Source organism: Leguminivora glycinivorella, chromosome 2, assembly GCF_023078275.1.
Source record: "Leguminivora glycinivorella isolate SPB_JAAS2020 chromosome 2, LegGlyc_1.1, whole genome shotgun sequence".
In the NCBI taxonomy this organism is placed as follows: Eukaryota; Metazoa; Arthropoda; class Insecta; order Lepidoptera; family Tortricidae; genus Leguminivora; species Leguminivora glycinivorella.
Genome location: NC_062972.1, coordinates 6,239,147 through 6,383,325, shown reverse-complemented (window position 1 = coordinate 6,383,325; position 144,179 = coordinate 6,239,147). Strand labels below are relative to the sequence as shown.

Here is a 144,179-nt window from a genome sequence, read left to right as displayed (position 1 = left end):
GTAAGGTACAGTCAGCCAAAACCGGACCGTACAGCAAATAGATCAGTTACAATGGCCCTCCAGTCGAGAATTGCCCCGCTTTACCTTAATCGAAATAATCGCGGACATCTGTACCTACAAAGAAACCTACGGATCCAAATGAAAATCTTATTTTTTTTTAAAGGTTCAATAAGAATACTTTTATTACGCGGGCGAAGCCGCGGGTAAAAGCTAGTACTAGTTATAAGTATCTATAATGCTACTACTTTAATAATGTTTTTTCGCTCTGTCTCATGATATCTTTTCTTCTTTTTTTGTTTTTCGTTGTTGTTTTTGTGTATCCCAGTGCTGGGCAAACGCCTCCCCTCTTTTCCTTCACTCATGATACCGTTATTATTTTCTCTAAATACAAAAAATTCGTAAAAATTTGAAGAGCAATAACTGTCTATGCATTTCATATATAGATACCTAATTCCTTACACGAAACCAGAAAAGAAAGATAGAGATAAAGCTTTATAAAAAGATAAAAGATAAAACTTCAATACTTTGAAACACACTCTTCAAAGTATCGATAAATAAATAAATAAATAAATATTATAGGACCTTCTTATACAGATTATCGATGGTATTATATACAGGGTGATTCATGAATCGTGAGCAGGAGTGAACAGGGTACTGGGGAGGGTCACGCTGAGCAACTTTCATAATGGGGCAACACTGAATTGTGATTATTTTTCTTAGCTATGACTTAATTGATAAGTACTTAATTGATAGCTATTTATCAATTACGTTCTAATTATGACTTAATTGATGATTAACTATCAATTAAGTCATAGTTAAGAAAAAAAAAATCACAATTTAGTGTTGCCCCATTATGAAAGTTGCTCAGTGTGACCCTCCCCAGTTGTTCACTCCTGCTCACGACTCATGAATCACCCTGTATGTTTTCAGGTAGTAATAGTTAATCAATATTATTCAATTCGTTTATTCATTTTAAGACATTGTTCTAATTTTTGTTAGTACATTTTTGAAACTACATTAAAACTAAAAAGTTATATTAAACTTAATGAAATTAATGAAACTATGCATTATAGGGCACAATGGTCAGAAATCACCCTGAGAATGCTGTAATAGTGCTAGCGTTAACACTTTCGAAACCGGGCTCTACGTGGCGCTACGACATTTTCGCTACATACGGGGAAACCCATGTAATCGGCTACGCTTCTACGAGCGGTGTGCCCGACAGTCGGGTTCTTGGTAGCGAAAGTGTTAAGCATCATCTAGCATTTGCAATGTTTACGAGCACAAATTCACCATTTTGTTAGCGAGAATGTTCATTAAGTGAATATTTGGAGAATATTCAAGTCCACAACACTATGAGCAGGGCTAGCAGGAAACGACATGGATCATAATTATGTCTTTCCATCAGCTGGGCTAAATCATACGTCTTTTTTTTTAAATATATTTCTTAATTATATCAAGGACGATAATATAATACTAGACAGACAAATAATTGTATTGGGTTTGTTTTTATGAACGCCTGTATCGCCTGTATGAACGCCTGTATCCCATAAAGGGGTAGGCAGAACACATTAAACTATTAAAGCTTCAGTGCCACTCTTGGCAAATAAGGGGTTGAAAGAAAACGAAACTGTGACATTGCAGTGACAGGTTGCCAGTCTCTCGCCTACGCCACAATTTAACCCATAGTCGCCTTCTACGACACCCACGGGAAGAAAGGGGGTGGTGAAATTCTTAACCCCTCACCACACGGGCACAGACAAAGCCTATACAAAAAAGCGTACCCCTGAAATGTATGGGCATTTTAGGCTTAAAACTAGATGGCGCTGTTTCGCAGCCTGGAAGTGACCAAAATCGTATTTTCCCCAAATATTTTTGCATGTTTTTATTTTTATAAGAACAAATGACATGCTTCTTTATTTTTAACCCCCGACCCCCCGACGCAAAAACTACGCGCGACGGGGTGTTATAAGTTTGACGTGTCTATCTGTCTGTTTGTCAGTCAGTCTGTCTGTCTGTCTGTCTGTCTGTTTGTCTGTCTGTGTGTGTGACTGTCTGTGGCATCGTAGCTGCTGAACGGATGAACCGATTTAGATTTATTTTATTTTTTTGTCTAAAAGCTGAGTTAGTCGGGAGTGTTCTTAGCCATGTTTCATGAAAATCGGTCTACTATGTCGCGGTCGGGGGTTATTTCAAAATTTTAATTTTGTGGTCAGGTTATAATATCATAATTTCACGTCAATACACATTTATTCGAGGTACGATTCTTAGTGTGAAGATTGTAAATCCTATATAAAGCTAGCCCTGCAGCCTTCATAGGTCACAGAGAATAATTATTATCATAATCGTTATTGTAATTATTGTAACAATTTTCTCGGGTATTAAATACAATACATTAATCTTTGATTGACAACATCGTCGTTTGTAACCAAAGCCACTATCAGCCACATTTGGGCCCATTGTGCGATCAATACGTCTCCGGACACGCCATTTGGCAATAATGACCAGCTCCACGTCAATCGAGGATTTGGAATGCTCGTGGTAAGCTGCCGTTTCGTATTAAGATTAGACGAATGACGTGCTTATTTATAATAATCCCTTGTTTAGCCCAGACTTGGTTATTGGTAAAATAAATATATTACGTACCTATTTGAAAGAGGGTTCTTAAGATTACGAATTTACTGGTTTTATTTTACTTTTTAGGGTTCCGTAGTCAACTATCACGCCAACACGCCATATCAATCACGCCAACAAAGTGCAAAAATAAAAAATGGAAAAAAAAGTTTTATTAGGGTACCCCCCCTACATGTAAAGTGGGGGCTGATATTTTTTTTCATTCCAAGCCCAACGTGTGATATATTGTTGGATAGGTATTAAAAAAATAATAAGGGTTTACTAAGACCGTTTTTAGGGTTCCGTAGTCAACTAGGAACCCTTATAGTTTCGCCATGTCTGTCTGTCCGTCCGTCCGTCCGTCCGTCCGTCCGCGGATAATCTCAGTAACCGTTAGCACTAGAAAGCTGAAATTTGGTACCAATATGTATTTCAATCACGCCAACAAAGTGCAAAAATAAAAACTGGAAAAAAATGTTTTATTAGGGTACCCCCCTTACATGTAAAGTGGGGGCTGATATTTTTTTCATTCCAACCCCAACGTGTGATATATTGTTGGATAGGTATTTAAAAATGAATAAGGGTTTACTAAGATGGTTTTTTGATAATATTAGTATTTTCGGAAATAATCGCTCCTAAAGGAAAAAAAAGTGCGTCCCCCCCCTCTAACTTTTGAACCGTATGTTTAAAAAATATGAAAAAAATCACAAAAGTAGAACTTTATAAAGACTTTCTAGGAAAATTGTTTTGAACTTGATAAGTTCAGTAGTTTTTGAGAAAAATACGGAAAACTACGGAACCCTACACTGAGCGTGGCCCGACACGCTCTTGGCCGGTTTTTTGATAATAATAATATTAACGTAAATAATCTCTCCTAAAGGAAAAAAAAGTGCGTCCCCCCCCCTCTAACTTTTGAATCATATGTTTAAAAAATATGAAAAAAATCACAAAAGTAGAAGTTTATAAATACTTTCTAGGAAAATTGTTTTAAACTTGATAGGTTTAGTAGTTTTTGAGAAAAATACGGAAAACTACGGAACCCTACACTGAGCGTGGCGCGACACGCTCTTGGCCGGTTTATTTACATGTATGAATAGCTTGCCTTAAATTTATGTAAAGAAAATATATTCCTTTAATCTATTGCTCAGTGCTAAAGGACGGTGAGCAGTGACAGGTTGTATACAGAATGGCATAGATAAAAACTTTGATTTTAGAGCAATGTCGTTGTTTATTTGATCTTTACAATTTCTAGAAGAATAAACACATAACGGTCTTATAAATATTAAAAAAAAATATCCCTTCCATGTTCAACACAGGCGTATAAAATACTCGTATACTTAATCCAAATATGATCAAAACATACCTTATAGTTTTCGAGTAAAATGATTGTCACATATGTATGTACGGCGGACGCAGACGGACAAATAGACAGACGAACGTACCTACACTACGTAACTATAATGGTGCTCCGACACTGGCTGTTATTTAACATTTATAACAGTCCAGTGTGGCAGGATCAGCGTTTTAGTAAAAAAAATGCAATTTCTGAGAAATATTCTCCAGCTCTCCCAGAACTTGCACAAACTCCAACTGAACAGCAGCAGGTAACAAGAATTTGATAACGAGAGCGTAACATATTTATATTTCAGAAACAATATTGTGTACGCCGAGTTCATACAAGGCTAGCAAGAACGCTTTTTGCATATTTCATATCAGATTTCATGAGACGCTCTTGAGCTTGATGGAGGGCGGGAAACAATAGGTAAACATTTTCATAGCGTACTACCATCTTGGAGTTATTTACTTACTTAAGACGATACGATACAGGTCAATTCTCCATACAAACGCTCTCGACTATTTCCTCCCTGGTTTTTGAAGATAGAGCAATGATTTTTTTCAACACAAATTATTATTATTTTTATCTGTGTCGGACCGTTTTGATTTTTTTGCTATTTTTATTTTAAAAGGCGCTAGAGCCAATCAAAAATTTCTAAAAACGGCCTTTTTCAATATGGCTCAAAAAAAGGTGTGATACTCAAGATCGGTAACAATTAGTCAAAAAAGCTAAACGGTCCAACACAAATTATTTCATTGTTATTCAGATTCTCAAATTTCGTTCCGTTTAAACAAGTTTTGAAGGAGGAAACAGTCGAGAGCGGAACCTCGATTTTAAAGATTTTTTCGCAATATCTTTTAACTGAGTTGTTCTTAATGGACATTTTTTTTTTCGATAAATCTAGTTAATAACAATAGTATATTTAACTGAAATTCCCAAATTTAAAGGGGGACTCCTATCCATTTTATCATTTTCGCTCCCGTAGCGTCTTAAGTTTACTTTGCAACGGAATTTAATATTAACACCTGAAAAGGGCTCTAACATTATTTATTTTTATATAAATAGGTGGTTTCAATGTTTTTTTTTCTGTAACAACCATCCAGAAGCAAAGTTTTTTTCTTATTAGATATAATAGGTACTATTTATTAGTTTATTACTGATATTAATTAGATGTATGACCAAATTATACACCGTGTTTTTTTTTGTTTTCCGTTAAATTCGACACGTCGAGTTAGGTTCATTATCAGGAACCATTCTGTATATCACTTTTAGTTAAATTCGCAAAAAAGATTACATCGTTGTCATACATAATAAATGAATTTATTAGTGTGAGAGACCCTTAAGAATTACATTCAAGTTGGTGTCAAGTGATTGACGGCACATGTCAAAACAAATAACATTAGGAATTGGTAAAGGCTGTCACACACGAGTTTAGCAATTATCTTAATTTTTTTAATAACTCGTTAACCGTAAAAGTTAAGACGCTTGTTTCTTAGAGAAATTAATTGTATCTGATCTAAAGAACCTTCCCTTAAAGTTAACGGAATTCAATAAAAACAGGGTGTATATTCGTAAAAATTTAATGCTTTAATTTACAAGTTCGGAATCGGATTCTATTCTCGGACCCACTCTCGCACGCTGTAGTCCCTAGTCGATCTACATTTATTATGAAGACCGCGTTAGGTATTTACTAACATTTAAGCTAACTCTGAGGACGTGAACGGCGTCTGGTTGTGTTTCAACACCCAACTTACTCGTACATGTTTAGACTTGCTAATCTGGTGCCGTAGCCGAATGGCGTTTCTCCGACGCGAAAGGAAAACGAAACGCCGCGAAAGGTAGTCTGGCTCTGTCGCGCCAATACGCAAGAGCGATAGAGATAGATATCTACTAGGGTTTCGTTTCGTGAGCGTTTCGTGAGCGTTTGTGCCATTCGGCTACGCACTCAGGCTTGTGAACTATCCACCAAGTTGTTAAGACCCGATGCACCGAAATCACCGTATATTCGTATATATACCAAATTTATATGACATGTATAACTTCTTTCAGAGAAGCCTTGTAGCAAGTAAAGAACTAAATGGTGTCGAGCCGAACTAATGAAGATGGAGATACATCTAGCCCATATAACCATAATCGGTCGCCGTTCCTACGCAAATCCTCCTATTTTGTGTACACACAGGTCTTCGGGTCTCAATGCTTAGTCGCAGTACGGTCGACGTTTAGTCGCGGCGACCCAAATGGGGACGATTGGTAACAGGCACAAATGGTCACAGAAGTGTGCACTACGCGTGCACACATTGTTACCGTTTGGCGACTACTTTCCCAAAATCATTCGTTCATTTCATTCTTTTCAAATGGCGACTGTCAGAGACGTCAAAGTAAAAAAGAAATAAAATCATTTGACATTAAAATGTAATGGCGTAAGAATTTGTTAAAGATAAAATATTGTTTGCATTTGTAATAAAATGTGGGCTAATTACCATGGCCAATTAAATTGCTCGAGTGATTTCATAAAATAAGTCTAAATTTATCAACGCGCCATCAATTTACCTCAGTTTAACCAGTAATAATATTATTGCCTACTCGGTGTTTGCGTGTTATGTATATTGATTGGTGAAGTTTTAGTGCTCCGGTGCATATACTATACTGAAATAATAAAAATAATGCCTAGAAAACCAATAAAGTTGTTAAAATATGGATTAAGACGGTAATATTCCATGTAAAAAACAGTCGCCAAACGGTCACCAAACGGTCGACAAACGGTCGCAAAATGGTCGCTGCGTACACGCGTGACCGAAAGCAGTGAATATTTATTATATTTTCAAAATGGCTTCATGTATTATTTTTTTCCAGGTATCCTCAAACTTTATAAACAATTAAATATGCCGTCGTACTCAGTTGCCCTCACTAAAGAAGATTAAAAAAATTGTAACGTGCGTACCGAGCTGCTGGGTTGTAAAGGATCGGGGATCATATTATTATGGTCTTCTATAGAGCAACTAGTATTTTGCGGCATTTCACAATTGACACTTGTTGAAGTAGTCGTCATTAATATTACTATCAACATTAATTTCAGCGATCTGTACTTCTTAAGTCAAGATTTTTGTATAGATAAGTGTCTACAAATTTGTAATGTTAAAGAGACATAAATAAAACGTAGTAGAGTAAATAATGTGTTTTTTTTGTAACCCAAACAAAATACTTGTAGATACGAGTGCGGAAAAGAGGAAAATCGATACGAGTAGCGATAAATTAATACACGAACGAAGGGAGTGTTTTACTTCGACACGAGTTGTGAATGTCCTTTTCGCACGTGTATCGTACGACGATTTTCAGTACCTAAATCTAAGCTAAGAGTTTCGACCAGACAAGAAATGAATCATTGCTTGATTTGCTCGCACTACTGCGTTAGAAAAAGCAGCATCTGTACTGAAAAAAAAACTATCATTGTGCAACAGAAATTCTATTAATATCACAGTAAATACTCTATTTCATTTGATTCCTACTTTTATTGTGTAAAGCAACACTACACTTCATTTTTATCAATAAGAATTAAAAATTATATATTTAATACATTAAGTAACTATAAAGTGCTTATCTATTTGTATTATCATTCTTCACTTTTCTTAACTTTCCCACATTTCTATAAAATGTCGAAGAGTGCTTAAATGGTCGTCGTCGTTTATTATTATTTAATTCGCTCATATTTAATGATTCAAAGCAACCAGTCCACAACTTCACAAGACAGTTTGAGAAACCTTCGTATTTCAGATTGTCATTTGCGGATACAGTGGTTTAGGAGCAGTTCGGTAATCAGACCTACACATGTGTGTACAAATTCTGTCAATGTCACTGTCAGAAACCGTTCTGACAGTGAAAATGACAGCCACAAATTCGTCCACATGTTGTTACAGTTATGTGTGCAAACGTCGACTAATAAAGTGTCGTTAAAAGTCATTCTGACAGTGACATTGACAGCCACAAATTCGTACACATTTTGTTACCGTAACGAGTGCACACGACGACTACATTTTGTTATTGTATCAATACGGTCGCATTGTTTGCACGACGTTACCACGCGTTATGTCACATTTGACAGTTAGTTACTGATTTGAAGATTTTGCGACTGAAATGGTTGTATGGGAGGGAAGTGTAAATGTAAATGTACATATTGGGGGACACCTTATGCAAGTGCATCAACCTAGTCCCAAACTAAGCAAAGCTTGTACTTTGGGTACTAAGCGACGATATACATACCTACTTATATAAATAAATACAATACATACATATACGAGTATACATAGAAAGAAATCCATGACTCAGGAATACTGATGTGCCTACGGAAAGTTTCCAAAATTCTGAAATTTTCACATAGGAAAACTTCGGAAACTTTCCATACTTTGTATGGACAATCGTATGGATGGAAATTTTCCATTTCATAAATTTAAATTCCCTTTATTTTTCGTGAAAGTTTCGTGAATTTTTCAAGAAATTTAAGATTTTTTCGGAAAGTCTCCGCAACTTGCACATCATTACTCAGGAACAAATATCTGTGTTCATCACACAACTATATGCCCTTACCGGGATTCGAACCCAGGACCGCGGCTTGGCAGGCAGGGTCACTAGGTAACTACCTACGCCAAGTACCTACTTCATTTGTATCATTCATTCGCGAACTACTCATGTCTATCGAAAATGGCACATGAATAGATATGGATAATTTTAGGGTTTCTATTAAAAACTACACCTGACACATAACTACAATATCCATTCAATCAATGACCACAGGATCCTAATTACATGGGAGCACATAGTTGCAGCAATTAGTCTTGTATTAGCATACAAGCATTAGGTACTAATTGTCTCGTAAGCGTTGTAATCTATCAAAATTTGAATACATATAGTATAAATATGTATACCTAATACCACAGTATAATAAAGAGTACTATCGTACCTACTAGTCGTCGTATAACACGACAAAGCATCATGTTTGGTATGCTGGACAACTGTGTATTTTTAGATTCTCCCCATAATAATGTATCGGACACGAGTAAATGCGGTAAGAGAAGGTTTAAGGTTTCAAGACATCTCTTTCCGAACACACGATCTCAAGCTCGACTTCGCCTAATTTGTCTCTTATGCAAGGGCGTGACGCCCTCTTCAAGATCTACAAGACTAAGGGTCGGTTGCACCAAACCGTCTGTCACCGTTAAAGATTTTGTTAAATTTTATTGTTTGGAAAGTTCCATAGACGTCTGCTGCGTGACGATGATGTGTCTGTCAAATGTGGTTGATGCAACTGGCCCTCACGGGCGCTATAAGGGGCTAGCCTTCTTCTACAGCAGGACAACACCACACACCACCCCTCTCACTAGTCATAGTGGATATGCTGATTTTGTTTATGACCGATGACAGTAGCTGATAGTGATTGTTTGATTTATGTGTAGCAGCAGCGGCTGATCCATACAAGCCCACCGGCTTGCCTAAAATTGATTACTAGTAAAGTACCTAATGTAAAGAAAAGTTTCTTCTTGCTCAGTGTTGTCTAGCAGAAATTTTCACCAGCCGCCACTGATGTGTAGAGTATATTATTAAAAAAAAAACAAGGATAAATGGCGCGCGAAGTCATACGATGTACTGATACATTTTTCTTATACCATGTCGGTGGCAAACTAGCATACGGTACGCCTGATGGAAAGCGGTCACCGTAATCTATGGACACCTGCAACTCAAGGGGTGTCACATGCGCGTTGCCGACCCATTACAAACTTGAACAGCTTTTTGAATAATATGTCTTGCAACATTACCACTGTGCCTCAGAAGGCGTCGTACGATGAGACATCACGACATATCACGAAGAAGAAAAGAAGTGTAAAATCAAAACTCAAAAAGATTAGCGGCATAGTCACGCCAAGCACACTTAGCCATGATTCTGGCCTCAAAGGCGCTTTGTGACACTTGTGAAGCGCCCACGCCTGGATCTAGCCACTCTTGACCCCTTTACGACGGCTCTCGTAGGCGACATGAAAGGGCTAGTCAGATTATCTAACTAATAAGCTGACACAGTTTTAAATAACGTCTAGCACCATATGAAAAAACTTTCAAGACGATTGCAACATCTACTCGTATTTATTTGTCGAAATACATACATGTAAGTATATTTAAATTGGAATGGGGGATGATTATGGCCCTGGGATCTTTAAATCAGGCAGGCAAGCAATGTAAGAGTAAATATAATATAAGGCCGTCCCTATCGCACTTTTTCTAAGTCCGATAGGGCGGCCTGGGTGGCTAGCCGAATGGCACAAACGCTCACGAAACGCTCACGAAACGAAGCGCTAGTAGATATCTATCTCTATCGCGCTTGCGTATTGGCGCGACAGAGCCAGCGGCGTATCGCTTTCGTTTGGCGTCGGAGAAATGCCATTCGGCTACGGGGCCAGGGTGGCTAGCCGAATGGCACAATCGCTCACGAAACGCTCACGAAACGAAGCGCTAGTAGATATCTATCTCTATCGCGCTTGCGTATTGGCGCGACAGAGCCAGCGGCGTATCGCTTTCGTTTGGCGTCGGAGAAATGCCATTCGGCTACGGGGCCAGGGTGGCTAGCCGAATGGCACAATCGCTCACGAAACGCTCACGAAACGAAGCGCTAGTAGATATCTATCTCTATCGCGCTTGCGTATTGGCGCGACAGAGCCAGCGGCGTATCGCTTTCGTTTGGCGTCGGAGAAATGCCATTCGGCTACGGGGCCAGGGTGGCTAGCCGAATGGCACAATCGCTCACGAAACGCTCACGAAACGAAGCGCTAGTAGATATCTATCTCTATCGCGCTTGCGTATTGGCGCGACAGAGCCAGCGGCGTATCGCTTTCGTTTGGCGTCGGAGAAATGCCATTCGGCTACGGGGCCAGGGTGGCTAGCCGAATGGCACAATCGCTCACGAAACGCTCACGAAACGAAGCGCTAGTAGATATCTATCTCTATCGCGCTTGCGTATTGGCGCGACAGAGCCAACGGCGTATCGCTTTCGTTTGGCGTCGGAGAAATGCCATTCGGCTACGGGGCCAGGGTGGCTAGCCGAATGGCACAATCGCTCACGAAACGCTCACGAAACGAAGCGCTAGTAGATATCTATCTCTATCGCGCTTGCGTATTGGCGCGACAGAGCCAGCGGCGTATCGCTTTCGTTTGGCGTCGGAGAAATGCCATTCGGCTACGGGGCCTGGTGTTTCATCGCTTATCGCGCGACCATGCTATCGGTACAGGTTATAATTTTTTAACCCCCGACGCAAAAACGACGGGGTGTTATAAGTTTGACGTGTCTGTCTGTCTGTCTGTCTGTCTGTTTGTCTGTCTGTGTGTGTGTCTGTCTGTGGCATCGTAGCTCCCGAACGGATGAACCGATTTCGATTTAGTTTTTTTCATTTGAAAGCTGTGTCAGTCGGGAGTGTTCTTAGCCATGTTTCATGAAAATCGGTCCACTAGGTCGCGGTCGGGGGTTTTTTCAAAATTTTTGTAATAGGTGCCTAATATAAGTTGTATCGAGGATCTATATTTTTAATTCGGCGAGGTATAGTTTTTACATCGATTGTAGGCAAACGAATGGATTTCGTTTATTTGGATATTCATGATCATGTAAAATCTTGTTAGGCGCTAATCGAACTCGCATAACAATACAATAAAAAATGTCATTGTATCACAGATTGTGGTTGTAACATAGACTTATGGTTGTACAGTGTTTTACTTCCAGTTAAATGAAAACTTAACTATCCGTTTCAACTGTAATAAATTCACGTACTGTTGCACTGAACAAGGAATCTCCTCGTACGCTTCGCCCATCAATATTAAAACAACAATAAGAACTAGAACAAACTGTTTAAATTCAAGTTGAATACAAGCTACAAACGCGCGCTGTCTTCGAGCGGCGATGAAATATGCAAAGGGTAGAGGCCGAATCTGAGCAGCGTGCGAGGTAACGTGAACTGAGTTTACGAATATAAATAATTCTGGACTATTATTGAAGACTGTTATTTCGTCAACACGATGAAAGGTACGTGGAGTTACGATTCTAGCTTCTTCTTTGAGGCTAACCATTAGTTTGAATTACCTAGGGGCCTTATTCGAACCGTTGTCTAACTGTCGTTTAGACAACGAATTTGAGGTGACTGCGGAGGCCGATTTGCAAGCAGCTCCAGTCTCGGTTTGATTTCTGCAACACCATGGTATCTAAATCATTAAAATAGGCCAGGCCTATATTAAGTTATAGGTATTGTTACATTTTATTATTATGCTTAGAATTAATTTAAAAGTGGAAAATGTCTGCCTTGGGTGAGACTTGAACTCACGGCTTCTGGATCGATACTCCAGCGCTCTGCCAACTGAGCCACCAAGACTTCAACCAAGCCAGCGAAATTTTCCACTACTAAGGTCAAGTCTCGCCCAAGGCAGACATTTTCCACTTTTAAATTTATTCTAAGCCTAGTGGCATCGATTGCAGACGTTTCTGCTAATCAGAAGTTAAAAATTTTATTATTACCTATGTTAAAAAGTTCTACATTAAGATCTCCAGTGGTGTAAATATAATTCAGAAACGTTACGTTTTGGCTTGGATTGATAAAAACTTGGTTGAAAGTTGAAACTTTAACGTTAGGTTACGTTTTTGAATAAAATGTATCCTATTTTTAGATAAGATTTCTGGTAACATAAAATATCGGCTGTGGATGAAGTCAGGTTTTTATTTGAAATATTGAGGGTCCTCCATATTGCGAGCGCTAGCCAACGAATAGATTGAGTGGCAAGCAAGTACCAAACGCTACGTTTTTCTGTAGATACTTATTTATCCAACACAGTATTAACTAGCGATCTAGTTTATCAAAATCGAATTAACGGCTTTTAATTTTATTTTCGAGTTTTTTACGCATTAAATACCAGCCTTTTATTAGATGTTAGCGGGTTTAGAATTTGACCACCCCCTTTTCTCACGACGGTGTCTTAGAAGTCGACTCGAATTATTTATTATCATAACTACACTGATGATGCCTACAAATATCTTCTTTTCTTTTCAAAATTTGTATTGGCGTTACATATTAAAATACAGAAGCATGTCATTTGTTTTTATAATAAAAACGAGCAAAAAAATATTTATTATTATAATACAATACAATACACATTTATACTATAACTAGTATGCTATAAAGTCCCAATGAGAAACTAAATAACATCAACATACTCACAAAAAAACTGATGCCATACCATATGGTTCAGGTTTAACGAAGAAATTATAATAAAGATACAGATAATAGTTATGGTCCATTTTCCTTCCCACATGACCTACCATTAGCTGTTATTTATGTGGCCTCAAACATAAAGGGCGTATAAATGATTGCGAGACACACTTTGCGCATTCATAACCATGTTTCAAGCAGTAAGCAAGTATCATAATAAACGGATATTTATCATACTTGTGCGAGCGAAAAAATAGAAGTGTTCTCGTGTTACGTTTTTGCGAATGTTTCCCCTGAATGTTTGCCGCGAAAAAATCTTTCTCCGCCGCTCGGAGTGACATTTATTAACGTCCGCTGATGTTTTCTATTCACGACTAACGCTGCTCACTATTACAAATTGGTATCGCTTTAGTCGTTTTAGTGATCGTTTATGTTATAAAGGTAATATTCGCAATATACTTTCGTGATCAAAGAAATTAGGTGTTAATTAATGTAACAAGGTTTTGTGCAAGATACAGTCTAACAGGTAATTAAAATATGCATACATACTTGAGTAGTATTAAGAACAGCTTTAGAGCAATTACTAAATGTCACCAACTTTTCTTTTTCATCATAAAAGAGGAAAACAAGCATAGGAAATTGTCTGATGGTCACATATGTATTATCTAAGTGATGCCATTTTAGTTAACGTACGTCTCTGTCGCGTATGTAGTACGGACAGCGAAACGAACTACTACTGAATTAAATCATGAGGATGTAATTTTATTGTCCTTATAAGTAGGTACATTCATAAAACGAATACATTAGTATCAAAAAGGCAGTTTAATTTTCATAGACTTATTTCACCTAATTAAAAATTACCTCTATTAGTGATTGAAATGGAGGTAATATTAAAACAATTTATTACCTACTTAAATCATCTGACTTATATGTAAGTCATTTTAAAGGAAAACTTTTGTTAAATCCAATATCGGACGCAAAAAATCCAATTAACGTACCTATGCTAATAATTTTCTTTTGATATCAAAGTTCAATTAAAACCTTGAAGTTATACAATTTATCTTTTCAAATTTCATGAATAAAGATGTCGATCGGTCACAGCCGATTTTAGTAAAAATATACGGAGGGAAAAGAAGATAGGTATAAAAATAATTGCTCCCTACATAAGAAATATTTTTTTCTAAGTTCTTAGCTCCCACATTCTTAGTTCTGAAAACAAATATATAGCTACCTACTTACTTTATTGATTCAGCGACCTAAAACGACACTTGTCTTCTGACACAAGAAAGTGCAACTTCTCAGTTACTCGCTAACTAAGCTTACTCGCCAAATTCATGCAGATCCGCCTTTACCATAGCGTTTCACAACAAAAATAAAAATGAGATATACAGATAGCTACTTAAATCTTATGGTAATAAAAACAGGCAGTTTACCTCTTTAAAGCCAACATCAGCTCCCCTACAAAGTTTCCAAAGCACATTGTAGCCTGTTTTTGCACTAAAGATGTTAGTGGAAGATGTTTAGTGCTACTAAAACGTACAGCGCCCTGGAGAGCCGTTAAATTCTTTTACTTCACTATTGCAACGAGCGGTGTTGGACAGGCCCCTGCGGCATTGTCTTTACTAACTACAGAATACTAAGTCAAATTAAACGAGGTTTTAGAAGTCCGACGGTGTACCAGCTGTTTACTAAAGAAAAGAAAGTTTTGAAATTTTTGCTATTGTTATAAAACTTTTTATAATAATTGACAGTTTAATTCTGTTACATGCTATTGGCGCTTAAATGCTTTATAGTAATTTTCGCATTTTTCTAAATTTCTAAAACTATTAACTGGCTCGACAGTCAAATTTTACTTCTATTGACCGGTAAAACCGGTGAAGTCAGAATTGAACAAACGTACTGACACTGTGAGTGTAGTGTGTTTGGACAGACCATCGAGTGTGAATGCGACCAGTGGTAACGCTGAAAGTGAACGCAACCGACGCGCGCGAAGGAGGGTAGATCGCGCGCTGTCTATGCAACTTTAACATCCACCCGTCTTCGTCAGTTTTCCGTGATCATGATGCATGCAACTGCGTCGAAATATCGGGAGCTCAACAAAAATCAAAAAGGTAATCACGATCTATATCCCGGTCAATATAAGTCTAACAAATTTTACTTATTCCTAGAATCCGATCACAAAGAGGGATAGAGATAGATAGCGACGAAAACGATATTATCGTGAGCGTTTATGCATTTGGATACGTACCCTGGCATCCTCTTTGATTTTTACTAATTATCAAATTTCATTGGGGTATATTTAATCATATTCCCTCCTATCTCCTATACTATCTCCTTGGAACTTGTACACTCTCTTTTGCTGTGTACTTAACACAGCAAAGGGAGTGTACAAGCTTCTAATGGCTTGGCAACGCGCATGTCACACTCCTTGAGTTGCAGCCGTTCATAGGTTACGATGACCGCTTTCCATCAGGCTGACCGTATGCTTGTTTTTTTTTTTTTTTTTTTTCTATTGCCCCGGACATAATTTTATTACTATAGTTGCTATTTTGACACAAAACTCTAAGAATTTTCCTCTAATGTATTTGTTTTTCATTATCTTATGTATTGTGTCTATCCTTATTTCCTCCTCCATCTCATTTTCCAAGTTAAATCTTTGCGTGATAAACTGAGGGCACTCCGCTATTAGATGCGGGATGCTCTCAGCTTTTCCGGGTTCACAGACACATGATGGGCTCTCCTTGCACTTGAATCTATGCAAGTACTCAGAGAACCCACCATGTCCTGTCATTATTTGAACTAGTATTGGGTTTAACTTTAGTTTTTTAATTTCAGGGTATGCTTCTACGGCGTCGGGATAAAACATTTTTGTTCCTGAGGCAGTACTTTCGGTGCTGTAGCGCCGCCCCCACTCTTCCAGTGTTTCCAAGCGGATTGATTTCTTTATGAAAGAGATTGGGCATCTATCGTAGTACGGTTTTGTCTTAATTTTTAGAGCGGCTTCTTTTGCAAGTGTGTCGGCTCGCTCATTGCCTACTGTTCCTACGTGCGCTCTTACCCAGTATAGCTTGATCTCTTTTGCTTGTCCCTGGATATCTGCTAGGTTCTTGCGGATTTCGACCGCGATCGGGTTGAAGGAGCCTTGGTTACCTATTATCTCTAGGGTTGACCTCGAGTCACTGTAAATTCCAAAGCTTCCTCGGTCCGACCGCAGTACGAACTCCGTGGCCTTTAGAACTGCATACATCTCTGCTTGGAATACAGTGCAGTACGACTCTAGCTTGTACTTATGGGCTTTAATTTCGACACCGTTATTCCAACAGGATAACGATGCTCCAACCTTATTTTGGATTTTGCTTCCATCTGTAAAAAGTCGTACGTCGTGGCTGTCTTCTTCCGTTTCTTGATCCTCGCACTCGTAGCTGAAGCTTTTGCTTTCTGCGGGGTGTGGCGCAGCTGTGTGACTGGCTTTTAACTCCAGTTCGCGGTCCCCAATTAAAGGCTGCGGTATTCCTCTCTTTGCTTCGAAGATTTTTGCTGCCTCTTGGATTCTCAGATCCAGTGGGAGTAATCCTGAGAGCAGCAGCGCTGAATTGAGGGACACGGTCCTGTACGCTTTGCAAATTTTCTGTGCGAAGGATCTTTGGACGGCGTTCAGATGATTTCGGATGCACAGTTTTTTGGCGGCAGGGGCCCACGCACTTGCCGCGTACATGATGATGGGTTCTATGACTGCCGTGTATATCGTCCTGATGATCTCCGGTTGCAAACCCCAGCTGACCTTTGCCGCTCTCGTCAATTGCTTATGGATTGCAGTTGCTTTCCTGCAAGTGGCGAGAACATGTTGGTTGAACGTCAATTTCTCGTCGATTATCAGTCCTAGGATTTTTATTTCCTTTGATAGCTCAAGATCGACACCTCCCATGTTCAGGACCGTATGCTTGTTTGCCACCGACGTAGTATAATTTTTTTTTTAAATATTATTTAATCTACAATATATCATTATAATTCTCTAAATAATACCTAGGTAGGTAAGTATCCCATATTAGGTACTCACAATTACAAACAATTTTCCAGCATCACGTGTATGTTAACCCGTTTAATCTTTAGGGCACCAGAATAGTCGTCGCAAACTTTAAATAGGTCAGTAAGGATAGTCCACAAGGGCACTTACCGGATTACTTATGGCCACGCGAAAGCGATATTAGGAGTCCTTACTAACTTTTGAACTCAAAGGATTTAGTTAACTGATGTAATCAGCACATGTAGTTAAACGAGAAACTAACGTTGTATTAAAGTGACTAAAATTATAACCTAAACCAAAGAGAATCAAGTATTATATAGAGTTAGGCCGTTTTCACATTATCCGATCCGATATCGGATGTAGGAAGGATGTAAAATGTAAGATTTATGCGCTTCCAGGTCTTCATTTATGTATTTAATAGATCACTATTACTAAATTTTTTGTATAATTAATAAATTTAATACTTAGTTTTAAGAAACATTTGCATGTCGTCATGACGATGACTGAATACTTTTACTTGTCTTCTTACACGAACATCTGTACCTTAGTTATAAGTATTCTAGCAAATAAATTTCTTATTCTTATTCTTATTCTTATAAAAAACGATATAAAACGCAAAAATTGCGGATTTAATGCCGATGGCACTTTCCTACAACAGTTTTTGTCCGAGGCACCATCGAACTGCCGATATCGGCAGGACGCTTCCGACATTTTTTGGCATGCCGGACCCCCCGCCAGTTGTCGGCCGATAATATTTGTTTGTGTGCGTATATAATGTATGTATACGTTTGTAGTAGTATGCGTGAAAAAATGGCGTCTATTAAACAGCTGCTAATGATCGAAATTCAAAATAGTTGACAATTTCCGTGGAAAAAAGAAGGTTGTAATGCATCGGTCCGAATTGCGGATACTAGTTTTTTCATCTTTTAGTAGATATAGTTGAATGTAAAATTATTTATTTTGCCTGACACTCTGAGTATTTTTTATGCTCGTTATTTTAATTTTACAATATAATAATTATAATATAGTGCTTATAATTATTAAATATAAAACATTTTTAAAATATTTTTTGATACAAAATCATACTTCATTGATTTGGAACAATGCGTTTTATCGGACCGACATCCGACACTATCGGAAGCGTTTATCGGATGTAGGATGTCGGTCCGACATCCGATATCGGATCGGATAATGTGAAAACGGCCTTACTGTCAAACTAAAATGTCGTCACTAACTTTAAAAAAATCTCGTATCTCACACTGCTCATCAAAGTTTAAGTCTATATACATTCCATACATGCTTACTGTACTACATTTTTCAGAAGCAGATACAAGTTTTTTAGGGTTCCGTAGTCAACTAGGAAGCCTTATAGTTTCGCCATGTCTGTCTGTCCGTCCGTCCGTCCGCGGATAATCACAGTGACCGTTAGCACTAGAAAGCTGAAATTTGGTACCAATATGTATATCAATCACGCCGACAAAGTGCAAAAATAAAAAATTAAAAAAAAAATGTTTTATGAGGGTACCCCCCTACATGTAAAGTGGGGGCTGATATTTTTTTTCATTCCAACCCCAACGTGTGATATATTGTTGGATAGGTATTTAAAAATGAATAAGGGTTTACTAAAATCGTTTTTTGATAATATTGATATTTTTGGAAATAATCGCTCCTAAAGGAAAAAAAGTGTGTCCCCCCCATCTTACTTTTGAACCATATGTTTAAAAAATATGAAAAAAATAACAAAAGTAGAACTTTATAAAGACTTTCTAGGAAAATTATTTTGAACTTGATAGGTTCAGTAGTTTTTGAGAAAAATACGGAAAACTACGGAACCCTACACTGAGCGTGGCCCGACACGCTCTTGGCCGGTTTTTTATTAAAAGTAGTTACGATGTGTAATCACAGAGCATCTTAGACAGCCATCTCTCGACACAAGCTTAAAACTTTTGAGCCTCAGTTTTGACAATTTCGACCATATTCTTAGCTTGATATGTGCAAAGAGGATCGAGTATTATAGAGAATTACTGTCAAAGTAAAATGTGTAATAACAGTGCATAGACTGTCATCTCTCGACACAAGCAAAACTTTTGAACCTCAGTTTTGACAATTTGACCCATATTGTTAGCTTGATATGTGTTAAAATGTCAAATATTATTATTAGTGCCATCTAGTCGAGCGTTCCCCAAAGGTGTAACGCCATCTAGGGCACCGTACCTTTTTCTCTATGGCTTTGAGGTACGTTTTTTTCTTAAACTTTATCTCTCTTTACGGAGTTATGTACATATGTCTTTGCCTAAACGTACAGTCAACAACACATCTGTGAATACAAAGTGCCAAAAATATGTATACACACCTTTATGTACAGTCGACCAAAAATGTGGTTTACCACCCTACGGGTGAGGTTCGTTTAAACGTCATGAGACAACAAGGTCGATTTCCGCTTGCAATAATATTATGTCAGTGACAATCGCTCTGTCTATATATGATGTAATACGTCATGCCGTGTGTCAAGTCAACCTTAGCGATCGTTAGAGCTCACATAAACTTTTGTAAAAACTGGTAGACCACTTTCTTGGCCGACTGTACAGGCAAGAAAGTTCTCTATACATATTTTTGGCACTTTGTCCGTATTCACAGCTGTGTTGTTGACTGTACTACCTATTTGTAAAGCTTATAGGCCTTGAATATTTTAGACTTAACCTTGTTTCAGTTAATATCCTATATTTCAATTAAATATTAAATCAAGTCTTACCATCGTGAGGAAACCGGACTAATTCCAATAAGGTCTAGTTTACCCTTCGGGTTGGAAGGTCAGATGGCAGTCGCTTTCGTTAAACCTAGTGCCTATGCCAAATCTTGGGATTAGTTGTCAAAGCGGACCCCAGGCTCCCATGAGCCGTGGAAAATACCGGGATAAGGCAGAAGGATGATGATTAAATCAAGTCTTATACCATTTTGGCACAGATATTGGTGTAATAATAGTACCCAAATTTTCTATTCGGTTATATGGGCAAAAACCAACTTAAGGACCTGCCTCGGTATCTAAATTAAGAAAGCCCATTGGGGTTAAGTAGAGTCCGCTGAAACTCTCATTTCACCGTTTTATATTAAATTTGCAATTTGAATGCGATCTCTCAGTTAAGTCACTTAAAAGATTTAGGTACTAGTAAATGACAGCAAAATATATCAATAGTTTCAAGACCCTCTGTGAAGTATTTAAAATTACTTTTGATTTTCAATGCTTACATTTCTACGAGAATTACAAAAATAAACTTAGTAAGTAGACTGTGTGGAAAGAGAAGAATCACATATTGTGAAGACCCTATAGATTCCATCACTCTACCTCTACCGACCAGCGTTTAGATGTGACTTTTTGATTGAAAATCAAACGTTCTTACCGTTATGCCACCAGCATTTCATATTCAAATAAACATTTTACATAACGCTAAATAAATAAATTGTCGTAAACACAGTCAAAACAAGTAGTCGATTTACCAACTTTAATATTAAACTTGTTGTGCACGGATATTTCATTTTGTAACAGCTGTTATAATGGACCTTCCACGGAAAACCTCGTTCATCATCCTTGGCTTATAGTTGTTTGACGCTACATACCTTAAAACATACACAATAAATAAAACTAATTGTTTTTTCACTAATTTTGAAGCGAACTAATTTTAATGCGAAGCGCTGGTGGCCTAGCGGTAAGAGCGTGCCAATGAGTTTTTCGGAACTTATGAAAAAATGAAAATGAAAAATGAAAATGAAAATGAAATATTTATTTTTCAAGTAGGCATATTACAATGCGCATATGAACGTCAAATAAAGCTACGCCGGCTCTAACCCTACGCCTCAGCCTCGAGAAGATTTCAGTCCCCCCTCAGTTGGGAGGGGGGTATCCACTATGGGACCGGCAAGAAACTCGGCGGGCAACTTCTTTTCAAAACATTATATCTTATGTGCGAAATGTCATTTGATATTTGCCAGTCGCTTTTCGAGGAAGAAAAACATCGTGAGGAAACCGGACTAATCCCAATAAGGCCTAGTTACCCTTCGGGTTGGAAGGTCAGCTGGCAGTCGCTTTCGTAAAAACTAGTGCCTACGCCAAATCTTAGGATTAGTTGTCAAATGCGGACCCCAGGCTCCCATGGGCCATGGCAAATGTCGGGATAACGCAAGGTGGATGATGACTTTTGGTAGAAGAAAAATATACTATTTTTAAATTATATCTCTGTAGGTGTATTGCGAACTAACTAATAACCATTACATATCGTTGAAAAACGTCACCGTGAACGTGTCGCCAGGGTGCTAAAGTACTTACTTACCGTTGTTTTTATTTATCCTTGTGATACCATTAAAAGTGCTTACGCTTGGCGTATAATGAATTGTTCAGCCTTTAGTTGCACCCCATTCCACACATCTAAATTAAGACAACGACCTTAACGAAACGAAATGAAAGCACTCTAAGGAAGAGTCCAATTCATTTTATTTTACCGTGGAACGTTTGCCACGAGCGCCTTGGGAACTTTCCATAAGGACGAGCTAAAGTTGTACTAACTCTGAAATGTAGTTTGCTAGTTATTGGGGCGATGAGGTGAATGGGTTGAAAGGCTAGATTGAGTTAGTGTTGGCCTGAAGTACGGTGATAGAGCAATGCGGAGTTTTAAGTTTAAAATGGAAAAAGAAGAAAAGTAATTTATTCCTAATAAAACAAATATTCCGCTAGGGCCATTTTTACTGAAGTTTGTCAAAATATATTCAAATTACATTTAGATGTTGAAGTAAGTGGCTACCTGATGGCCAGTTTTAATAATTTCATATATCTACATGTGCACACATAGGTGTTCAGAACATGGAGATAAAATACATACTTATAACGTTTTTATGTAACTTACGTACGTATGTATATGTCGCAGTAAGATAGATAAAGCCGTTATATAGTTATAACCCTAGGGATATAATTATACATATGTCGTAACATAGTTAAACGAAAGCGATTAATTGCTATCTTACTAGGAATATAACTATAATACGTTACTAGTTTAGTGATATAATTATATGACTGGATTCAGTTTAGTGAAATTATTGTAGCCAGGATTATGGCGGTGCGGCGGAGGTATAGTTATAACCCTAGTTATATAATTATATCACTGGATTAAACTTAGTCTAGGGATATAATTATAATACGTCTCTAGTTAAGTAATAAAGTTATATTACTGGATTAAGTTCAGTAGTATAATTGTATCAGTGTAGTGCGGGGGTGCAGTGGAGACGGGTGCGGGAGCTTACCCGCTACCACAAGGCAGTCGTTCGGCATCAGTTGTCGTTCACGTCACGGTTGAGTTTTCGTGCATAATTATTTATTTAATTTTCGCCACTTTTTCTGTGATATCGTTATGTTACGGCATATAATTATATCCCTAGGGTTATAACTATACCTCCGCCGCACGGCCGCACTCCTGCCTACAATCATTTCACTAAACTGAATCCAGTCATATAATAATATCACTAAACTAGTAACGTATTATAGTTATATTCCTAGTAAGATAGCAATTAATCGCTTTCGTTTAACTATGTTACGACATATAATTATATCCCTAGGGTTATAACTATATAACGGCTTTATCTATCTTACTGCGACATATACATATCACCATATCACTAAAAATATTTCAAATCTTCGAATAAGCATCTATGCCACAAAGTTTGTTTATCTAAACTACAAGGTACCCTAATTGTTTAACCTATCAGAAGATTACATTTCAATACGATTCTATTTACAAAGCCAGTAGCCCACTCTGTAGTTAATTACTTTAATCAAGGCATAATGGCCTAGATTACAATTGCTGGGTTAAACGGCGGTCTATTGCCTGTTCGCTAATAAAGGGTTTTTAATATCTGAACCCTTAACGATATAATTCTTAAAACCTTGAACTTCCTTTCACTGGCCAATTCTAAGTAACAATGTCATTAGGTCACACATGGCGGTAAGCAAGATATGAGCACTATAATCAGCGCGCGACGATAGTATAATTATTCATCTACTCACGCGGTGATCCTATAATATGCAGATAATTTTTGTATAGTCCGATCATTCTTCTGTATACAGGGTGGGGCCTGTAACAAAAGCAAAAAATTAAACTGTAGGCTGTACTCCTTAAACTGACCAACATTTCTTCAGCGACTTTTAAAAATTATGAAGTCTTTAATTTTCTTATTTTTCATACAAAATAAATATTAGCTTCAATGGACGCCATTATTGTTGTCATTGACGTTGTCAGTCACACTTTAGACTTAACAGAATTCGCAATACATTACCTCTTAGGAAAAACTTTCAACGGTGATAAATAACAAAATACAAGTTATTTTTAAAAGTCGCTGAGCAAATGTTGGTCTGTGTAAGGAGTACAGCTTACAGTTTAATTTTTTGCCTTTGTTACAGGCCCCACCCGGTATTAAGCACTTATTTAGTTAACACGGACTAAAAGTTTACTTACCAAAGGTTACTTTTACTCGTCCAACTTTCTCCTTCAAAGGACATCTTAAAATGTTTATCAGATATCGTGCATTTTGTGCTGGCCTATAGCAGAGCTGTATTGATGCACAATGCATGACTGAATTTTTGATATCGTTCTAGGTGTACGTTTGGATTGGCCTGTTAAACGTTTTCGATTTTGGTTTCTTTGGTAGCTTGTGACCAACAGTATCAGCACGGTAGCGTAATATAGCCTATCGGTGCGTTGCACCTCCCGTAACACGCAATATTACACTAGTGTACGAGGCCCACAGAATAGTACATTACGATACTAGTGCGAAAAAAAGGAAGTTCGAAACGAGTGGCGATAAATTAAAACACCACCGAAGGGAGTGTTTTAAATCGACACGAGCTACGAATTTCCTTTTTGCACGTGTATCGTACGACGTTTTTCAGTACAGATGAGCCTCCGAAGTTTCGACTTGATGGCATATAATGAACCACTTCTCGCACTAGTGCTTAAAAAAAACACCATCTGTACTTACTGACAAATAATAGTTATTTGTTATACAAGGGGGCAAAGTTGTATTTTAACGCCGAGTGTGGAATTGAAAAACGAGCAAGTGAAAGGATTCTATAGTTGAACCACGAGCGAAGCGAGTGGTTCGAGAATAGAATCCTGAACTTGCGAGTTTTTTAACACACGAGAAGTAAAATACATTTGCACCCGAGTGTAACACAAAACTTTTCCCCTCACTATAGCGAGGAAACTACAACGCAAAAAAATGCGTTTATCACTGCTTCCAGTAGTTCCACAGGTGGTAAATCATCTTTATTACTAGATTCACATACTTTTATCAATTTTAAAGCAGTTAATTTGATTATATTCAAGGTCAAATTACTTTACCCACTAGTGGATAAAATGCGTTTTTACCCGCTGGTATTAAAGGACAAAACACGTGTTTCCGAGCTAGTGAGGGGAAAATTATCTAATCTATTTATTTGTCAATATAAAAAGCATGGTTTCTAGATAGGAAGCCTCAAGGTACTTATATTTTACAATCTTACCTGGCCCCGTAGCCGAATGGCATTTCTCCGACGCGAAACGAAAACGAAACGCCGCGAAAGATAGGCTGGCTCTGTCGCGCCAATACGCAAGAACGATAGAGATAGATATCTACTAGCGTTTCGTTTCGTGAGCGTTTTGTGAGCGTTTGTGCCATTCGGCTACGCACCCAGGTAGTGTAAGTACGAAGGTAGGTGGCGACACACTTATTCGCATAAAACCTGAACAAAAAATGTGGTCGGCGTAGATAAAAGGAATACTTTATATAAATTGTATATCAGTGGGCATCTCGCACAGATCGGCCTAGCCCAAACTAAGCTTCCCCGAAGCTAAGCTTTAGTGGCTCACCTCAGTAATAACACCCAAAGAACAGGCGGTTTATCGCAAACATTTTATATTAAGTAGGTAGTATGTATTTTTATATGTGTGTAGGTTTTATGGTCTCCTTCGTAACGAGAGTACAAACGTTGCTTAGTTTGAGATTAGATCAATCAGTTAATTATTTAGGTAGGTATTTTTTCTAAATAAGATGTTTGCTGTAAGATGTGCAACAATCGCATTTGAGATCATATCAGAATCAGAACCACTTCAGCACTATAATATTTTTTTTAAATTATATGTATTTATGTATATGCTAGGTACATTAATATACTAGGAATTAGAGCTAAGATTAGTAGCCAAGTAGCTAGAAATTGGCGCAAGGACACGCTTGAAAGTTGCTTCCTTAGTTTACGCTCTAACCTGATATTAAACATTTTTCCTTGTCGCAAGTTTTAAAAAGTATTAAAATATGGAAAGAAAAGTTCACCATACCATACACCACATGCTTACATTTTACTTAATACGTTTATAAATGATTTATCCCCACTTTTCCCTGTCCAATTCATATGAATGCACCTAAGTATTTTTCTACCTGCACTTGGCGGGGATAGGTGGCATACCCTATATGTCATAGACGTCATAGTCTGACTATAGGTTGTTTGTTGGTTGCCTAAACTGAAATAAACGCAAGACGGTGTCCTAGGCCACCGGCCTCAGAATGGTTGATTTGGTTACTGTTTCTTGCGTATTTCCATCAAATAAACAAGGATTTACATTAAAAACATTGGCATTTAATGAAGTGGAATATAATAACAAAGCTAACGAAGGCTTCTATTAGAAGCTCTTCTAATTTTCTGTAGGAATGCCATATTTGATTTTTATTTTATTTTAACCCAACTTATGAACACGAAATAAATTAAATCACGTAGTAACCGCCTTGATGTGCGAGGTCGTGTAGAAAATGAACGTGTTCATGCCCGTGCGTACGAAAATAAAGACGATCGAAATAATCCCGCAAACGTGCGCGGTCCGGGAATACATAATGAACGCGACCGTTCCACGAGTAACTAAATTGTATGGCGACATTTCTTGTTTTTTTATGAAAAATAAATGTCTAATTTCTTTTAAGTTAAACTTATTTTTTATCATGCGACGTCTACGAGCGATAATACATATTTTTAAATTAAAGGCAAAATGAGAAAAACTTGCGGCTTGACTCGAACCTGGTACCTTCTGCATTGCCGGCCAGTTGGCCATTAGCGGCTGCACCGGCAATGTATCTCAGGTTCGAGTCCTGCTGGAGGTGTGAATTTTTCCGTTTTACCTTTAATAATCTTTAGTTAGTTTAAAATAGCTACCTAATAAATTCCATCTTCATTTGTTGCAACATATTTTAGTCAATAGTTGACCGTCATTTACCTATTCATTTTTGTTATTAAGCTACCTTAGATAGTTATTATACATTTGTTTCGAGTTGATTACATGAACACATATATTAAAACAGACTGAAATTGATGTCGAAATGGTTTTTAAGACTATTGTTTCAATATGAACTTAAATTACACTATGTTATTTACTTTCGTATTCATCGTTTAATCCCATAGAACCCATAGATAAATTCATTTTCATCGGCATAGGTATTTAGATTGGCTAAATTCTATCGTTTCCATGCCACTAAAACGATCCGACATTTCCGCGGTTAGCCAATTTTAAAAACCATTTGCTCGGGCTACTGTATTCAATTTAGGTTAAATCCATACAGCGTTGTGTGACATTAAAAAGTTTGTGTAAATTTTTGACTAGGGTATTTTTATAGACGTAAAACTCAAGATGATCGTGACCGCTTCAAGAGTTGTGTAGGCATAATGACAAAAACTGAACCTATGGGTTCTTAGTCATGTCTATCCGTTTGCCTCCATATCAGCAGCATAGCAGAGGTGTCGTCCGTAAACCACTATCTATTTTAAAATCGAAAGATATTTTAAAAAATATTGCTTTTTTATTTTAATTGACGTGTTTTTAAGCTGACATTTTTATACATATTTATTTTAAGTTACATTTGGAGATAAAGGAGAGGGCGAAACTTAGTAAGTTTAGAACTTGACATCAAGATAAAACTTTTTATTATCATAAATTAATTTAATATTTGTTATTAAAGTTCAAAAAGTGAAATCATTGACAAAGGTGTTGCAGAAACTCTTGTAGCTAACTGAGCAGCTAAATTGAAGCTAAATACATCAAATCATTCGACACACAAATATAGTTTTGTTACATTTACGAAGATGCCTTGCTCTGAGCCATACTCAAGGGTATTAGTTCTGACAAAACGGCGTCATCGTGAATGATATGTATAGACATACATAATCGCTTTAGTCAATGAACTTGGAGAACTGTATGATGATAACCAAGTAGGTAGTACAGAGACTGATGTAGCTGAGAGGCAGTGACATGTTCAAGTTGATGACGCCCCACAGCGCGTACGCAAACTCACTGTCCCGTGTCAGCTGAAAGAAAGCTTTGAGACGGCGGCAGTCTAACTTATCTGAAACAAATACGTAATCTAGTTAAGTATTTATTTGTAAATATGGCATGCAAAATGTTGTTTGTTACAAAGATTAAACACCGACTGGACTCAAAAAAAATTGTAAAACTGGCTAAAACTATAAAGCGCATTATTATTCATATCGTTATTCCATCTAAAGGCACATTGCAAGTAAATCCCCACAGAAACTTGTTAGCTGTAAATGTACTATCGATCTCATTAGGCAAATTGCACCGTCTGGTTCATACCAAATGCATTGCATTACATTAAATTCTACGTGGATATTTCACGTATATTTAATGGTAGTAAACTTTTGCTATTTCTTTTTTGAATGTATAGTATAACACTTCAACAAGAAATACAATTTTCATCAAATTAAGTTTAGTACCTAAAAAAACTAGAGCTGCTACACTGTTCCTGATAGTGAAATTTGAAATTTACTTTGCAGCTTAACCACAATATCCTTCCTGGCTCAAAGCCCCATAACGCCTGCAGCATTTCGCCGCTGAACTACCACTAAGACCTTGTAAACCAATATAATAAGATTCCAAGAGTTAGGTTGCAAGAAAACCCCTGTACACACAGAGTTCGTTCCTCAAATACACTCATCTGAAATTTTTACCAAACTGATCGTTGTTCAGCGCATCGTGAAGAGTTTTCCGTATGATGGAGACTTGCGTTGTGGTCTTGCTCGAGTAGTAACACGGTATGATAACCAAAATGGTGTATTTCAAACATCTAATAAAGATGTATCCTAGTACCAGCAGCTGTAAAATAACAAGATATATTATGTGTAAAAGCTTATGTACTAATCGTTTTCTACAATATAATTAATATTAAATATTATACTTACATCTTTTGACTCATCGTTCGCTTGAAAAATTGAGAACGCGTATTTTAACAAGATTATCGTCGATAGCCCAGATGCTAGCAACATCGTCATTATCTTAAACAATTGACAAAAAATAATCGCTGGAAATATAATTATAACTAAATATTTTTTACTATACCTATATACTTCAAGACACAACTCAGAATTAAGCGAATATGAGACGTAAGAAGTAATAAATATAGATGTGTTATAACTCGAATATCAGCTATAAGTGGGATGTAGGTAATTGCAAAATAAAAAATGTGTAATACAATTGGACGTACCGGGAAGCTCATCACAGAATTAAGTTGCTCAGCGCATTTGTGCAGGGATTCGTAAACTTCGTGCAAGGAACTTATGCCGTGTTGAGATTTCCTCGATAAAGCTTCCACTTTGTCTAGACTCTTACGCTTCCTCGCCTCCTCGGGAGTCCTATCGCACACCTTCACTACGTGCGCCTTTACTATACGAACTCGCTGAAAGATTGTTCTGAGCATCGTTCCGAAGAATACTTGCTCGGCATCGTGCACCATTATAGTCAAATTTGTAATCGAGTACGAGAAACTTGATTCGAAAAGAACAAAGAACTCAATGGTAGTAATAAAAGTACTTAATATTAACCAGAGTATCGGTCTGCTCATAGGCACAGTGATTACAACATCTTTTTCGATATTCATAATTCTGTCGAAAGCTTCCAAGTTTTTAAAAAATTCTGTCAGCGATCGTCTTTGTAAAAGTACCGAAGTCAAAACTAAAATAAGAAACTCAATACAAGAAGTGCACTTAAATACTATGTAAGTCGCACCGACATAGTTATCTTGGAATAGAGAGTAACAGAGGAGCAACATAATCAAGAAGCTGAAGCAGTGGATCATCCATTCGAGCATTTTTTTAGGTTTTAAAAGGTAAAGACGACTAACTCCCAGGAATGCTTGAAAAATTATAAGAGATCTAAGCTGACGTATTAAAAAAATCTATTTTCTACAAAATTATTAAGCCTAACGGGAATTATTTTAGCAGTATGCTTATTAGAATAATACATAACTTTGCTTTAAATTGGACACGAATATTTATAATTTAGATTATTTAAAGTTGCGCAGAAGCACCGAGGGCAACTGATGTGACGATACTGAACATTACGCGTTATAAAAGTTTCATTTAATACCATTATGTTGATAAGATCAGCCATATAGCGATTGGTTACAAAATAGCCCTTCTATTAATTTCTAATCTTTATTAAGTCCTGATGATTGTCTAACTATTAATTATTTATCACGCTTAGCTGTTATTCATTTGTTTAGAAAATTTACCTACACAGTGAGAATGTAACTACTTTGACCGTAATTAAGCTGGCATAAGAACTTTAAATAAAAATATGATTTTATACAGTTTGATAGAAAAACAATATTCACACACACAAGATTAACGTAAACTCCTTCAACGAAGTCATCGACAACTTTTTGTTAAAACGTAAATATACCTAGTATAATACTTATCTAAAAGATATAAGGTCTATGAGGCATTAGTATATCGAGCACTAAAATGTTGTTACAGAGCCATGTAAGGTATCAAATGGTGGCTAAAAGCGACGGTAACTTTCTCGAGTATATATTTCTAGAAAATGAAAATCGCATAAAAGCAATAGGTATAACTTAAAAATCACCACTTGCTTACAATTAAAATTACATAAACTCACGGGCAAAAAGCGAAGCTTTATAAAAAGTATTTCGCTATGTAATTATGAGTGTACTTGTAAAAATAACACGGTTGTAAGCTTGTAGAGTCGACGAACGCAAACAAGTTTTTAATTAAAACTTAAAACTTGGCCTGTAGTCTAACAAAAAGTGATCTAGGTACACGTCTGCAAAATTTTAATAAAATAATAAAATAGAGACAGTAAAATTAACTATATTTTTATGATAAGTGACCTTTCTTTAAAGAAAAAATATACAAGACATCAAATATAAAAGAAAGAGGAAGTACAAAGGCGAAATTATCCCTTATGTTTGTATTAGGTACGTTATTGATAATAATGATGACAAATAAATGTAAAAATATCAACAAAAATATAATAATTTATTATATTTTGTCGTCACAATAAGTCAGCGTTAACCACAACCTGACGGATAAGCACGCTGCCGTGCTTGCCCGTCTTATTCCATTCTCAATAAATTTTAATTGTACAAGCGAATGTTGCCGTATCACGCGCGTTGGTTATCCTATTACAATTTTTAGGGTAATATGAGATTACCTGCTGAGTCGTGATTGATGGAAAATTCCATGACTACGTGAAAATTTTGCGCTGATATTGTATGTGGGAATTAACCTTGATATCTACATATTATGTCGGGCAAGAAAAGATTGATAGCTCCCGTCACAAAAAGGTACAAAAGACCCGTGCGAGTAGACGATTTAGTGCAAAACTGTTGGGCAAATATATTTAGGTATGTTTTAAAGTTAAACGTGATAAATCTATTTCTAATATTGAAATACCTAGGTACTACATAGGTAATTTTACGTTATGTTCGGAATGAAACCAATTACAAAATAATATAATTATGACTTTTGATGGCGGGTAACCGGCTCACGCCTTTTTTGTTGTACCATAATAGGTACTATGTTACTTGAGTACTAAGTATTTTCTCAAAACCGTACATATTTTTTTTTTTTTTTTTATGGGATAGGAGGCAAACGAGCAGACAGGTCGCCTGATGGTAAGCGATCACCGCCGCCCATGGACACCCGAAACACCAGAGGTGTTGGAGGTGCGTTGCCGGCCTTTAAGATGGGTGTACGCTCTTTTCTTGAAGATTTGAAGGTCGTATCGGTCCGGAAATACCGCAGGCGACAATTCATTCCACAGTTTAGCTGTGCGGGGCAGGAAGTTAAAAACTCCAACTGTTACTAACACGATTTTGGCATTAAACTTGAAAAATATTCATCATTTTGTTCACATTCGAGAATAATACAATAATGGGCAGGAAAAAGCGAAGTCTGGTAACGGAAGACTGCGGAATAATAACGGCGGTGAATATTTCAATATGAATGTAGTTCCGAGCGTATCTGGCCAGATTGGCAGATGCTTGACTGCCGTTGCTCTGAAGCCACTAGAAATATGAGCATATTTTTCTTATAAATTTCATGAGCATAGCTTACAAACTGATTAATATGAGGAAGATCTACTTTAACGACGAAATGATTACATTAATGAGTACCCATAGCCTAGGAACCATCCGGTCTTGCTACTACTGGGAAAATAACTTAATTCTATAACAGTACTTTTTATGTCACCAAAAATTAAGTTTGGTAATTTGAAATAGTTTTTTTAGTTAAGCCACCAAAATTTGTGACAAAAAACGTATAATAGAATAAAAAAAATATTATTTTAATTCACTAAAAATCAGGCGAAAATGGAATCAGGACTTTTGTTTTAAATTCGACTACTTTAATTTATGACCTTTATAACACATTAAGAAACCACCTATTTTTGTGAATGATACTTCGTAGTAGCAAAAAGCGGACTAATTAAATCAGTTATGACACAAGCAATAAAAGGACAAGTGAAGTTATGGTTGTTTTGTATATACATTATGTGTTGAAACACTATGAAAACTGAAACCACCCCAAAAACAAGACGGATGTTCAATATTTTACTAGCTCGGAATAACATTCACGGCAAAAATTACATAAGCAAAAAAATTGGAACAGACTTTTCGTTAGGATCATAATAAAGAAGAATAAAAATTAATCCACCTTTAAATGCTCGCCAAGAAGCGCTAAAACCACATACGTACGTACTGAAATAAGTATTTTCATATTCTTCTTACCTACAAACTCTCCACCATTGACGATGTAATTTCCTGCATTATTTCAAAAGTGACTCATGTGTTCAACCGCATTTTCATTACATCATGGTATAATAATATATTTCGTCGCCACTACTATCGCTTAAATAGCTCAGGTTGTACTAGCGTAACGTAAAATGACGGACGGTTCTGATGTCGTGGGTTCGATCCCCGGCAGTCGAAATGAACTTTTTTTGGTTTTTATTTTTATTTTATTTTTCTTTTACCGCCTTTTTACCCCCTTTATTTAAAATATTGTTTTTTTTTGTTGTATATAACATTTTATTTAATGCTGTGAGTAATTTAGGTACAGTCAAGATATTTAATTCCCTAGCCATTTTAAAATGTTATTAGACACATGTAATGCAATAAGGTCGAAAACTGTATTTCAGTATTAGTATTGATTGAAGGTAACCTAAGGTTCAACATCGTTCCTCCCCGCAACCGCAATACTCTGTCTTAGCTAACCATCGCTAGACGTTATGCCCTTGTAATAAGGATTACAAATGTACAGTGACAGTTGTCCGGTATGACTCATAGATTTATATAATTATTATTAAGCTAGATTGAGTTGTTAGGCCAAAAAGTGTGTCCACATGAGAGGGTAAAGTTGGGGCTGGTGTCCCTCTCGCACTTATTGCCACTGTCAAAATTATTTGAATGACGTCATCACTGTCATTATTTGGGGATACCAGTCAATATTCAAAGTTACTACCAAATCTACTAATACCGAATTAAAGGTTTTTTTTAATTGCGCAAATCTTTGGTTTTATGGCTTCATAATAATGACTTACCAATTCGCTACAAGGTATTAATATCCTTGCCTCGATCGATATAATACAAAAATCATTTAAGAAGTTTATTAACTTAGTTATCATACAGGTAAAAACACTACTACTATAGTAATCTCTTTAACACTGGTCACACGTGCGAGAGGGACACCAGCCCCAACTTTGACCCTCTCATGTGGATACACTTTTACTATCCTAATAAGAACGTTTTTCTGCACCGGTGATAAAGTTCAATTTATTATGGCAAAAAAAGTGTGAGCTCAGTCCCTATTGAAAGTCCATGGTATGACTCAATGAAAAATTGGCTAAATAGTAATCTGAAAATAAGCAAAAAGGGTAGAATATATTTCTATAGGTTATTTCGTTGGATTACATTACAAAATGAATGTATAATACTCGTTGTAATTGTATAGATTTAAATAAATAATTTTATTAGTTCAAATTAATGACCGTCAAGGAACAAAAACTAATTGAGTCGCTATTAGACCGTTTTCACATTATCCGATCCAATAACGGATGTCGGAAGGATATCAATAGATGAATCCAAGATTCCGCCTGTAATGTATGGGATATCGGTCCGACATCCGATATCGGATCGGATAATGCGAAAACGCACTTTGGTCTACATTTTACACTTTTGAAAACCAAGATTAATTAGAGTCAGTTGTATGGTCGGTATGTAGTGTAAATAAAAAGTCGAAAAGTAGTAGGTTCTTTCTATACTTTTTGCTATGTATTTTATATTTCAATAGGCAGGCTTCTGTCTGTACCCATATTACAGTACTTTCAATATGTGCTATCCTATAATTAAATTCGGACACTCGCGTAGACACTTCTAATATTATTTGAATGGCATTATTACCAACATTAAATCTCCTTTTGAAAATAAATTTTAAAGAATATCCCACTATCAGATCAGAGCCACTGGTATTTAATTTAAAACAAATGCCTATAATAAATAAATCCGATTAACCTTTGGGTTGTCTGCTGTCGAATTTAATTATTTTCATAGAAAATATTTTTATTTGTATCCTTCCAGCTCGAGATTCTTGGAAGCCCTGTAAATTTTTCTCTGTGACAACAAGATATGACATGTCAGGAAATTTACACATACATACATTACATACATTTATTGTAATAAACGTAGTACAAGTGACCAAGATAAAGATGATACAGTAGGGTATTTTTAAAGTTTATGTAATGAAGAAGTAAAATTGCGGCCTTTTTTAGGTATTTCTATTTATGAAATAAATTGGAAATATCTAATACCTACATACTTATTATATATTGGTAGCGGCTCCATTCGTTCAATATTCGTTCGCAATTCATTTTGACATTTAAGTCATTTGAGCATATTATGACAAAAGGTATTTTGATAAAGAGTTTTTAGTGTGTCGCAGTTCCATTTGCAATTTTGATACTTAGGTCTTTATACACTAAGTTGGTTATGTTATGGCATGAACGATTTTTTCCTAAGCAGATAAGAAGTTAACGTTATTAGCATCAACAAGAATGTTATAAATGTAATTTAGACCCAGCTTTTTAAAACATTTTTGTTATGAATTGTGCGTCCTTGTATTTAATGTCATTGCAGTAGCTTGTACTTATCAACTTATAATATAAATAAAACATAAAAAAAATGAATTAAAAAAGCTGTAATATCTACGGCCTACGTATGCGACGACTGAGATTTGAACCCGTGACCTGTGGCTTGTAAGTCTATCGATAATCGCCGGGGCTATACCTGGCCGTGACATATGGGTCGAAATTAGACTTTGCATAGCTTTCGCGTGTTTGTAACAAGCGTTGCTTCAACGATTCTGAAGAATGGAAGAATACATTTCACAAGATGACGGAGATCTGTCAAATGGTAGAAGAGAAAAACGTGAGATAGATGTATGTACTGACAAGTATATACTCTTTTCGACGACTGTCAAATCGCATGCCTAAAATAAATATGTAATTTTTTAAATTACTTTGGACTTTATTATCGGTGGGAAACGTCTGTTTTTAATCTACCTAAAATATTACTTATGTAGAAATAGGCATGTAATGAGGAGGAACACTCAAAGGATACGACAGATGGCGCCACCCTATTAGTCCGTGAGACGTGAGAGCGAGAAGCTGATAATTATGTTTTTTTCTCTCTCTCACATATGAATGACAGTGACATGCCTAGACTCTTGCATAGGCGCCGCCTGGCGGGGTAAAATGTCAGTGTACCTCCTCATTTACGTTAATGTGTAATAGAAGAACAGAATAAAAAGCATGCGACACGGCTCATCACCTACTCTCGGCCCAGCGCCACTGGCGTGGTGGTTTGCCATATGGATTCCTAAATGTAAGACACTAAGGTCCAAACCAAACCACGCAAAAAATGTAAATATATTATTAAATAAAGGTCAAACTTATTGGGTGGATTATCATGCTGTTAATATTGTTAAATAGGGACAGTAAAAGTCAACCTCGTACTATTATCTGTTCCTAATTTGCCCGGTCAAATATTTAGATTTTTTTATTTCCATATAAATATATTGGTGGTTTTTATATGCTAAATATCTGAAATATTATGTGCTATTCATTTCTGCTTAAAAATATCTGTTGTTATATTTGCTCTAGAGCACGTTAGAAAAAATTCAAAAATTCTATATCATTAAAAAAAGTCTTATTTCCCGTCATATATTTAGGTGGCTTCGGGTTGTAAACCTTAAAACTGATTTTTTTTTACATGTGTCCACCATTAAATTACTGTGAGGTATTTTGCTGAAAGAAAACGCTTATTTTTTGGGCGTAGTTTTTTTTAATATCTTCCATTCCAAACTATTGGTGGATTCGAAAATATAGGTTTTTTAAATTGCGATTAAACGCTGTATATGAAAAAAAACTACTGTTGTAGAATTATTTTCAAAAATATCGCACCGTTCTTAGGCTATATATTTTTGACTGCGTAGTTAATGAGTAATAATTCTTATTTCTGTATTTTAAAAATCATAATAAGAAAACAAACAGTATTTACCACGCTAGTTATGTACTCAACCCTAAACGTTCGTGTACTTACTAGGTAACATTATCAAGACTCTTTACTAGTAAGTATGTTACTAATTCTACCAAAAGGCGGTACTTTTCAAGTACAGTACGTACTTAGCTATTACTAAGTACCAGGGTAACATAAACTAATTACTGAAAAATAAACACTTTATAACAAAACACTTTATAACAATCCTCATAAATCAAACTAAGAGCAGTTCCAAAACATATCTATATCGTGCTACATAAACGCTTCGGATTTTTCTAACGGCAAATCCAGTTTCAGAGATAAACTTTCCCGTGTAATAGACAGCGTTACACCCTTATCAGGAATTTATTAGGTATCGTATATAGTACCTACAAATACAGTGGCCATTCGCCCGTCGATTTCTCGGCTTCCATACGTATTTGTACATATAGGGTTTGACGGGTGGAGCGTCCGTGAAAGTATGTAAACGTCGCTAAGAATTTCGGTTATGTGATCAAGGTCTTTGTTTTGTGATGAGTTCTATTACAATATGTGTTAGGGAAACAGAAAAACATAATGCCACTTTCGAGGTTTCAATCACATTTTAATCGTCAAGAATTTTTTTCTCTCCGCTTTCAGAATATCCATGCCTTTCTAATATATAATAAATAATTTCTTTTTAAATCGAACCACGTTACTTTATGGAGAGATGTTACTTTCAACGGTTCTATTAATTATTGAGAGTGTTAATTTTTGGGAGAATGAGAGGGATGTTTTTTATCAGGTGATAATTACATACTCGTTATGCAGTAGTGATATATTTCAGATATTTTTTTATAAATTCTTAGATTATTTAAAAGCTCATACTTACTTACATACGTCAATAGGTATACTTTTAATTATCTTATGAGGTTTTTATCACCCATACCCTTCGCATTCCATTTGAATACCTCTTCAAATATTGGAAAGGCATTCTAATTTTAACAGAGTTCAAAACTTATTTTCTTGCTTTGATTTTCTTTTCTAGCGTCCCTGAAGAATCAAAGTTTATTAAGATTGAGTTCCAAGATATTATACTTCGGTACAGTTGGGATCAAATCAAATATAGAAAAGCCCTACCTATTTATTTAAAAAAAAGCAGTGAAATCGAAATATTATGTTATTACATACATATAGGTGTGTGACTTTTCTATTATTGAAATAAACTAGCGATCAATGAACTTAAACTCCATGCCCTATCCTTAAAAATATACCACAAAAATTTAGATCTGATAAAAAATTACAATTTATGTTTTTCGACGTGGATCCTCCTATTCCCTACACATTACATTTACTAACCAACAGTCGAGTTTGTTGCTTCCATATAAGCTCACACAGTCAAAAAAAAGCTACTATAAGATACTTGAGAACTCTTAATATTTGAAAGAGATACTATGCGTTAGAAAGCGATAACACGATTTGACCTTGACTCACTGGCAAACTTCTGTTTTGTATGAAGTTATTTTTCTGTTCACTGAGGTACAAGATTCATATTACACATATACTAAGTACCTAGTGATGATAAAATATAAATAGAATTGTCAGTGTGCTCGAGCTCTCAGCCTACCCGCGGCGTTTTTGTGTAACAAACTTCAAAAGCAATTAAACTATTTTGTTTATGTTGCGTCCCCACCACGGGGACTCAAATAAATTATAATTTCGGAACAGTTTACTCACGAAAAATTTACTCGAGTAACTTTGATAACGAGCTAATTGAAATGTTAATGAGCTAGCGGGCTTTATAAGTAGCTTTTATTTTGATATGTCTTTCTTGTTTACAAATTTTTAATAAAGAAAATTACAATTTGTGAAGTATTTATACAATTTTCGCCGAAAGCTATGGTTTTTGGAAATTAATTCATGTTAAGGTTCTTTTTTATTTGTAGGTGTATGGACTATGCACATAGGTATCGTGTAGGTCCACGAACATCTTTGAATACACTTACCTACCACATCCCGACACGTCGTTATATAATATATGCTATACATATAATCATTAAATATCGCAAGAATTTGCCTTTTTTGTACCAAATATTTTGTTATACTAAGTTCAAAATGTAATGTCAGCTACCTACTACATAATTATATACATACAATCACGCCTGTATCCCATAAAGGGGTAGGTAGAGCACATGAACAAATCAAGTTTTAGTGCCACTCTTGGCAAAAAGGGGTTGAAAGGAAACGAATTGTGACATTGCAGTGACAGGTTGGCGGATGCAGGATGATGATTTTCGCCTACGCCACAATTTAACCCATATCCTACAGTCGCCTTCTACAACACCCACGGGATGAAATGGGGTGGTAAAATTCTTAACCCGTCACCACACGGGACCTACCTACCTTTAAATTCCAACATCAGATCAGCATAATATTAATTACAATTATATTGTATCTTCTTAACCTAGCTTGGAATAGCAAACACACAAACATTCAATTGCAAATTAAATAAAGCCGAGCTTATTTGGCATCAAATCTACTTAAAACCTTTTCTAAAATAGAAGTCAACAACGCGAGTTTCCCTAATGTTAGTACGAATATATTTTTCCCATTTCTCTGAGGATAAGCTAAAATGCAGTACAATTTTGTGAGCACTGCTTGCAGATTACCCTCTTTAGACTTGGTGTTTAACTAAATGAGATTGGGCGTTCACGACCGCTAGCTCCCGCGGATGCACGATGCGGACGATCGTTTTCACAAAATATTGAGCGCTGCGAACTGACGCGGACGCATAGAGCGAATTTTACCCACAATTCCACCCGTTCATGGGCGATCATGCCTTGCTTCAAAGGCCAATATCAACTAGCGGTGCCCACCATCACCACACTGAGAGAAAATACAACCAGTTTTCATGTTCGTTCAACAAGTTTTTTGGTTAAAATAGCGCCTACGTGCTCTTTGGTTCAAACAACAAGCTACTTGTCATTTGAATCGGCAATGACAATTTTCAAAAACAAACTCAAAACTTGGCTTGTTGAGCAGTCGTTCTATAGCCTTGATGAATTCCTGACTAGTAAATATTAATTATATATAAGCCAATTGTAATAACAATTACTTGTATAGTAGATACGTAAGATGACATGTAATTATATATTATCAATAAATTATGAGTATGAGTATGAGTATTTGAATCAACAAGTCGATTTTATAAAAACAACCTGACACATATTGTTTTAAACATAGGTTTGGCTGATTCAAACGGATAAACCGCAACAAGTCGAACTTGTTAAATTCACAATGCAAATTTCTCTCAGTGCATATTGACGAACGTTTCTGGAAAAATACGAAGGAAACCCTTTTCGCACTACATTTGTACCTAAATATAGAATACAGTAATAGCAGAAATGTCAAAACAGAATTCGTTTTAGGGTTAACAAACTTTATTTTTATCTATTCAAACCAGGTCGGTCGCAAAGAAACAAAATTACTCCCCAGCTCTTGACACCAAAAGTCTTAAAGTTCGATATTTTTTGTAAGTCACGCTTCATACATATAGTGAGGAAGTGATCTGTAGAACAGCTACCCGCCGTAACCCTCAGTTTGAGATTTGCGTTAGGAATGCCTTAATCTGTAAAAATCCCCCTTAAAAAAACACTTACGCAAACTTACTGAAGGAATTCTGTTTAAGACCCTTTTACTGGCCCAGAGTGGCTGCGGTGAATTTAGGAGCATAGGTATATTCTTTTAGAAATTCAAATAAAGTTATGGAGCATAAAGCATTTAGGTAAGATGAAAGTGGAATAATATTTTATTTCTAATTGAGCTTACAAAAAGTTTTTCGAAGTTGGATTATTTTTTAACTGTCGAGATTTTCTTTTATTGCGCACGTTTATTTTATAACTTAAAAATGGGTATTTAGGGTTTCCCCAAACCTATTGACGTAAAACTTGGCTATAAGTAGGCGACCAAAAATCTCTCGTTAGGATAAAGACGCTTACGCGGCGGAAAGCTGAACGCAGTTGTAGTCATGTTCATACTAACAAATACTAAAGTCGGCCAAAGCCGATTCCGCGTCGATAGGCCTGGGAAGACCCTTAGACTTTTACTTTATGGTCTTAGGGTTGTAAGAATTAATAAGTACCTACATTCACTACGGTTCCGGAGCACGTAAAATGTTACTATAATTTAGAAATGAACGTCTACAAAAACGGACATAAATTCATGGTAAGATTTGAAGCTGGTTCCGTATTTGGAGTCTTTAAACACCATTACGTAAGCCAGCATCCAGTTTATCACGCCGGGCCTCCAGAGGGCGGTTGGGACGATAAGCAACTTACCCTTTGATTTACTACGCCCACAGCGCCTCAAACAATTTGTGTACTGCGTACTTACTTACTCATTATTTAGTTTGCGCGCTTTCTTCTTTGGCCTTTAGTTTACCTTTTAGTCTTGTCTATCCTGAACATAACAAATTAAAGAACTTTTTCATTCAGTATTTATTACTAATAGCTTTCGTTTGGTTTTACAAGGATAAACGATATAATTAAAAATATTGTACCTAAACTTCATGTTTCTGTCTTCGCCTGCAGCTTCGTTCTTGCTGCTGGGAGTCCCAGCTCACTGTCAAAATGCATATATAAAAAAAATTACCTACGTCACTAATTAATATAATAAATATTGTCGTGCCATTGTTAGATTGGTTAGTCTGATTGATTTTTTATTTTAATATTTTGTAGAATAAATTGAATAATCGGGCCCGCATTCGACGAGTCTCGCATGTCTGGACACTCCTTAAGAGTAAAATGGTGAGTAACGAATAAATATAAAATAAATATAAATAAATAAATATATTATAGGACATTCTTACACAGATTGACTGAGGCCCACGGTAAGCTCAAGAAGGCTTGTGTTGTGGGTACTCAGACAACGGTATATATAATATATAAATACTTATATACATAGAAAACATCCATGACTCAGGAACAAATAATCAATACTCTTTACTTTCATACTTACCGTAAATAAAAAATAAAAAATTTTATGACAGTGGTTGTCAGACTACACTATGCTCTATCTATGCTCCCTTATCTGACAGACCCTGGAATTGTCACTTTCGTTGTTTATTTATTATTCCTTTAGCTAAATATTTTTTAAAATAATTATGGTGAAGTCTCAGTCTCAGTCTCAAGGTTCTAATACTAGAATTAATGAGACAGAGAACGGTTACGTTGAAGAAAAGGTTACGTTGATAGAGAGAATTCCACATCTAAAGCGATTTTGTCTCTGCTTCAGCTTGAGATTTGGTTCTCTATTTATTGGTATCTCAGGAATCGTAAGTATTTCTTTCCCATCGCGGAAACCACAGGGTATTTCGGACATTTGGGGGACGTGCGCGGAGCCGAAGCCAACACGTACAGGCCCTTTTGATATTTTAATGAAATGTAATGAGTACACCAAGCGAATGCTGCCCTTGCCCGTGTCACGGAACGCAGTTAATGGAATCTAGAATGAACTGGGTTATTGAATAAAAGTGATGGACCAAATACTAGACTATGGGATAAAAAACCGGATGCCTGCCTAATACCGTTTTATTCAATTTATTATTATAATTCAGCACTTTCTAATAATTGTGGCTATTGTCTAGAGTCCTTATGTTTCAAGTGCAATCACACACAAACACGAAATCCTAAACAGTGTTAATTTTGAATGTACGTCTATCCAAACCTATTCAACGATAATTTATAAAGGCAAACGAGGAGACGCCATTTACGAAATATTAAACAGTGTTAATTTTGAATGTAACCTATTAAGCATATCATGTTCCTGAAGTATCATAGAGAACTTGAAACGAAGCTTACGCAGCGTAGGTTTCAATTAGTGTCATAGTGGTGTCATAGAGAAACAATAGAGGTTGAAACTATGGTTCACTGCATAGCTTGTTTAAATTAACTTACAAATGCATTTGCATATAAAGTCCACCCAAGGTAAGTTTGCAACAATTTTGACAGCCTCACCGATGCAACTGTTATTTTAAACGTCAAACTTCGATGAAATGATGAGGTTTACTTAACCCTTACAGAGGCAGGGCTATCAAAATCGTTGCAAACTTATCTTGGGCTCTCTATTAATGTTCATGTGGCAGAAGTCAATTTAAATAATGCTCAGGCTGACCTCCATATTAGGCGCTTCGTGGAGGAGAAAAAAAGATGTATTCTCTAAAGAGATTCTCTCATACTGATTTAATCATAATTAGATGGATACTAATAAATAAATAATGAATAATGTGCTCATCAGATGATGCGGATGCGCTATTGCGTAGCATTAGCGTTTTTGCAATTGTGACTTGTAACATACAGATCCTTATTAGAAACGTCGCACCACTTGCATGAATAAATATTATAGTTATAAACGGTCAAGCAAATCTTGTCACATCAAAAAGGCACGAAGCTTCGCTCCTACATTTTTCAAATTTCGTCGCTGCGCGTGCAAAATTCGCTATGTGATTTTTAACGATTTTTCGTTTTCAATGCCATTTTAAACCTTATTTCTAAATACATATGCTCCAAAAACAGCGTCGAGCTCATTTCAGTATTACAGGTTTTATCAAAAGTAGGTATGTGATGCCCATACATTGAATGTTCCTCCTATAATCGCTAACTGCAATAAATCACATAACTACATTATCTTCTTATAACAGCAGTTTTGGAATTGCGCCTGCTATGTGAATTATGACACATAGCTATATTTTCGGAAATATTGTATAAAAAGATGTGTTAGATGTTTGTGCCCGATTTGTACAACCTCATACACAGCGATAATTTTGTACTATTTGTAGAAATCGTGAATGTTTCCAGATCGTGTGTTTTGCGTCACATAGCAGGCTTTTCTTATAAAAATCTAGCCTACTCTCTTAAAACTTTAAATGGTGTATGGTAGGTGGGTTTGTAGTCAAGTATAACCTCTATAAATGAGACAGAAAGTGTAGTTTCCCTTTTTATTGAGACTATGTCTGAAAGTACTCACTCTGACCGAATAGTTATTTTTTAATATTTGTTAAAAATAAATCATTTTAAATTGATTTTTAAGATTAACTGTCAGAAATTTATTAGTGTTTAGTATAATGACAAATTTCGTGTAGGGTTCAGTGCGTGTAAACGTATATTACAAACTATCGAAATACGATAAAGTTATGCTAAGTAACTTAAAAACATAGCAAGTGATTTAACATTGCATTGGTAAGACATCGTTTTGTATGAAATTTTGTGTGATAAGATCTATCTATCCTTTCTGGAAACATTTTAAAATAAATAAATGAAAATAAAATGTTTAATAAATGAAAAAAAGCTGACTTGAGAAATCACACAAAGTTTTGAGTGACAAAGATTTTTTATCGTTTTCGGATAAAAAAAGAAAAATGGAACCATTACACAATTATGTACTTTCTTGTCAATCCGTTTATCAATTTATCAATATTATTTATTTCGGAAAAACCCTATACTCAAGTGTACTGTACCGTTCCTTGAAGCTGTAAAAAAACCTTATTTCTAAGTAAATACAACATAGGTTAATTGAGTTGAAAAAAAATCTACACTCTCAAGGAAGTCAAAATTAATAGGGTACTTCCGTTTGACCTAAACTATGAAATTTGGAAAATAAATCGTCTTACACCATACATGATTATTATTAATATACCTAGTTGTGAGAAAAAAAATAGTAAAATATAGACGTAACCTTCGGTGTTCGAGCCAGACTAGCATTATCCGGTTTTTTTAAAGTTAAAAAATGCATAATGAAATCTTATTCAATACATAAATGTTTACATAATACCACATTGAGCAACTTTGTAACTGAAATAACCTCCATTCATAAAATATAATGGAAAAAATATATTATTATGGTTGTAATATATTGGTAGTAATATATTAATTTAATCGAGTTTTTTATTATAGTATTGTGTATTAAGCTTATAGTATTAAATCGTGTTTTTTCTGAAATAATTAATTCGAAAATGAATTGCTAAATTACAAATAAACAACAACATAGTTAATTCAAATCATATGATTAAATAACCATGTGACGATAAAGTGCACAAATTGTATTTTGTTCCTTAAGAATAAAATCTAGTTAAGTGATTGTAAGACACATACCGGTTTTTTACGACTCAAATTATAATCGCTATGTAACATATTTATGAAAAAATATTTTTTTAACCTTATAATAACTAAAATATAATTTCAAGTTATTTCTTAATGTATGCAAAAGTGAAAATACTTATGCCATAAAAATATTGATTTATTTATGTTCAATAATTGCCGAAATAAACAGTTTTTTGTGTCTCCTGTAAAGTAGGTTAAAAACACATAGCGAAATTTGCACGCGCAGCGACGAATTTGTTACTTTTTTTAGTGACAAGATTTGCTTGACCGACCGTCGTTAATTTATTTTCTGTGAAATGATAAGCCGTAACAATTTTTTGTTTTCTTTCAGATCCTCGGCAGTGTTTCCTTTCTCGCATATCTTCTCTTCATAGGTCGTTCAGAGCTCAATCTGGTCACTGTGATTATGCTGATGATGATGGCTTTGTTCGCGCTCGCCAACATCATGTTTATCATCGGCTCAGTGTTATTGGTTGTGGCCACGTGTGTTGTAAGTAATTGCAAAAGTTTATGATGCAATTACTATTATTAATCTGCTATTGGAGGGGAACGTGCATACATTCCAGGCCCTACAGTATGGGAGGCAACGGGTGAGCCCCGTATTTATTGGCATGAGTTAACTCGAACGTGGCCCAAAAGGTAGCAGAACCAACAATACACAAAAAATGTACGAAATTAACTTCAGTACATGTTTTGAACTGAAGTCAGTGAAGTGTCAATGTATATGTTTCCAATTCAGGCCACAATAAGGCAGACCCTCCAATCCTCACGGACGCAACAGTTCCATCATCAGCGTCAGCTTGATGTTAAAAAGCCTTCCAGTAATAACCAAATTAAACACCTTTAATATTTTCATCCCCAACTTTGCGAACATCTCAAAATAATAGGTATGCATTAAATGTATTGCCATTCTTGAATTAATTTCATAGAATACGAGCTTTTTATTTTGTATTTAAAGGTTAGTTGTTAGTTAGTGAAAAAAAACATGGCCGTAAAATTATTTTATGTACACACACAAATAATCTTGCTTGGTTACAATACGCTGCGGGATTAGCAAATTTTATAAAATAATAAATATACCTTTTACTTAGAAATAATTACAAAGGCATCTATGCTTTACCTATAGTAAAATTGTGTAATTTTATTTTTCAGGAAAGCCCCGATTTAATTCCTGCTTATATTTGGATAAGCATAATCTACTGGATGATTCAGTTGATACTGGGCATTTTCATTCCAATAATTTTGATACTAGAAGGTGGCAAATCGTTCTTTATCGGATTAGTATGGAGTTGCCTTGTAATGATTTTGGCGTTAAGTAAGTACAATACAATTTTAGATATTACTTACAATATTTTTAGATTTTTTGGTATCGTTTATAACCTCGCACATAATTATGCTTCCTATATTGTATGTATTTACTGCAAAAAGTTGTAGGTGAGCCCGGAAAGCCATTTAATCAGCCCTCCCAGCCATTTTCTGAGATAGTCGCTCGAAGGCAACCATCAATATGTGTTAAATAGAATGATTCAGCTCTAGGTGGGCTTTCCTGGCCGGCGGTCGGCTTATTGCCTAGTTTTATGTTAGATCACGAGTTGTAATAAATATAGAATGAATACATTCAGTGCAGCAAAAAGCGCCTACGAACATAGAACCTATCGGGTGAGCATCACTGGATGTCATTATTAATATTTTGATTCATTAGGTTTACATGCGTCATGTTATACGTCACATTATGTTATAATAGTTAAAAATATATGTATCTAATATTGTTATATATCTATATTTCGCAAAAGTGTCTCGTTCGCGCCAATGCACGGACGGAATATAACAAGCATATTATTCTACACTCACTTCGTTTTTATTTTTTCAGCTTGGACTCATTATCTGGCAGTTGTCAAATCGTACATGTGGCAGCTTTACAGTTACAATGGCAATGATTCCGATTAACTTATTATAATTATTAAAAAGGTAAGTAATTTATATTTTCCATCATTATGTCACTTTTTACCAACGCATTTGGATATTCAATTGCACTTGTTTATAAATAACGAAATCTTACTAACGAAATATAACTGTTAAATTATATCCGATCCCACCCTACCTATGCTGTAAAATCGCCAGCAGAAATCACATATTTTTATGGGTTTGCCAGTTGACTACTGATTACAATTTTCTTGCAATCATCATTGAAATGAAATATAAAACTCATATACTTCGAAAGAAACAATATTTTCATGAATTGCTGGTTTAACCCTTAATAGGGCAGGTGGCATATATTTACCACCATAGTTTAGACTTTATTTGACAATTTGACTAATTTCCGAAATTCTTCTGCCCTATTAAGGGTTAAAGGTATAAGATATTATAGCCAGCAAAGTGTATGGCCGATAAATAAAAAAATTACATCATGCAGATATTGTTTTCATATCAGGCGCATGACTGTTTGAATCGGCGTCCGTGCCATATGATACGGTGGTTCCTCAGTAACCTGATTTTGTAGACGTCTCAGTGATGCATGTATAATCCGTATGTCTGATATTATACTTTAGACGGTACCATTGCTGCTGACGTATTGTCGTGAATAAGTATGAGGTATGCGGGGCAAGTTCATATAATGTATTATTAAATTTAGGTACTTATTTCCAAACTAGAAAGTGTTTATTCGTTTATATTTATAAGCGTATTAGGTTATTGAATGTAAAATATGTCGTGAACAAGACAAGATGTGAAAAGCTTGATCGTGTTAGCGTGACCTACAAGTAAAACATTTTTTTTTATATAGGTACTTAGGTAAATACGCTTAGAGTAATAATCTTGCCTCTCTTTCCAAGGCTAAGTGCGGAAACCGGAGCCCATAACCAAAACGCTTAGAGTAAATTAATTAATATGTATTTTATAAGAAATTAAATACGTTGGGGCTTTTGGGCGCGAAATACCGATTTAGCTATGTGTAATTTCTGTTCTGGGAAAACGCGCATTGTTTTTGCAACGGCGCCACAGTACTTAGTAATGCAACTGCAATATATACGTGAAAGTCGTCAATGTGAATCTGTACTAAAAGCGAATTCTTCGATTCTTTCCGAACAGATCCTGAAGCGTTGCATTAGACATCATTTAATCTCAAATGAAAGTTCGGATTGCCCAGCGAGATAATTGTATTAAATTTAATACGGTTTGTCTGTAATCAGGAGCGGCAGACAAATACGCATCGGCGCAAGCTCTCTGGGGATTCCTGAAATTTGCGGATTCTTCGTGCACAAAGGCTGGTACAAATACATGTTGTAAATACAAAATCAGGAACCGGGTATTTGAAATCGGTACATTTTTCTTCTGAGAACATTTCAAACCGAAAATGTATTATTTTAGATAAATACTAGGTATGGAGTGCGCTATGTTGTACAAATACGTGAAATACGTCATATAAATAATGTCAATTTTTGTATTCTTATTTTTTTTAAATAGAAACCCTACGCGACATAGTTTTCTTCAACAGATACTTCCTTATACAATTGTAAACGGTTAAAATGTGAGTGTGTTTAGTAAAACGTCCCATAAACTGACAAAGCGGCTTTATAGCAATCGACAAAGTGGGACGTTTTCCCGTGCACACTCACAAATATGCACTCGACAACGACAACACCCACTTTTCAGGTTATGTGCCAGCAAAGTGTCATAAATACACGACCTTATTGCACTTATATTGAGTTACTGTGTACACATTTTTAATTGTCCGCACCTATAGATATATTTTAATATCTCGACTGAACACAGTCATATTGCCTCGATGACTACTCCATTATTTTAATTAAGGCGGTACTTCACGCGTGTCGTTTAATTTGGTAGAGAATAGAAGGGCGATAGCTGATCTCGTCATTACTTTAAATGGATATTACCTATTCATCGGGAAAATGGTTCCCTCGATAGCCTATCATATGGGCGTTATTACTTTAAAGTGATGAGTTTCGATGATCATAGTACCTTATAAAACAAAATCTTCCGCCGTGTCTGTCTGTGTGTGTTCGCGATAATCTCAAAAACTCCTTAACCGATTTTTCATGCGATTTTCACGTATGAATAGAGTCTTGAGGAATAAATAAATAAATATTATAGGACATTCTTACACAGATTGACTAAGCCACGGCAAGCTCAAGAAGGCTAAGAAGATTTACGTATATGCCTAATTTGTTAATTTTGAGTGAATTTGTTGAAATATGATTATATTTGCTAATCGAATCGGACAACAGGGCCCGTCCAATTGATGTCACCGGTATGAGAGTTACGGGCTCCTGGTAATAAATTAATGTATGGCAAAATTGTGTCTCTCTTAATAGGTCTACAAAAAATTCTGAAATTGCATATGGTCTAATGTCTATCTTTACAGCTAACTTACCTACTAGAACCAATATTATGTTTTACTCTGAGTGCGGAACCGAGGCGGGTCGCTAGTTGCTATTATTATACGAGTAATTCGAGCTTTAAACTGTTATCATTTGATATTGCTTTGACACAGGTATTGTGAACTAGTTTTACAGATAAACTGTATTTTTAGTCACTTATACGACATGTTTCAGATAATCTAGATCCTCAGGTACGCGACAAAGCAAAATTATTTTAATACCCGCTACGATAATTATTATTCTCGTAACAAAAAGAAAAGTGCATTTAAGCGACCCATTCACACAGCACAGCCCTTTAGGCTATTGTACATGCAAAAAGACATGCCTTTATGCTAATGAACTTGTATAAAAACTAATGAGACTCATTACATTATAACACATTTTTCACGAGAAAGAGTAATGCTGGCGTATAAGCATGGTCGCGCGATAAATGATAAAACAGCAGGACGTCATATCGCACTTACTAATAGTGTGATAGGGACGGCCTGATATTTTGTCATTTATCACGCGACCATGCTTGCGTGCCTGGATTTATATGTATGAGCGAAGTGACACAGCGAGAAGTAATTTTAATATACATACAGTGTAACAGATAATGAATAATGTCTTAGGCCTCAAAATTTTTCATATTGAGTGCGAGTCCATAACTTTCTACATCCAAAATAAAAAACAAAAAATGTATTACCTTCAAATGATTTTTTGATCTTTTCAAAAAATTACTAAGTCATTATTAACATCTTTTGACCTCAGACCAATGCGTGGTAGAAATCTTTCGGGTTTCTAATATTACACCATGTATAAAAGCTTTCTTTATTCAATCGGAAATTCTTTAAAAGAAGATCAATATGAACTAAGTTTTCATATCAACCAAGTTTTACTTGTTAGACTATTTGAGGGTGTATCTTCTGAAATAATTATTTAACAGTCAACTGTGTCTAACGTTTTAATTGAACGGAAACTCTGTAACCTAGAGACTCAGTCTTAACTCTTAAGTAATAATTAAAGTCAAATACAAGTACTTCACATAAGTTACAAGGCAGAAGGTTAATTTCAACAAGGCTAGTTTTTCTAACGATTTATTTAGCGGTTTCTGAATGGTAGTTATTTCTGAAGCGTAATTTTGGTAACTGCTTTAAATCAATAAACATTTGATTCACAATATCAAAGACGTCTATAACTCCATATAGACAAATATAGTCTCAGAAAAAAACGTACCTCGGAACAATCAAGAGAAACAACGCTTATATATTTGGTTGACTGAATCAACTTGATTCTCGGCTAGATGGAGTTAATATTAATATTTGTCAAGTTAAGAATATTGGTCAAAGTCAAAGTCAATGCTATTAGCGATAGAGAATTCTGTCTCGATTGTCGAATTCTAGCACTGTGAAGCTAACGTTCTGTCGCTTTACAAGAAAATATATATCTTAAACTGAGAATTCGAGGTTCATTGAACTCAGCTTCCCGTAGGTACATTACGTTACTTACATCTCACTCGAGAGTAGGTAATTAAGAGAGAAATTCCGCAGAGAATATAAATGTGCCAGCGTTTAATAACGTACACTTTCAAATAAGCAATTCTCAAGTTAAAAACAATCACAAGGACTTCATTTCGCGAATATTTTCTTTACAACGATACGGTAACTTACAAGTGGTTATTTGTTTTTCTTTGCCTGCTTGTGTGTCCCACTCAGCGCCGGTATAAACTGTTTTCGAAGGGAAACAAAATTTTAAAAAGGCGGCTTCACCTACATTATTCCCACTACTGGGTAAAATCTCTTTCCGATTCTCCGTGTGCCGAGCAAGGTTCTGCCAATCTTGGGTGGGTATGTCTTGTTGCATTAACCGTTATAAATTTGACGAACCAGCATCAAGTATGCTGGCTGGCTATTTAAATATCGCCAAACAAAATTTATAATATTCAGCCTTTTGTATATTTTAATTATGTTTATTGGGATATTATCTAGGTATAAAATTCCAACAAAAAATGTACTTTCAGTTACGATAACACGTTTGTTATTATTGGCCTTAGATATTCGTAAATAAAAATAAAACCTGTAGCGATGGAATTTCGTACCAACGCAATATTTTACGTAGGTGCGGAAGTCACATGATTTAATTCCAGGTTTTATGGGCACAATAAAATTTCGCACGATAAAATGTCGCGAGTATCAGGGCGTAATCCCACGGCTACAAACAACGAATTTAAATCACTCCTTTACGTGACATTATGCTACAAACACTCGTTAAAGTAGGTATATCACTTGGTAATTTGACTTCGTAATGCAAGCGCGTTGCTGTGCACTCTTGCACTAAACTAGAAGTACTTATGGGCTTACATGTCACTTTATCTTTAAAGCTTGTCTTAGATTGTTTGTGCTTACGTACTCTTGACACTTCCCTGGGTATGAATCTCGCCGACAATTTTGCAACTTATTGTCAAGGTACTAGAGAGCTTGTTCAAATATTTTTGAAGACCTCGGCTCCCCCGAATTATTTCGTTGCGACCGTTCAGGCACAGTCAAGTACGATCTTTTATGTTAATTATTTATCTTTACCTTTAGAGGTCTTGATCGTTTTGAAGTCCCTCGGAGACTTCTGGGCTTGTTTTAAGTAATCAATCTTATTCTCTCATGGGAACTTCGTCATAACCTTGCCTGGGTGTTAAAACAAATCTCATTCTTGTTTAATATCACGTCGGTGTTTTTGAAAGGAACGGGAGTTCTTATGCTGATTTTTTAAGGTTGTGGTTGTGTGCGTGAGCTACGTTAACTAAGTTATACTCGTAACTACTCGTTAAATTTCGTACGGCTTAGAAGTTAGTTCAAATCCGGAACTCTGGAACAATGGCTGACATGTTCGTCAAGCAACATCCCTTTATCTAGGGGTCGTTTAATTTAAAACTTTACATGAGGGACTAATCTTGCACGTGTCAAGGGACCAGTCGCCCTTCTCAGGGTAGCTGCATGGATAATGACTACGTTTCACAATTAAAATTTCACACATCCATGTACCAAGCCACTCGCCATCCTTAATAGACCTCTGTAAATGTTCGTAGAATCTAAGGTTTTCATGGAGAGGAAGAGGTCTTCGCTAGGTTGGTTGACCTGAAAATTTAAAAGGTCCATGGGTCAGCATTACTTATTGTCTTCACAGCGGGATTAACGACGGTGTTTATCCCAAAGGCCAGCGAAATGAACTGGAAGACAATAGCTTTACAACGCTTTAATTTTATAAAGGTGCTTAGTAAATTATACGTTTAATTACCCGGTCAAAATACTGGAAAAGCCGAAAGATTTTTAAGAATAAAGTTTCATAACAAAAAGGGATTCTGTGAGTATTTTCGTCATATTGTTGTGGTGAAATATTTACTCGAGCAAAGTTTGTTCAACCCTCGTGCCTGTAACCCTCCCATCGCCTCCACTCATTACGCACGTGATCATCCACGTGATGGAATCTTGAGATGCGTAGGTTTCGGGTGCGTATCGATCGATATAACTTTTTTTGATATATTTTTAGTCGTTATAACGATCATATGATATAATTATTGAATCATATAACAACAAATAATATACTAACAAATTGTATAATTCTTATTTAATATAATGATAATTTTTTCGAAAAACATTTATTATAACATACTTTTAGTATAATGCTTATTTCCGATAATAAATAAATTGTATAACACAAATTAATTATTTCTAAAGCACAGTTAGAATAAAAAAAATTGTACAATAAATTAGATCCATCATTTACCAGAAAAGTAGATTAGCTTAGAACTGTGACCCCTACACACAACGCGCTGCTACCAGAAAAATAGGTTAGGTTAGGTTAGAACTGTGACCCTTGAACACATCTACTGTCAGAAAAGTAGGTTAGGTTAGGTTAGAACTGTGATCCCTTAAAAAAAGAATAAAATTAATTCATGAAATGTTTTATATTGTTTGCTAGTTATATTATACTAGTCGTATATGAATAAATAGTTATACCATATAGCGGTTATTATAAATAATTGTTATACGAAATAATGATTATACAAAATAAAAGTAGATCCTTTGTGGCTATACCAAATGTTAATTATGTCAAATAAGTGATTATATCCTTTAAAAATATACCAAATGTTGTTATATCAAATGTTACTATATCAAAAAAGTTATACCAATCATTACACACCCGTAGGTTTCAAGGCACGTGGTCAATGGATTCCAAAATTATGTAATCAAATTTTTAAATCAGTCACTTGCTTGGATATCATTAGCAATTGAAAAATATCAAGTATAAGGCCTGATTTAGACGGCGTGCGAACTCTCATGCGATCTGTTGAGGTTACATACAATTTTGCAGAGTCTTCAAATACCGCAGTGTAATAAAAATCGTATGCCAGTTTTTGTACCGTCTGAATAGACCCTAAGACATCCTCATAATAACTGTATGCTTAGTGAGGTGAACAAAATAAAACACTTTTCAATTTACGGCAAGTCTTATGAAGCGAAAAGGGTCGTTATTCTCTACACTTGACTTAAAATATCTTCCGGAATAGACCGCAAGTGCTGAACTAATAGAAAAAGGTAGATACGTCAAGATGAACTAAAATTTATTACGTTCCATAAGCCCCAGGGGAACTAATAGTTGTTTCCGAAGGAAAATAATGGTTATCAGTAGAAGCAGTTTAACGAGGCTTGGGGTATTTCGGGAAGAGAAGTCATGATTATGATATGATATTTGATATTAGTTTGTGATGCACATATTGAGCAAAACTTAAGGTTACTGAGCGTACAAATATTGCATAGGTACGAGTACTTACATAACTAAAGCATCATGGTAGAATGTGCATGCATTAAGTAGATCATTTTACGATTAAGCGCAAATTTTACAAAATACTATATATTTCCAGTACAGATGTTGCTACTAGTGCAGAAATCAGAACTTTATGAGCATTTTAAGTCAAACTTTAAAGGGCCATGTGCACTGAAAAACGTCGTCCAATACACGTGCGAATAGGAAATTCGTAACTCGTGTTGATTAAAAAAATTCCCTTCGATCGTGTTTTCATCACTTTATCATAATTCATAACTCGTTTCGAACTTCCTCTTTTCCACACTTGTATCGTAAGGTAAATACTATTCTGTCAGCACTGTTCATTTCTTATTAATGTAACATGGCGACTACTTGACTAAGGTACAGCGTGTCAAATCTCGACTGCGGGGCAAATATAACTGGTCCATTTTTCCCATGTTGTACAATGTTTGCATTATTAATTATAGTGTCCACCGGTTTTATATGGTAGGCATGTGGATACATGTAGAACTCAACATCATAGTGTAATAATGGAAAAAATGGATGAGTTACAATTGCCCCCCAGTCGAGATTTGTCCCGCTGTACCTTATTACTTATTCCTAACTGAAGTTTCATATAGAATTTACTGATATAGGTACCTACTTTTAACTTTTAACCTGAAATTCGACCCACGGATCGCAGCAGCTTCCTGTCCTTTACGCTTGAGAGTCTTGGGACCTAAAAGCAACGCTAAGCTTCGGCGCCATCTGCTCTGCGATGAACTTTGCACGTTTATCTTAACTGCATAACACTTTATAGGTTTCCTTTTATTACTAGTAATATCTTCTTATAAACTTGGCTGACCTAAGTATAAACTAAGGACGGACGAGAACAATTTCTGCATTAAACGAAATAAAAAACTATTGTAACTGAAGATAATACATATAATTATGCGGCTCTATAGTACTTTCAAACAACTATTTTAATTGAAAAGTAAAGTTTATTATTTGTTAGCGGGGAAAGTACATATTTACCAGACCCAGAAACATATATATTTCACAGTGCAAAATGTGACACGTCGGCCCCGTAGGTACACAAATAGGTTAACTTATTTTTTCTAAGCTAAAATAGATACCATACACTAAAGAAAAAGCAATCAATCACGGTGGCGAAGCCGGGAATCGAACCCGGGTCTCTAGCTATCGCGGCTGACGCGCTAAACCGTTACACCACCTCGACCGCCGAGATACCCGTAGAAATTTCTCTAGTGTATGTTATCTCTGCAGGCTAGGCGCCTTTGACCTTTGACTTTATTTTTTCTACCTCAATACAGTTCTGTGAGTGACTTCTAATATAAGAATCGGACTTTGTAAATCGACTTATGAATATATGTCCTAAAAATGATTTCAAAACCAGACTTAATCGCCACTCACTTTGACGTCATTCACTAAACAGGTATTTAAGCTGAAGCAAACAGTTTGCCCCGCTAAACGTTAATTATACCGCCGGCCCTAAATCAGGGCTCTGCCTTCTGTCATGATTCTGTCACGGCAACAAAAGGTAAGTGTTACGCAAAAGCCATTCAAGGATGCGAGTTTCAGACAGGGGTGCCGCGCTTTGTGAATAGATAAACTGAATAGTTATTTAACTAAAACAAATTAACTGCTTTAAAATTGATAATAGTAGGTGAATCTAGTAATTAAGATGACTTACCACCTGTGGAACTACTGGAAGCAGTGATAAACGCATTTTTTTGCGTTGTAGTTTCCTCGCTACAGTGAGGGGAAAAGTTTTGTGTTACACTCGGGTGCAAATCTCGTGTGTTAAAAAACTCGCAAGTTCAGGATTCTATTCTCGAACCACTCGCGTCAAGTCCACACTCGGCGTTAAAATACAACTTTGCCCCCTTGTATAACACAAAACTTTTCCCCTCACTGTAGCGAGGAAACTACAACGCAAAAAAATGCGTTTATCACTGCTTCCAGTAGTTCCACAGGTGGTAAGTCATCTTAATTACTAGATTCACCTACTATTATCAATTTTAAAGCAGTTAATTTGACTTTATTCAAGGTCAAATTACTTTACCCACTAGTGGATAAAATGCGTTTTTACCCGCTGGTATTAAAGGACAAAACACGTGTTTCCGAGCTAGTGAGGGGAAAAATATATTTTTTATATTTATGTTTGAAATAAGTAGTACATACTCGTACCTACATACTTTTTAAGTATAAGTATATACTGCACAGTTTTCAGTGCAATGAGTGGGTTGAAACTGTTGAAAGAAAACTATTTTAATCATTATAATGCAGTTACAACTCATACTAGCCCATTTCCCACACTCACAGTGGAACCCATATCCTATTTTTTACGCCACCTACAGGAGCAAACAGGGTGATGAAATTCTTAACCAGTAACGAGAAGGAGTTATAAATAATTCAGCAAAATGCTTTACATCATTTATAACCTTAGTAAATAACGAATTTATTATATTTGAAATGTATTCATAAATTTTTCCCCTCACTAGCTCGGAAACACGTGTTTTGTCCTTTAATACCAACGGGTAAAAACGCATTTTATCCACTAGTGGGTAAAGTAATTTGACCTTGAATAAAGTCAAATTAACTGCTTTAAAATTGATAAAAGTAGGTGAATCTAGTAATAAAGATGATTTACCACCTGTGGAACTACTGGAAGCAGTGATAAACGCATTTTTTGCGTTGTAGTTTCCTCGCTATAGTGAGGGGAAAAGTTTTGTGTTAAACTCGGGTGCAAATGTATTTTACTTCTCGTGTGTTAAAAAACTCGCAAGTTCAGGATTCTATTTTCGAACCACGAGCTTCGCTCGTGGTTCAACTATAGAATCCTTTCACTTGCTCGTTTTTCAATTCCACACTCGGCGTTAAAATACAACTTTTCCCCCTTGTATAACAAATAACTATTACATTTTTATAGCATAATACAAAGGCATAATATTTAACATAAATAACCATTTAAATGAAATAAAATAAAAATTAAATTAACCTAAATAAAACTAAAGTTAAACTAAAGTAAATCTAAAAACGGCCCCTGTTGCATAGTACCGAAGACGCTGGCAGCATTTCCTCGCTGGATTGACAAGCTAATACGCTGGGCGAGGAAGCTGCCAGCTCTTCGATCGCCGGTGGCGTCTCTTAGTCTCTTCGATAAGTCCTTGAAGAGACTCAGAGCGCCAGGGCCCCACGGACCAAGGGTCTCGACGCCGAATGGAATAAAAATATATTCGGCGCCGAGACCGCTGTATTTTCCTACCTTTATTTTCTCGGCCGCCTCAGCTGCTGCCGCTGCCCTCACAGAGGTTCGGTGGAGATGAGACGGGGCCAGTGTGTCAACGCAAGTTGCGTCCCAAACCAGCACCCGTCCCATATTCCACGGAACCAACGACATCCCATCCGGTCTCTTACCGTGCGTCCTAGATATGCCGGTCGGCTCTAAAAGGGCCGGCACATTGACTGACGCAAGAGACCGGCGGATCACGTCGTTGAGGGCAGCATGCCTCGAGAAGCGGCCAGCGCTTCGTTGGCAGGAAAGGCCGTGGTGCCCAAGTCGGTCAACCTCATGGCCACAGGGGCAGCGATGGGGGGCGCAGACCGGGACCCCAAGACGAAGAGAAACTGAAATCCGGAGAGTATCGGGGGTTAAAAATGTGCCCAAATTTGGGGAAGGGTGTGCATGGAGCCAGAACCCTGCTTCGCTGGTTCCAGCTGCTAGGAGCCTGGCTCGTCCCTCAGTGTCGGATTGGGCTAGGAGGGAACTAACGGTCAATTTACATATAATGTCGTCCCAGCTCCTTTGAGAATTTGGATATTCGGGAAAATTTTGACCGGGGCAAGCAATTGACCAAGCATTTTTGGCGTCAGCCAAGCCCGCAGCCTCACAGTTTGTTCGTAGGATTTTTCCTATGAGACTGGACGAGCTATGAGCTGACGACAAAAAAGCTGGTAATGCCACACTGGAAATTTTGAGGATCCCTAACCCACCGTGCCGGATGGGAAGGGATCCCTGGGTCCAAGACTGCTCGCTGAGTTTTATATTTAGGACGGATTCTAGGTTAATTTTAATTATAATATCTATTTGTGAAAGAAGATTTTGATTTTTCCAAAGGGTGCAGCAGCGAAGCACATAAGTTAATTTCGGGACGAATAGGCAAAACTTTATAACAGTCAAAGCGTAGTGAGGGCTAATTTGGAGCAAACGATGAGAGTGTTCTTCGAATTTGGAAACGCAATTTTGAACATAACTAGGAAAATTTTCTTCGAAGATGGGGGATCCTAGGAGGCAAAGGTTACTCTTGTCGAGTAACTTTATATATAACTTTATAGTAACTATGTATAAAAGTAAATTTTTACATGTGCTCCGCTTATAGGCGCCAGTAATTGCTAACTGTCAGTCGATTGCCTATTCCTTCACCTCTTCTAAAAAAAATACACAAAGACACCCAAAAGAAGAAAATCCCAAACAAGGAAAGTAAAAATTCAAATAATACCTTCATTTCATCCTCAATGACCCGGAAATACAGGAAAATTTACTATCGAACATTAGTTGTACGACAGCAATATACTTAGTACCAGCCCTCGACTAAATCGAGCGTGGAGATGGCATCGGCCGACGGCTCGGGGTCATTAAAATGAAATTTGCTTTCACGCTAACCGGAATACCGTGGCTGATATGAGCTAGCTCAATCGTGACACTGTTGATAGTGTGTGGGAGGTATTTAGGGCTTAATATCTGACTTGTTAGGAGAGTTAGGAAGGTCACGTACTGACAATGTGTCCATAACTACTGATATGAGCTAGCTCAAGCGTGTCGCAATATGACACTGTTGACAGTGTGTGGGAGGTATTTAGAAGATCTGACTTGTAGTGTTAGGAAGGTCGTTCTGACAATGTGTTCATACTATCATTAGAAGAGGAATATCGTGGTAGATATGAACTAGCTCAAGCGTGTTGCAAAATGACACTGGAGTTAAAAGAAAGTAAGAATTGAAATGTCCACTCGCTTACTTAAATATGTATCCGTGTATCCGTTGATAATATTTTAGGTAAATAACAAGTATTTTAGTAATAATAACTTAATAACATATTATGTTGAAATTCCATGCCGTACTGATAAAGCCTGCACTCGATGTTTTACTTATATGTAGCAGGTACCTAGATTATTCATACGGGCCATTATTTACAAACACAGATTTATGCCTCTGTGAATCTACTACCTAATGATAAATTCCTCGAGTATTTTCATATCTCGAAGCTTAAAGATAAAACGAGGTTGGGTTCCCAGAAAATACTCTTATTTATCTTTCATGCAATATAATTTGTGATCTGCTCCTTTCAGAATTTTTCAATATAATTAGGTACTTCCTAAGATTTCTTTGAGGTAGTGAAACACTGAAAATATATCCATATTTATTTATACATACCAAGTGAATATAGAGTTTAAACTGTAGTTGTTCATATGTGACGCTCTCAAGTGAAAGTTATCCCACTGTCGCTTAACTCGCTTACCATGGAGACAATACAAACATTTTCTCGTAACTTCTTACTAAGTAATAACCTGTTAGAGCTTTCTTATGCTTAAGCGACAATGTGGTGCCAAAGTCTCTGCATTCAAGCAATATCAGCGTGTATCCGATGTGCATCAGTATGGACAAATGTATCTATTTACCCCCTTAAAAGAACAAGAAGATAGATTCATGTACATAATATCATTAAAATTTTATTTAATTTCAACGTGAAACTAATTCTAAGAACAAATTAAATATTTTAATTTGTTTTTTTTTAAGTAGTCACACTACTATCTATGGTACGTTTTCAGCTCGGAACACTTGGAGGCCTTGGTCAGTTGTTTAAAACGATTATTTAATGTTTGTGAAACTAATTGTTATATTCGGCGGTATTGTATCATGTAAATATTAATTAAACTGCAACTTGTTACTTAATAACATGTTATTAATAACTAGGATGCAGATTTCATGGCTGGTATTAAAGCGACAACGCATGTTTGTGAAATTACTGTTACATTACCAAAGATATTTTAAAACCAATGAATAGGTACTTACTTATGTATATGTAACTATACCTATATTAAATAAAAAATATAGAGGTCGCTATAGTTTCGGTAATGTTTTCATAGGTCCGTTACGTTACGGTAATACCATATGAAATCTACTGATTATCAGTTAGCAGTGCTATTCTTAGTACAGTTTTCACAGCTCGAAACTTACTAATAACAATTAAGTTGGGTACAAGTGGAAACCCACCCTAATATAGCTCGTTTAGCTTTATAACTATTAACTCATCGCAGCTCCTCCAAGCTTCCTCAAACACTTCTGAGTTTCGATTAAAGCTGTATTACCTACATTCGGCTATTTACATAATGAAGTGGGAAACTTCAAAACATTTCAGCGAAGCGAACTAATATTTTGACCGTACTCACACCAATTAATATACCTCTTCGAGATACAGCTAAGTCAATATTAGTCGTTCGTGTATCTCATGTATTGATTGATTTATATAAACCCCGGGTGTAGGCTTATTGCACATGATAAAGCACGGAAAACCTATAAGAATACCTTCGTTACCGGGGTTCGATACCTTCATGGTGGCAGTTATGCGATCACGGCTGCTACTCATGCTTTGTACTTGCCAGTAATTTGCCGCAATATTATGGATGCTTAATAGATACTAATATTATAAATGGGAAAGTGTGTGTCTGTTTGTTTGTCCGTCTTTCACGACAAAACGGAGCGACGAATTGACTTGATTTTTTAGGTAAAGATAGTTGAAGGGATGGAGAGTGACATAGGCTACTTTTTGTCTCTTTCTAACGCGAGCGAAGCTGCGGGCAAAAGCTAGTACATCATAATTATCATTGATTTCAAAGGCCTATGATGTTGATAAATGCCTCATGGCCTCAGTTGCCTTCTGTACAAAAATCTACTCCAAGTACCGTGATCATCAAAATGGCGGGTGTACATCAAGTAATCCTGGTGCGGTATACTTCAGAAGTTAGCTAAAATTCAAGCAATGTGCTCTTTAAACTCCAGAGATATTCAAGAAATTAATGTTCCCCGCCGTTCTGATGTCAGGTCGGCGGGTGCACTTCCAGTTCTAGCTAATGGCTGCCTACTCGAGGGTGAAAGTACTGCCTACCTTTAGTGCTCGCAATGTGCTTCCACATGTATTAAGCACAAACTAATTCAGAGAGCCGTTCAAGAGTAATATGGAATTGAATGAATATATCTATAAACGCCTGCTGAAATAAAATAGCAATACGCGCTTTACAAAAAAAAGTGATCTTTTTTATTTCAGCAGGCGTTTATAGATATGTTTATTCAATTCCATATTACTCTTCAACGTTTATAGATATGTTTGCATAACCTTAGGCAGTCACCCTCGAGTAGGCAGCCATCTGGAAGTGCATCGACCTGACGTCAGAATGGCGGGGAACATTAATTTCTTAAATATCTCTGGAGTTTAAAGAGCAACCGTAAAGACCAATTTGAGAACTCAACGCACGCTCGCATAGACGGATTGAAATCTCCTCTCTATTAAAATAGATTAATTCGTTTCATTCCCAGTGTTAATGGTTTTCTAATTTAGCACCACAGATAAGGATTAAACAAATAGTGTAGAAAATGTAAGGTACAGCGGTGCAAATCTCGACTGGGGGGCAAATGTAACTGGTGCATTTTTCCATGTTTTACATTGTTTGCATTATTGAATAGAGTGTCCATCGGTTATATATGGTTGGCGTGTTCAGTGGATACATGTAGAACTCAACATCATAGTGTAATAATGGAAAAAATGGATTAGTTTCAATTGCTCCCGTCGTCGTCGATATTTGCCCCGCTGTAGGTACCTTACTAAAATTATATTACCACAATTGTACCTAACATAAAACTGTAATGATTTGATTCGCTACGTAACTAGTTAGCTATCCAAAAGCCTTGGCCTTCGCAAAATGAGCATGATATTACTTTGCAGGCAGTTGGTCAGTACGGTCTTCCTTAAACCTTTAAACCTTTTTTCAAGTCACAAAATATTTGATCTATTCTGTATTATATTATTTCATATACCAAACATTTTTATTCAATAGAAAAAGCAAAGGTAGGTACCATAACATACAGCTAGGGCATTAAATATAAAAAAATATATTTTGGTTTGATTTAAGATGAATACTTATCAGACCTATTGGATCTTCAGACAAAACACACAAGGAGAGGAGCGTTACACAACAACCCGGGTATTCATATTTATTTTTGCTTACCGAGAAACTTAAACCATTTTTTTTGTAAAAGTCCTCATATATTATATACCTGATTTAATGTGGCATATCTATCACACAAATATAATCTGCGGTAAGGGGCAAGGCAAACCGGGTCGTAATTATGCGAAACAGGGTAAGATAAAACATATCCCTTTCGGAGTACGAACCAGCGTGTAGTTAATTAAAACATCACTTTGGAGGATTCTCTTCGAGTTTCAGCCTTCATGGGCCTGAAACAATAGTCTAGAGACTAGTCTTGTGAGAGTTTTTGAACGTTACTACTAAAGCAGGTACGAAAATTATAGTGAAATTGAAAATTACAATGTTTGAATCTACATTAGACCAATATTTTACTATCGTCTATATACTTAATCCATATTGTAAGAAGACCAAAGCTTGAAAATATCACTGCGATGTTATGGACACTTGAAACGCATACAATTTTAAGTATGGTATTTTGGACCGTTAGTCCGTTACGTTTGTCGTTTGTTAATTTCTTAAATTCGTCCCATTTCTACTTTAAGATCCAGAGCCCAGGCCCGCCAGACCTTCCTCAAATTCTCAAGGATGAAACTTTGGGACAATGTAGAGTTCACATCGGCGTTTAATGTGTGCATATTTTCTAGTTCGGCCCATCGGCCAATTTTTTGCTATCAAGTGATGAAGGTGAAAAAAAAAGTGCTTACTTTCCTTAAATTCTCAAGGCTGATTTTTATATATGTGTTAGAGCATGTTGTTAGAAATTGGTTATCATCAATGCCAGACCGTTTCCGCCGGCCATAACTTTTACCAGACGCGACAAAGTTGGCAAAAAACGACTCTAACTTACCTCATTTTCTCAAGCCTGATTTTGATGTATGATACGCAGGGACCTATAACTAGACCGTTTGTAAGCAGCCAGACCAATCGGATGGACCCAACCATCCGCCAGACCGACTTAAAGTTTCGATATGAGCATTAGTAGAATTGAAATATTCCGGGTCTATAAAAGCTAAAAACTTGAATTTTCTACATTAAGCTACGTGTATATTGTATACTTGACGTAATAAGCGACTTTCAAAAATTTTACTTCTAAGGAAATAAAAAAATGAAAGTTTATATGTGGTGCAAGATTAATTTTAAGCTATGAATTTTATTTACACTGCGTAAGTACATGTGTATTTTATTATAAATATAACTTTTACCAGACGCGACAAAGTTGACAAAAACGACTCTAACTTCCCTCATTTTCTCAAGCCTGATTTTGATATATGATACGCAGGGACCTGTAACTAGACCATTTGTAAGCAGCCAGACCAATCGGATGGACCCAACCATCCGCCAGACCGACTTAAAGTTTCGATATGAGCATTAGTAGAATTGAAATATTCTGGGTCTATAAAAGCTAAAAACTTGAATTTTCTACATTAAGCTACGTGTATATTGTATACTTGACGTAATAAGCGACTTTCAAAAAATTTTCCCCTACACGGGTTATAATAGAGACTTATTACGTCAAGTATACAATATACACGTAGCTTAATGTAGAAAATTCAAGTTTTTAGTTTCTATAGACCCGGAATATTTCAATTCTACTAATGCTCATATCGAAACTTTAAGTCGGTCTGGCGGATGGTTGGATCCATCCGATTGGTCTGGCTGCTTACAAACGGTCTGGTTACAGGTCCCTGCGTATCATATACCAAAATCAGGCTTGAGAAAATGAGGTAAGTTAGAGTCTCTACTTTTGTCATCTTGCTTCATTAGTCACTTCCGTCAGTAGCCTATGTCGTCTTTGATCATAATTATGAGTTTGTGTTTTTCTTACATATATTAAGTAGTCGTCCTTTCGTGGCTTCTATATAATTTATTTCACGCAACAACACTTGTGAGAATATGACATCCACACAACACGGGTTTTGATAGAAGCATCAGAAGCGCTGGCAGAGCCGCCGGCACTTCTGCGGCGACTACTCAGCAGATCTTGGTGCAGCATGTGTAGATGGTGATGCATGGGCAGCAGCAGCATATATAAATTAATTAAGGTTTTCACATGGGTACATGACCGTGTGATTTTTTTATTTTTTTTTTTTATTATAAATGGGCTTACTCTTGACCACAGACTAGCCAAAGGCAAAAACGTGGCCTACGATGGAGTGAGCTCGCCCAAAGATGCCTGTTCACTCTTGATTTGAATACTGTAGTAAGAGCCCAACCTAATATTCCATGCAGGTAAACCAATAAGCACACAGGAAGTAAAGTAAAAGCGTATATTAAATTATGCAGATGACGTCTTCGAAAGGGCCTTGCTCGTGGTCTCATGAGATAATGATAAGGGCCTCTTCCGGGTTGACCCAAATAGGGGCGAGAATTATATAAATCCGTTAAAAGGTAAAATTTGCCTACACTTAAGTGGGTTCGGGATATTTGGGTCCAAAGAAATTGGATCTCGCATTATACTTAACAAGATACCTGCTTAGATATATTCTTTCAAAATGATTTTGCGGTTATTAAGAACTAGTGAACGTAGGAGGTAGGGCATAGCGAATGATATTCCGCTTTGAGTGGTAGGGCACAGCACAGCGGATATCGTCTCGCTCGATACGCCGCTGGCTCTGTCGCGCCAAATACGCCCTACTCATAGTGTTGTGTTCCTGCGGTGATAGAGATAGATATCTACTAGCGCTTCGTTTCGTATAGTCGTTTCGTGAGCGATTGTGCCATTCGGCTAGCCACCAACGCGCATGTGACACTGTTTGCGTATGCGTTCTTTCAAATCAGGCGTTTTTGCCACCGACGTTATTAAGAACTAGTGTAAAAGGCAGCAACAAAAAAATTTAAGAAACAAAGGAAAAGGTGAAAAAGATTCATCGTCTCGGGCGACACAGAGAGGTTTCCCACCTTTTACTTTATTTTAAAATAATATTAAAAGCCGTTGCTTTTAATAATTACACTTTCCCCATGTTATAATACCTAAATGAAACAATGCATGGTTTTCTTAAATATTTTATTCCATGTGTGCACAATTAACGAGTAGCTCCGAGTAAACTTTTTACAAGTTACAGTAAATATATTTAGTTGTGTAGGTAATTAATTGATACAGCCTCTTTAGTGCGTATTCACATTATCGGATAACACTGATATCCTTCCTATGAAGGCGTCATCTTTGATTTTTGCCTCTGACATCCTTCTTACATCCGATATCGGATCGAATAATGCGAAAACGCTCTTAAGAAAAGCGACAATGTCGGGAATACAGAGAAAACATTAAATGCGGTTGATGTTACATCAATAACGATTCATTTAAATCTATAAATGAATAATGATGGTTGAAGTTTGAAGTATCTTAAATAATTATCTTATCAAACATACCACGAATGCGCTTTGCATTACAAACAATTATACAAAATAGCTATTTATGTTACCTTATCAAACAACCCCGCACAAAATGCTAGAAAAAAGCCATTCGGTCGATTTGGCTGAAAATTTGTAAAAATGTGGCCTCCAATACTCTGATCAACTGTGTGAAGTTGCACGTTTAATTAATGACTAGTTTTTGTGTTATGTGATCTTTAGTAGGTAACCTACATATATAAGTAGCTCATTTGCATGTTTTTTTATTCATGGTGCTAATTTAAATATCAATATATCTAAGTTAGCCTAGAATGGCTTCATTTCATCCGAAATAAAAAAACATGCACTAACATTACAGTTACGTGGAACGAAAACGAAACCATTTCTCCGACGCGAAACGAAAACAAAACGCCGCGAAAGGTAGTCTGGCCCTGTCGCGCCAATACACAAGAGCGATAGAGATAGATATGTACTAGCGTTTCGTTTCGTGAGCGTTTCGTAAGCGTTTGTGCCAATCGGCTACGCACCCCCCCTGGTAATTTTTTCACAAATATTAAGTAAGTTTAACAAAAAAATACAACTTGTTTATTAATGAAATATATCAACTAAGTATACCATAAATAAAGAAAGTAAATAATTACCTAATTCAAATTCAGATGCTGCTGTGTAGTCGTAAAGAAATAATTTCTAATCTAAAATCGTTGTTTCACCAGCCAACCGAATAATTAATGCTTCAAACAAGATATCTCCCGACGAAAATAATGAATCAATCGTAAAGTTTCAAAGCAACGACTCATTTCAGGCAGCCATTGCATATTTAATGACGGTTAATGAGAAAGTTAATAGTACATTACGATACAAGTGCGTAAAAGAGGAAATTCAAAACGTGTGGCGATAAACTAAAACACGACCGATGGGACTGTTTTAAATAGATATGAGTTACGAATTCCCTCTTCGCACGTGTATCGTACGACATTTTTCTGTACATATGGCCCTTTGAAGTTTAAACTTGCCAGGACTGATACTAATTTACGAACAAGTGCGGAAAAAACACCATATATGCACTGACAAAATATATCCCGGCCTGTAATGAAAAGTCTTGCTTCTTCCTGGATTAAGTAATAATTTTATGTAAGTAGTAGGTATTTCAACAAAAATATACCATAGGTTACACAGAGTTTGCTTGGCGAAGTAAGTAGTATACAGTTTATGATTTCTAATTACTAATTACAATGAGATGTTAGGTAGGTACACACTGTTTCTTGAGTTCGTCAACTAAAGAACGACTGTAGATTTTGAATTTTAAACTTTCAAGTTGCTATAAAATTAAGACGTAAAAAGCTTAAGTTCACAAAAAATCGTAAATCGTAGGCCAGTAATGTTTCATGTAACTGTTGTAATAAATTGTAACTTTTACTGTTTAACTTACATTCCTATTATACTTTCTTATAATTTAACTTTACAAGTTTACGTAGATACAAGATAAAAATGCTAATCAGATTCATTATTTACAAGAAGACAGATTATGTTCTACATATAATGTTTTAACGTACTCTTAATCATACAGTAACCTGGAAGCACACACCAATATTGATAGAATAGATACACTTTTACAATTTAGTTGTAACTTTAATTTACAAATGGTACTGCACTATGGGCATTTTTACAGAATTAGGGACCCCCAATTAGCGTAAGTATTGTTAAGACGATACGGTAGGGGTCAATTCTCCATACAAACGCTCTCGACTATTTCCTCCCTGGTTTTTGAAGATAGAGCAATGATTGTTTCAACACAGATTGTTATTATTTTTATCTGTGTTGGACCGTTTTGATTTTTTTGATATTCTGCTTTTTGAAGATTCTTCTAGAGCCAATTTCATTTTTCATGGCGCAAAAAAGGTGTTATACTCAAGATTGGTAACAATTAACCAAAAAAGCTAAACGGTCCGACATATATTATTTCATTGTTATTCAGATTCTCAAGTAGAGAGTAGATAAGTTTTGAAGGAGGAAAGAGTCGAGAGCGGAACCTCGATTTTTAAGATTTTTTTGAAATATCTTTTGACTGAGTTGTTCTTAATGGACAATTTTTTTTTTTTCGATAAATCTAGTTAATAACACTTGTATATTTAACTAAAATTCTTTCATTTTAGCATTTTCGCTACCGTATCCTCTTAACAAAAATTAACTCGCTGTCAGTTTTGGGACGACAATTAAGTATAAATTCTGTATAAAAATTTACTTTTTTCACATTTTGAATGTAGATTATCGCTTAAAATGTATGTCATTAACACAAAAAAAAAATATTTTTATTGAAATTTTATGCTTAATTATCGTCACAAAACTGACAGTGAGTAAATTTTTATTAACAACTTACGCTAATTGGGGGTCCCAAATTCTGAAAATGCCCCTATACAACAATCAGCTAGATATAAATAAATCAACACTGTATGCCTGTAATGTATAATCATTACCTATACACTATTTTTATAACATCTCATGTTGTCTGTTAATATCCCATTGTGGCTTGTTCAAATAATTCCTGCAATAGCCAGTCATGTAAAGTGGAAGCCAGACAATGAAATCTATGATTCACATCAGATTTAGTTCAAAATGTAAATGTCAATTGGAAATAATACGTAGTATGATCAATGCATTGACAATGGCGGTCGTAGGTCGTAAACACATTGACATGAAGCTTAAAATATTCGGGATATTTGACGTGTATAGCATTCGGGTATTGTATGAAATGCCTAGTCATATATTCATTGGGTATAAAAAATTAAGGTACTGCGGGGCAAATCTCGACTGGGGGGCAATTGTAACTGATCCATTTTTACAATTATTACTGTACTATGATGTTGAGTTCTACATGTATCCACCCCCAGTCGAGATTTGCCCCGCTGTACCTACCTTACGTCATTTTTTCCAAAATATTTTAGGCATTTTATTTTATGCCTGGCATTTTACAGCATACTCGATTATATATTATTTATGTACACACGAATAAGTACCAGCAATTAGTAATTTTATTATAGTATAGCTTGGGGCTTAACTGTTGCATATTGAAAATGACATAAAACCATATTTTTTTTATAAAGGTCCTTTAAAAATAAATTGAAAAAAAAAACCATATTTGAACGCTCAAGGTGTTTCTGAAGGCAAGAATTTTATGTAACAGTTAATACAAAACTGTGTATTTGCTTTATGGATGTACGTAAAATGTTGATACTGGATACACTTTGTGATCGAGATGTTACCTGTAATCAAAGAAAACATGTTTTATTCATAAACCATCCGGCACCCAGGACATCATTATGATTTTTAGTCTGCTATTGCAATCGTACTGTCACCGGCATAAATAAGTGACGATTTCTGTACCTTGTCACTTTTTTTTTTGCTTTTGGCTTTTACTCCCTGCCAATTGCACAGGGTGAATTTGCCAATGTCAGTGTTGGCTTAGTGTTACCGTAGTGTTGACTTTCACACGTGAGGAGAATGTTCGATACCTTGTCACTTTAACGTCGTGTTTGAAATGTCATACGAAATTGGCAAGCAATTAAAAGCGACAAGGTACAGAAATCATCACTTATTTATGACGGTGACTGTACTACTAAAATAAGTTTATACATGAGACATCAATTATTATCAACGTTTTATTCCAAGTGAATATTAAAAATGTGTGATACCTAGCGACATTTAATTGGAATGTATAATAAGTACATTACGATAAAAGTGCGTAAAAAAGGAAGTTCGAAGCGAGTGGCGAGAAATTAAAACACGACCGAAGGGAGTTTTAAATCGACACGAGTTACGAATTTCCTTTTCGCACGTGTATCGTACGAAGTTTTTCAGTACAGATGGCACTCCGAAGTTTCGACCTGGCATATTAATGAACCACTTCTCGCACTAGTGCGTAAAAAAACACCATCTGTACTGAAAAATAGTTCTCGTGTCGATTTAAAACACTCCCTTCGGTCGTGTTTTAATTTATCGCCACTCGTTTCGAACTTCCTTTTTTACGCACTTGTATCGTAATGTACTATTTCCTTTAAAATTATGTTTGGATAGAGTTTTCGGACTTTTTTATAAAATATAATTAAATAAATCCAGGGCATATATTCATTGCTGCTTCAGATGCAATTTATAAAAGCTGAACTGCGGGCACTAAAGCAGATCCAGGCATTAAAGCCTTTCATGCGTCTGAATGGTGACTCAATAGAGGAATAACGAGGCATCTACTCGTACGAGTATGCTGGAACCACCCGGAAGCCCGGAACTGTTTACACAAAGTAGACGTACCTACAGTCGACCAAAAATGTGGTTTACCACCCTACTGTTGAGGTTCGTTTGAACGTCATGAGACTCATGAGACAACAAGGCCAATTTCCGCTTGCAATAATATTATGTCAGTGACATTGCTCTTTCTATATATGACACTTAAGCCATGCGTCAAGTCAATCTTAGCGTAGCCACAGTATAATAAAGAGTACTATCGTACAGTATGGCCACTCCTGCTCCCCGCTGAAAGTGCCGCCCACCCCCTCTCAGTTACCTGACAGTTACCGCCTGTCAAAAACGCGAACAGTCGACCTGTCATATCTCACTCATACAAGCATTGTACGCGTTCACCTACACGAGCTTAGAATGTGTGTTATGTGTGCTAGGAACGCGCCTCTTTCATATCGCCAGTGTCCGAGATGTGGCGTAGCGTAGCGTAGTCAACTTTTGTCAAAAGTGGTAGACCACTTTCTTGGTCGACTGTACAAGCAAATTGGTGGGATGTATATATCTGTGCTGTATAAAATGCCAATCGTTTAGGTATGCGTAGTTCTCTCTTTAGAACTCTTTTCTACATATACCTACATAATTGCGATAGATCGTTTGGTTTGCTATTTATATTTTACATACGAATACGGCGTGTGCAATCTTCAAAGTACTTTCTAATCTTATATTATAATAAGAACAAAACCATACCGATGTATTCGACATAAATTAGGTCCTAGCCTTCTAAGACCTCGTGTACCTACTACCAAAGACGATCAAGTATTATAGAGAGTTACTGTCAAAATAAAATATGTAATCACAGTGCATAGACTGCCATCTCTCGACACAAGCTTAAACCTTTTAAACCTCAGTTTTGACAATTTGGCCCATATTCTTAGCTTGATATGTGTTAAAATGTCAAAATATTAATATTAGCGCCATCTAACCGAGCGTCCCCCAAAGGTGTAACGCCTTCTAGGCCACCGTACCTTTTTCTATATGGTTCTGAGGTACGTTTTTCTCTCAGACTGTAGCTGTCTATACGGAGTTACATATGTCTTTGCTACTACATACCTATTCCAAAAACGATGAACTTTTATTGAGTAACAAGAGGTTTCAATCCAAAAACAACTGCTTCCAGGACTTAGGAGGCTAGGAAGGGTCTAAACTAAACTTACATTTTGGGTGTGCATTACAATTTTAAACAGTACACTTACCTTGTACAAAACGATCGCCTCCCACTATCTAATTTATTGTCAGTAGAGACAACGCTTCCTGGCCCGGGTCTGAAGCTGGTCCTCACATTCTACAGTTTTTGAGATATGTTTAATTTCTACTCTATGAACATATAATACAAGGTCCATTTTGCGCCAGCTTCACGTGGTGCACGTGCCCTCGATGCACTGTAGCTTGGGCTCGCAAGTCCCTTTGAACTCGCCGCAGTCTTCTCCTAACGTTCTTGCGCATACTTGGCAGCATCTGTGGACAATACAGTCATTTCAGTTACAAGAAAACCAAAAAACAATTAGGTATGCCATTAAGATTTGAAGAATCCTCTCTGTTCCTCAAGGATTTCATGATCAAAATGTGGTTTTCATACAATCGGGACATCTAATGCCTTTTAAAATATTATCTGTTGGAGATGTTGGAGAGAGTAGCAAAACTATTGAAAAAACTATTCATTTATTTTTATTTTGTAACCTTGGAATCAGTGAAAAACTAAGTACAGGATGACTATGCATTCTGCCGGCCTAGCCGAAATGTCAATCTTTGACGATACGTGGCTATTGAAACGCAGTCTGGCTCTGTAGCGCCACTACAGAAATGTGACGTGTAGCAGAAATATGACAAATCACCAAAACGTTATTTTAAATTATTAGGGAAATGTATAATTTGGATTTTTTTGGGAAAACCTTAAGAGGGCTTTCGTGTGAAAAACAGTGAAATCGCAACCGAGCGCTTGATCATACCGTGTGTGGTATCAAATTAAAGGGCTTTGCGAGTAATTTACAAATATATATCACATTATAGGACTTTTACTACTTGGTCTAACAAAATATGAGAATGTGTCCAAAAGTGGTAATAATTGTACCGGTCAAGGCTCGTTTTCAAAAAATTGCCAGAAATAAATAATAGCAATTTATAATCACTAAGGCATAACAGCAATTTAAGTAAACGTTGCAGATTAATTAAGTACAAAAATTACTTCGATGTGATGTAGATTTTCAAAGAAATTGTCACTTAATTTTAGGTAATTTCTGAAAAAATTTTAATTCATCTTAGCCTCGTTTACTCTTTATCAAAACCTTATAATAAAAATGTAGTCTGAGAATATTGTAGTACAGGATATACAAATTATAAATGTACCTGTTTTAGTATTCAAAATTGTCCAAATTTTACAAATAAAATCGACTAATTCAGCTCTATGCGTGAGTTTGTCTAAACGTGCATTAGAGAAAAATTCATAATTAATTTAGTGAGTTAGTTTTCAAAAATCCAGTCTTATAAAAATCAAGATAATAAGATGCTCTAACCGAAACTTGAATTAAATAAATCTATTGGATAACGGAAAGTGTAGTAATTCACCGACTACAACTATCAATTTTACATTCTTTTGACGTTTTTTTTAAAGCACCCTTACAACCTGGAAATGGGTTAAGTCTGTAAATCTTCGCCTACACTCTTGCACTTGCTTTTGCCTCGTTACTCCCATGTTTTTATGATGTTGCAAGATTTATTTCCTGTGAAGTCGTAACTTTCTAAAGACCTAAGTTATGTGTGGTAGAAATAATGTTCCCAAACTATAAGTAATTAATTACTAATTACGATAAAACGTACCGAATATATGTATCTGTTGGTACTTGGTTACATACCTACTTGGTTGCTATTCATGAGATTAGTTGACTACCGGACCCCAGGTTTCCTTGAACCATGGTAAACAGCGAATAAAACGCCAGGAAGAAGGTGGTTAGGTATATAGGTTAATTTGGTTAGGTACTTATCATAAAGACCAACCCAGTTAGTAAGGATAGGGTAACAGTAATAGCAAAGACATATATAACTCCGCATAGGCAGATAAAGTCTAAGAAAAAAACATACCTCAGTACCATACAGAAAAATGTACGGTGGCCTAGATGGCATTACACCTTTGGGGTACGCTCAGCTAGATGGCGCTAATATTAGTATTTGACATTTTAACACAATACATATCTAGCTAAGAATATGGGCCAAATTGTCAAAACTGAAGTTCAAAAGTTTTAAGCCTGTGTCAAAAGATGGCAGTCTATGCACTGTGATTACACATTTTACTCCGACAGTAACTCTCTATAATACTCGATCCTCTTTGGTAATAGTTAACTTTTCTGGTTACTTTTCGCAAATCGACAATCATATTTTTCTACCTGTACCTTTGAATATAAATTACCGGAGCTCTTCTAAAAGGCATTCATGTTTCAAACATTTCTCTATTAATTAAAAAGGTTTCATTTTGAATACTGCTCCGCGAAGAACAAAAGCGATTATTCGATGAAACTTTTTTATTACCTCGTCTCGGTTCTTTGTTTATATTTATGAATGGCGAAAAAGGTGGAGCGAGTTTCACTGGGGAACTTCTGTAATAGCATTAGCCGTTCGACTTCCTTACTTTGAAGTTAGCGGACAAGCTTATGTTAACCTCCTAAGGCCCAAGGTCCTTCCTATAGTAATAATTAAGTTGGTCATTCAGACCCAGCTTCTTCAACGACTGTATAGTCATAGCGTACCACGGTCCTACCAGTAGGACTTATTATAAAAGCCATAATTTTGATTTAAAATTTCGTGCCAATCTAAACTGACGTATACGATTTTCTAGAGGGGTATTTGAGTTTGAATGTGAACACACTCATAAGCTTGAAAAATAAAAACAAAGTGTCAAACTAACAAGTTACAGACGGCGACATGGGTATTCCGTGAAGGAGAGGTTAGTAAATCCAATTTTATTCATGTAACCTTGAGTAATTTTTTACTAATTTTTAAATTATCTTCTTTTTTATTAGTTATTTTACGGAGTTAAGTAATAATTTCTTTGATTTTGCTTATATTTTACGAAATACGGGATGTAAAAATATTAAGTCCTATGAGTAGTACCTCGGGTTTATACAAATACATAATTTAATAATAATGTTTGTGATGGTTGCAAAAACTGACACATATTGCTTTTATTGTTGTAGGATTAAATGACAGAGAAACATAATTCGCTCTTAGGGAATCAGAAATAGAAACTGAAGATGAAGAAACAGACTTTTGCGACATAAAACTCATAGAAACAAATTTTGTACAAACAAGATCCCGGTATGATTCCTCTAGTTCCTATGTCGATATTTCTCTGTCAGAACTAATTTCAAAGCCTAACCACGGCAGAACCCGATATTTTGCCGTGCAGCTTCTGGACGTCGTCGAGGAGCGCCTACAAGAGGACGATCTCAGGCTCGCAGTGGAGTAACGTTCGTCCAAGAAGAGCGTAAAATCTTAATTTTTGGGTCTAGTAAACCACTAAAGACTGATTAAAAGTGATTAGTGCATTATATTATTTAAATAAGACTATTATTTTATTGTATTCATTCAATAAAACTAAAAAAGAAACAAATCTTTCAGTGATTTTTTTTTATTTTCTTAATATAAATTACGTTTTTTTATAAGCCCATGGTCCTTCCTGTAGGACTTTTTTAATTAAAATCAAATTATCCGAAAAGGCATCATAAACTGATAATAAATATGCCCCAAAGCTGTTGGTGGCATACAAATACAATAACATTTAAAAAATGTGTTCCTAATGTTTGGGCCTGAACGAGTATAAAACAATAGTACTACTGGTAGTACCGTGGTTCGCAATGACTAGGGGTCGAATTTCGCCTTGGGCCTTAGGAGGATAAGTGGATCAGTCAGTCGTCGTAACTAATAAATAAGCAACAATAAAGTTTAAACAGATGGGATAAACAGTTTCCTAATTTGAATCAGGACACCGCTGATACCCCGACATCGGCGCGTGGTTGAGACGGATCTGCGCGAACTACTTACTAGTTGACAATAGCTAAGACGTGTCGCGGTTACGTGTCAGAAACCAAGTCTCATTTTGGACCACTGATCCAAGAGAGTAACTGGTGTCAAGGGAATTGGAACATAGAAATTTTTAATCGATTTGATTCGATAAATGTTTATATTTGCTGTCTAACAGCGGTAATAGGAAGTCTTATATCGTAGAGACATAATTGGCTTGTGTGCATTTTCAAAAAATTGAGACCCAAAATTTGTGAAATTTGTTAACAAAAATTAACTCGATGTCAGTTTTGTGACGACAATTAAGCATGAAATTTCAATAAAAATATGACTATTGTGTTAATTATATCAACTGCAATTCAATAAAACACGGTCTATAAGCAATAATCTACATTTAGAATATGGAAAAAGTTGGTTTTTAGACAAATTTTATTCTTAATTAATTGTCGTCACAAAACTGAAATCGAGTTAATTTTTGTTAACAACTGTCACTAATTTCTGGTCCCTATTTCTGAAAATGCCCTTGTACTAGTAAAGTTGAGTCTATCCGTTTTTCTTTATAACTAGATGTCTAAAATTTAATATTTTAAGATTGCACAGCACATTCAGCTGTGTCTACGGCACTGGGAAGCAACTTCTACGTATGCAAGGACACCTGGGTACGTGTCATAAATTTTGCTCAGATATAATCAGGGTAGGTACATATTTAGGTGTTACCTGTAATAAATAACGATGTAAATATGAATATTATACTAAGAAACTTTTATCATTGGGCGAAATAGAAAATCTCAACGTCAGATCAGCAAAAATATTCTGTATACTTCAAAACACGATTTTTATATGAGATGGCAGAAATAGTTATAATTATCCCGCCGAGGGGGAATTCCAACTATTGACGGTTTGTGTAAAAAAACAGTTACAAAATAAAATATCAGCGGGGTAATTAAAACTGGTTTCCATACTAAGTAGCGATGGGAATCGTGCTTATTAGAACTCTGTCGATACTGTGTCTATAGGTGCATACCGTGTACCCGCGCACACCTTATTCTCTGTTCATAATAATCAGACCAATAAAGGACTAAATGCTTAAAATAATCGATGATACACAATGACGTTCAATAAAATTTACTTTTAGCCTTTTCCAGAGCCAGAGTCACTAAATGAGGTATTAATATCGATACAAAACCTCGAATCGAGTACATTACTAATGTTGTTGATTTTCATATAAAATATGGCGGGGCAATTAAAACTACCAAATAGTCGAAATTAGCCTTCATCGCAATTAAAAGGGGGCAATTTAAACTTTCGCTTAAATACTATTAAAACATGAAAATGAAAAGATTTAAGGACATATAAACATAAAAAAGTTTATAATTATGCAACTAACTGTAGAAAAAAATGTTAAATCACATTAAAACCATATTTTTTATGGAATGTTTGAGAGGCTGTGTCTCACGCACATACTACCAATTTCGTCGAAAACTTCACGGTCGTGTAGATCAGAGATCATTAGGACTATCAATACCATCTACGGTGAAATGATGAAAGAGCTTATACGCTAAATTTCTGGACATAAATATATAGATATATGTAAAATATGGAAGATATTTCGATTAGTTACAATTGCCCCATAGTTACTATTATCCCGACTGTCCTTAATTATGTTTGTTAATAGGTACCTATTTTAATAATTAGTCACTTAGTTTATCTAAACGTGGAATGCAATGAAACTGAAGATGAACACGCGTAGCTTAAATCAATGGAAATTGATATATCTAAGTGTTCGTGTCGTTTTCGTCGAGGACTCGGATTAAAATGTCTACAGCAGACAAATGATCCTACTTAATACTCGAGACAGAAAGGAAAAAAGTAAAATTAATCGATTTCGACTCCATTGGCAATTCATTAAAATATACAAACAAAACTTAAGTTTTATAAATGGCAGGTTCAAAGACAAAACGATTTTCTTTTATCGATAAAGTAATTTTAACATAAATGACAATATATCAAATATGTAGATAATCAATAGATCAAAGTTAACATAAATGACAATATAGTCATTCAAGGAATGGCAGCAGGTGCATTCACAATATGCAAGTGTCCAAGTATATGCAGGAGTGGTGGTGTGTTATATGGTTCATCAGTTCATCGCCATCACTTGTAACAGTTTCACCCAAAAGGATCCCATACTATTAACCCCGCCTGGGTTCAAACCTTCGGACTCATGCATGCCATGGGTAATGATTCCACCAATCTCAAAGATGTCTCCGGTTGTACTCACCTGCAGGGATCCCACACTAACTCCGCCGTAATGGGCTGCGCGGTGCTCCTGGGGAGTACCCGTGCCTAAACGCCCACGCGAATGGGGGTGCCTGCCCAACTGGCGCCCAAACTGCATGCGGCCAGTAGGCCGCCCGCCGGGGTGTACGTGGTGGAATGCTTATTGTGACCCTGCGACACTCCACCCAAGGCGGAGACGGAATTCGTTGGTGGTTTTAGACGGTAGTCCTACACTGGTTAGTCCGTCATCGCCACTGGTCCCCCGGACAAGGTGGCATGCGTAAATGCATTTCCCCAACGTTAAAAAAAAAAGGGATCCCACCCCCTGCTCTGGACACCCGCTGGGCTCCAAGCTCTCGCACTCGCTCAGGTTGCCCACACAGTTACACCACCCCTGCCATCACCCACCAGCCCTCTCGGACATACTACCACCGGTTGTACTCACCTGCAGGGATCCCACACTAAGTAGCCCTGCCCTGGACACCCGCTGGGCTCCAAGCTCTCGCACTCGCTGGGGTTGCACACACAGTTCCACGCCTGCACCACCTCCGCGGCTGCCATCACCACGGCTACCATGACCACGGCGACCATTGCCAGCCACCGCATGCTGCTCACATCACACTCACTCGCCACAGGGCTATTGTCCGCGCATTGCACATTTTACGCGTTATTGAAGCATTCTGAAACAAAGAATAAACTGCGTGAGAATAATTAAGCCTTTTCAGTTTCAACACAGTTTCTTAAAGTGAGGACCTCGGACAAATTAGAGGTATCATGTATATCAGGGGTTCGCTGTTGGGCTGTTACTGTAGGAGACGCTATTATTTTCCTCAAATGATGTTAACAACGGTTGTTTGGAGTTGTTTGAAGTAAATTATGGAAGTAGTAAGTGATTATATAAGAAAAAATAACGATTTTGTTGTTTTTTTTTTAACTTAGAAATTTAATGTTTAAATATACTTTACTTGACAACCTACCTACCCTATCAACAGTTAAACAAAATGAATAAATGGTAAATGCTAAACAAACTGTTATTTTCGGTCGAGTTGTTATCAAGAGCTACGCTAGAATAATTAATGACAGCTGTCTATTGTTTTGAATAAAATTTTACGTGAGGAAATGGCTCGAAATTAATTTCAAAATTTTCTTGGGGACAAGTTATAAATTATATAGTAGTAAAGTCGGTTGTTTGGCTTATACCTAGTATACCTACATCACGCGTAAAGTACCTACCTACCTCAGAAATAAAGTCATAAGGACAAATAGTCATAAGGATAAAATGATGGTGGCCAACAACATTATTACATTTTTTTAATGGTTGTTAAGACACTAATTCAAGCAGATTTTTTTTAAATGATTAGAAACAGTCACTTAATTACTTCTTAGAAAATATTAATGACGAATTTCGTGTGTCATAAATCCGGCCAAAAGAAATTGTCTTATACAGGAATCATTAAGGACGACTTTCGTTAAAACAAGGTGGGACGGGCCGATGTGTCAATTTCTGTAAATGTTTCTATTGTCAGGTGACAAGCTAGACATATTAAATATGATACTTTCTATAGAAAATGACCAGTCCCTTTCTAGCGACCGAATAGGTATGAATTCAATCCTTGAGAAGAATTCATATACCTTATTATGATAATATACCTATGTACTTACCTACTCAAATGAATGCTTATTATGCTATTAAGAAGTAGTTACTGATAAACAAGCTTAAAAGGCATAAAAAAGTAAAACGTGTTTTATTTCATAAATTAACGAATATTTTGAAAATAAAGTGGTGCCTGTTGCATATCAAGCGATAAAAGAACAAGTGTATGTATAATAAAATTTGTAATATCGGGCTCGGTTCCACGAAAGCCATTATTCGATGCTGAGGATTTTTCATGAATATTCAATGTTACCCTGTTAATCTCAGAAAATTTAAATTGAAAATGCATATTTGCTTTATAACTCAGGATCGATCAACCGAGATTGTATGTAAATTTTATAATAAGCCTCAGGTACAGTCGAGTTAAGAAATATGACAGTAAGTTTGCATCTGTGAATGAAATTAGTACCTATCCACTACATAGTGCCTATGTTACTTTGGATTTTTTTCTAATAACTATAAATAATGATTCATTTACAATTATAGCTCATTAGAGCTATAAATGTTTTACAACCGTATTATTTTTAATAATTAACTATTATTTTCTAAATAAATAAAAAAAAATATTATTAGTGTGTGATTCTTGGTGTATATGTCGGCGGCAGATCGAAGAATCCGGCAGAATACGAGATTCCTAGGCATATCGTGAAACGCCGCCAAATCATGATTTGGCTTAGTAACATTCGCCATATCGTTCAACACTCACCGTTTAACGATTTGCCCAGTGACGTTTAAGCAGATCATGAAATTCCTAGACATATCATAAAACCCGGAGCCGGAGTGAGTATTTTTAAGCCGGAGTGAGTATTTTTTTGCATCCAACAGTACCTACGTGCGTACGTACGTACACAAATAACCTCCGTACCCCATTCATGATCTTCAAACGATTCGAATAAATCACAATCAATCAATGTCTCAGGAGTAATAATTCCATCACAAAAACTCTGCAAACAGCCCTCATTCCATTAAAGCTATTCATCAGTTCAATTTATATTGCCATGACCTGCCATCTGCATCGGCACCGTTCATTTTGTATAGGCTAAAAAAGTAACCAATCTTTCATCTATACATACATTATTTATCTGTTATTGATGCATTCGACATTTTTACAGAAAAAGTAACATAATAATTAATTTAGTGTAAGTATAGGTATGTTATATACGCAATTTAATAACATTAATTATTATGAACATTATTGTGTAAGGATAGGGAATAATTATATTCCCCTTCCCTTGTTACCTGGCTATGACAATCTTAGATATTACTCGTAATAATGATTATTGCTAGGTGTAAGAAACTGCAATGTACCAAAGACATATTATTACGTAACTCCGTCCGTATAGACCGATAAAGTCTAAGAAAAAAATGTACCTCAAAGCCCTAGAGAAAAAGGTACGGTGGCCTAGATGGCGTTACACTTTTGGGGAACGCTCGGCTAGATGGCGCTAATATTAATATTTGATATTTTAACACATATCTTGGGCCATAATATGGGCCAAATTGTCAAAACTGAGGTTCAAAAGTTTTAAGCTTGTGTCGAAAGATGGCAGTCTATGCACTGTGATTACACATTTTACTTTGACAGTAACTCTCTATAATACCAACTCGATTCTCTTTGAATGTACTTATTGAAAAGAAATAAACAGTTTTAATTTTAATATTTTTTATATATACGTTTTGAAACATATAAATACATATTGTTTTACACCGTAAAGTAGATAAAATGTTTTATTTTTAATATCGCTCGCAGACGTTTCTGCTTGATAAAAATCAAATATTTATATTATGTTACGTGATAATCTTAATTTAATGAAACCATAATAATATTAACCTTTATCATATAAAAATGATAAAGAGTACATTCAAAGTCGTTCAGAATCGTAAAATTGCTTTTAGGTGAATATTTTTACCCTTGTTGATGGGGTGTCTGAGGCGGATTACAAAAAATAGTGAATTTATCCACGTTTTGTTTCTTTCAGAACTAAATTCAAGTCAATTTTGGCAGTCAACTGCAGACGCAATGAAGCAATGTTTTCTTTCATGTAAATATTCGTTAGTTGCGAACGTCGATTCGTGTTTAGACTGCTAAGCATTCTGTGAATAAATTCTGGCCGCGGGCCGTATAAAAATGTTTTCAATACATTTATGTTGTTGGCACAAAAAACGAGCGAATCGTTTTGTAAATTTGTTTGAATGGTTTCGCTGATAGTTTCGCAAACTTTATAGTGATTATGATTATATTGGAAACTGCTATGTTTAGAATATTTACATTTTCAATATAGTTGGTCGCCTTGTAAAGCGTTATCAAAATATTGATTTAAAACGCAAACTAAAAAATCTTCACCGTTGCAATACATAAATTTATTGATGTGATCGATGAATATAGTGCTGTGTAACAAGTATTCGTGACTTTTTGTGCATTAAAATACCAGTACATATTCTAATTCGAATATTCATAATAATACGTAAAAACGTTACATTTCTAAGACCCGCTCATCAAGCCGAGAAACCGCCGCATTTGCAGCTAAATCGCTGACGCAGAAATTTAACAAATTGACGTCAATTTCATCTCATTTTGACATTATTCGCTCGTGCATCTCTCTTGTAGAACCCCGGAACCTAATTCAAATATTTTGCAAAAACGAAGAAGATTAAAATAAGTTTTTGACTTCCATCATGATTAACTCAGCGTCTTTATTTCTAGTCCTACTCCTCGAACCACGTGCGGTGAGCATACTTTCAGGTCGTATCATAATTATAAAACAGCCCCTGCAAATATATTATGTAGTTAAATCTGCAATAGGCTCAAGGTAATAGGCAACTAAATTAAATATTGCTGTATAGGTTGTTTTAAAATTAATGTGCAAACTGCAAAGTTACCTAACGATCTTAACGACACTAAGTTTATTTAAATAAGTTTGTATTGAATATAATCAAAGTTTCATATACTAAGACACCCTACTTCTTAATTGATTCTTATAATTATAAGTTTTGCCCGGATTTCATTTCACCCTACTCGTTTTTTTACTTGTTCGGTTTGCATCTAGTTTATCATCAACGGCTAAGGAGTGGAACTCACTTCCTGCATGTCTATTTCCAACCCACTATAATTTGGATCTTTTTAAATCAAGAGTGAATAGACATTTTTTGGGTAAACATGCTTCATCCTAGACTGCATCGGCACTTTCCATCAGGTGAGATTGTGGTCAAATGGTTTACCTGTTCCTCATAAAAAAAAAAGTTTTTATTTCATTTTTACTCTTTCTTGTGGTGATGTTGTACAGTCAACCAATTAGAATCCTAGGCCACTGTAGAACCTTTTCACAGTAAACTTCAAAATTAATTAAATGGCAAATAAAGCACGTTGTCAATCGTTCTAGAGTGGCCTAGGAACAAATTGGTTGATCATAGCTACACTGCCTATATTTACTGCATTTTCATAGTTCTGCTTCATGCATATCTCTCGTGGTAACCTAAGACAATATTATGGAAGCCTAAACTTTAGATTAGAAGCAAACTAAGCCAGCTGTATCAGAATACAAATTACGCTTGCAAATTTGTTAAATTATTATGTGCAATAGCGTCGAGATGGAGATGAATAATACATACGAGTGCAAACTCGCACGGCAAGAAACTGTTCAAACTATAACAACAATATTGCCATGCAGCGTAAAATATGGCCGCGGGAACGGTTTTCACAAAGTCATCTAAAAGTTTGTATCTTGACCTATTTTTGGTTATAGTTAGCTGTGTAAAAAAATGTTTAAAGTTTGTAGCTTAGGTAGCTGCAGGTACCTTATTGTGCAATCTGTACGAGATCAAACTTTTCATCTAATATATATGTAGAGTCCGACCAAACGAAATTAGGCATTTTCATGAAGTATGGAAACGTCATCATTAACGCACTACTTAGGTACGTGCGTGCTAGTCCGTGCTAACTCGTATCGTGTCACTGTGAAATCTTATTAGCACCACTGTTGCGAACGCAACTTTTTATTTGTATAGAGCTTACTTATCGCTCGGCTATTTCCGTAAGATTTATCTAGAGCCAATAGGAGCGCACCACATACGATGTATCGCGGCCAATGAGGCACCTAAAACTTAACCAATGTTTTTAACAGCCAAAATCTTGCAAACGACTCTTTCATCATCTTCGCTACCTTAAACACCACTTCCATACTTAACCGTTTTAGTCAAGTCACCCTTTTGTAACCAGCACCTATTTGAAATATATTATTGTCTACTTTAAATTGAAGTTTTTATAAGTCGTCGGCTCCTGATCCTGCACGGCGGCTACAACCACAGTACGCTCGCTAAAGCTGGTTTTGTGGGTACTAAACCTCCGCAAAAACCCCTAAGCTCTGGTTTCCATACTTCGTTTGGAGACGACCACTATTTACAAACATCGCTTTACTAGGAAACTCGAGCTTCAATGAAACAAGACAACACATCGAAAATATGTTCTGACATATACCTACACTCGCAAAAAAAACCCTCATTATTATTCTACTGGCCTGCACATAATTTACCGTATTTGCAAATGTAATTCTCGCTGATTTCCAGCAACCTAGTTACCGGTCGCCTCGAGAGACTCGCCCTACTGATTGGCGGTTGTATGAAGTGCCGATGAATACTTGAGAGCTACTCTTTTATAAACTTGTAGGGGTAGGAGGAGCACATGAAACTGCTCGAACTTTAGTGCTAAATTTAGCAATCAAAAGGGTTAAAAGAAAACGAAAGTTTGATATTGCAGTTACCCAGCCCATCGCCTACACCACAGTTGAACACAGTCAACTTCTACGACACCCACGAGAGGGTATCCAATGAATTTCTTAACCCGTCATCACACGGGTCGCGAGATTCACCCTACGGCCGTTTTCACATTATCCGATCCGATATCGGATGTAGGAAGGATGTAAAATGTAAGATTTATGCGCTTCCAGGTCTTTATTTATGTATTTGATAGATCATTATTACTAAAAAACTATATAAAACGCAAAAATTGCGGATTTAATCCAGATGGCACTATCCTACGACAGTTTTTGTCCGAGGCACCATCGAACTGCCGATATCGGCAGGACGCTTCCGACATTTTTGGCATGCCGGAGCCCCCGCCAGTTGTCGGCCGATAATATTTGTATGTGTGCGTATATAATGTAGGTATACGTTTGTAGTAGTGTGCGTGACAAAAATGGCGTCTATTAAACAGTTGTTAATGATGAATTTCTGTTGAAAAAAAAGATTTGTATTCATCGGTCCGAATTGCGGATACTATTTTTTTCATCTTTTAGTAGATATAGTTAAATGTAAAATTATTTATTTTAGCTGCCACTCTTGAGTATTTTTATGATCGTTATTTAAATTTTACAATAAAATATTTGAAATGTAGTGCGTATAATTATTAAATATAAAAAAAATTAAAAATATTTTTTGATACAAAATCATACTTCATTGATTTGGAACAATACGTTTTATCGGACCGACATCCGACACTATCGGAAGCGTTTATCGGGTGTAGGATGTCGGTCCGACACCCGATATCGGATCGGATAATGTGAAAACGGCCTACTGATTGGCGGTTAGGTATGAAGTGCCAATGAATACTTGAGTGCCGCCATTTTATCGGCGGCACATGTCACACACTCGTAGGAACGGGACTAGTGACTAAGAGAAGTTAATATTACATGAGGGGTCGGCTTCGCTCACTTTTATTCTTCGAGAGACGCGTATGGTGGGCTGGCATGAGAGTGCATAAGAGTAATTTTGCAGGTTAACAATTGAGGTGTTATTTATATACTAGTGGAATCCAGTCAGTGTTAGCAAGTGTTAGTACGTTTTAAGAGGGCTTTCGTGTGAAAAACAGTGAAATCGCAACCGAGCGCTTCATCATACCGTGTGTGGTTACAAATTAAAGGGCTTTGCGAGTTGTTTACAAATATATATCACACTATAGGACTTTTTCTACTTGGTCTAACAAAATATGAGAAAATGTCCAAAAGTGGTAATAATGTACCGGTGAAGGCTCGTTTTCAAAAAATTGCCAAAAATAAATAATAGCAATTTATAATCACTAAGGCATAACAGCAATTTAAGTAAACGTTGCAGATTAATTAACTACAAACATTATTTCGATGTGATGTAGATTTTCAAAGAAATTGTCACTTAATTTTAGGTAGTTTCTGAAAAAAATTAAATTCGTCTTAGCCTCGTTTACTCTTTCTTAAAACCCTATAATAAAAATGTAGTCTGAGAAGTTTGTAGTACAGGGTACACGAATTATAAATTTATCTGTTTTAGTAATCAAAATTGTCCAAACTTTACAAATAAGATCGACTAACTCAGCTCTATACGTGAGTTTTTCTAAACGTGCATTAGAGAAAAATTCATAATTAATTTAGTGACTTGGTTTTCAAAAATCCAGTCTTATAAAAATCAAGATAATAAGATGCTCTAACTGAAATATGAATTAAATAAATCTACTGGATAACGGAAAGTCTAGTATTTCACCGACTAAAACTATCAATTTTACATTATTTTGAGGTTTTTTTTGAAAGCAGCCTTAAGTGGCACGATTTATGACACAAAAATTATATTGTTGCATTTACCATTTAATCCGATATAAATAATTCAACTGTAATGGGCGTCAGTACGCTATAAAATTAGATATACAACAGTAAAGCTACAATAACATAATTGTTAATAATTATCTTCTGTAAATGTTATGATGGTTATTCTTGAAACAAATGAGAAAACTTGGGATAAAATTAGATATATTGCACAAAAACTCATTTCCCCAGTACAAACACCTAAGTACTAAGTAGGTATTTACTTTTGTTTTGTCAAACTGTGGGTGTAGTGAGTTTTTGTTTTTTAAAGTCAACTAAAATAAAAAGGTAGTAATACGTTTGTATCATAAAGCGGAGGATAGAATAATAAACCGGGATTATAAATGTACGCAACAGTTCAGAGCTCGCGGCTTGGCGCAAAGTTTACGCTCCGGCTCGGCAATTAGCCCACACCGTTTATCGTCATAGTTTGCACAAATACAGGATGCGTAGTAATCTGAGGTCAGAAATGCGTAAAAATGATGTTCCTGGTTTTTTTTGTCACTGATTAATCATATTCATATCAGAACCAGATTTACCAGGTGAATGAAAACAATCTATTTTTAACCCCCGACGCAAAAACGACGGGGTGTTATAAGTTTGATGTGTCTGTCTGTCTGTATGTTTGTCTGTTTGTCAGTCTGTCTGTGTGTGTGTCTGTCTGTGGCATCGTAGCTCCCGAACGGATGAACCGATTTAGATTTAGTTCATATTTTTATCTCTAAAAATTAGGAGCGTAAACCTTATCTTATCTTATTGCCCTCGCGTTTATTTTTATAACAAATAAAAAATCTAAGTGTTTATAATTATCTAGAAGGAAAATTAAATAGGACAACGCGATTTCAAACACGTCTTAAATATACCTAATTGCATGTTTAAATTCGATATTCGCCGTTCACTTTGTTTCGAATGTGTCAAATACAGGATACAATCCCAAGAATTTGTGTAATTCAGGATTGACAGTTTTAGACTCAGTTTATACATGTGTACCTATCGCTATTTATTTTGCTAGTAAGCTTTTTAATTACCTAGGTGTATTTTATAATTTTACATCAATTGTATCTTAAACGACACAACGACATCACTTGATTCTCCCACACACACATTTTGTAGTCGCTCCCCGAGAGATCCTATTATACATATCTCTTACCTATTTCTAAACTCGCTACGCTAATATAATTATCTTGATTGAGGCTAGCGCCGAACCAAATGTGAATTAAGGCACTCCGCTAAACTACAAAATATTCCTAACTTTTGACGCAACTCCGATTACCCCTAAGGGGTAGAAGTTGTGTTTCTAATTATTATATGGACCCAACTTTTACATTCAGATTTGGCTGTGAGAAACATTTCACGATTATATTGTGGCATTTAAACTTGAATGTAAAAGACATTTAATATGTTAAAAGTCACAAACTATTTCTGTACTAAGTACTACCTACTAGATTTTTTAAATCTTAAATAGCAAGAAATATAATCATTTACCTACTTACGTAATCTCACATTGTAATTCTGATAGAGTAGAATAGGTACCTATTTAAACTTATTCTGTATTGCGAACTTCTGCTTTTTGGAACTTTATAGTTTTTATACATTATCATCGCTTAAACTCATTGTCACACTCATCGGTACACAAATTACTTACCGGCTTGAATTAATCACATTACGCCAGCTGTAATTTAATGTCTATATTTATTTTGATTATACCTACACGTCTCTAGAGCCCTCGTAAAGTCATCGAATTTTTGTCTGGAAATATCGTCAAGTATATTTTCACGGTAATGAGACAAGGTAAAAGGTTTCTGAATGCTCCAATCCGATTTTCAGGTTTTATTTGGTCTCCTTCTTATCTTCGGTATTTTGAAATAATCATTCGACGACTGGACCGACCGGTAAGGTCTAATAATAATAACCCTGCCTGCTAAGCAGATAGTCCTGGATTTGAATACTGGTAAGGGCATTTATTCGAAGGCTTGTCTGAGCACCCACTACACAAGCTTTTATGAGCTTATCGTTATCGTTACTCAGTAAATCTGTGTAAGAACAATAAGAACAACATAACTACAATATTTTTTCCTTCACATGAAAAAACAGTTCACAAATGACGAAAATTGTTCATTGACCCCCTATGATGACGTATAGTTTAATATTAAGTACTGGAAATAATACATATGAATTTATGCAAAATCTATATACCTAGACTGTTTATAGCCTCTTAAACTAGGTAGCGGTTAAATACCTAAACGTTCCTTCCTCGACGTGTAACCCATAAGTTTTAATATTTAGTACGGTCTAGACACAATATCGACGCTCTTAACACTTAGACAATAAGATTCAAAGTTTTCTATTAGCTTGCAGGTTGTAACAATCGGCCAGGGTTTGCCCCTTTGAACTTTGCGACCCGACACCTAAAACTATTGAACTTGAAACTTAGTTGCGCCCACAAATTATTGCCCCATTCTGTACGTGTTGTGAAACTGAAATCTGGTAGCTGTGATGTGTTAGGGCTCGCTTAGACGGGGCGAGAACTCGCATGCGAGTTTCATTACATTGCGGTACTTGGTCTGCATAATTCATTAATCTACTTATTAATTAAGCATGATATTAATCATGTAGGTATATTTATTTACCAACCGTATTGATATTTTCCATTGAAATTGAATTTTTATTTAATAAGTAACGAATTTCAAAAAGATCAAAAATTGTCCGTGTTTGCCGCTAGGAATTTTTTTAGACATAAACCTAACCTCCAGTGCTTTGATTTCTTATTTTTGAATTTTATTCATCATTTCAAACATTAATCAATAATAATGATAAACAATAGGTAGAATTATAATTCATATTTCATCTGGCATGCTCTAAATGGTCTTGTCTCTTTCGGTGAGATTATTATCCTCGCTTGTAACGGTTGCAGGCGGCTTGGTCCATAATAAATAGCCATGATTTGTCAGTACAGTGTGCCGAAGCTAATGCCAAATTAACCTTACCAAAATATGTTTGCGCCAGAATTTGACTGTAAATTAATTCTTAATTTATGCAGATAGTGTACTGTATACTTCACACAACAGAAATTATACAATAAACTTTATTGCACACTTTAAACAGTTTACAATAAACGTACTTACCTACGAAAACAAGCAATAACAAAATAGATAGACAAAAGAGATAATAAATGTTTCAAATTACACGATGAAAATGTATAATAAGGTATAATAAATGTAGAGTAAATCACATGCTAAATAATCTAATTCGAAGTGTGTTGATAATAATACACCGTCAAATTTCAAAGTACTTTTCATATTATGCCATTGATACAAGATACAGCCGTAAGTATAATTTTTTACTGAACACCTTAAATGTATTTATTTATACCAGGAATCCTATTTGTCCCGTTTTTTATGTAGGTATTTGTTTGAATTATGTGAGGGCTGTGTATTTACGGGGTCACAAAAACGTCCGTAAAAGATTTGTTTCCTTTCAGGAGTGCAATGACAATAAACCTGGAATTAAATGGTCCTCTAAGTAACAAAGCCGGGCCATAACGAGCGTAGTAAAGTAACGAATGGGACAAAACAATGGGAACAAGTCATGACATGACTTTTTGCTCGCCGGGAGCATTACGCCCCTGTCTGTCTGTCACGTCAAGTGTTGATCCAGCTGGATCGTTCTGATTCCTTTGTTGACGGTTAGAATTTTGTAGCTTTACTAGCGAATTTGGAAATGGAAACATTCGCAGCTGAGCTCTCTGTCTACTTGTGCTATTAATATCAACTGCTGACCAATACTCCTTTTTTACATACCTTATTGCCTTCTGATATCCTTTTCAAAATATACTTAATGATTATAAAGAAGATATAAGAATATTATTCGAATGACGTTTATTTTCGTAATAAATTAACAACGAGTTATATGTGTTGTTTGGTAATAATAATAATACAAAATTATATTTTCACCACACCAATGATAAAGATCAATTTTGCTATTCGAAAACAGATAGCAAAATTGCATTTTATCCACAAGAGTGCAAAGTATTTTCATACAAATTTTAACTTGATGACTTGAGCTGGCTGGTAGAATTTACCTATAAATAATTATTATGCATCATAAATATTGAACAGATTGCTGGATTTGATTTAGTTTGATGTTTTATAGTCAGTCTTTTGTTCGTGTTGGTGTGGTGAAAAATTTTGTGTTTCACTCGGCGGCAAAGTTTGTTTAACCTACGTGCTTTGAAACCCTCGCAACGCCCAAGATTCCACTTTTTGAACCACTCGCTACGCTCGCGGTTCAATATTGGAATCTTTCGCTTGCTCGGGTGTCAATATTGGCACGTGCGGTTAAACAACTTTGCCCCCTTGTAAAACAAATAACTATTTTAGGCTTAATGTTGTTTTGTTTTGAACTATCTTAGTTCGGTATTAAAATTAAAAATCAGTTAATTGATTTAGTTTCGAAATTAAATATCATAAACCATTTAATGTTAGTATATTTTCAAACAGGCATAGATAAATTAACCGCAGAGAAGTTAGTTACATGATTAGCCTCCTAAGTTCCGTCTTAGACAGCCTGCCTAGCTTAATTACGTAATTACCTAACACGGTTCAGAAGCCTTGGCCTACTCTCAACTAATTTCCTAATTTCAGCGGTCTCTTGTACATCATTTTTAGGCATATTAAATATTTTCCCGTCTATTTTCACAAAATATTTTATAAGAATATTATAATAATACCAAAATCGCTCACACAGATACCGAATAATTATATACTTATCTAAAATGAGCTATTGGAAAGTGGAGTCAATTAATAAGAGCTAATACTGAGGCATTTATACCCATAGTCAAGTTTAGTTGGGAATAGTGTTTTGGGAGATTTTTTTTATCAACCTGTCACTGCAATATCAGTACCTATCACATTTTTTTTAGTTTCAACCCTGTAGTAAATAGCTACAAGCGGCATTGGAACTTGAGCTGTTTTATATGCTCTGCCTACCTCTTATAGGAATGTATGTATGTAAAAAAATATGATTTCTTGTAAGGTACTTGTACTGTTTTTTTTTATATAGTAACGTCAATTAAGAACATTTTCAAAGTTCCAGCGACACATTAACATGAATAGAACGCTAAAGGCAATTTCTTACGAGATCCCCGCTCGTACAAGACTAAGATGGTCTGACAAGTTTCATTACCCAACTTGTCTCAGAGCTTGGCTTTGTCCTGACTAATTTTCCTAATTCCGTATTATAGCCTGTATTTTACTTTCAGTTGCCAAAATATCTTATAACAATAATGGACAAACATTTTCAAAAATACAATACTAAATTGCAGTTATTTTTATTGCTTCATGCTACCTTAATTATTGTCAAGTACTTACCTATAATTGTATGTATTTCTTTGAAAAACCTAATACCTAATTTTAACTTCTGATTAGCAAAAACGTCTGCAATCGATGCCACTAGGCTTAGACTTTTAAATTTATTCTAAGCCTAATACCTAATGCCTTGCATTTTGAATGTAAATATAAAATTCTAAATAATGAAAAAAATATATTCTTCAATAAAAAAACAAACGTGTGTTGGTACGTCCCTTTAATGAACTATACCTCGCCAAGCACTGAAAACACCTAGGTACTCGTAACCAAGAATAATTAAAAACTTTATAAACGGTGGGCGAACTTAGCAACTCAATCTAACTACACATTTAAACGTAGGTAATTTATCATAGACCGAAGCTCGAGGCGAAGTTTGTCTTGACAAAGTTGTGAGACGTTGTAATCGCTCAGGTTTTAGACCTTCGTTTTATATGATGCTGTGGGTTCAAGCTGTTTGTGTTACGGAAATAGTAATAGCGGCACGATATTTGAGTCTCAACTCTCAAAACTTGAAGCTACAACTTTTGGGGAATAAAAGTTGAACTCATACTGCTAGTTGTAGACAACCTTCCGGAAATGTCACGTAATTGAAAAAGCCTGATGGAACTTAACATTTTTTTTTAATTCGGGTAACGTAGGAAAAAAGATTGTATGGTTTTCTTGGGGCGTAAGATGTTCCGTATGACAAATGGGCGGCTTTCTATCTTACCCCACAAGAAAAAACCTCCAATCCCCCCCCCCTTACTTTACTGGATTTAATATTCCTTAATAAAATAAACCTTCTGGCAAACAGAAAGTATAGAATGTGATCGAAAAGCGGGTTTGTAGTATTTTGTATGGTGACAATAGGTAAACTAGGCAAATAGGTAGGTTTATGCTATATAATTTTAGACTTAGTGATTTAGATTTAGTTCTTGTGTAATTCTAGGTTAGATAATAGTATTAGTTGGAGCTCGCTGCATTATATGAGAGAATGTTATGTACTCCGTAATTGTCATGTATATCAGTACTTAATACTTGTTTGAATGTTTGTTATGTGATTTACAATATATATGATGTGGATGTACTTTTATAATAATAAAAAAAAAAAAAAAAAACTTAATCAGTGATCACTGCCCAAAGGGCAAAACAACTTTCTTGTTTTTTTACAGAACATGATATAAATTGAGCCCCATTATTTCTGTTACACGTTAAGGGAAGTGAAAAGTTCCCATTTTCCTTATTCGTAGAGTAGACAGATCTAACCAAAATAAACCGGAAATGGTTAAGAAGATAAATACGTCTTAGGTGTTCTTAGGTAGTATTATCTGTGAGTAGTACTCGTACCTCAGCAATTCCCGTCAACTTTGTACAATGCCACGTCAGCAAATTTTAATTGATCCTATTTTGTTACCAACATTTAGTAATATAATTCGACTTTCGTAAGATATATACAGGATAATTGTTATAATTAAGAAAATATAGATACTAGAGAACCTTAATGACGAAATAAAACTTAATAAAATCTCAATTCATCAACAAAATCTTGGTAACAAAATAGGAATTCATAAAAACAAATTTAACTTTTCCCTTAATTTTTGTACAAAGTTGACGGGAATTGCTGACCTAACCTACAGAGTTCAAAGTTCAAGGGCAACTCAAAACGATTAATTAAAATACGACTATCGAGATTTGCCTCTAAATAAATACACACCTAATTCCGGTGCTTAAACGTACCTACAAATCATGTAATCCTCAGAGAGCAGCTAATTAAAATTATACGAGCCATAGATGAACCTGCCTAATATTCACTTTAATCAGAAACTAGCTCAAACAGTTATAACTATGGTAAATAAATGTAACCTAATATGAATAATTACAGAGTTAGTTTGAGCATGATTTAGGAATGAAAGGTCATCAAAATTATGTCTAAATTACAGTATTTTTTACCAATACAGTCAATATGTAAGTCTGTCACAATTACTTACAGACTGGAATCTTTGGAGTGGCTATCAACAAAACTATAGTTCAGGGCTTAATTAATTGTTTAAATTACCGTTAAATCGTATTTTAAGTAAAAAAACAGTGCATTTTCCTTATTTAATACAATACATATTCACTCGTTTCCACGTTGTATTTTCTTATAATATATTCCTATGCTTGAGATATATTTTTTCTATAAATATAATACTTTTGTAAAAAAATAAATAAAGAAGACCGTTTTCTACTGTACCCTGCCTTGTCACAACGCGACACTGCTCAAGTTTTCGCTCTATAGATTATTGAATTGCAGTTGTATGATAATAAAATATCGTTTTTTGTAGAGAATAGACTACTATATTCTTAAATATACGTTTCACGGGATGTTTCGATAACTTTTGAACACAAATTTTCACGTTCAAAGTTTGTCCAGCGATATTTTCTCTATATCCTGTGCGTCCGCGGTATTGCACCTCTCTCACACACAGAAAGTCTTATTGAGACCCTAATATACGTAAAACACGTAGCCAGTATGGTTCTAGCCGTCGGTGTAAAGGTTTGTGTGTGAGGTGCTGCGGTCTTGTGGTTACAAGTTTTCAAAGTGTGACGTTCGGAGTTTGTAACAGGTATGTCCACTTTATTCTGGCATGATTATTTTAAAATATTAATACGGCAGTTTTTTTAATAATAACATTTTAATGTTGTATTGAAGTACAACTATTTATACTAAAATTATGACAGTTGTATTATCATCAGTTTCGGAGATAATATCTAGTTAATCGGATTTTCACTACACCCTGTGTAACTTTATCCTGCCATCACTATGCAGGGTAAAGTGACTGTTGTGTAAGAGTAATTATTTATTAATGCCTTATATTTTGATTTATCTTACTGTTATTTATGATGAAAGTATTAAAGAATATCAATTGACTCATACTAGTCACTGGTTTCCGCCATGTTGCATTGTTATAAAAATGGCGGACATACAGTGACGGTGCCCAGTTCGAGTACAGACGAGTTGTAGTAAAGAAGTCTTGAATTATTTATTGTAAATTGGTTGTTAATATGTTTGTTATAAGCGAATAAAGTAAAGTGATGGTACAAGTAATAGTTTTCATCATCAACCCGGTAATGTCCCCAACAGGTCAGAAATGGGACGAAACAAGAATCGGTAAAGATTTTTGCCACGCCACACGAACGTAAGGTTTTCTTTCCTTTGTTTTTTTTTGTGGAAGTACCATTATCTTACTTTACGAAACGTGCACTGAAATTGTTATGGTAAGTGAGACATTTATTTTTCTTTCTTTGGCGTTGAAGAACTGGTTTGATAATCTACCGTCATGACTATATTGCAAAATCTGATGGAATAAAATAATTGTGGTAAATTATATCAATAGATCAATAATACGCATAAAACAAAAGTATAATTATTGATAAAACGTGCAGTAGTCAATCACTTCTCATTATTTCTTAACATTATTGTTTTAAAAAAAAAGAAGGTGTCATCATTACATTTACTTACCCTCAGTACTGTGTATGATTAAAAGTTATAACGATTTCTTATTTTTATGAATCCAAAATGGAACACAACTTGTTCAGAAAATTGCATATTATTTTACACATTAAGCGCTACGATATGCTGCACCGGTCAATTTGTGACAGTATGTCTTTAAGAAATCGTGGAGTTATGAGTAAACTGGCACTTTGTCAATAGGAATAAACTCTTGATTAAACGATTTTTCCTTTGTATTAGCAATGCCTCGAGTTGTTAAAAACGGCTAACAAAATTTTGCTTCAAATTCACATCTCGGTTTTTGAAAAGTGGTGACATTTATTATACCAGTAAGAAAATAATCATGGGTCAAATACTTGTTACTTAATTATGATACATATTCGAACTTATCAGATTATACAGATCTGGAATACAATTTAAAATAAATATTTAATTATATAAGCTGTGTAAAAATATGTAATCATAAAATATTCTAATATTGCAATTTCTTGAGTCACGGGACACAATATTGGTAAAAAATATGTATACATATGACATGTTGATTTTAGTTCAAATTGAAAATTATAATACAGGGTTACTTGATATTTGATGCGTTAAGTACGATATTGATCATAGTATTTTTAATGTATACAAAAGTCATTTCCTTCTGACACGTGGCATAATGCCGGACCGTGCCCAAATCCTGGACTAAGTTTTTAAATACTTTGTGTGAATCGAATCCATTCCATTAATCGTTAAATCGAAGTTGTGTCACTGTCATTCAATTCTGTCACTGAATTTAAAATTTAATGAAATTAACTTTATTGTATTAAAATGCCGGATTGTATATCCATCTGTTTTAATAATGTGACTTCTTATTGTAAAAAGGAAGTCTTAAGCTTAACTGTAACTAGAAAATTAAAGTTTTGCTATGTTTAATCTGATTGGCAAGAACATGATTGAATGTTACCATATAACGTTTATTTCCAATCAAACTAAGTTCTAAATCTTCATCTGTGAAGCATATGTTGTACGTCAAGTCGTTTTAAAAAACATGTTTATCGTTATAGCAGTGGTATCGTTACAGCAGTTGTCAATCTATAACAACAATCTAATAATATGATCGTTATCATTTTTTTTTTAAAGTTTGGTCACCTCTGGTTGTTCGTGAAATAATTTTCGGATATACGAGTAGTAACTTGTTATAAAACAAAAATGTTTTTCCTTATATGATCAATCATCATTAGTATAAATCTCAAATATTTTAACTGTGTTATAGATTTTACAAAGTTTAATTCCATGAAAATTGAAGTGCTTGGTCTCCTCTTGCTTGTTGACGGCAGGCAAAAGGTTACATTTATTATTACTATTCTACAATGGCCAGTGATGGCGCAAGTATCTGATCAATGTATATCAAATCATTCTTCGTATATTACCATGATGATCATGGGTATGTATTCGATGGGAAATCGACAACTAATGTATAATGCTGTGAATTTAATCAATGATATCATTGTTTGTTTCTGAAATAACACTAATTCAATATTAATTGCAATGATGATTTATATATTGCAATGGTGATAATTCAGGCAAATGAGATGACATCACTTCACAATTGTAGTCAGATGTCGAGTCAGATGTCGAGTCAGATGTCGAGTCAGATGTCGAGTCAGATGTAGAGTCAGATGTAGAGTCAGATGTAGAGTCAGATGTAGAGTCAGATGTAGAGTCAGATGTAGAGTCAGATGTAGAGTCAGATGTAGAGTCAGATGTAGAGTCAGATGTAGAGTCAGATGTAGAGTCAGATGTAGAGTCAGATGTAGAGTCAGATGTAGAGTCAGATGTAGAGTCAGATGTAGAGTCAGATGTAGAGTCAGATGTAGAGTCAGATGTAGAGTCAGATGTAGAGTCAGATGTAGTCAGATGTAGAGTCAGATGTAGAGTCAGTCATTATCAAGAGTTATATTAATAGGTGTATTAATCATGTCGGTCAATATGTAGAGTTGGTCAAAATCATGTAAAAGAACGGTCAATATGTAGAGTTGGTCATAATCATGTAACAGAACGGTCAATATGTCGAGTTGGTCATAATCATGTAAAAGAACGGTCAATATGTAAGTTGGTCATAATCATGTAAAAGAACGGTTAATATGTAGAGTTGGTCATGATCATGTAATAAGTAATAACGCGTGAATAATAAAATTCGTCCGTAGTTACAGTACACTTTTTGTACGTTTGACTATTTTGATCACAGTACAAGGTATAATATGTAGATTTGGTCATAACTCATAATCATGTAATAAGTAGTAACGCGTGAATAATAAAATATTTTGATCGTAGTACAAGGTATACAATTAAGGCTACTATGGTACTTATTGGTAGATATCAACAAGGAGGATACCTATGGCACAATGTAACATGTATCTTATGGAATCAATGTTTGATGTACGTGGACGGACGTGTTAGTGTAAAGCACGTGGATGAACGTGCGAGTCTTTTAAGCGCGTGGATGGACGCGCGAGTATTTTAAGCGCGTGGATGAACGTGCGACTTTTGAAGCGTGTAGATGTACGTGCGAAGCTTTTAATTTTAATACACGTTGGTGAACGTGCTAACGTTTAATTTTAATCTTAATAAATAATACATTAAACAATAATATAAGTAGTAGAATTCATACTGATATAAGCAATCGATTCAAAATAATCAACCAAAAATAATATTCTAATATTTCATTACACGCCTTACGTTAACAATCGGGATATGTAGTTGGGAAAGCTTAAATAAAATGTTAGTCAATTACAGATAATTTGAGGCGCAATGCCATGTTCATGAGTGCTTTTATTATTTGAGTTAAAAAAATTTACTATGTTCATAAATACCTACAAAAGCATCTTAAAAAAAAAATTGTTTTATCAATGACATTATGAGAGTATATGCGTTATGTGATTTTAGTAACACGGAAAACCAACCTATTGTTAGACGGACACGTAATCTCGCTTGCCCGTATTATATAAAAATGATTACCTTAATGATATGATAGATCATTTTGTCGACTTCCAATGAAAAAAAGATCTTCGTAAATTCGATATTATTCAAGGCGATATCATGTAATATTTAATTAAAAAATAAAGGGTAACTATATATAATATTAATTGAACACAAGTACATCGCTATAATGCATGCATAAATTCTGGTCTCATGGCTTATAATATATATGCAGTTCTTGGTTTTTCTTCAGAAAGCTTAAATCGCTCAAACTACATTGCGATGATGTTTCATAAAGCGGTTATTAATTAGTTTTATTCACATTATACCGCGAATATCGCTGCATTAGATAAGTTTTGATTTATTTATTTCATTAATATAAAAGTACACTTCAATCTTTAATAATTTATATTATGATCGACAATGTCAAACATTACAATTATGGCGACTTTTTGATTGGTTAAGTAGTACAGTAATTACATTTTTCTCTTTTGGCTACCCGTATCTAGTTCTTTATGTGTAATATAACCTTGGGTGCTCATTCTCAAAAATAAAGTAACAAAGAACATTATGTTTTAATTATTATGCTCGAATCAGAAGTAACAATAAATTTGAATAACACACGCAACTTATACTTATTACTTAGCATAATTTGTTGGTGATATATTTAGTACATACTAAAAGTCAAGTACATATACCTCGTATCGGTTATGAAGAGACCTATCCAAGTATCTGTTATGACTCTTTGCAAGACAAATATTCTGCGATATACTTACATTCGTTAAGAATAATATAAAAGGTTCAATGTATAAACCCATTTCATAGATATCAGGAATAAAACTAAAATGTAGAAACCCAACATAATATTCATTGTCTAAATTCGCAATAGCCTTTCATGGAAAATAAAGTTATATTCATATTCATATTTATTTATATTGCACATATACATTACACGTCAGAAACATAAACATTCATTATAACTAAGTAATTCTTATTACTCTAAGAATTAAATTATAAATTTTATAAATGTGTTCTATATAATTTAAATACATTATCGCGCTAAATATTACATTTCAAGGAATTCATTGATGTCATAGAAGGCATTATCAATAAGCCATTTTTTTAATATACTTGATGTATATGTGGATAGACCTCTTGATAATTATATGAAAACCCCACAGCTTGTAAGCAGTACGAATAATGATTATTCATATACCTTATCTATGTCATTGCAGCCACATTGCTTGTGTATATAATATCTAACGGCTGTCGCTATAATAAATAGCAATTCGAATAGCAATAGAAACATGTGACAATCATATTAACTTGTTGACAAAAATGAATCTCAAAAGTTCTTTGACAAAACCTTATTTTTACTATAATCAGAAATACAGATCAATTTAATTCCACTTATATGGGCCTATAACCTAAATAAAATAACTTGGAATTAACTTACATTAATTATATCCCCAATATATAAAGAAGTTTTCTATTTCGACATACTATTGCATCAATCTTAACTAGAACCTAAAAAAAGTAATAATGATAACAGAATAAAAAAAAATAAAGACTTACACCGTGCACCATAGTCGTGTATTTGCGATGGTGCTTAAATAGTTGTTTAATATAATATGTATAATACGTTACAAATGGTAAATAAATAATTAGGCACGATATTTCATTAATGACGGGTTATTTGAGTATTTAAAGATTCTGCAGATGTGCATACTGCATAAATCAGAAAAATCTTAAATATAATTACTCAGTATAGCGATATATTAATAAGTGACGACAATAATTTATTTAATCATAACGACTATCAATACATTGTGACTTATTAAATTGATTACCGAACCATAATAATTTTACCATAATTTCGAAGACAGTCGAAATTTTATGTTTCTAAAGAAAGTGTTGCAAGTTTCAGATCAAGGACCCAGGAGCGTCCAGGTGAAAGGGCCAGGGTCTGGTATTCATTTACCACCCAGGAGTGCCCAGGTGAGAGGGTCGGGGTGTAGATTCACTTCCGACCCAGGAGTGCCCAGGAGAGAGGGTCAGGGTATATTCATATTCATATTCTTTATTCAGTATTGATTATACATTGTCAGGTTTTACATTCACATATTTATATACAATTTACAAAAATATTTATCTAGTTTAAGTATAATTTAATTTATTGTACATTTTCTCATTGGAATTAAAGATTATAATTATTATTTACAAAAAGTGACATATAATTCTATTTTATTCGTATTATATTATGATAATTTATGATATTGATTGCATAGTAGGTATATAAAGATACCTCTGTTTCGATCGTCGACTGAGTCCTTAAATGCTGGCATGGTATGCGAGCTTGCGTCTGGCGGCGCAATATCCGGCGTCCGTGATGAGCAGCTGCGGCAGCAGGCTGACAGAGCTTGGGTGGCCCATGATGCTATTGCCCCGTAGCGGCACGGGAATTCCGTTCAATCATGTGATGAGGTGGTGATATCATAAAATCGTGTAAATATGTTCTTTTTGCTTATGTTTCGCGAGTGAAGTGTGCAGTGAAGTGTTGCATTGTTTACTGAAATATGTTTATAACTTGTGAATGCCTTCTAATTAATTTAATCATCATAATTTAATTGGATGTAATGAATTCAATTGGATGTAATGAATTTAATTAAATGTAATGAATTTAATTGGATCTCAATAATTTAATTGTATCGAAGTAAATCTTATTCATATATTTATTTTTCACAGGCCTATGTCTGATTAATGCTCTTTCTTTACACTTGATAAGGTTTATAGAAATATTTAAAAATCCATTTTTAGTATACATAAGTTATAGTTTTATTATAATTGAGAATTACTCTTCCATAAATAAATAATATTTTGCTAATATCAGTCTTACAGCATATCGTAATTATGTGGTAAAGGTATCGGTATGAAGTGTTATATGTTTTGTATTTCTATTGTTTAAGAATTTTTTTCAAATGTCTTGTATTGGCTGGTATTGTCTTTCTTTTGAATTATTTCACATTAAGCTTTGGCGAAGGGTCTCGCCTCGAACAGGATGGCCGAGCTGTAAGAGTAATTATTTATTAATGCCTTATATTTTGATTTATCTTACTGTTATTTATGATGAAAGTATTAAAGAATATCAATTGACTCATACTAGTCACTGGTTTCCGCCATGTTGCATTGTTATAAAAATGGCGGACATACAGTGACGGTGCCCAGTTCGAGTACAGACGAGTTGTAGTAAAGAAGTCTTGAATTATTTATTGTAAATTGGTTGTTAATATGTTTGTTATAAGCGAATAAAGTAAAGTGATGGTACAAGTAATAGTTTTCATCATCAACCCGGTAATGTCCCCAACAGGTGACAGTATAAAGAAACACAAGTAAAAAAAAGCTATTTTGACATGATTTTTACTAACTTGCAATGTATGTATGTATGTTTGTATGTATGTTGAGGTCAAATATTGCAACCCAATTTGAAGCAGAAATTTTCAACCGACTGAGCTGAAATTTTGTATACACACTGCGGATGACGTCCGCGTATAAGCTCCGACATGGGGCATTGGGTCCTTCGATATTGGGCAATAGTCTGCTCAGCGCCGAAGCAGCCCCGACGAGGCTAGGAACCAATTTGTCAAATGTTCCTCGGAGTTCCAATTTCGGTTTAAATTTAAGCCCAAGTACTTAATTTGGGGCGTAAGAGGGACCGCCTCACCGCCAACAGGCAACAGTTATCGTAGCTAGCTATCTCTAGCGCTCTTGCATATAGGCACGACAGAACCATATTGCGTTTCGATCGGCGTATAGCGTCAACGATTGTCATTTTGGCTAGGTCGGCAGCGATCTCTTTCTTGGGGCAGAAGCTAACCTTTACCTCGAAAACCACGTCATCGGTCGTGGCAAGTAACACCGCAAGCCCAAACAAATTAATGCGCCCAATTGTGAGCTCAGTTGCCACTGTGGCTCTCCTTATTATCCTGGTACTTTCTTCCCCTCACGGCTACTATTGTGTCGTCGGCATAACAAATGGTGATCATGCACAGAAGTTGGACTACTCTGATAGCCAAGTCAAAGCCAATGCTCCAGAGCAGGCGCACCAGTACCGACCCCTGTGGAAAACTGTGGGTAGATTATTGGGATAGTATAGCTGTGGGTAGGTGTATGATTATTATGAATATGCATGTGGGTAAGAAGAAGAATAAAGAAGTCAGTCTTGATTTGAGCACGTAGTCTCATTGACCTGTCCCTATACGTTTACGTGGCGCAGCCGGTAGGAACACCACACTCCATTCGTCTTTCTAGGCATCTTCCTCCTGATTCATTGAGCACTACCCTATCTGCAAGGTAATGCCCTATGGTGAATGATGATCCTCAAATAGAAAGGCGCATCGTGGAAGCAATGCGCCTATTTTATTACCACATAAGGAAGAGAGCCGAAGTAATTGGCAATGTCAAGAGATACTGCGATGGCTCCCTGCCTTTTCTCTGCTACCAGACCGCTGAATTTCTGCAACGCATCAATTGCGTCTATCGCTCCTCCAAGAACCCAATCTCTGATGTTTGGGCACGTGTCTTCCAAAATGCGTGCACAGCAGTAGATGAGACTTACGATGATGCGCTCAAACATCGTGCCAGTTTCATCTAGGAGGGCAATGGGACGGTATCCTAAGGGACAGTCAGCTGGACTACCCTTTTTCGAAAGGCACCGTCTGCCCACTTTCCAACGAGAATTTATACCCTCTCGGAGGCAGTCGTCAATGTGGCCACATAATCTACTTCCAAGATGTTTAAAGAGCCAAGGTACGCCGTCCGGCCCTAGAGTTTTCTGCCCTAGAGTGGCCCTCATTTTAAATGCTGACCTCATTATCTTGGCATCTGTTACCAAGGGGACATCAAGGAGACGAACCGACTCTTCCACTGGGGCAGCCATTGCAGGCATTACACGCACAAGCACAACTCACATTGTGAATCATGATATGTGCTTTGTTGTTTTACAAGACTGTGATTATAGGTACTTATTTATTTATTCTTTATTGTACATAAAAAAATAAGTACAAATGGTGGACATAATGCCTTAAGGCATTCTCTACCAGTCAACCACTGGGTCAAAAAAGAAACATTTGATACGTGCAGGCAGGCATCACTTCAGGCAGTACTTCAACTGTTTTGAATAAAAAATAATGGATTATTGTTTAATATTTTTTTTGTTTTTGTTTCTACTTAAAGAAAGTAATTTGAATCCTAACAAAATCATAATAGTCGATATATGTTGAATTATTAGTGGTAAACTTGTTTTTTCATTCAAACTCTCTTTATCCTGCCACGTTTTCCCTGCTACCCTGTCTATTGTCACTTTCTCCTGTATGTCTAAAATTTCAACTCGCCATAAATTCTACGTTTTTACGACTATTTCGTTCCCTTCCGCAAATTCCGTATCATTGATGCACTCAAAAACATATTTAAATCCAAAAAGGTACAAAAAACCATTTTCATTTTTTTTTCATTTACTTTACCCTGCCGGTGCCACTTTTTTGAGAACAAACCATAAACGGGCTTAATCTTGGCCACAGACTAGCAAAGGCAAGGACGTGGTCTAGGATGGAGTGAGCTCGCCTAGATGCCTGTTCACCCTAGATTTGAAGGTTGCCGGGTTATATGAGCTCGGAAATATAGCCGCCGATAATACCTATAATATTTGATGAGAAGTTAGCCTTTATACCGGTTTCGATTGTACCTATTCCGAATACTACATTAATTTGTTTACATTTGTCTTGAATAAATACTGCCCAGTATTACTTACGTATAATCAGAGATCGGATTTTGTGCGTCATCTCATACTAAAAGTAATTAAAATGACGTAAGTCACTAAGGGCCACTTGCACCAACGAAAATGGAGAGCTAACCCGAGGGTTAACCCACCATTTTATATGGAATTTGACAGATGACAGCCTACTAACCCTGAGTTAAGTGGTTGGTGCAAGTGGCCCTAAGAATGTCGCAAATCCGTCCGATCTCTGCGTATAATCTAATTAAGTAAAATCGTTTTATTTAACCGTGAAAGTACCACAAATCGCGGTTGCATCTGTACCTAAGCCCTTATACCTACAAAAATAGAATCCTCAATATTCTAGTCAAGAGAATTTAAGTTTTATTGATATCACTTTCTAACTATTGAGACTTGTATGTAGCGCCTTTCCGAAGCTGTATGTAAATATTCAAACATGTCATTAATCATTACTAGTTATACAACTACACAAGTATCATAAATCATAAATCCACAAAACTGCCCGAAACATATTAACAATGTAGTTTATTAAAGTGACTTTAATATTAGTATGTAGAAGTTTAATAACAGCATACAAATGAATATATTTAACACAAAGTAGGGTGAGGTTGCCAACAATGAGCCACCAAAAATTTAAATCTTAATAAGTCAGTCATAATAGGTCCAAATTCAATTTTTTTTATTCAGTGCATTTGTTATTTATCTAGCTCTAAATTTTCATCATTATTTTTTAATAAAACTGAATAGAAGTCGAGATATTTTAGTTTTTTTAAAAGATGAACAATGGCTCATTGTGTACAATCTCTGGTACAGACTGAACCGGTACTATGTATTCAATGAACCGGCCTAGTACACAATGAACCTACCATTATATAATTGCATAGTTTTTGATAAATAATTGCAAAATATACAAACTGATTTAGGTAAATATGGGGCAATTTAATAAATACAACATTTACAATGTCAAAAATGCTTATTTATTTAAACTAAGAGTAGTTTACTAATGTAATCGTCACAATATTCTTCGTTATATGAAAAATAAAGTCTTGCACTTCAAAAAACTTAAATAATATATGTATTATCATATATTTTTGTACTATATAGTAACGTTATATTAGATATATTTATATTAACTCTTAAACATGGCAAAAGTTGTACAAAATAGACCTTCCAAAGGCTAACTAGAGAATTACCTAGAGAACCTCCTGGTTCATTGAGTACTCTAGCCTTGTGGTTCAATGTGTGCTAGATACACATTTTCACTTTTTAAATTCGGTAAAAAATAAACGGCACAAGAAAGCCGCATCAGTGAATGTCTAAAAGATAGAGAAATAGTCACTCCGCACAACTGATTAATTAGATAAATCAAACATAACTACATTCTGAGAAAATAAAAAAACTAAATACTTAATTTTTTTCTGTTTTCTTGTCCAAAATCACAAAATACTTCACTACACGTGCAATTTCAACGCGGACCGGCCGCCGACTGGGGAGCGAGCGGGGGAACCATAGCGGCGCGTGCCTATGTTCGCAGTGCAGTTTGGCAACGTCGCATTTTCGAATAAAACCGTTGGTTCCTTGTGTGCCACTGGTTCTCTGTTGCCCACCTTACCCTACTCATGAACCCATCACGCTGACACGAAATGACGCAATTAAAATGATAAAAATGAACTTTGTTGGACGGTGTTTTGTAACGAGTATATTTAATTCGTATTCATTTCACTTTATTTACAAAGTAATTATTTACCTCACCATATACACATGATTAACGTTTAATTTTAATGTATTATTATGACTTTATTGTGTATTCTAATTATACCTACTGCACGGGAAGCATGGTCGCGCGATAGACGATAAAATATCAGGCCGTCCCTATCGCACTTACAAATAGTGCGTTAGGGACGGCCTGCTATTTTATCGTCTATCGCGCGACCATGCTTCCCGTGCTGGTGTATACAGTGTGTAAGTCTTACACGAGCGATACATTAAACGAAATAAGAGGTATTTTTAAGTTACTCTTAATTCACCAATCACCATCAATCTAGGTACTGTAAATAAGTATATTTACTTGCGATGACAATTTATAATGACATTAAAGTAAAATGTCAACGAGCGTTTGACGCGAGTGTGTTTGCATTACTGATGGGCCGACGGAAAGTTTCCAAAATTCTGAAATTTTCACATAGAAAAACTTCGGAAACTTTCCATACTTTGTATGGACAATCGTATGGATGGAAATTTTCCATTTCATAAATTTATTTTCCCTTTATTTTTCGTGAAAGTTTCGTGAATTTTTCAAGAAATTTAAGATTTTTTTGGAAAGTTTCCGCAACTTGCACATCATTAGTTTGCATCACATTGGCGCCGAAATATTTTTATAGATAACATTTTAATTACAATTCTAAAGGTTACATAATTTCTTCTGTGTAGAACTTGCTGCTTATTTAGTAGTTAGATATACACATACATGTATTTAATTTATGCGTGCTATTACAATTGGCTTTGATTGCCACATTATGTGTCGTGCTAAAAGCACTTATGAAACTGTTTACATGCCAATAAATCTAACTATTCCACCAAAATTAAAACATCAAAGCTTGCGTGTATGACTGCCTTAAGGGACACAGTCGCGTTCCATAAAAGCTTAAAGTTAACATGCGCGTATACTCAATGATCGTAAATCCTTTTATCAGTAGCTAAATCGGTTATTTGGAACGCCTCGCGGCTTTATGAGACTATTATCAATACCAACGAAAAACAGCTTAAGGGTGTATGGATTTCATACAATCTTAATTATTTTTCCTTTGTACCGCACTGGAGTGATTACGCGCGACCGTAATCTGACGTGACCCATATTTTGTTCACGGAACAGCCGTGCCCGAATAATGGTTTCATTGAATATTAAAGTACTCTGAATTGTTCCGGAGCGCTTTTCGCGCTTCATAAGGTTTATTTTTATGGTGCTATGGACAATGGGTTTTTTATTGATACAATCAGGATACGGTAAAATGCTGTTATGATATTCAGAGAACGCTTATTGATTTTTGTGCGTACCTAAAAGCCTTTTCTGAATTACTGCTACGTAGGCAAAGGTCTTCCTCTTTTTTATATGTATGTACTCGTATGTAGTATGTATTACACGCATTTATATTTACCCCATACTAGAGGCAAACCTTTCGAAAGATGTATAGGTTGCTAAGTTCCTACGCTATGATTTTTTAAATTCTATAGTTGTTTAGGACTATATGTTGTTTGTTATCGTTGGACCCAGTCCCACTTAAACCTTAGCAGTTGTCATGGCTACATTGGCTTTTGGTGTTGGAGTACAAGATGGGATTGCTGATTCTGATGATTTTGTTAATCTAAGCAGTTTAGCAAACTCTGGAGAAAAGCTGTTGAGCAATGTGAACGCCATAGAAACGGATAAAAAATACACGTGTCTTAAAATGGAGATGTTTGCGTTTTGTGTTTTTGTTTCATGGACGACGCTTATAGTTATTATCCGAAAACATAAAATATCTATATAAAAAATATTTCCCTGTTACAAAAATGAAGACCTCTAGTTGTAAACGCAAATAGCTCTAACCTCTGTCGGCGTATTGGTGATCTCGGCGTATCTACTACATTAAACATAATATATCCTATTGTTCTAAAATAATATTACTAAGCAAACTCTACCCATTTCAATTCAGAATATAATCATAGAATTTTGCAAAAATAACAATGTGATACTGATTACGTGACCTTACAATCTACAAACAGCGAGACATGAAATACTCTCAACGACCCATAAATTCAGATACTCCCAATGACGTTGCGAATGCTTCTGCTATGCCGTATGTTGAATTACAGGAATTTGATTCTCATTTCTTATTCCGTCTTGCAGCCAGAAACCCCCTGAATATTTGGTATACATTTTGGGAGAAACACGCAACATAATTACATATCGCAACGTCGAGATCTCATTCGTGTACTGTAAGAGAGTCGGCCTATCAGTGGAGAGCATCCAAACATTTAAACAACGCTTTGAATCAATATTTTTTTATATTTTAGGAGCTAAGTACAACCGTTTACTCTCAATCGCTGCTTCTATATGAAAGCCCCATTGAAGTGTCTGTTTTCCTTGACGTTCTTATACTGTTCCAATTTTAAATCAGGGACTGCCAGTCAGCGACCATGACTGCTGTAAAAGGTTTCATTCTGAATGCGAAACCTCTTACATATCCCTCCCCCTTATGTTAGAAGCAGCCATTGTTCACAATACTACACCCTATCCTATCCTATTCTACCCTAACTACCGGTTGGCCCTACCTAAGCCAGGCCCCCCTACACACAAAAAAAAAAATCTCCTAACACCCAATAGTGACAGCCTCATTCAAGGTAGCCAACATCTAACGCTCTTTGCGTGGTTGCCTAGTCCACGGTTGAGACCGCCATAATTTGGATAGTTGGACTATAGCCAAGGTCCTCGCAAATTAGTCAGATATGGACTATGGTTAGGAAAACCAATGGCAAAAACCTAACCCCTGCCCATCGACTAAACCCTTTTATTTTGAACTTTCTGACAGCTAATTGTCTGTGGCCATGACTAGATGACATTGACATGACAGCTGTTAGCAAATTCACCTAACTTCAAGTAAAAAAACAAGGCAAAACGTTTATTTCACATGAAAAAACATAATAAATTTTGAAGATGCCGATTCTTGTTGGCGGTGGCGTTGAAGTGGGGGCTTCTCATGGCCGCCAATCTTCCCGCCGCGCCGGTTGCGAAGTGAAGTGGAGCCCGAACGGCTCATGAAGATTGCTACAGCTGTAGTGTGCTGCACGTTGGTGATGACGACGAAGTGGGGTTGCATATGACCGCCAGCCATCTCGCCACACCGTGAACAGCTGGATCAACTGGTCATCTAGTCGGCCTTGTCTTGATACATGTAAAAGAAATGTGTATGAACATTGTTCTTTGTAGTCAGGAAATTATAAGGGTGTTGTGACGTATTACTCTATAACTTTAAACAATTATATCTATTTATTAAATATTTACAGTTTGGGGTGTGTTTTATTCCACAGTTACCACATATTTTCATATAACTTAACCTTATTGGTAGCTATAGGAAAACATTATGGAATAAATAAGCCTATCAAATAGTTTTTATTCTAATATAAACATTGCATAAATAATATGTATAGTATTCTACATGTTATATATTGCGCCAAAATAATTAGTTCTATGTGGTTATTTACAAATAATTATCCTTTTTAACATTAGGGATAGGCAAATGACATTTTCTGTCACTAGTCGTTTTTCTTTTGAAATAATGTACATTTTAGTTCACTAATCACAATTATTCCGTAAGTTCTACAATATAATGTATAATTAAAAGATTGAAACTAAATTTACATTGCCTATCTAATGTAACCTACATATCTAGGAAGATTTACTGCATATGTGTATGATTAAGTATATAGGTATGATGGAGCTGATGTTCACGCAATTTGCGTCGACGCCCATGGTCACCGAAGAGGAGTCGTAGAGTTTCTTGAACAACACAATCTTGATCGCCCGTTGCTCTGTTGAATGTCTCGCATTCCATTTTTACGTCAATTCTGCACAGCTATATTTTAACTACGGAATGGGTGATAATGAGTATTAGATAATAAGAAATATATCACCCGGAATAGCTCTTCGTATTGGCGACGATGGTCACTTTGTTTTCCTTCTTCTTAAAGCGCGTTTGGCTTATCGCTTGGCATGCGCTTCCTCGCGCTGTGAGGTCGGGGTTCGTTGTCTGAAAACTCTGAAACCGAAACTAGGGGAAACTTTCAGACGTTAGTGCCTCCACCATGTAAGAGAGTCGGCCTATCAGTGGAGAGCATCCAAACATTTAAACAACGCTTTGAATCAATATTTTTTTATATTTTAGGAGCTAAGTACAACCGTTTACTCTCAATCGCTGCTTCTATATGAAAGCCCCATTGAAGTGTCTGTTTTCCTTGACGTTCTTATACTGTTCCAATTTTAAATCAGGGACTGCCAGTCAGCGACCATGACTGCTGTAAAAGGTTTCATTCTGAATGCGAAACCTCTTACAGTACTTACGTTTTATAGCTGCTTACTTCCCTGTGATGGGTAAGAAAGTTAATACATTCTTGTCCTTTGAATATTTTATGCCTACTTCAGTCAATTACATAAGTAGATTGTAGGTAAATAACTTATTGTATTCTCAGTATATGTATCTATTTATGAGACGCGATATGGTACTGCAACGACCATATTTTTTTTGCAAATGCGTTATTAGTTAGGTTATTATCAATGTTTAAAACAAAATATGTTTCGATTGTACCTAATTGGTTTTTTGTTTTGTAACTTAAATAAATCCCTTTTCTTTGAAATTGAGGGCCGCAAAATATCTTACATTTATCAATAACATACACTGTAAAGCAAATTATACAGCTCCTTACCCTTCAAAATACCCAAAAGCCGACTTAAGTACACTGTTGAAAGTAGCGTGCGGTCGACAAACGCCTAAATAGCTAATGTACCTAAATATTTGGACCGTTAAGTGCTCACAAAAGGTCACTACAAAGGCTCTTTTAATAATAAATCATCCGAGTTAATCGCATGGGAGGTAAGGAACAAAATATATGGAGTCAGCTTTGCCCTGGAAGAGTCAATCAAGAGTGTAATAAAGCCATGGCAAGCCAAGCATGCCAAGTCAGCGTTAAATGTTATTTAATAGCAAAACGGGTTACTTTTCTGTATAAAGACGAATTAGGCTGTTGACCTATGAACTCAAACTGTAGGAATATATATTTGGAAAAGTTCTAGGATGGAAGATATATATGTACCTTTGGTGTGAAATTTCATTCGATAATATTAATATTTACTAAGCTGCCGGCGCTTAAGGTGGCCCATCGTTATTTTTATTTTTCGCATTTTTAATATAAACTTGCAGTTTTATTTATGGTGCTAACTGAACATGGATACGTAATAACTAATAATTTATAATACTCATTAAAACTTTAATTATTTCATAATAATTATGTATTTTCGTTTCACATCCACTTTTTCCCCGTCCGCACTGATTTTGCCGGTATGCAGAGATGTTAAAAAATAGGTAGTGCAATGTATTTAAATACAAAATACAAATACTTTGTTTTTTTACCTATTTCAAATAAAAATACAAAATAGTTTTACAAAAAGGTATTTGAAATACAAAATGCAAAATAGGTATTTTCAAAATACCTTTATTCAAATAAAATACTTTTTTGACGTAAGGTAAAAAATTTATTTTAAAGATGTTTTTAAAACACAGAATCACCAAAAAGCCCAGAAACCTGGCTCTATAAAATTAACACGTTAAAAAGTGAAGCCAAAAATTGACTGTCTCCATGTCTTTTACTTTAATATTATAAAAATCGAATGAAAGAGTTATATTGTAATATGTATGAAATATGAAAAAAATCCTAAAATAATAGTAATATTAATTAAGCATAATACATTACAGCTGTACTAAATAGAAATGCCTGCAGTCATTATGTATACGAATCGATATGGATTTTCCCCGATTATTCGATGTTCACGGTCAAGGTGCTTTGGGATCTTGCAACAAATAGCTTACTATTTATCGAACCTTATTTATTTATTATAGGATCCACTATGTTGGCAGCACTGAAAATAAGTGTATTTTTGTAAAACATTAAATTAAGCACTTCCGAACGTGTTGTCCCGGTCAGTACCTACATAACTTAGGCAAACAAAGAAAAAAATAGAACACGCGCTCGGTACCATCTACCTTACGTCAAAAAGTGACAAAAATCATTTTGTATTTTGAAGTGGTAGAAAATGCAAAATACTTGTACTAAAAAGTATTTCAAATAAAATACAAAATAGTTTTCGATAAAAGTATTAAAAATACCAAATACAAAATAGGTATTTTGTATTTTGTATTTCTATTTGAAATGCTTTTATTTCAAATAGTTAACATCTCTGTCGGTATGTTTTTGTTTTGTCGAGAGTTAGTTGTTCTCAGTTTGAAAACATTGATTACTCCGCAATGTTGAAGCATGTATGATCATGATCAACACTGTTTGTTTCCAGTCGAGATATAATAATATTCCTGAAGCAAACATCTAGAACTTTCCCATTATTTGAGAAGTGTATTTTCAAAAGAGCTTACTTACGTGTGAACTCTTTATAAAAATAAACTCCCTATTTTTTTCTCACTCCACTTTTTGTTGCGATTGTTTGTTTAATATTTACGGCTTATAAAATATTTATTAATACTTTCGATATACCTTCACTCTACAGCTCCATCCCCTCTCTACTTATTTTTCTAGAAAAATCTATACAATATTTCAGCAGGCGAAAGGTTATACTGCTTTATCTACGTCATATGATATTTACAATAGATGTTTATTTTTACCCTCCGTAGTTCAAAGAGTCTTTATCTAATTTTAACGTAGATAATAAATACTGCAATCTATACTACCATTACACGGACGTGGTCATAAACAAACTTTTGTCGCGCGAGAAACAAAACCGCTTTGTCGCCGTCCCGCGAGACGAGATGGCCGTAGTATAAATTAACAAGGGTTGTAGGTGAACAAAATGTTATTTCTAGTATTTACCAGTAGCACTTTGTATAAAGGAGCGCACTTACTATCAGGCCGCCGGACAACAAAGAATGTCAGCCATGCCATTATCTCTCACACAGTCCATCCACCTTATAAAAACATTACATCATTATTACTAAATATTATAAAACGAGTTACATAAATACTTCCTGGAGGTAATTCCGCCTGTTGCAACAACACTGCTTCAACTACAAACTTAAACAAACTCCACTGTATAACGTCTATGCCAGTGTAAAGTATTTGGTTAAAATAAGATCATTTATAAAAAATACGCGTATAAAAATCACCCCAACAAATAGTTCTTTAAGTTTATTTTTATGGTATACTTGAAACGTAAATTAAGTATAATATGATATTCAACTAAGTATGACATAGGTTCATAGGATGTGGCGATTGCAACGATAATATATATATATATCATATATATATGATATATATATTATTGTTGCAATCATACTAAAGTAGGTAACAAAAGTAATTATGTAGTATAAACTTGTAGACACTATTTATTTCTAAACAACTGTTTACGTGTTTACCCTAACAGGCCCGCTAAATCCTTAAATAGTGGAGTAAAAGTAAGGTACCCTGGACATAAATTCAATAACTCGTCCTTTTTGATATTTTATTGGGTATTATTATTAAGCATCAAATAGTAATTATGTACATAGATAAAAAAAAATACGATCGTATTCATATCTTATAAAAATCATGAGATAAAGTACATTATCCCACTTTTCGCTAACAGCAAAATAGTTAACCGAAAACTTTGTTAGATTAACTTTGTGGTGCACTCAGATGCGATCAGTTATTAGCGATATTACACAGAAAATAAATCTGATTGTGTACTTTTTTTTACCGTTTTCATTTAATGTGAATATCTAGGTAGGTAAAAATGGTGACCATGATATATATATCAATTTGCATTGTATTGAGTATATATAGACATTTAGCACCGATCTTAAACATATATTTTTAACGCTTAAATAAACATGAATTTCTCAGTAGGCATAAATTGTAACTGAGATTTTTTTGCTTAAGACCAGGTTTTTGTGTACTATAATCATGATTTTATCAAAATTAATACTGTGAAGGTCGCGCTTAAGAAACTGTAAATGTCAGTAATTTAAAAGGGTGCAAAGTTGTCGTAGAGCGGCTGGCGCGGGGCGGGGGGAGCGTGCGGGGCGCGGGCCTGGGAGAGCGCGCCGCGCACCGGCCGCGTCACCGCGGCGGATCGGTTAATAGGTTAGGGACGTAAGGTACCGGCCACACCAGAGCGTCGCGTGTCTCGGGGCGCGCAACGGACGTCCGCGCCACGCCACCTGAGTGTAATTCAAAAATCGTCTCCTCAGTACATTTTGTATAGGAAAGACGTAAGACGCGCCCCAGGCGGCGTGGCGGCGGCGTGGCGCGCGCCGCGCCGCCTGGGGGCGCGTCTTACGTCTAAAATAAACACAACGGACGTGGCGTGGCGCGGGCGTGGCGAGGACGAGGCGCGGACGGGGCGCGGACGCAATCTAAATTACACACAAGAGGTGAAAACACGGCTCGATGCGTCATTATACAGGCTGATTTCGTTGCGGAAACGTCTTCCTCGTCCGATGATGAAGATGCGTTTGCCTTGCTGCAAATTCTCAATATGCAGAGGCACAGGAGATATTGGGTTCACCCTATGCGAAAATTATCCGAACATTACAGATATTTCGAAACCATGGAAAAGTTGCATGAATATCCGGATCTTTTTCGTACAGTTTATAAAATGTCAAATAAAAATGCAAATAATAAACCTTTGAATTCAGATTTCTTATCCCTCATGCCTGTTTGCCCCACCCAACCATACCCAGGCTGGCCCCGACTCCAAAAATAATTGATTTGTTTATAATTTGGATGTTTAGATTATTGCAATACGATAAGAAATCTGAATTCACACATTCAGGTTTATTATTTTTTGCGTTTTAGTTTCTCCGTGTTTTGTAACGCGCTTATTTTTGAAGGCGGTTTTATATTAAAGAAAAATTTATTTATTTATTGATTTTAGTGGTTCCTATTGATATTATATACGTACAGTAGTGAAAGAATTATCCTTTAACTCCTAACTATTGAGGAGTTGACCTTCCATCATCAGCTCAGCGACATTAAAATTTTTACCATCAATCGTAAATATTGGTGTACCTATTAAAAATACACTAAAAACATTACATGTGCCTATAACATTTGAAGAGTTTCCTCGATTTCTCCAAGATCCCATCATCAGACCCCGACTTGGTGCCAATAGGACCATCTCGGGGTTATACCCGTTCGATTAAAAAAAAAATTTGAAAATCGGTCCACGATTCTCGGAGATATCGAGTAACATACATACAAAAAAAACCGGCCAAGAGCGTGTCGGTCCACGCTCAGTGTAGGGTTCCGTAGTTTTCCGTATTTTTCTCAAAACAATTTTCCTAGAAAGTCTTTATAAAGTTCTACTTTTTTGATCTTTTTCATATTTTTTTAAACATAAGGTTCAAAATATAGGGGGGGGGACGCACTTTTTTTTCCTTTAGGAGCGATTATTTCCGAAAATATTAATATGATCAAAAAACGATCTTAGTAAAAGTAAACCCTTATTCATTTTTAAATACCTATTCAACAATATATCATACGTTGGGGTTGGAATGAAAAAAAAAATCAGCCCCCACTTTACATGTAGGGGGGGTACCCTAATAAAACATTTTTTTCCATTTTTTATTTTTGCACTTTGTTGGCGTGATTGATACATTGGTACCAAATTTCAGCTTTCTAGTGCTTACGGTTACTGAGATTATCCGCGGACGGACGGACAGACAGACAGACAGGGGGAAACTATAAGGATTCCTAGTTGACTACGGAACCCTAAAAAACATTCAGTCGAATTGAGAACCTCCTACTTTTTTTGAAGTCGGTTAAAAAAACAACCTTTATTGCCGGCCGGCAAACGGCTGACCGATTGAAACAGAAACATAAATGAAAAGAGAGGGCGAACGGCGACACCTGCGTGTCGGCGATTTCAAAGGTAAGCGCACGTGCACCCGATCTCGCTACCTACGCCCAGGTGCGGGCGCGGCTTTCGACCTTCGCGCCGTGCAATAGAATTTAATGTCGGCTGCTCGTGTGCGGTCTGTTTGTTTTATAGAGTGGCGGCATTTTCAACATCAAAGGGTGAGCCTATTTTGTGCAAAATTCTATTATATCAATAACTTCTCACGTCACTAGATTATCGACTTTGAATGTCGAGTATATTTATAGTATCATCACTTTATTTCAGTGTACGAATTTCGTATGTGTTAAAAATCATTGTTCTAGCTTCATAAACCAGGGAGGAAATAATGGAGAGCGTTTATATGTCTTGTTTTGCCTTAATTCAATATCATCACATATTTTTGTTGCTGATAAAATAATACATCCTATATATCAAGGCCTTGTAGCTCGGCGAAAGAATCGTGATCGCGGAGTGCGCCGGCACTGATTATAATTATTTTGTCCAGTTATTATAATAACCTATACAAAAAGTACCGATAGAATAGGTATTCTAATCTATATCTGCATAGAACTATTTAAAACAAACCACAAAAGTTCATAGTTGATCGTTATTGGTACAGTCAGCAACTCAGCTGTGATTACAGATAAAGTGCCAAATATATGTATACACACACCTTAATGTACCAAGTACCAACACTTGTACAGGAAATAAAATACTCTATACATATTTTTGGCATTTTGTCTTGCCAGCTGTGTTGTTGACTGTACACGATCTAAAAAGGAGCCGAACGGTTATTATAATTACGCGGTGACTTGCGTAGTCGGCGGCCGCGCGATACATAGTGCTGTCTCTGTTCAGGCCCCGTAGCCGAATGCCATTTCTCCGACGCGAAACGAAAACGAAACGCAGTCTGGCTCTGTCGCGCCAATACGCAAGAGCGATAGAGATAGATATCTACTAGCGTTTCGTTTCGTGAGCGTTTGTGCCATTCGGCTACGCACCCTGTTCTCACTACCACGAATTTGAAGAACAATATTGCTGTCTCTCTCAATCTTTAGGCGTCATTCATATATTACGTCATACTAAATGTGACAATCCATGTTAAAGGATTAAAAAAGCGTGACATTGGGGGGTCCAAATAGTAGTCCATAAACCACGTCTTTGACCAACGTGAGTGATATCTCTGTCACTCTTTACGTCTTTACTAACAGAAATTTAAATAACAATAGTGCTATCTCTGTCACTCTTTACTAACAGAAATTTAAATAACAAAAATGATATCTCTGTCACTCTTTACTACCAGGAACTTAAATTATTATAGTGCTATCTCTGTCACTCTTTACTATCAGGAACTTAAATTGTTATAGTGCTATCTCTGTCACTCTTTACTACCAGGACCTTAAATTATTATAGTGCTATCTCTGTCACTCTTTACTGTGTGCGGGAAGTGCACATACCACGAGTTTGACTAACATGAGTGCTATCTCTATCACTCTTTACTACCAGGAACTTTAATTATGATAGTGCTATCTCTGTCACTCTTTACTACCAGGAACATAAATTTTATTATTATAGTGCTATCTCTGTCACTCTTTACTACCAGGAACTTAAATGATTATAGTGCTATCTCTGTCACTCTTTACTGTGTGCGGGAAGTGCACATACCACGAGTTTGACTAACATGAGTGCTATCTCTGTCACTCTTTACTACCAGGAACTTAAATGATTATAGTGCTATCACTGTCACTCTTTACTTCTAGGAACTTAAATATTTTTTTCGGTTTCGGTTTTGGTCTTGGTTTCGGTGTCGGTTTTGGTGTAGGTTTCGGTGTCGGTTTCGGTTTCGATTTCGGTTTTCGTTTCCATTCCCGTTTCGGTTTCCGTTTTCGTTTTCAGTTTTGTTTTTGTTTAAACTAACAGAACTAAAACTAAAACCAAAACCAAACCAGAAACGGGAAACCGAACACGGGAAACCGGATATCGGATACTGGTTACTGGTTACTGTCTACCGTTTACCGGATATCGGTTACCGTCTACCGGTTACCGGATACCGGTCACCGTTTACCGGATACCGGTTAACGGTCATTGGTTACTGGTTACCGGTTACCGGTCACCGAATACCGGAGACCTGTCACCGGTTACCGGATACCGGTTACCGGATACCGGATACCGGTTACCGGATACAGGATACAGGATACCGGATACCGGTTACCGGTTACCGGGTACCAGATACCAGAAACCAGGTTTTGATTTCTGGTTTCTCATGTTACAACGTGTATAGATTAGTCGATACCAAGTCGGACACTTCCGATTAGGCGATTTCGGCTCGCATTGTTACGCAGCATTCGGGTGTTGAGTTTCTCACACATGAGGCCCCCTAATAAAATTTGTACCACTCATATTATTGATTTGACTCTCGCAACACAAACACCTCATGCCCACACAAATACACACAAAATAAAATCATTCACAAACTTCAAATCATTCAAAAACTCAACAGTCACACGCGCTCCTCGCGGTCCTCTAAGAACTCCCTTCATCGCATCGGCTCATCGTCCACAAATCCGAAAAGATCCACCGATAAATTTGTACCGGAAAGACCTCACCGCGACAATGTCACATTACCCAAATTACTTCAAAAATCCTCTGAAAGTGAAACAGTTCATTAGGTTTACCGTAAGAGTGAGTGAGACAGACACGCACTGTGCTTCAAATTTGCCTCGCCAAAATACGTTACACACGACTCGAAAGAATACAGTCTTAAGCGCCGCCGCAAGCTTTCATACATATTACGTTGTTGTGATCCAAGCATCTCGTCAAGCTCGATAGGTACTATTATTGAGCTAACGACTTGACCAGTTTAACGTGACCTATCGGACTAATTGATTTGTATGACTTTTGTCACTTGTAATAAGGGAGCTCTCTTATACTGGACGGTGAAATATTTGTTATCGAAGCGTTTTGAAAACGCGGCGCCCTTGATATCGCCGAGCGAAACACGTGTCGACGACTCGCCGCCCGTTCCCGCTACTACTATACTAGCTATACCTACTCTGTGCACGACCTTATTCTGCAGGTAATAACGTTCATATTAAAGCGCAAGTAAGAAAAATATCAATTAAGTAATGAATCTTACATATTTGTTGTTTAATTGATTTCGTATAGTACTAAGAATATATTAATGGCAAAATTTACCATCTTTCAATTTAGTTAAGTATTTTTCCTTTCCTAAAATTATCAATATTTAAGATTTTGAACAAGCGCCAAAAGTATTGGTATAAGTTTTAATAATTTATCAACACACGTAATATTATATTCATAATAAATTGCAGGATTACGGTTAACAATATTTTCTAGTGAAATACGCCTGAAAATGTGTAACTTACTAAACCTTCTTTATAAATGATAGTTCTGTATGAATTATTTATAAAAATTTGATGTTTTTATATGAAATGCAGGTGTCACAACATAATACAAGCAATTTTTCCGGATTACATTTAATACTTTAGTTGTAAAATCAAAAATTATTCAAAGTTCGTTTTTATTTTTTTTAAATTGAATCAGAACCCTAATTTGATTAATAATTTGTATTTTAACTATCACTAATGATACTTTATACGACAGAAAAAGAAAATTACGGTTATCGAATTATGTCCAGGTCAAGCTATTTTTACTGGTCTAAAAATATCCGCCCTATGGTAGTAAAAAGTAATGTGTCCGAAGTGGAAACATTTTCTCATTTTCCTAAAACTTATTTGTCCGTTAATCCTCTTAAGAACAAGAACGTCTTACGGTTTACCTGTAAATAGGTACATACATACCGATGTGTAATTGAAAATCCTGAACCACAATACTCGCAAGGCCTTGATACAAATAGAAGGGACATACACGCACCAAGTAACCGTCCCAAATCTGAAAGGTCTTTTTAGGGTTCCGTACCAAAAAGGTACAACAGGAACCCTTATGGTGCGACTCTCGATATGGAGGCCAAAGTGTGGTAAAGACGTAGTGTTAGTGTTCCAGTCGTTTGAACGTGATCAGAAACATACTTATCTACCTTTTAGTGGGAGTAAAAAATTATGTGACGAAAAAAATAACGATTGTTTTCGGGGGCTTAAAATTATAATTAATATACATACAGGATAATAAATACATAAATTTTTGACGTTTTCTTAACCTTTTTTTTCGTTTTATAATCACCCAGAATATTAGCATTTTATGAGCATCTGGAATATATTTTTTATTTTGGTAAATATACTCCCCCCCCTTATCTCCGAAACTACTTCTCCTAATCCACCTAATCTAATGTAGTTTAAAGTTTAATTGAGCGCTACGCCAACTAACTGTCTCACAGTTTGGCGAAAATTTAATTTAAGGTACTATGTAACTGTGTTTTTTTTCTTTAAATAAATTAAAAAAAAAAAAAACTTAGCGTAAAATTAAAAAAAAATACACGAGATAGCCCTTCACCTGTAGATTACAGGAAAACCTATTAGAAATCTACAGTCAAGCGTAAGTCGGACTTAGGAGAAAAAAACTCAAATTAAGATTTTCACTCACTGCTGCTGCAAGTACTTACTAAATGTTTTAAAATTTTGTGAGCGCGATTGACAGGTAGAAATAAATTCATTTCTGTTTAGAAATTATTCCAAATTTCGATCATTTGCCAAAATGACTTAAGTTCCTACGAAAAAGGAGGCGCTTAAGACCGTTTATAAGTTGCCTGTCCAAAATGTTGTCCAAATCGGTCCAAAAAAGGGTCATATATACGAAAACATAAAATTTGTGCCACCGAAAGCCCAAATCTGAAGTCCATTTTGCTCTGTCTTATCGTTTCCGAGATATACGCAAAATCTTGAATGTACGAAATTTAGTGGCAGTACTAATTAGTTCCGTAGGTCCTCCCGTCGTCAGCACACCGCACCCTCGTTGAGCTCTGGCAGCCTTACTCACCGGCAGGAACTTAACACTATGAGTAGGGTCTAGTGCTATTTGACTGCGGTCTTTTGTAAAGCGGAGGTACTTCCCCAGTTAGACTCTGCTCTACCTTAGAGTATATTCAATTTAGTATCGTATAGAGTTATCAGTCAAGATATTCAAATGCAGCGCCATCTATTATTAGGTTCGTCAACTTTTCATGTGACTTTCCATGCCTAAAGGTTCGCACAAGTCACAAGTCGCGTAAATTACTTAGTAAATTTTCCCGAGAGATGGCCCTAAATACAATAATGCTCATTAGAGTACCTAATATACTTCTAGCACACCTCGGAGGCTAGCGATCAAATATATTGAAAGAGGCGCATTCCTAGCACACAGTCTTAGCTCGTGTAGGTTAACGCGTACTATGCTTGTATGAGTGAAATATGACAGGTCGACTTCTCGTGTTTTTGACTGGCGGTAACTGTGAGGTAACCGAGAGGGGGTGGGCGGCACTTTCAGCGGGGAGCGAGAGTGGCCATACTGTACGATAGTACTCTTTATTATACTGTGCTTCTAGACAAGTCTTATATGAGTACCATGAGATTATCTTAAGAGAAAGTTTATACGGAACCCTCGGTGAGCGAGTCCGACTCGCACTTGGCCGGCTTTTTTTTATCAGAAGACCGTGTACAAAAATCTTTGGGTGATATGTAATATAAAAGGTAAAAACTTGAATTCGCCCTTTTATTTTAAATAACATTGTATTTAATTTTACAGAATAGGATCTACAGATTATTATAAAAATACATTGATTTAAAATTATCACAAGATATACTGAATAATTAACATTCTGTGCTGCTACTTTTTGACTGGACCACTCTTTAGTACTTAAATAACACTGTAATCGAACGTATTCAAATTAACGAATCAGACGAAACCTACACTAAGTAATTTCAAGCATATTTTGGATTTGCTGTGAATTGGTTTATACTGTGGTATTATGTATTAAACAAGATACTCATATTAGTACCACCTATTATATCAAACAATATAAGCTTGAAGACGAGTTAGATTTCAATTATTAAGATGCAACCTTCAAATCTAGAGAGAACAGGCATCTTCTGGGCGCGCTCACTCTATCGTAGGCCACGTCTTTGCCTTTGGCTAGTCTGTGACCGAGTAAGCCCATTTATAAAAATAATAAAATAAAAAATACAAGCTCCAGTACGTACATGAGCAATATCTGGACTAATAATCTTTTCTAAGTCACAGAATTTCAACCACAGCTTTTAAACTCCATTGTAATTTTTCAAACATTCATGTTTCTTTAAAACAATAAATTATTTTCAGCTTCAGTTTATATAATTCAAGTCCCGAAATGCTAAACTTAATACGTAGCAACTATGTATATAAACTAAACCCGATACGACTTCTCGGTAACTCGAGAGACATTATCAGTAGCTCAAGATAAATTCAAAGTTTCACAACTGTCGGTCTTAAAGTTGATTCGTTTCGCACTCGTATCTCGTAATTATCTAGAAAATATCACAAAGTAATTAATCCGTTTGCAAATTGTACCCAAATCGTGACTATTGCTTTATTTTCGCAGCTTTCATCTGGGACCGAAATAAAGCTGTACATAAATCAGATTACGTTCAAGTTCGTTAAACTTTCATCGGGAGGTGCGCGTTGATTGAAATCCCCTCTATAAAAGTACGGCTCTAAACCCCTTTCCCGTCGAGGAATAAAAATGACGAAGGATTGCATTTTCATCTTAATATTCCAGTTACAATGTTATTTGTGAGAACTATTTGTGATTGGTTGATAGGTACCTACCTACTGTCTCTTGTAAATGTATTTACAGCGGTATATTTGTTGTTTTGCATTTTGGTATTAAACCAATGCAAACATAAATGCTAGTCGCCTCATTCATTGCACACTGCTCGATGTTCTTGGACGCTCATCGCAACATTGGCAATGGCTACTGGTCGTCTTGTGTGATCGCTTGCATTAAGACTGTCCCTTAATATAGAACTTGGATTGAAACTACAGGCTAATGCTACTGCAGGTTATTAACTTTAGACTGATATTTGTTGAATCATGTTATTTAAAAGTGTCTCAGCAGCGTGAATACGGACAAAGTAAACATAGCAATGTTCACGATAGTTGATTAACATGAATCAAATATAATTAGGCCAGTGTACGGTCGATTCAGGCCATGGCCTGAAAGTAAGCCACGCCACGTACAGTCAGCAATAAAAATAACTGATAAAATAACGCCGAAGAAGCCATTCCGTAACCGCTAAATAGAAAGAATAATAATTAGACTTTTTTGATCACGATCTATACAGATTTATCTTTATTTAGAAAAGTCATTCAGGATGTCAAATACTTTTGGTGAGCTGTTTCATACGCTACTATTGATGCTGTCGGTACGTATTTTGCGTAGCGCAACAGAAGTCCGCTCGACCCATTGAATTGGACAGTGTTATGGAATAAGCGATCAAGCGACAGTTAGTTGAAATCGAGAAAATGAGCTAGAAAGATTTGAAATTTGAATCAGTTGTTGTAAGTTCATTTATAAAGAAAAAAAGTTAATTTTGACATTGAACCTATAAAAGTGTTCATAATTTAAATTGATAAAAAAAATAACACCATACCTATTTAAGTTTCGAAGTTATTAACGTTTTTCCGCTTGATTCTTTATTGAACTAATACTGCGATGAGGTTAATTTATTTCGCCGTAGCGTACTATGAGACATATTTTGTCGCTTGATTCTTTAATGCAAATTGTTAGAGGTAAAGTGAATACTGGAATAAAATAAAATTCCATATATTTGAGTAAATAGTGCTATTGTAAATAAATTAACAATACAATGTTTTCCTCCACAATGATTAGGACTAATCCGTCTAACAATTTAGTTTTGTTCTGCAATCAACTTTTTTTAATAAATGTCAAAAAAATCAGCATATATGGCAAAATTGGCATTGTAACTAATAATAATTCATTAGTACTAGCCAGGATTACACACATAAGATATTATGATATAACAAAACCTCTTGATACTTAGTTCTCATTAAGCGAAATATCCTGCAATTTCAAATATGTAACAACGAATTAAACGACACCAATAGGGCGGTTAAATCGATATTGCGTTTATAAATCATCAAAACTTTAAACCAAAACGAATTAATAACATCTTTATGGCGTTTAACTCGATTTTGCGATTTAGAATATACGCTTATTATAATTTGTAAAAGTAAATTTGGCGTTCAATTCGTTTTTACGTAACGACTTAGTACACAGGGCCATACAAATTTTAACGTGTCGCTTGATTCTACCCCTTAAAATAAGGCTGTAAGCATGATTTTTCAACAAAGAAATAATCAATACTATAGATTATCACATTTATATCCGAACTGCATTCATAACTTTTTTTTCGGATTTTGGCGCTTAGTTCGCTATTCCATAACACCGTCCAATTATTATTACTATGTATAACGTATAACTCAAAGCCCGTAGCATATAAAATAAGACTAGAAGAGAAGCATCGACCCATGCACAGCGCAGCAATTTTAGTTTTTTCATATACGAGTATATCCCATTAGTAGGTAGGTGATGGATATATATTTACTAGTAAGTAGGTATGTTTGCCTCGACTTTTTTGGAAGCTTTGTTTACGATTTTTTTTTTGCATATTTTGAACAAGACAATAGGACAAAATTTTTATCGGGCTTTACAGTTTTCTGTAAGATGTCTTCTCAAGGACATGCCACACTTAGATAAAGACAAAGTTTGAAGTGAAATAATGTATCCCCACTTTTTATGTGGTGGATTCTTTTTTCAGTTTTTTAATTTTTTAATTTGCCTATGTCAGTCTTAAAACACCTAAAATTTTCTTAGGATTAATGTTAACACCGTTCTGAGATAAAGTAATATAATAGTCCCTAATTGTATAAAATCTCCGCTTAGCCCACCTAAACCTTGACACATTAAACATTCCTAGGCCGCAGCAAAAAAACCTTTATTAATGGTTCGGCCTAATCTTAGCGGAGCTAAGCCTTCACTGGATTAACCTAACCACATTTAGGCCTTTGCGACTATACGATGCTAATCTAATAGCTGTTAACAATACGATATGGGCACGGTAGGAACTTAACCATATAGTAAATTATCATTATTAAATGCAATATAAGTAATGGAAATATAGTAAATTATATAACAATAAATAGTAAAATTTGATAAGTATGATCTTCACCACCATATTATGTATATTCATGAAGGGTAATTTGATACCTGATTTCGTTCAGATTTCGGTGGTGATATTTTATATAAAAAAGCATAGATTAAATGAGAGAAACTTATAAAAATCTAAGTACGAATAATACCTATGTATTAAAACACACCGAAGTTTTATATTATTGAATATAAAATATAATCTAAATCCCAGCAGCTCAAATGTTCACAGTTATCTATAAAATATCACCGTTCTCTCTCAGATGAATATTTCAGGCCAAATTCGGGAGACCTGAATGTGTTATACCCGACCTACTATTTTAATATTAAAACATGCAAATCACAGCATTACCATGTTCCACTTTCTTTCCCGAACCCTGCATACAAATGCAGCCGAGTATTAAAGTATAGTTTATTGAATAGCCTTTATTGTTATTTTTCTATTTTCCCTCAGTGGACCAGACGGCATTAGAGACAAAAGCATAGTGTTGTATTTTTTGCGTTTATGTGTATGCGATTCAGGAATTGTATTGTATGTATAGACCACATGGCATGAAAGGTGATGAAATATGATTGTAGAAGATGAGCATTACCTAGTCATATTTAAAATAAAACTGTGTTTCGTATGTTTTGACAGATTTAAAAATAATCATTGTACATGTAGAATTCTAGGATTTAGTTTCATAATTACTCCTATAAGTATTTATACAATATATTTCATCATGTTATATCATATTTATTTTCGTTCATTCGTACTAAATTTGGATTTAAGGAACTTGAATAGTCAAGAGTAAAATAATTAGGTAACCTTCTTGGCCTCGCTTCCATCTCTGACCCTAACATTCAAAATGCTTTTCAGTTTATTCCATTCTTACTTAAACAACAACTGTGCCCCAAATGTGTTTCTGTCTTTTTCGGAACAAAATTTTAATGGATGAATACCTAAAAACTGGAATTTACGAAAAATGTTACTTGAGGAATGTTTTAATCATTTGTAATACTCGTATGCCGTTTTGTACAAACGTTAGTGTCGTATAGTCAGAATTTCTGTTTTCATCATTTAAAAAAACATTTGCACAAAAAATAAGTTGAAAAAAAATCACAAACGTTCTTTAAAGTGAGGCAGAACAATTTATCCAACCCCGGCAATCGCAGTCAAGAAACTAGACTCTTAGGTGTTTGCACATCCTAAAAATGTACTTACCTATTCAAAGACAATATTCGAATAATCTGGTTATGAACATTTATTTTGAATTAAAAACATATTTAAAATACAACTCTTGTTTTATACTATAAACTAAAATACATTACCTTTTAATTTTCTCAGCAGACACATCCCTTTGGTCGTTTATACAGAGTCAGCTCACAAAACAAACACAGTCAAATGAACGTTATATAATTTGTATGTAGATGCGCGTAACAATACGTCAGAGCAGTGATTCAAGAAACGGAGCGTCCTCCCCTCGCAGCGTCCAGAGCGTTACTGATTCCCGTCAACACAGTCGGAGGAAAGCTTGCGAAGACCGGTGTGAAATGCGCAAGTCACCCGGCGTTTAACTTATCCTACTTTCAAAATTCAAATTGTCATATTATTCTTTCTTGTAATGCTCACATGGGACGCTAAGTGCGCCCGGCTGTGGGTAAGTTTCCGGCGTGAGGGCTGCGTGTTTTCACGCATCGACTTCCTTTAGCGTAAGCCGATGATATTCCTAGCCGATGATAGCCCTGGAAATTGTGTGGGCGAGCATGACTTTTGAAAAGGAATTATATAGGTATACAGTATAAGCATTCGGGCAAAATATTACTGTGGACTTAATTCGTAAAGAAATTAAATCAACCTCATTATTTATAATATTCGAAACAGTATTAAGGTAATTAATACATCTAGCGACGCAATAATGGCGACCGTTCGAAACTTTGTCTTATAATTAGCACATAATAGCTTTCAGCGTATTTCATAAATAGCACATGTTTTAGATTTATTTTTCACAAAACGCCTACAGCAAATGAAAAGAGGGGGAGTTAATTTTGAAACCCTTTGTACTACGGACTTGGTAATAAAATAACTTTAACGTCTTTCTTTACGATCATTATTAGACCTCTTTTGTGTCCTCTTGCCTGTCATTAGTGTGCAATCCTAAAGCACTATGTATATTTTTTCAAAATTATTACAAAATATGTTACTGTTTTATTTCTATTTTATACTGTCTGAGCCAAAGAAAGGTCCGCCAGATAATAAACGGTTACCGTAGCTGAAAAAGGTGTGCAACTTCAGGATCTAAGATCACACGCTCGTCTTCAGTTATGTAGGCAGTAGGTACCCACTATTTTAATTACAAAGAAGCAGGTTTATACAACTAGGGAACACCATCACCACCAGCACCATCTCTCTCGCTATATCGTAATCCTGCAAAGGATTCGTATAGGAGGTGCAAGCACTAATTGCTCGCCCTAAGAGTTGGTCAAAAGGCGCCTAGCCTTATCAGAGATAACATACACTAGAGAAATTTCGTCGAGTACCACGGCGGGCGGGTGGTCTAGTGGTGAAGACGTTAGCCGCGTAAGCTGAAGACCCGGGTTCGATTCCCGGCTCGGCCACCAGTGGGCCTTGTCGTTTTTTCTTTCGTGTATGATATCTATTTAAATTTATAAGCAGGTTTATATTTAATTCTTTTGCGGCCAAATGTACCTACTTATAAGATGCAAAAGAAGACATGAATATGTGTCGAAATTCAAATAAAACTTCCTAAAAGCAAATGTTCAGTAGCTATGTACAAAAATAATATTCACGATAAAACAAGCGCCATTATCTTCACCAATTTGAAATGAAAATATGGTTGTCATCTAAAAAAGTTTATTCGGCGTGCGGGCTTTGGCAATCAAACTGACCTCACCTCACAGTTCTAGCTTTGTGGACTCTCCTTTTGAGTCGCGTGCCTGTCGGTGTTGTGTAGGAAACATTTTGGAGAGTGTGTACAGGAATCGCAACTGGAATTCACCGTTCCCGGCCCAGACCATTCTTACGTTGTAGGACATTCCATTCATTCGCAAACATAAAACGAATAGTTAAAATAAAATGAGAGATTTAGGATCGTGCCGAGATATCTCGCAGATTATTATTATAGTCATTTGTACAACGATAGAGCAAATAATGTTTTCGAGGGCTTTTATTGAGTCCGTGCAAACGAATGCACGAGTATTGCAATCCAATTTCTATAAAAAAAATGTAACTCAAGTATATACGTATACGAGTACTAGGAACACCAAGCTCTGACAAACTAATTTTTTAATTTAATATACGCTTAAATATTTAGTTTAATTACATATAGTAGATTATCCTATGACGCTTCTTATTACATGAAATCCTTATTCAAATATATTCTGTTTTCGGATTTCTTATTTATCCATACTTCCATACTAATATTATAAATGGGAAAGTGTGTGCGTCTGTTTGTTTGTCCGTCTTTCACAGCAAGAAGGAGCAACGAATTGACGTGATTTTTTAGGAGATAGTTGAAGGGATGGAGAGTGACATAGGCTAAATACTTTATTTCTCATTTATTTGAAAATATATTTCAATGACATTACAGATAAATCCAATGCGTCATGAAACTTAAATTAAATAAAGCAGTAAATAAGAACATGAAAAAAACAATAAAATTTACAACTAAACAATTGATTTGGGCGATGACGTAACAGCGTGGCTCCGTTTGCCCCGGTGTAGGATTCGGCAGGTTGCCCCGGAACCGCCGAAAAACCACACCTTTTGACCAGAAGTCTGCGCTCGCGATGGTGTCCTGCAGCGGCCGCGGCACGCGCACAACAAACGGGCTGAAGTGCACGTAGTGACGCGACTGCAGCTGTTGCACCCTCAGCGTGTAGCCAGTCTTCCGGCGAACGTAGTCCACCACCTCGTCTGCTACGGCGTCTGCGGTTTATGTCTCTTTCTAATGCGAGCGAAGCCGCGGGCAAAAGCAAAGACATAATAAAATGGTGCATAAATTAAGGTTAAGTTAATTTTTGATTATTTTATGAAAGAAAGATACTTCCTCACTTTGTAGTATGTTCTCAGTAACCGTCTACGTCGTAGACCCTCGTAGAGCGTAGCGTAGACGCGCTACGCGGAGCTCACGAAGGCTGAATATCACATTTTAACATTGTACAGTTGTACACCTAGTTTACAAATTGTTGCTGACGGTTTTCTTTATAATCAGTTTTAGGATTAAAAGCTTTTTTATGTTTACACTTTAAATGATTTAAGGGTACTTCATGAAATAGGTAATCACATGGGATCTACACTATCAAGCTTATGACATTTAAATGCCTTGTACTCGATATAATCCGCTTAATATTCCATGAATAACTGTTGACATGACATGAACCAACTGAACTCAATATTACATATTTATTATATAAGGTACATGGGGTCAGCGGGTAATTTCAACTACTTAATCGCGTTTTTTCCAGGTTGTACATTTTTTACATTATTAAATATTTTTTTCCTAGTGCTCCCACACTTTGATACTCGTGTTCAGTGGACACATATGGCACTCAACTAAATAGTGTAAAAAATGGAAAATATTACGATTAGATGAAATTACCCGCCAGTTGAAATTATCCCCGTGTACCTTAAACACGTAACATAAGAAAGTCGTAGGTAATAAGTATTAGGACGAAAATGTTAGTTAAACCATAACCAATAATAATTTTCAAAGAACAAATTAAATTATTTTCATAGAATTTTTTAATTTGTATTTTAAGTAGTCACACTACTACACTACTATTATACTTCATAAACATGATATAAATGTCATATACAAAGAAAAGTGACCAAGGCCTCCAAGTGTCCCGAGCTGGAATCGAACCAGCTTCCTCCGTTTACCGGACGGATACCTAAACCGCTCGACCACCGGGACGCTCTTGTCCTTGGTCACTTTTTCTTTGTATATGACATTTATTTCATATATCATAAAATCATAACACAATTGGTTGGCAATAGCCAAGTCCCACAAAATATGTACAGGGCCGATGAAAAAGGTGCAGCATGAGGCGGATACGGACTAAGTAAATAGATATAAATAATTGGACCACATACAGTCTCCGCATAATTCATAAACGCAAATGGCCTTTCGAAAAGGTTGTTAAAAGATAAATTAATAAGATATGACTGTAACAACAGGACGTATTCTGGCATTTGAAAATATAATGCCAATATGATTGGCGATGCTAATACATTTCTAATGATTATAATGATTTCTTATGAGTATAATGATTTCTAATGATTATACTTAATAAATTTATAATACGAGAGAATGAATGTTGCGATAATAATTTCAATACGAACCTCTCGCACTCGCTCCAATATTACTTACTAGCTTTTGCCCGCGGTTTCGCTCGCGTTAGAAATAGACAAAAAGTAGCCTATGTCACTTTCCATCCCTTCAACTATATCCACTTAAAAAATCACATTAATTCGTCGCTCCGTTTTGCCGTTATAGACGGAGAAACAAACAGACACACACTTTTCCATTTATAATATTAGTATGGATTTATAAATTAGACGCACCCCGGTTTGTTGCTACGTTGGTTATCATGTTTGTAAAATCTGAATATTATCTAAAGGGTAGGTAAATAAACGTGAGGACAACGAACGTTATTACACATGGTTGTTTGTGCCTCTGAGATTCACAAATTTCGTTTCGTTTGTTATTATCATGAGATTTGTTATTTACGACACAGTAGGTATAAAAATAATAATAAATATAATAACGAGGATGTGGGATGTTGAATCAACGATCATTGTTCCGATAGTCGTTTCAGCGAACGGTCTCATAGCGAAGAGTCTCGACCAACATCTTAAGAGACTCTCGATAGGTGGCTGGACCAAGGGCCAGATGCAGAAGGCGGTGATCTTGGACACAGCGCGGATAGTCCGACGGTTCCTCTCTCTGCAGCCCTAACCACCGGCAGCTTGGGCCCTGCCCCGCTGCTGGCGGCACCCTAGGTTAGGTTTTTTTTTATAATGTGTTTATATAATTTTTATATTGTTTTGTATGTGTTTTTGTATTTTACTTTTATATTCATATTATAAAAAGCTTAACCTAAGAAGCAAAATAAATAAAGGAAATAATAATATAATAAATATTGGGGACACCTTACACAGATCAACTTACAGCCCCAAACTAAGCAAAGCTTGTACTATGGGTGCTAAGCGACGATATACATACTTAAATAGATAAATACATACTTATATACATAGAAAACATCCATGACTCAGGAACAAATATCTGTGCTTATCATACAAATAAATGCCCTTACCGGGATTCGAACCCAGGACCGCGGCTCAGCAGGCAGGGTCACTACCGGCGTATGTACGTAATGTTTTGTGTTTGTTGTAAATTCGACTTATTTTAACGATTTTAACAGTTACGTGTGAGCTTATCATACACCTTACGTATAGAACAATCCGTGCTGGTGCATATAGGACCTTTGCAGCCTTTGCACGTATTACAGCTTGCATGCGTTCGTTACCTACAATGTATGGCGACCCTTCTGAGATACACAGTTTCTAGGATAGGTGAAGACAGATTTAGTACTTGATTTTGGTTCTCAATGAATATGTAACGAACTGAATATTGAAACAAAGTAAATTATGTAGTCTTAAGTCACGTTAAAATTAAGTTACATTTACGTAATGTTAGGTAAGTACAGTAACGTAAGCAAGTACTTGAATTATAATATATGTTTCCCAGAATCTGTCTCCATTTAAGAGCACCAACAACATAAGCAGCGATCACCATTGTATATTTTACGATCTTTTGTCTCTCTGAATTGCAACATCAAGAACAAAGTAAGCATAGTAGTTTTTGTTTTATTCGGGTACTTTAGAGACGAATATAATAAGTAGAAACAACTACCCAAAAAGCATATAAAGTACGAGAAAGATTTCAACTATTATCATAAGACTTACCATTTGAAAAACGCAAACTGATATGGGTAATAATAACTCTTCAGCGCCCAAAAAAACCTTCCCACTCTAACACGCCCAAATACTTACAAATGAAACCGTTTCAAAAGCAATGTGTAATATTTTTCCCGAGATAAGATACAAGCAATAACACCATTTTGTTTATGTTGACGTCGGTCTAAGCCCGCGGGGAGCGCAGGGATCGACAAAGGCTCACTTGCTTACACAGAACTATTGAGCCGCGGCCACCAATCACGATTGACCCTCCGCGCTCCTTACACCTGGATTCTGACAGACCTCGAAAGGGTCTGTTGTGTTATTAGTCGAGGGTCCTCCTCCGCTGGAAGCTTTACTTACCCCTTTGTGATACCTACCTACGCGGTATCCCCACGAGAGAAATCCCTCTCAACTACCAATAGCATGATACCACAATGATAGACTGCTCTTCCCGTATTCCTATTTCGTTTTTGTCCATAAAGTTATTGTTGAACATGTGAGTGCGTTTAAATCCGGACCATGAATGGACCGCTTTGCTTGAGTAAAGATATCCTTTCCTTATCCAATAATATAATGCGATCTATTTATCTGTATGTCTATAAGATACTTATTGGGATGGCAAAATAAGATTGGAGCAAATTCGTTTTATATCAAGTTACGTAGGTGCTCAGTCAACCTCGAATAAGTATCTACCTGATTCAGTGACATTATTAATACAGGGTTTTCCTCGTAGGGTATTTTGTTCTGTAAATCTTTTCACGAAGACCTGTCACTGTCAGCCGACGACAGTTAGAAAAGAACAATAAAGGAGGTCAGTAAAGTCAATAAATTAACCGTGTAAAATATATTTAGAAACCTGCTGTTTCGGTTAAAAAGACGTAAAAAGGTTTTATGAAACTTCACGAGTTTCACGACACCAAAATATCGTATCTTAAGCTAATATTTGATAGGTTTGAATTCGGATCGGGACCGTAACTCTTGAGCAGGAAGCTATATAAACCTACTCGTAATAAAATGTTGGGAAGTCCAGTGATAATATTTATGTACTTAAGAAGCTGTAAAGTTTTTTCCTTGATTTAAAGCAGAAACAATCGCTACAATTTTCTTACTAGTCTTATTAACTTATATATAAATCTTCAAAGTAACCTTTCAATATATAGAATAAAAATTATAGTAGGCAACGTTGTGTACTCTACATCAATCCCCAAAGCAATATCACGGATGCTAACTTGTCTCTTCACGTTTTCGTTGATCACATCAATGTTTTCTTGTACCCTCCTAGAACCCGCCGCCTAATCCCACACGTCGCAAATTGGAGTAATTTCCGGTAAAAAAAGAGGCCATACAGAAACGTTGTTTTTTCATGGAGCTATGACAACAGAGGTATATAGGGGTTACATTGGCAATTTCCTGGCCTCGACTTACCTTGCGGTCCTGGCAATATCCGCCCGACGTGGAACATTTATGTCATTGTAATGCCTTTATGGTTTTAAGTAGGTGATTCTAACAAAGGTCAAAGCAGGGGTGTTCTACCTAAGCTCGAAACGACTGTATGATCCGAATTACGCGATATCATAACTCGGTTGTAGGCTGTCTTTTCATTTTGGGTCAATGAGAATAGCTATGAACCACTGTGACTACGCAAAAACAAGAAGACCTTCCCTTGACTTAAAATGAAAAACACACAGGATAAAAAAAAACATATTTAAATAACTTTATTCTTTGTAGAAGAAATGTGGGAATCAACCAAAAAATAATATGGCTGTCGCTCGAAGTCGATCAGATTGCAAAAAAGATACTTTTGAACTACAACCACAATCAATGCTATTAATTCTTACATTTTTACTCTCATCTTCGCTCATCTCCACTTCAGTGGACGGGCAACCTAGTTTCAGCCGATGAATTTTTATTTTTTATTTATTTAAATAATAAAAAAAATATTCAACTATTCAAAGTATTCTAGTCGAGTATATAACTGAAAATACAAACTAGTTTTTCAATTGTTAAAGTTGCTACGCGTAAGGCAAAATGTACATCAACAATGTTCAGTAAGGGCTTAATTTCAAACTAATTTAACTCTACCTGAATTCGACAGAACGTAAAATTCAACTTTAAAACTATACGGTTGAAAATTTTCTATGGAAACTTTCCTTGTTACTCTCATGCCTATCTAAATTCAGAGAATACATAATACGGAAGTTAGGGTGTTGATGAAAGTTTCGAAAGTATTTAGAGGCTGTTTCATGGAAACAGCGGGCACTTACATATATTATATACACGTACAATAGGCGAGACGACTAAAAAAAACTAATTATTCCGTCAGTTAGATTACCAAAGAATTTTGGACACATATTTTTTCTTTTTTCTCATAAACGAAAAATGACGACGGTACAGTGCTTTGAAGTTTCGCGTGATGTCACGCCTAGGTACAATTTTTACTTAGAAGTGACGTCACAATCCCCCACTCCGGGGGTCACAACTTTGATGCACTATTATCTTTGTATTTTTTATTAATTAGAAAAAGTGAAAAATACGTGTTTAGTATTTTTGGACGATCTAACTGACGGACTAAACAGAATGCCATTTTTTTATGTAGTCGTCATCCCTAAGTTTATGTAGTTTTTTATGTAGGTAAGTTAATACTTGGCGTACATAGTTTGGTGCAAGCAAGAATAAAACGGAGAATGGTCGCCATCCGGTCGGCATCCCTTTAATGAGTTCTCACGCCATCCGATCCGATGTAGGGCCGGTATCCTATATATTAAAGGCGCTATCTTTGACATTTGCCTTTGACATCCTTCCTACATCCATATCGCATCGGATAATCTGAAAACGCTCTTACGTTAGCACATTCTTTTTTTTTTTTTTTTAATTATAAACATTCTCGAATAGCTTCCCCGTGATAAAGAATCTAAATAGCTCAAAGCTATTTAATACGAGTATGTACCTTATAAATCACGTCGTCGCGCTGTCGCCGCGCGCTGACTTCGGTACTTTGATGCAGGAAAATGTGCAAGAACTGGATTCCCTCGTGACAACCTCTTAAGGTGCGCAAGTAAGTATGGTTTGTCCAATTTCATTTTACTGTAATTTGAAATTGAGACTAAGACCCCTTAAATGAAAGCAGACGCTCTGAAACTACCTAATCTACCTACCTACGAGTACCTAGAGAGGCACCTACGAGTTGTACGAATTTATGTGTCATACTTTCTAGCGGTGACATGGTATCGTCCGGAATCCAAAGTCATATCAAAAAAATGTACGAGAATTGTACTAAATTGTACGCTTATTTAAAAAAAGTACTACACGTATTTACAAGAAAACAATGATCAATTTGTCACCGCCAGGAAGCATACTTTCTGGCGGGCGCCATCTATTTCATTAGGTAACAGTCCAGTTTTCAACTTTCTTGTGAATTTCTAAAATATGTACGGGAATCGTTCGTTCAGATTCTAAAGTAAGCAACCTAAAAATGCTGTAAAATCTGAACATTATATATTTCACCGTACCAACTGGTACTGGTGGATCAAATTGTTTTCTTGTAAAAATACGTGTAGTAATTTTTTTTATTAGTGTACAATGTAGTACAATTTTCGTACATATTTTCTGATTAACAAGAAAGTTGAAAATTGGACTGTTACATAGTGAAATAGATAGCGCCCGCCAGAAAGTATGCTTCCTAGCGGTGACATATTGATAATTGTTTTCTTGTAAATACGTGTAGTAATTTTTTTTAAATTAGCGTACAATTTAGTACAATTCTCGTACATTTTTTTGATGTGACTTTGGATTCCGTGCGGTACCATGTCACCGCTAGAAAGTATGACACGAATTTATGACTAATTTTATCACATCAATGACCATTTCATTCCCCCGTGTATTCGAACTTTTATTATTCATTCTGATTTAGATATGAGTACAGTATAGGTAAGGTACAGCGTGGCAAATCTCGACTGGGGGGCAATTGTAACTGATCCATTTTTTCCATTATTACACTATGATGTTGAGTTCTACATGTATCCACTGAACACGCCTACCATATGTAACCGGTGGACACTCTATTTAATAATGCAAACATTGTAAAACATGTAAAAAAAATGGACTAGTTACATTTGCCCCCCAGTCGAGATTTGCCACGCTGTACCTTACATTAGATACGTCAGGTGTTTAAAGTGAAATTATAATATTACTTAAGTCAAAAAGGTACAATACTAAAGGTATTCATTATAAACATTTCTCTTTCAAAACACGATTTCTAAACAATGTTTCGTAATGAATACCATAGAGTTTTTGAGAAACAATGTTTATGAACCGTGTTTCGAAACAAAAATGTTTACTTATAGCGAATACGCACCTTAACTTTACTGATAAGATTAACCAGATTGAAGAATTAAAAGTCGAATACACTGCAAGGCAACAATATATCTATGCTTCTGCAATTGAGCTATAACACGTAATAAACAAAACATTGTTTAATGAATAATTACCGCTGACACAAAGTGCAACATAATAAATCCGGCATACATTTTATTAATCCGCAGTGAATTATTAATTAAATAGGCCTTTGTATTCAATTTATTGGTCAACCAACTTCGATGCTCCCGGGCAAAACGTTTAACATGTCACTCAGCGTCATTAAATAATCAAAATATTTCCTACACGTAGTACGAGTATGTAGTTAAGTACTAAACATTATTAGATAATTCGAAAAGCAAACATTATAATGACTGCATGAGACTTCTACGAGACAGTGATGATACCATGCCATATTTTTGCTACGCGGCGGACGCGACCGCCTGCCGATTTCCTTAATAATATTAGTGACAGTAATGACGAATTTAACTCCAAGCATTCATTTTATCCAGGAAATTGACGGACGGCGGAATTAACACCGCAACTGTAATGCAGTTGTAATTGATGCATTTCATGCATTGATTGAATTATCCGCATACACAAAATGTCTCTCCGTGCAGTCCGAGATAAAATAAAGTGTGCAGAGGAAAAGTGCAACGACTACGACTGATTTTGAAAGAGCCACTAGCATTTGTTAGTAAGTAGTTGTACGTAGGTGTTCGGGTTGTATACCGATACAACGTACGTACAGGATGTTATTTTTCTATAACCATGCTAATGACCTGTTACTCTTACAAACTTACGTTACGCCTTTACTGCCGCGTACAAAAAATACATAATTTTGCTCTATTTATATCGCACACCCTTAGAATTGTAGTGACCTAATCCAAAATTTCGAGATTTTTAGTTATACTCAAAAAACGTCTTAACATGACGAATCTCATTGAACCTTAATACAAAAGCGGCCCAATACGGCTTAGAAAGGGTCAGACTTAGAGTTCGGTCTCTTTTCCACTCCCTCCAACCCCGCGCCATATTCGGTTTGAGCGAGACGCAAGCAGTAATGTGCCGATAGCGTTGTGAGCAGGTCGTTAATTGTTCGGTTTAATGGCGACTTAAAACTGATTGGGTCGGTTTAATACCAAAAACTAAGGTAAGCTAATGTTTCTATTTTTAATACAATAATGACATAATTCATATTAAGTCCATTTAATACCAATATAAATTTCTTACTGTAAGACTTATTTGGATTTAGGTCAGTCTGTGATTAAAAATTATTACGATTTGAAGAAACAATAATGAAAAAGTCTTTATTAAAATAAGGACTACATTTTTCTAAGGGCTTTTTCAACATTACGTCTGTTTTATAATAACAGTAACCATTATCCTTGGTAACCATTTAAGACATGTGTCTTTGTAAATACTATGTTATCTGTTATCTTTGTGTTACAGATAAACGTTCAAAATAAAATCGTGGATATTGGTCAGAAACCAAATCAATCAACATGCTCTATCATCGTCTCAGCAGGACATTTTACGAAACAATACTCCACGAACTCGCAGTTCATCATCGTCTAGCAGCACATCGTCTACCAGTTCCTCCTCTTCTTTAAGTGGATCATCATCGACATCCTCCGTGTCCAAGAGCTCTTCTCGCAAGAGTAATTCAAACTCGTATTCTATCGTAGATGGGACGTCAACATCTAAATGTACAGGAGAAAATGTAAGAAGAAGACCTACAAAGAATTATCATCAATCACCTCTAAATTCTGATAAAAGCGATGTTGATTTAAGCGACTCAGACCCGATTTACAATGTCCACGAGTCTATTCGTACAGAAAATTTACGTATATCGGATTCTTGCCTCAGTTCTAGCTCTTCTTCTAGATCAAGTTTCAGGACATCCAGAGACAACGGTGAGCCTGTTATAGAAGAAACCAGACCTTCCAGAAAACGTGCCAGAAATCCGACAAGATGGAAACATAATGTAGCAAAAAGATTGAAAAATACAGGTAAATCTTAGGTCTCGTCCATTACAAAAAGAAAGTTCCTTCCCGTACCATCAAAGGTGCTTGTAGTTGTAAACGTGTTCCGAAAATATTAATGACTCTGATAGACAGTCCTTGTTTGACAGTTATTGGTCTATAGGTAATGTGGATTTACAAAGGTCTTATATACGATATTGCATGAAGGAGATTAAACCACAGTACTAATATTCGAATGCCGAAAAGCCTAGATTACCAAATCATGCATTTTACCTTAAAGTAAACAGTATAGTAAAATTCGTGTTTGTAAGCCCTTTTATAGTATCACACTCGGAATTAAAATTTTGAAAAAAACCCCGACCGCGACATAGTAGACCGAGGTTCATGAAACATGGCTAAGAACACTCCCGACTAACTCAGCTTTCAGACAAAAAAAAACTAAATCTAAAGTCGCCGTCAATAGAATTTGTGAACAATGTAAACAAACCCTGTCAAAATTTCTTTAATTTCCATTCTAACTCATCAAATACTGGCTAAATCCATGTGTTAACTTACAACACCCCGTTGCTTTTGCGTCGGCGGTTAAAAACTGATCCTAATGGTTTCATCAGTACGGACATTAGAGACAAGCACACGTCAAGAAAAACTACGGATCCACTTCTCATTGAACAAATAAAACAACACATTGAGTCCATTCCTAGAATAGAATCTCATTTTTTGAGAGGTAAGATATCCAGAGAATATGTTACAGAGGGCAGTGAGCCTATCCCGGTTGGTGATGAGTCTGATAGTACCTACTCACAGAGAGTTTATAAGCGGCGAGAAACTATAGCAGAACTTTGGAGAGATTTTGTCAAATTTCAGACAGATAAAGGCAAACCTACTTGTGAGTATTGGTAATGCAAACATTGCTTAAAGTTTAATAATGCAATATACAAACTATATATTTACCTCTATTAGAATAGGCAAAAGGATCTTGTTACAATTTTTTTTTAACCCCAGACGCAAAAACGACGGGGTGTTATAAGTTTGACGTGTCTGTCTGTCTGTCTGTCTGTCTGTTTGTCTGTCTGTCTGTCTGTCTGTCTGTGTGTGTTTCTGTCTGTGGCATCGTAGCTCCCGAACGGATGAACCAATTTGGATTTAGTTTTTTTATCTGAAAGCGGAGTAAGTCGGGAGTGTTCTTAGCCATGTTTCATGAAAATCGGTCTACTAGGTCGCGGCCCGACCGGTTTTTTCAAAATTTTAATTTTGTGGTTAGGTTATTATTTTTTGAGATGGATAACTGTTTTTTGCTAACGGTTGTTGTTTGCTATGAGCATTAAATTTATTTTGATTAGAATATAGTAGTACATAAATACTTTTGTGATCTTGTTATGTGCTGTATGTAATTGCTAATAAGTAATTACTCGTTAATTGTATAAAGTTCAGTATTATTGTGGTATTATCTATAGAATATCTATTGTTTTTACTTTCTTTTTACAAATTTTAGAAGCATATTTCATTTGTTTGTTACGATTGTTCAAGCCATCTTTTTGTTTAATAATAAATCATGTCCAGATATTGTTATACTGGCTTTATGAAATGGAAAGTGTCCCTTGAATCAATTGTAATGTCATTATTATACTGACTTAACTTGAAATGTAACGATATGTATGAGTTATTGTTTAAAAATATAAAGACCTAAGTAGAAATAGGTCTTTTAATATAAAATAAACTTCCATCGAATATAGACCTAAAATTGATGCTATATTGAAAAAATAAATGAAAAAAATAGTAAATATAATATTTTTTATTGTTTGTAGGTAAAACCTTGTAAAGTAATAAGTCCTCTTTAATTTAAATTTACTATTAGTGGCTGTAGCTCGATTAAACCTCACTAATCTGTCCTTTTCTACGGAGTTTATGAACCCGGCTATCTTTATTTAACGATTCCCAAAAAAATGCTTTTTTGGATTAGGTCACTACAATTCTAAGGGTGCGATATGTGTTATCTTAACCAATTTTTGACAAGCAGAAAGAGAAACCTCTGATAACGAAAGCACAAATGATCATATAAGAAAAATACGCTTTCGGCGGCACTTGAGCCAATACCCGCTAGTTTTCAAATCAAATCTACCCCAATGAGCAGCAGTGAACGTATATCGAAACAGTGCCCCTTCAACTCGCTTATAAAAATTATGAAGCTATAAAAGCTACCTTATATATTTTCACCTTCGACCTAAGCCAGCAGTTGACAGTGTGAGCGTGGTGATACTTCTCCGATAATCCCTTTATGCACGTGACTTTCTCACCTGCCTAGTCACCATTTACTAGCTCCCGTTTTGCACATGTAACTACTGCACGAAATTACAGCGCATTTAGCTCGAGATCGCTGTGAAGCGTGCTCAAGCCTTTGAGCGACTTGTACGCTTCAGCATTTGTAACATTTCTTAGCTCAGTTCTATCAGAGACGAGTGAATAATAAAGAATGTTGAAATATAATCTAATCACCATCTGGCGTCAATAACTGTTGAAATGGCGTTAATTAGCTTTGTTTCATAATTGTTAATCAGAGTTGAACAGGTGACCTATTGACAAAGAAGATGTGTAGTAGAATTTGCATAAGTTTTAGCATTTTTTCACGCATTTTATAGTTACTTGTACGTACAATTGCGCTAATAGCTTTAAAAGTATGAAATTGCAGCCTATTGGAAATACTAAGTATAGGACGAGAATTACTTATTAGCATACAAAACACGGACTAAAGACAGTCGTTATGTTATCGTTCCGTGGCAGAGCCGACGCAACGTCCTTAACTGAGTTGAGCCGTGCCGCTACGCCACGCAACCTCGGGACACGTGCCGTGCCTGCATTTACTAAATAACGCTTGTTGCAATTCGTTTAATGAATTTCACGGGCACTTTGTAGGAGACGGAGCTCATTACGTTAATGCCTATAGTAAGAATTCCTGGAATATATTAGAGGAAAGAGCGGTAACATCTAAGACAAGGAAGCCAGTAGGAAACCTTCGATGTATCCAAATTCTTCCATGACTAAAAGGGCGAATGAAATTAATAATTAGGTAAGTAAAGCTAATCCTGCAAAATTTTTAAATTGTATCGGAACAATAATATATTTTTCATAACAGAAGAGTTGTCAAGCTGTCATATTCGAGTTTACCCGCTACGTTTGCTAACTTGTATCCCCAATGGGGTGATTCGTGTGTGGTGAAATAAATACATAACAATGCTTACATTCAGTATATAACATTCCCCTTTTTATAATACTTTCCATTATTACAAATACGGCGAAGAATATATATTTATTTACACCCTGCGTATTCTACGCAGTAAGGCCCCATAATGAAAGCTTGATATTCCGAAACAAGAGAGTTTGGTAAACATTTGATTTGCAGGAAATACTTTAAATGTTTAAATCCTTTCAACCTGCTCTGGATCGGTCGCGACAAAGCTCTGTTCTTCAAACTTTGAAACTCTACAAATACAATTTTAATGCCACCTACTTGTGTTATTTTTCTATTCATTTTAATTATTTTAGTTGATATAATTAGTATTTTAGTCTACAATAAGTAGATCTCTTTCATAGTCGAAGTACCAATTATTATTTTAAGTACAGCACTTGTGAGTATAAATTGATTGTTGTATAAATTCGTGCTAGATTCGCGAGTGTCGTATCGTACCTATCGTAGCGGCACTTCGACGTATTCTCTTGTGGAAAGCGTATATTTTTAAGTAAGTCAGATAAAAAAAGGCTATAAATCGCGAGCCCATCAATTTGCATGCTAATACAGCGCCGGGAAAGCTGCCCCGGACAAGTGAGTGACAAGGGCAGCACTCGCCTACCCTTCGAGCCTAAACGGCCCCCTGGGTATTAAGACATTTTTCTTCTTTTAGCAATTATATTAAATTTACAGCCCCGTTTCAAAGAATCATTTTGACCTTCTTATTAAAAAAAACCGAAGCCAAGCCACGGGTCCACGCAAAGCGATTTACCTCATCTCGTCGTCATATTTTATAGCCATTCATAACAAGTATCTTAAATTAATATTTTTCTTGTTTATTCCAAGCAATCTCTTTGAAGATGACAAATGTTTTCGGTACAAGTACTTAATTATATTTACGCAATTTGTTGATTCAATTTTCGTACTATCGTAAACTGGAAATGTTTAGGATTTTCTAAAATAAACTTGTTACCCTTGTTTCATTCCGTTCTGTCAATACAAAAGCGTAGGAGGTACTTAATTGAGATAACCGTAAAATATAGAAATAGAAATATTTTTTATTCATGGCAAAATAATACAAAAAAAGTCACACACAAATACATATCAACAACAGAGAATCTAAACTGGTTTGACCTAGTTACCTAAGTATCAATAGATCTACGTAAATACAGTTTTACTTCACGAGCCTATAAGGCGCTCTCTTGGGATCCAGCCGCGTGAAATTTGCAACCATGATTGCCTTCAAAAACAAATAACCCGAACTGAGAACCAAATAAGTATCTCATCTGCTAGATATTGGCTCTGCCTCAGGTATTTGATACACACGAAGACCGAACTGAACAATAAAGGCAGTCTAAATGTAAAAGACAGTAACAAAGTACAGCCTCATACATCCTAATGCCTTTCTCTTTCGGACGGCAACACGACATAGGCATGCCAACACCCGGCTGATAGTGAATGGAAATTATTCGGTTTTCGGCTATTATTTTAACGAACCGCCGCCGGAAAACTGCAAGCATGTTGCTGTTTGTGCATATGAGAACGTGTTGGTATCTAGAGGTAGATTGTGAAAAGAATTTTGAGCTTGTAGCCTACTAGTAGGAGTTAACGAACAACATAATGAAGGACGCGTTGCATTGGGTTTCAATGATTTTACGTTTGGATGCATCTGTATTCCGAAACTTGAATTTTTATTTTAAATTGTATAAATTATTAAACTGTCGGATTTACCTCTCAAATAAAATATTTTAATTATTTATTCGACATACTCGTACCAATCCACTTCGAAAGTCCATAATATGTAATATTTCACCACATGACGGCATTATTTAGACGAAATATTTTTCATTGCGATACGTCAATCTACCACAGCCGTTCGGCACAGACTAAGCGCGTTTGTGCCGATCGGCTCTAAGTGTTGTTACACAAAATCAAGTTGAGGTGCCCTCTCTAGTTAACATAATTACTCAAAGTATTTCACATCGGTAAGTACCCAAAAAATGTTAAAGTACGAATAGTAACATTTTCGATAATTATTATAAGTAAAATAAAATAGCATAATATAAACACTGAGGTAAGACTAATACTTGTAGGTTATATTCATATTCTTGCTATTCTCACCCCACATCATGACATCACCTGACGGCATTATAAACGAAATATACTCGACGTGACATTACAAATATTACAATCCTGGAAGGAACAATAAGGTAATGAAAAAATATCATGCAGCACAGATATTGTCATTAACCTAACATATGTCTAGCCAATAAAGAAGTTTTAGCATAAACCTTGCCTGTGCCGCTAGTGCTACGAGTAACTAGGCAAGCCGGCGTAACTTTCGGCCTTTCGCCAGCGATTTATTTTTCGTCCTCCGATCGCGCAATCGACCTCCAGCCTTCAGTAATAAGAGGCAAACTCGCTACTTGATCCAACGTAGCTTTGTTTCACTGAATTTACATTTATATTACTTGGAGTTTTAAGCAATACCTCGCGTGCGGTTTTGCCGCACCTCGTCCGTCTATTCCGAACAAACTTCAAAGGTTCTAGGAATTTTAATAGGATTAGGCAGTTTATTAGAAATATTTGTATCGACATTTAAATATCTATTACACGCTCATTTGATAGTAATTAGGACATTTTTTAAAAGTGACCAGCAGGATACCTGTACGCCTCATGACTTTTCGTACCAATACCCGTAAAATTTGCCGAATAAGGACGTAGTATTTTGCGGCGATTTCTTTTTAACCCCCGACGCAAAAAAGACAGGGTGTTATAAGTTTCACGTGTTTATCTGTCTGTCTGTTTGTCTGTTTGTCAGTCTGTGTGGGTGTCTGTTTGTGGCATCATAGCTCCCGAACGGATGAACCGATTTAGAAGTCGTTTTTTTTTTGTTTGAAAGCTGAGTTAGTCGGGAGTGTTCTTAGCTATCTTTCATAAAAATCGGTCCACCATGTCGGTTTTTTTTTTTTCAAAATTTTAATTTTGTGGTTAGGTTATTCATAAAGTTAATGCGTTTACTCAATTTTAGCTATTTTTTGGTCTACAATAAAAATGTAATCCACAATTACAATCCACAATTTTGACGACCGGTCTGGCGCAGTCAGTAGTGACCCTGCCTGCTGCGCCGCGGTCCCGGGTTCGAATCCCGGTTAGGGCATTTATTTGTGTGATGAGCACAGATATTTGTTCCTGAGTCATGGATGATTTCTATGTAAATAAGTATTTATATATTATATATATCGTTGTCTGAGTACCCACAACACTAACTTTCTTGAGCTTACCGTGGGATTCAGTCAATCTGTGTAAGAATGTCCAATAATATTTATTAAAAAAAAATTATAACTGTTAAATAATGTCTAGCGAACTAGTTTGCCCGAGACGGCGCTCTCGGCAAAGCATGGGAATGAATATCATCAGGGTTGGATTTATTTGCACTAGCTGATCGCTCCTTCTGAATCACGAGTGTTGTCCGAACGAATTAAAACTCGTCAACTCGATTGTCTCGATAATGACTTTACGCCCCGACCGGCAAATTAATGGGTATTAAATTACAACATTGCTCCCAACTGATTGGATATCGGTTACTCGTTAATACACTTTACTTTTCGTTCGGCCGCTGTTGTTTTATCTCAAATAAAATTTAGAGATTCGATGGTACATACTTCAGGTTTGAGATAAAATTATACTGACAAATTTTAATTACATTTATATTTCGGAGTGTTTGAATGGTTGAGATTATCTTTTATCTGGGAGGAAAGGAGCTTCCTGAAATAGCTCAATAACAATTAATTAATTTCTATTTTAGGCATTTCTAGGCATTTCGGTACAGAAATTTCATTCAAAAGATGAACACTTATCACCGCTCACTCATCTGCATAAGTATTTCGTATTGGTAATAAATAATTACTTCCGTTTTTCCTCTCGCTTGGAAAAAAATTCGGTATCAAATGCTTTGATAATAGTTTAGCTTCCGAATTGTGTGAAAGAAATTTATAAATTTTTATTACCTCCACTGTGATTTACTTATTGATTTGAGTTTTCAATTACAAAGCAGTGCAAACTTGTCCAATATTAGTAACGCCATTTATTATTCTTAGCGTGGATAGTATCAAGTGATTATTCAATGTATTTGAAGCTAATATAATTGCAAGTTAATTTAGAATAGGTACATTTCTTATTCGGTGTAGTGAAATAAACATCCCTTTCAATGGTTTGGCCCAAAACCCCACGGAATCAAAGACGTCTAGATCAAAGGAGCTTTAGGGTAGATTTCAGTCTTGGAAGTATTTAGTGTAATCAAGTCTACAAAACTTACTCGGTTATATTATTTAGAAACATTTACGCTATTTCATTTCATTAGTTTGCTTTATTTTCTAAA

At 35.8% G+C, this 144,179-nt stretch overlaps 3 protein-coding genes across 3 annotated transcripts; 1 reads left to right on the top strand and 2 right to left on the bottom strand.

The window, feature by feature from the left end:
* Nucleotides 1–15,685: 15,685 nt before the first annotated feature.
* On the bottom strand, nt 15,686–17,101 carry LOC125235264. The gene has a single exon (XM_048141767.1). It carries the CDS (start codon nt 17,099–17,101, stop codon nt 15,686–15,688), a length of 1,416 nt encoding a protein of 471 aa, XP_047997724.1.
* A 24,145-nt stretch (nt 17,102–41,246) lies between these two features.
* On the top strand, nt 41,247–47,477 carry LOC125235246. Its single transcript, XM_048141746.1, has 4 exons — nt 41,247–41,417; nt 44,573–44,731; nt 45,394–45,522; nt 47,430–47,477. The coding sequence occupies exons 1-4, from the start codon at nt 41,247–41,249 to the stop codon at nt 47,475–47,477; spliced, it is 507 nt and encodes a 168-aa protein (XP_047997703.1).
* A 19,958-nt stretch (nt 47,478–67,435) lies between these two features.
* On the bottom strand, nt 67,436–124,725 carry LOC125242041 (endothelial cell-specific molecule 1). Its single transcript, XM_048150751.1, has 4 exons — nt 124,585–124,725; nt 77,078–77,312; nt 70,536–70,797; nt 67,436–68,312 (listed from the first exon to the last, which is right to left on the bottom strand). The coding sequence occupies exons 2-3, from the start codon at nt 77,236–77,238 to the stop codon at nt 70,695–70,697; spliced, it is 264 nt and encodes an 87-aa protein (XP_048006708.1). The 5' UTR covers nt 77,239–77,312; nt 124,585–124,725; the 3' UTR covers nt 67,436–68,312; nt 70,536–70,694.
* Between the last annotated feature and the right edge of the window lie 19,454 nt (nt 124,726–144,179).

Coding starts and splice junctions, on each gene's coding strand:
- LOC125235264 (XM_048141767.1), bottom strand. CDS start 17,101: ATGGGAGGTGTCGATCTTGAGCTATCAAAGGAAATAAAAATCCTAGGA.
- LOC125235246 (XM_048141746.1), top strand. CDS start 41,247: ATGGTGAAGTCTCAGTCTCAGTCTCAAGGTTCTAATACTAGAATTAAT. Junction 44,732..45,393: donor TGGTTGTGGCCACGTGTGTT/GTAAGTAATTGC, acceptor TTTATTTTTCAG/GAAAGCCCCGATTTAATTCC. Junction 45,523..47,429: donor AATCGTTCTTTATCGGATTA/GTATGGAGTTGC, acceptor GTCTGTAATCAG/GAGCGGCAGACAAATACGCA.
- LOC125242041 (XM_048150751.1), bottom strand. CDS start 77,238: ATGCGGTGGCTGGCAATGGTCGCCGTGGTCATGGTAGCCGTGGTGATG. Junction 70,798..77,077: donor TTAGTGTGGGATCCCTGCAG/GTGAGTACAACC, acceptor TATTGTCCACAG/ATGCTGCCAAGTATGCGCAA.